This window comes from Setaria viridis, chromosome 2 (genome assembly GCF_005286985.2).
Source record: "Setaria viridis chromosome 2, Setaria_viridis_v4.0, whole genome shotgun sequence".
Lineage (NCBI taxonomy): Eukaryota > Viridiplantae > Streptophyta > Magnoliopsida > Poales > Poaceae > Setaria > Setaria viridis.
In genome coordinates this window covers 46,720,549-46,856,373 of record NC_048264.2, presented here as the reverse complement: position 1 = coordinate 46,856,373, position 135,825 = coordinate 46,720,549, and the positions used below count along the sequence as shown (strand labels likewise).

At 48.0% G+C, this 135,825-nt stretch overlaps 18 protein-coding genes across 20 annotated transcripts; 4 read left to right on the top strand and 14 right to left on the bottom strand.

Moving 5' to 3' along the window:
* The first annotated feature begins 5,300 nt into the window (after positions 1 to 5,300).
* LOC117844884 (CBL-interacting protein kinase 2) lies at positions 5,301 to 8,161 on the top strand. The gene is made up of 2 exons (XM_034725708.2): positions 5,301 to 5,522; positions 6,267 to 8,161. The coding sequence occupies exon 2, from the start codon at positions 6,610 to 6,612 to the stop codon at positions 7,960 to 7,962; it is 1,353 nt and encodes a 450-aa protein (XP_034581599.1). The 5' UTR covers positions 5,301 to 5,522; positions 6,267 to 6,609; the 3' UTR covers positions 7,963 to 8,161.
* A 15,184-nt stretch (positions 8,162 to 23,345) lies between these two features.
* LOC117846328 (CBL-interacting protein kinase 29) lies at positions 23,346 to 25,058 on the bottom strand. The gene has a single exon (XM_034727472.2). It carries the CDS (start codon positions 24,906 to 24,908, stop codon positions 23,610 to 23,612), a length of 1,299 nt encoding a protein of 432 aa, XP_034583363.1. The 5' UTR covers positions 24,909 to 25,058; the 3' UTR covers positions 23,346 to 23,609.
* Positions 25,059 to 35,315: 10,257 nt separating this feature from the next.
* LOC117842319 (WEB family protein At2g38370) lies at positions 35,316 to 37,636 on the bottom strand. Of its 2 annotated transcripts, none has more exons than XM_034722720.2 (2): positions 37,317 to 37,636; positions 35,316 to 37,067 (listed from the first exon to the last, which is right to left on the bottom strand). In XM_034722720.2, the coding sequence occupies exons 1-2, from the start codon at positions 37,494 to 37,496 to the stop codon at positions 35,529 to 35,531; spliced, it is 1,719 nt and encodes a 572-aa protein (XP_034578611.1). In that variant the 5' UTR covers positions 37,497 to 37,636; the 3' UTR covers positions 35,316 to 35,528. The 2 variants fall into 2 exon arrangements, with proteins under 2 accessions (XP_034578611.1, XP_034578610.1); XM_034722719.2 differs by having other exon boundaries at positions 35,316 to 37,073; positions 37,317 to 37,633.
* A 1,198-nt stretch (positions 37,637 to 38,834) lies between these two features.
* Positions 38,835 to 40,409, bottom strand: LOC140221753 (uncharacterized). Its single transcript, XM_072291696.1, has one exon. The coding sequence runs from the start codon at positions 40,352 to 40,354 to the stop codon at positions 39,104 to 39,106; it is 1,251 nt and encodes a 416-aa protein (XP_072147797.1). The 5' UTR covers positions 40,355 to 40,409; the 3' UTR covers positions 38,835 to 39,103.
* An 11,472-nt stretch (positions 40,410 to 51,881) lies between these two features.
* On the top strand, positions 51,882 to 53,695 carry LOC117845400 (peroxidase RIP1). Its single transcript, XM_034726428.2, has 3 exons — positions 51,882 to 52,205; positions 52,300 to 52,494; positions 52,879 to 53,695. The coding sequence occupies exons 1-3, from the start codon at positions 51,996 to 51,998 to the stop codon at positions 53,440 to 53,442; spliced, it is 969 nt and encodes a 322-aa protein (XP_034582319.1). The 5' UTR covers positions 51,882 to 51,995; the 3' UTR covers positions 53,443 to 53,695.
* A 1,628-nt stretch (positions 53,696 to 55,323) lies between these two features.
* Positions 55,324 to 56,955, bottom strand: LOC117843537 (peroxidase 2). Its single transcript, XM_034724160.2, has 4 exons — positions 56,686 to 56,955; positions 56,332 to 56,505; positions 56,073 to 56,241; positions 55,324 to 55,989 (listed from the first exon to the last, which is right to left on the bottom strand). Exons 1-4 carry the CDS (start codon positions 56,887 to 56,889, stop codon positions 55,601 to 55,603), a joined length of 936 nt encoding a protein of 311 aa, XP_034580051.1. The 5' UTR covers positions 56,890 to 56,955; the 3' UTR covers positions 55,324 to 55,600.
* A 2,232-nt stretch (positions 56,956 to 59,187) lies between these two features.
* Positions 59,188 to 60,633, bottom strand: LOC140222014 (peroxidase 2-like). Its single transcript, XM_072291994.1, has 3 exons — positions 60,360 to 60,633; positions 60,024 to 60,197; positions 59,188 to 59,914 (listed from the first exon to the last, which is right to left on the bottom strand). Exons 1-3 carry the CDS (start codon positions 60,564 to 60,566, stop codon positions 59,372 to 59,374), a joined length of 924 nt encoding a protein of 307 aa, XP_072148095.1. The 5' UTR covers positions 60,567 to 60,633; the 3' UTR covers positions 59,188 to 59,371.
* A 3,491-nt stretch (positions 60,634 to 64,124) lies between these two features.
* On the bottom strand, positions 64,125 to 65,752 carry LOC117843535 (peroxidase 2). The gene is made up of 3 exons (XM_034724158.2): positions 65,250 to 65,752; positions 64,963 to 65,154; positions 64,125 to 64,859 (listed from the first exon to the last, which is right to left on the bottom strand). The coding sequence occupies exons 1-3, from the start codon at positions 65,451 to 65,453 to the stop codon at positions 64,299 to 64,301; spliced, it is 957 nt and encodes a 318-aa protein (XP_034580049.1). The 5' UTR covers positions 65,454 to 65,752; the 3' UTR covers positions 64,125 to 64,298.
* A 2,020-nt stretch (positions 65,753 to 67,772) lies between these two features.
* Positions 67,773 to 69,423, bottom strand: LOC117843538 (peroxidase 22.3). Its single transcript, XM_034724161.2, has 4 exons — positions 69,135 to 69,423; positions 68,874 to 69,056; positions 68,613 to 68,778; positions 67,773 to 68,456 (listed from the first exon to the last, which is right to left on the bottom strand). Exons 1-4 carry the CDS (start codon positions 69,336 to 69,338, stop codon positions 68,071 to 68,073), a joined length of 939 nt encoding a protein of 312 aa, XP_034580052.1. The 5' UTR covers positions 69,339 to 69,423; the 3' UTR covers positions 67,773 to 68,070.
* Positions 69,424 to 70,929: 1,506 nt separating this feature from the next.
* Positions 70,930 to 72,627, bottom strand: LOC117844505 (peroxidase 66). The gene is made up of 4 exons (XM_034725200.2): positions 72,345 to 72,627; positions 72,008 to 72,190; positions 71,751 to 71,919; positions 70,930 to 71,591 (listed from the first exon to the last, which is right to left on the bottom strand). The coding sequence occupies exons 1-4, from the start codon at positions 72,546 to 72,548 to the stop codon at positions 71,206 to 71,208; spliced, it is 942 nt and encodes a 313-aa protein (XP_034581091.2). The 5' UTR covers positions 72,549 to 72,627; the 3' UTR covers positions 70,930 to 71,205.
* A 2,318-nt stretch (positions 72,628 to 74,945) lies between these two features.
* Positions 74,946 to 76,665, bottom strand: LOC140221752 (peroxidase 2-like). 2 transcript variants are annotated; one of them, XR_011897456.1, is made up of 5 exons: positions 76,351 to 76,665; positions 75,924 to 76,103; positions 75,686 to 75,851; positions 75,141 to 75,582; positions 74,946 to 75,023 (listed from the first exon to the last, which is right to left on the bottom strand). XR_011897456.1 is itself a non-coding variant. In XM_072291695.1 (4 exons), exons 1-4 carry the CDS (start codon positions 76,546 to 76,548, stop codon positions 75,191 to 75,193), a joined length of 936 nt encoding a protein of 311 aa, XP_072147796.1. In that variant the 5' UTR covers positions 76,549 to 76,665; the 3' UTR covers positions 74,946 to 75,190. The 2 variants fall into 2 exon arrangements, 1 of the variants encoding a protein (XP_072147796.1); XM_072291695.1 differs by having other exon boundaries at positions 74,946 to 75,582.
* A 1,847-nt stretch (positions 76,666 to 78,512) lies between these two features.
* On the bottom strand, positions 78,513 to 80,559 carry LOC117843175 (peroxidase 70). The gene is made up of 4 exons (XM_034723736.2): positions 80,268 to 80,559; positions 79,687 to 79,878; positions 79,427 to 79,592; positions 78,513 to 79,325 (listed from the first exon to the last, which is right to left on the bottom strand). Exons 1-4 carry the CDS (start codon positions 80,532 to 80,534, stop codon positions 78,934 to 78,936), a joined length of 1,017 nt encoding a protein of 338 aa, XP_034579627.2. The 5' UTR covers positions 80,535 to 80,559; the 3' UTR covers positions 78,513 to 78,933.
* A 10,097-nt stretch (positions 80,560 to 90,656) lies between these two features.
* LOC117843101 (transcription factor bHLH61) lies at positions 90,657 to 92,185 on the bottom strand. Its single transcript, XM_034723667.2, has 4 exons — positions 92,004 to 92,185; positions 91,423 to 91,551; positions 91,122 to 91,292; positions 90,657 to 91,019 (listed from the first exon to the last, which is right to left on the bottom strand). Exons 1-4 carry the CDS (start codon positions 92,082 to 92,084, stop codon positions 90,924 to 90,926), a joined length of 477 nt encoding a protein of 158 aa, XP_034579558.1. The 5' UTR covers positions 92,085 to 92,185; the 3' UTR covers positions 90,657 to 90,923.
* A 7,403-nt stretch (positions 92,186 to 99,588) lies between these two features.
* On the bottom strand, positions 99,589 to 101,177 carry LOC117846039 (uncharacterized). Its single transcript, XM_034727137.2, has one exon. It carries the CDS (start codon positions 100,431 to 100,433, stop codon positions 99,690 to 99,692), a length of 744 nt encoding a protein of 247 aa, XP_034583028.1. The 5' UTR covers positions 100,434 to 101,177; the 3' UTR covers positions 99,589 to 99,689.
* A 2,760-nt stretch (positions 101,178 to 103,937) lies between these two features.
* Positions 103,938 to 108,988, top strand: LOC117843675 (pectinesterase). Its single transcript, XM_034724341.2, has 2 exons — positions 103,938 to 105,211; positions 108,024 to 108,988. Exons 1-2 carry the CDS (start codon positions 104,110 to 104,112, stop codon positions 108,716 to 108,718), a joined length of 1,797 nt encoding a protein of 598 aa, XP_034580232.1. The 5' UTR covers positions 103,938 to 104,109; the 3' UTR covers positions 108,719 to 108,988.
* LOC117843674 (probable acyl-CoA dehydrogenase IBR3) lies at positions 108,951 to 116,227 on the bottom strand. The gene is made up of 16 exons (XM_034724340.2): positions 115,875 to 116,227; positions 115,103 to 115,243; positions 114,706 to 114,837; positions 114,148 to 114,336; positions 113,977 to 114,054; positions 112,930 to 113,049; positions 112,737 to 112,835; positions 112,544 to 112,661; positions 112,169 to 112,437; positions 111,837 to 112,031; positions 110,981 to 111,123; positions 110,544 to 110,628; positions 110,254 to 110,463; positions 110,021 to 110,173; positions 109,558 to 109,662; positions 108,951 to 109,479 (listed from the first exon to the last, which is right to left on the bottom strand). The coding sequence occupies exons 1-16, from the start codon at positions 116,148 to 116,150 to the stop codon at positions 109,288 to 109,290; spliced, it is 2,505 nt and encodes an 834-aa protein (XP_034580231.1). The 5' UTR covers positions 116,151 to 116,227; the 3' UTR covers positions 108,951 to 109,287.
* Positions 116,228 to 120,232: 4,005 nt separating this feature from the next.
* Positions 120,233 to 121,434, top strand: LOC117845533 (ethylene-responsive transcription factor RAP2-3). The gene is made up of 2 exons (XM_034726592.2): positions 120,233 to 120,614; positions 120,723 to 121,434. Exons 1-2 carry the CDS (start codon positions 120,428 to 120,430, stop codon positions 121,184 to 121,186), a joined length of 651 nt encoding a protein of 216 aa, XP_034582483.1. The 5' UTR covers positions 120,233 to 120,427; the 3' UTR covers positions 121,187 to 121,434.
* A 456-nt stretch (positions 121,435 to 121,890) lies between these two features.
* LOC117845534 (large ribosomal subunit protein eL18y) lies at positions 121,891 to 124,615 on the bottom strand. Its single transcript, XM_034726594.2, has 5 exons — positions 124,461 to 124,615; positions 124,294 to 124,383; positions 124,071 to 124,199; positions 123,793 to 123,975; positions 121,891 to 122,241 (listed from the first exon to the last, which is right to left on the bottom strand). The coding sequence occupies exons 1-5, from the start codon at positions 124,461 to 124,463 to the stop codon at positions 122,083 to 122,085; spliced, it is 564 nt and encodes a 187-aa protein (XP_034582485.1). The 5' UTR covers positions 124,464 to 124,615; the 3' UTR covers positions 121,891 to 122,082.
* Positions 124,616 to 135,825: the final 11,210 nt, after the last annotated feature.

Genomic DNA, 135,825 nt, shown 5'->3' with positions numbered 1-135,825 from the left:
TTCCTTGTTATGTCAAAGCATTAGACAATTGTTCCTTGTCTTCTCATTCAACATGCAAATGAACATCTGGTGCTGGAACGTGCTAGCTGAACCCTGCTCCAGTTAGCAGCAGCTTCATGTCCAGCACCTAAGAAATTCATGGGACATAGGATTAAACAACAGCAATTATGGAGTTAGGAGTGCCATCACAGAGAGTAGTATAGTGCTAGTGCTCCATCATGAGTACTGTTCTCCATGTACAGGAGGGAGTATAACAGATTGTTATCATGATTCTTGTTCTGGTAGGAGACACCAATTCCTTTTGCCTCACGTATTTTAGTCAATTATTAGGGCAGCAACTTCTGCAGCTCTCATCGGTTTGAGAGATTTATATATGTTTTACCTTTGTTTAATTTAAGCCTAGTTGCTTACTTCAGGTGAAAGCACCAGGAAGAGACTTCTTTTGGCTGCTGTTTTTTTTTTCTTCCGAACAATGTTGGCTGGTGGTTTTGGAGATAAACAACAAGGTTAGGTGCGTTTCTTCTCTAATTTGAAGTCAAGTTTCCAAGTCAACTTTTTTCTTCCATAAATGATGAATTTTTATAATATGGTACATCTGCTACATTTTCTTGTTTTGGTCAAATTGGATGGCTACAGTGACATAATTGCAGAACTGTGCTTTTATAGAGCGGCGACCCAAAAAAAATCAAACTGCCGTGCTTATCTGTACCTCATTTGTTCTGACAAGTCAAGAGCAATTCCGTTGTAAATAGATTCTGAACCGTGTCATCATCTGAAGTTGTGAACAAATCCTTGTTTGCACTGTGGTGAAAGCTCGTTGCTTGTTTGTTTTTGGTCCGGATGATGTAATACGCGTGCCTGAAATATAAAGTAGAGCAGATATTTCAGTGCAATTGGCCATTGCCGACTGATTAAGACATGCAGCATTTGAGAAATAAAGTCCAACGTTTCCGAGCATGATTAGGGCCCCTTAGATTCCAATTGTCCGTAGTAGGTGTCATTGTTAGACGAGAATTAGTCTAAGCTGCTGAAATTGACTTGCTCGGGCCACTTCATGGCATCATAGTGGTGGTAGGGAATGGCCACTAACGTGCAGAAGCTTCTGAGAAAGACTGCCCATAGTTTTGAAGCACTGCATCCAGGCATTTGAGGTCAGTCAATTCTGCTTAGTTTTTTTCCCTTTTATTATATTGACTCAAAATAAAAAGAGAGAGCACGCTTTCATGACAAACAGGGCTTTGATATGGTCTCTCATGTACCTGTTCAGTTTTTACAGGGCCAGTTTACCTAGTTTTTTTTCCCCTAGAAGAGCCAGTTAAGCTGGTTACAAGATGCTCAGCTCATCATGTCATGAGGTGTGATGGTGAGCCGTGGAAGGTCAGTCTGATGGACACACCAATGCAAACCAGGTGTCGAGCTGCCATAGGAGCCGGGCCCAGTGTATCAGAAAGGGAAGAGCTGGTGGTGCCACCTGGAAGATGCGTGACGGTAGGAGAGTTGTTCTAGTCCAAGGAGGATCGACGTTTGCTGTGGCTAGCATTGTCGTCCTCGTGTTCATGGCGGAAGAATCAGGGGATCTGTACAAGGCGTATCAGCTCATGAACCTGTGACAGCAACCATTCGATCGCGCGGCCCACAATTTGTGCGGTGGCTCAGTTTGAGCGAGATACGCAGAAAAGTTACTCTCGCCGTTGATTCAGTCGCAGCAGCTTCCCGTAGACAGAATAGCAGTGATGCATTTTGGTTCAATGGATGTACACTAGGCAATTGTTAATCCCAACCACAACAAAGCTGCACATGGTGCCTGGAAATGTTCAGTCATACCCATGGTACCGCCTAAGTCCGCACATTGGGGAGCTCGTCCTGCACAACCAGAGCGCATTCACATTTTGGACAGCAGATCGACGAAGGAGACACAACCTGGATGCCCTTGACGAATGCTGGCTCTGTGACCAGGAGAATGAGACAGGCAATCACATTTTGGTTAACTGCTCGTACTCAAGGCAGATATGGTGGGCGGCCCTTTCATAGATGCACTGCAATTGCCTGTTCTTGGCGGAGCCAGCTACTCTCCAGGATTGGTGGGCGCACATCCGGAGGCTTCAGCCGAGAGGAAGCAGAAAAGGGCTCGATTCCTTGTTCGTGCTGGTCCTCTAGCAACTCTGGAAAGAGCGCAGTGCGCGGCTGTTCGAGCGGCAGATGTCCTCGGTACAAGAGCGCATACAAGGCATCAAGCAGGAAGCCCAGCTATGGGTTGAAGCTGGTGCATGTCGTTTAGGTTGTTTACGTTGCGAGTAGTCGGTTAGGATGGGCCTTCAGGCCAGCTGCTCATGGAGTGTGTGATGATGTCTGTTCAAAATATGCAATGATGTGCAGCTCTCCCAGGGTATTCAGGAAAAAAGGGCAAATACATGGATCTCAAGAAAAGAAGAAACATTCATTCAGAGAGGCGCAGCCAGGAGCCCATGTTTGTGAATACAGATCTGACGTCCTGCGTTGCATTTCGGAGCACACAAAGTTCCAACGGTCTTGCTTTGTCTGTCGGTCCCAGCATTCACGAGCAGCCAAAAACGGCGCTGCCACCACGCACTGTCCCAGACGGCGACTGCTTCCGGGACCGCGACCTTGGGAGACAATTCGACTAAGGCGTGCCGTGCCGTCATAGCAGCAGAGGAGCGGCTTCGAGAGCGCCACCGGAGCAGGTCAGAACAGAGGCACCCGAATCTTTTCCGGAGATGGCAGTGAACGTCCGCAGGTTTTACAGGGACAGCCTCCGGCAAGGGACAAAGCTCGAGTTGGATGGACTTGCCATGGTCCGACAAATTGCCAGGGCCCCAGCCCCCAGTGCCCACGCCCCTCCCGCATGGCTGAAAGCTCCCTTGTCTCGGTGTTTTCTCCTTCCAGGATCCTGATTTCAGAGTAAGAGGCTACAGAAATTCTTTTTGGTGGATTCTTTCTTATTTTTCGCTTGTAGAAAGATGAATAGTATTTTTTTAAAAAAAGAAAACGATGAATATCTTGTCTCTTGGAGAATTACGGCAGTTTCATCTGTGTGCAATTCCTACCCAATTCTCGATGATCCGGATTACATCGCGAAGCTTCTGATGATGAGTACTGAAGTGAGACGTGTCGTCCTGTTGGGTTCGTGACGTGATCATGGCATGAACGTCCCCATCTCGTAATAACCTACCAATCGATCGACCGGCAGCCTAATATCGAGTCGTAAAAACAAGGGGAAGGAGCCACCGATCTGACGCCGCCTAACAGTTAGGTGCAAGCGCGCTGTGGTGCTCAGGTCGCGCCACCGGAACAGAGCGACAAGCAGCCACCAGGTCGACGACAGGTGGAGGATGTAGGTGGTGATGAGCAACACCCTACCAGCTGATCGCTGCCTGCACGCCATTGGTTCGTGAAACTGACGGGCAGGAGCAAAGGGTGGCCAACCCCCTGACAATGATAGCTAGTATTGTGGTCACGTGCAGGAAACCATACTGGAGTATGTTGTTGACCTTTTCTTGTGATTTTTTCTTTGGTGCCAACAAGCCTTTATATTATGGAAAGATGCTGTTGAAGAGCTAGCTGGTGACTGGTGCAACCATGGAAGCGATACAGTAACTCCTACCACGCATGCTTCTAGACGCCGGGTAACAATTGTTTACTCCCTCACATCGGTTTGTCGCCGAATTTTTCACTTTTCGGAAGGTGTAGCAAACTCCACGTTTAGTTTCTACCACCACGCCAGTCAGTCGCCTGTTTGGGTTTGGTTACCTCCTCTAATTGGCTGCGTGTCTTTCCAGGCACCTCACTGGCCGTGAGAGCGAGCACATGGCTGGCGGACGGCCACCGGGACACCCGGTGTACGCGTGCGGCCTGCCGACCCGCCGAGATCACACGCTCATCCCAATTCTGATGTCGCACGCGGGTGAGGAGAAATCGATGGGCGAGCTCACTGATTGCGCGCCGTGGTAAAACGGCGACAAGTTGGGCAATTATTGGTGGGCCAGCCTCCCCTAATTAGGTAGCGGGTAGGGTCACTTGCGGCTGGAAAAGTACCTTTAGTACCGATTTCTAACCCCCTTAATACCGATTGTGCAACCGATATTGTTATTTTAGATAAAAAATCCGGTCGATCGCCTGAGCCCGTATCCTGCCAGCCGCGCCCGACTATCCCGCCACCGCGCCGCGTCAGTGCGGGCTACCCCTCTCCCGTGACCCGCATCCCGCCAGTCACACCTCGCTGCCCTGCCAGCCATTGACATCCAGCCCCGCCGGATCCCGCCAGCCGCACCTCGCTGCCCCGTCACCGCCACCACCACGCTGCCCCACCGGATCCGACCGCCGCCAAAGCCCGGAGCGCCAGAGCCTGGGCACGGTGGGAGGGAAGGGAGGGGGAGGGAAGTTGCAGGAGAGGGAGAGGGAGAGGGAGAAGGAGGGAGAGGGGGAAGGAGGGAGAGGGGCGTGGTGGCGCCGCCGCCGTCAGCCCTGGAGCAAAAAAAATAAGAAGAAAATACCTGTGCCCCGCCCGCCGCTGTGGCCAACCCGTTGCCGCACCCCTGCACCCCGCCGCCTCCGGTTGGCCGCCGCTTCCCGCTGGTGCTCCTCACTGCCCTGCACCTCGCTCCACTGCCATTCCTCATTGCCAGTGAGGGGCGAGCAGAGGGGGAAGGGGAGGGGCAGTAGAGCTGGCTAGCGACTGAGCAGAGATTGGGGGAAAGAGGAGGGGGTGTCGGCGGGAGAGGACGGGGGCAGCGGCAGGGGTGGCTGCGGGAAAGGGAGCGACTGGGGAGAAGAGAGAAGGGGAAGAGATAAGTGTGAGAGAAGAGAAGAGATAAGGTTGAGAGAGAAGAGATAAGGGGGCGGGCGGGCAGTTAGAGCTCCAACCGATACTAAAGGTTACACATTGGTACCGGATCTCAACCGATACTAAAAGTTGCACATTGGTACCGGGTGGAGCCTCCATCCGGTACCAAAGGTCATCATGCATATTAGTACTATGTGGAGCTCCACCCGGTACGAATGGGTAACATTTACTCCAACCACTACCGGTTGGAGCTCCCACCGGTACTAAGGAGTCACGGAAGACTCATGAGAAACTAACTTTTAGACCTATTATTAATGCTTGGTCAAGGAACCAACCGGTAATTTTTCCAGCCGTGACGGTGATTTTAACCGAGCGAGGGGAACGGCAGGCAATATCTCCTCCGTGGAAGGGGATCCCCTCCTGCCCCTAAGGCTACCGGGTCCACCGCCCCCGAAAGCCTCGCCTCCTGCCGCATAAAAAACAGCACCGATCGAGCGAGCAAGCCGCCTCACCACCACACCAGATTTGTTTCGTCCGGGTGAACGCATCCACCTCCCTCCCCTCCCTCCCCTCGCCGTCCACCACTCACCGTCGTCCCCGATCTCCTTCGCTAGCTGCTGCTCCAGTCCCGCGACCGACCTCCTCCTTCGTGCAGCGCTGCACCAGCTAACTAGTCGCACGCGGCGGCTGCCTTCCCTTCGTCCTCGGCCGTCCGGATCTGGTACGATGACTCTCCTCCACCCCCTTCAATTTCTACTCCCGTTGATTGATGATCCGTTGTCAACATGTATGTGCATGATTCGTCTCAGCTCTATGCATGGTTATTGATTGGTGGTCACCGTTCCCATTTTGCCTATTACAAAAACAACAGATCCGTGCTGCACGCGATTTGCTCTGTTTAATTTGTTAGCGAGTTGGTTGGATCGATAGACAGGCGACGTCTCTGGATTTATTTGTCCTCCGCGCGATGCAATAGTTTTATGAGATTTTCCACTATGCAGAGTTCAAACAAAAGATCTCTCTTCTAGTACGTCGTAGATGCCTGTCATAATCTCATACGCGTACCATTTCATTTCCCGGATTCTTAGTCCCAACATCTCCAGTCTACAATTCTTTCTATCATTGTACTGCTGTGGTCTTCTGGGAGTGGGAATTTAAATATACCGCAACAAGACCTACTAGATCCTCACTGCTACTATTACTGAATTTTTGAGTTCTACCACCACAAGACTAGATCCTTGCGCATGGCTACTGCTAGTGAATTTTGAGCTGCCGGTGCCGCTATGTATATAATAAATAATCTGGTTAGAGCTAGCAACTTGTGATTGTCTGTGCATGATATCTGTCCATCTGCTTCCAACTTGTATCTGTGTTGTGTGCTAGTTTTTTACTAAAGACCAAGTACCTAGTTCTCTTAGTTTCTGAATTATGACTGACCTTATTTTTTTTCTTTTCTTTTCCGCAGAACGAACTGGTCTCTCAATAACAAGGAAACACCTTAGGGAATGCAGAAAGATGTGCTTGCATGTTAAAGAGTCACCTTGTGAGGGACTTGGCAGGGTAGCCGCCCGTACCTCTTCTTTGCCGCCTCTTGATGACATTGGGGCCCAAGAACACACGCAGCTCTTGCTCCTTGTGCTTCTGCACAATGGGGTTCGACGTGGCAGCTCAACCATCTTCTTAGAGCACCACCTCGGAGGAGACGGTTGAAGTCTTCAAAAACAATTTGCAGGCTTCTCGTGAGTCCGTTGGTTTCAAGTCTTGGATCAGTCCGGCCTTTTGTGTACTAGCAGTATACATTCGGTGTGATGGCGGAACAGAAAGGAAATGTTTTGATGCAGAAGTATGAGATGGGAAAAATGCTTGGACAAGGAACCTTTGCCAAGGTGTACCGTGCCCGTAACACAAAGACCTCTGAAAGTGTCGCGATCAAGGTGATCGACAAAGAGAAGGTTATGAAGGTTGGCCTCATCGATCAGATCAAGAGGGAAATCTCTGTCATGAAGCTTGTGAGACATCCCAACATTGTGCAGCTATATGAGGTTATGGCTACCAAAACCAAGATATACTTTGTGTTGGAGCATGTGAGAGGCGGAGAGCTGTTCAATAAAGTTCAGCGAGGACGTCTCAAGGAGGATGCTGCTCGCAAGTACTTCCAACAGCTGATCTGCGCTGTGGACTTTTGCCATAGCAGGGGTGTCTATCATCGAGATTTGAAGCCGGAGAACCTTCTGCTTGATGAGAATAGCAATCTCAAGGTGTCGGATTTCGGTCTAAGTGCACTTGCTGAATGCAAAAGACAAGACGGCCTGTTGCACACAACCTGTGGCACACCTGCTTATGTCGCACCAGAAGTTATCAATAGAAAAGGTTACGACGGTGCAAAGGCTGACATCTGGTCTTGTGGGGTCATCCTCTTTGTGCTACTTGCTGGGTATCTCCCGTTCCATGATAAAAACTTGATGGATATGTATAAGAAGATTGGGAAAGCAGAGTTCAAATGTCCAAGTTGGTTCTCTACCGATGTCCGAAGGCTTTTGCAAAGGATTCTTGATCCTAACCCCAGTACGAGAATCTCAATGGAAAAAATCATGGAGAATCCATGGTTTAGGAAGGGACTAAATGCAAAGCTACTCAGGTATAACTTACAAACAAAGGATGCCCCTCCTTTGGACATGAATGCAGATTTTGATTCTGTGAGTAACATCGCAAATACGGAGAGCAAGCAACAAGAAGCAAAGAAGCCCATCAACATGAATGCATTTGATATAATATCTCTATCAACTGGTTTGGACCTGTCAGGTATGTTTGAAGAATCTGACAAAAAGAGAGAGTCTAAATTCACGTCCACCAACACAAGCTCGACGATCATATCAAAGATTGAGGATGTTGCAAAGAGTTTGCGGTTGAAGCTCACAAAGAAGGATGGTGGTTTGTTGAAGATGGAAGGTTCCAAGCCTGGAAGGAAAGGGGTGATGGGCATTGATGCTGAAATATTTGAGGTTAGCCCGAACTTTCACCTTGTGGAGATAAAAAAGGCAAACGGTGATACTCTAGAGTACCAGAAGGTTTTGAACCAAGAGATGAGGCCAGCACTAAAGGACATAGTATGGGCTTGGCAAGGTGAGCAGCCGAAGCAGCAACAGCAGCCGTGCTGTTAAATATTGTGACAAGTGCAAAACGTTGATCGAGGCAGTTTCCAACATTCATGTAGTTTTTGTTTTTACCCTTTCGTCATTTATTTTTGTTCCCCTTGTATTACCAATATAAGCTTCTGTATTTCAAAGCTAAACAATTGTCGTTCTCATTTCGTCTATTGGGATTCAAAAACTGAAATGATGGTTTCACTTTTGACGCAAATTGCTATCGAAGACAGATGTGATAATGTACTACAATGGCTTGTGCTTGCAGAGACAAGATATATTTCTGGAAAATTGCTTGAATCTCTTTCAGCCTAGAACCAAGTGCCTATTTGAAAGTGAGTTTTGTAGCACCTTATTCGAGCAGGGAAAAATAATTCCAAATAATAGGTCGTCGAGGTACTCTCAATAGTTAAGCCTCTTGGACATTCATGAGTATGCACTAATAATTACTCCGGTTCAAGTTTGGAGGATTCTTTTCTGTACATAAATTGAACCTGGTCACAATTTCTTTTACGGGTTGGTCATCGACATGATTGAATCATTGTATCTTTAGATCTTTAATTTCGGAAGATACTGTTAGAAATGTTATCTTTGATGCATGGCTTTTTTTTTAAAAAAAAAGCTAAGGTGATATGCTTTTTATTTAGAAAAAGGTTTCTTTGCTGGTAAGAGTGTACAGCAGAGTTGTGCTGCTATGGCCCGGAGATAATTGAGGGCTTTGTCCTGTCTGCACGATGTGATTTGCCACTATTGTTTGTCTGTGTTCAGGCCATACGTCCCAAGTTGCAGATAGAATACAAGTTTAGAGGGGTAGACCTATTTGTTGCATACGGCTACATTTTTATCGGGCAGATAATAAAGTGCATGCTACAGGCTGGTAGAGTTTATTTTGCGGCGCCACACCTGTAGCTGATTTCTCTAATACAATTATGCGCGGCTTTGCAATGGTTCGGGGGAGGCTAGATTCATGCATTGCTGCAGTTGTTTTTTTGTGAGAGCTTTTGACTTCACCTACCTGAAATCTGCTAGTATTGTTGAAATAACTGGTAGATGTGATGAATCTGGACTGCTGAACGAGGAAGTTTTCCATTTCCATTTGTCATGCTCTAGCACTTCTTACAAAGTTCAGGCAATCGTTTGCTTCTTACTACAAATAAAGATGATCAGACAACTGTTTGTTGAAAATAAGGAAAAGAGGCAAAATCTATGATGTGCTTAGCTACGCCTCAGCCTAATCCCAGGAACAGGTAAATTTACGTTCGGTGACCATGGGAAAAAAAAATGTCTGCTGGTCCACTGATTAAGACACGGACCCCGCATGTTTATAACCACTTTTAATTCCATTGCTTATTTTACATGATGATTGCTCAACAAACCCATGATATGCTTGTTGGATTGCTTTCCTGTGGGCAGGAACAGGACACTTCTCCAGACATCTCTACACCGGACCAGAATAATGTCTGATGCAACTTGGCCATGCATTGTCCTCAAGCACCTTCGCCAGCAAATGAAGGCTCATGTGGAGATCACCAAGTATCGTCATATATGGCGTATATACGGATTCCCACCTACTCGTGCATTTCATTCGTTGATGGAAAGAAGTAGAGGAAAATAAGGAGCGTATAAACTTTGTTTCTCTGCCTTTTTTTCTTCTCTTATTCTCATGCCAGTCCCGGCGTCTTGGAGTCTGGTGGTACCAGAAGGGGAGGAGTTTAGGCCTGGCTTCACTGTCCTCAAGCCTAGAATGGCCACTAACATTTGCCTGTTTCAACTTTCAGTTGTCGACCTGACGGCTCAACTCTACAAATTTCCAAAACGGTGGTCGCCTTCGGACAGTTTGGAGGCAACTGCGGTCGTCCTGTATACCAGTAGAAATGCACGACCGCACATCCTACCAAAGTATGCATAGCTCACCGTCACCGGTTGCACAAAGCTACCGGGCATTCAGTGAATCAGCGGGCCGGCTGGGGGAGTGGGGAGGCTCTGTTGCATTCACTGAATCGTTTTGCTTCCTGAAACTTCTGCTCTTTCGCCCTCGGCCGCTTGTTTTCTTGCAATGATTGCGGGCCCTGTTGCTTTCAGCCCAACAGACGACGACGGGACCTTGGTGGTGGCCGTGCATAAATAATGCATCCGAGCGAGAGTGATGGGGGTGAAGAGAACAGCGCGGTGGGTGTGGGTCGGCGGATCCGTGGCGCAAGGAGGTTTTGGGTCATTGATTGGGCTGTTTCTCGGCAAGTTACGGTGCTGTCTGAGTCTGGAGCTGAAGAATTACTGCTGTATACAGGGAGGGGACACAGACCGATCACTGGAGGAATCGTTAGTTTGAAGGAAAATCGGAAGATGCTCAAGGGGATATCACTTTGCTATTTGCAACGAGACAGGCCCCAGGCACAGCGAGCCCAAGGCCGAAAGGTTCAGGGGCCGAACAAGCATTGAGGCCCACCGTTGTAAGCGGTGCACACATCATGAACGAAATGGAAAATTTCCCTCTGTTCAGATATTATCGGAAGACGGAGAAGGCTCTGATTTTATAATGAAACATTGCCTGATGGGCCGTGGTAAATTCTGGGTCCTCCTCAGTTTCAGGATAGCAAAGCACACGGCCCTGAACGCTGTCATGGATGGACCTCTACCCTATCAGGCCCACCCGCCGCCTCGTTTCTGCTGGACTACACAGCCCACAAGTTAGTGTTTCGGGGGGCGGGCTGGCAAGCCCACAAGCTGGGCTGTCTCTGTCTACGTCCCTCTTCGTACCACTACTGGGCTGGGCTGACCACACACAGACACAAGCTTAGAGGGAAAAAAAAACAAACAAACACCGAGACCACCATTATCATTGCTCTGTCATGGAATGTCCCTGGACTTTTTACATGTCGGTTTTACGAGATTCTTTTTTCGATGAAAGGTTTTACGAGATTCTTGCGAAAGTGAGAAGCCCTACCATTTTACAGCTGCACATCACAAAATATGCCACACTGTCATGTGCAAGCTCAATCACGTTTCACGTACGCGTTTGATAAGGCATCTTCCGTGGACGTTCTTCCTCTCTCGCTCAATTATTCATCACTATGTTAACGTGCCAGCATGTACGTTACCATTTGAGTATTGTTTTGGCCAGCAGCACTATCGATCAGGGAAGAATGTTGGCCACCGTACGGTTCACCTGCGGGGACTACTGCGATCGACCGGCACAGGCACAGCCGCCGGTTACGGCCAGATTAATTAATTAATTTCACCGTACGCCTTGCGTTTCCAAGTTGGTTGCATTCTGATCCTTCTTGAAGGTTCAATGGCTGCATTTACGGCCAGATTAATCTTTTATTGGATGCATGCTTCCATTGCTTTTCATGCCGCATTGTGGGAAGTCTATCAAGTTTCAGTGGCTGGTGAGATTTGTCTTGGCTAGGGATTATTTTAATAATCACCATTTTTTGGACAGTACTGAAGCACTAATACTAGTAGTATAAAAGTTTCTAAAAAAAACTAGTATAACTTATGTGTCAACTTCATTGTCAGCGCTGTCAACGATAACAGTTGTTTATTTCTTTCTCATAAACTTCAGCTCGCTTTGCACTTGTTCTACCGGCTGCTCCGTAAAGTAAGGCGTGCCATACTTTAATTTGCTAAGGAAAGTGAGAGTGGAACGACAATATATAAAGCCGCCTTGTCACGTCTCAGCAAACCACTTTGTACTAGTATTTGATTTGATTTGTTTATATACAGCCATTAAATTATCCCATCACCATCACTGCTTGACATAATCAACACTCCAATCAAACGCACTGATTATCTCCAAGAAGTGACAATTCAACAGTCCTGCTTGTCACTCACAAGCTCGAGAACAATAAGGGCCCTAGTTCTAGATACATTTTCCAGCATTATCTCCTGGAATAAACATTGCCCAATAATGGCCCAGGTTAGCTGACCCATGCCCCATGGACGTGGATCACATGGCCGCCGCAATTCGCAAACTCACTCGAGTTCAATTCGGCACCGTCCATCCAAGACAAGGAATCACCCCGTGCATCGGCAGTCAGCAGCATCACACGCATCTTTTTGGTTATCAGTTGTTCATCAGCTCATACTGTATCACGCATGTGGTGGCCAGTAATCAGCAGCATGTCAGATCGATGATGAGAGGTGAGGTGGCAGATTGATAAGGACTAATGGCTATAGGACGACAGCACACAGTAATGCAGCTGCTGGCATCGGAGTTGGCCGGAGGAAGGGAGGGACGGACAGGTGAGGTTGGTTGCGCTGCAGCATCTAAAGCAGTGTTCAGTATGCTACTGAATACTGATGGCTAGCCGGCCTCGCTTCGTGCCCAGTTTAGTGATCGCTACAAAAACAGTTCTCCGTTCGATGTTACTACTTTGAAAGAGACGCTGCCTTCTTTTCTTCTTTCTCTGGGTGTAATTTGGCCATGACGAAACATAAAACACCTGGTTTGTGAACCCAACGCTAGCTGGGCTGTGTCTCGCAAGTGGTTCATCAGTTTCCTATCTTTTCTGCCGACAAGTGTGAGTGAAGTTTCTCGTTTTCTCTCCCAACGAACCTGTACCCAGTGGTGTGTCTTCAGAAGTTAGAAATGCCAGCGTCCTCTAGATGCTGCCAACAGGTCTGCCATGTCCGCTTCCACGGCCAGGCGGACATATCAGAAGCACGGTGTTCAGATTCCCTGCCGGCCGGCGTCGTGCAGCTCAATCACGGAAACATTTGATAAGGGATCCCGTGTCGACCATTCCATTCCCAGCTCGATCGCCAGCTTAACAGACATGTGATAGCTGTGCGTGCAAGCCTGGTTGGCAGGTAATACTCTGACCACATCATCGTTTCAACCGGTTGGCGACAGCATATACAGTAGTACTCCGTAGGTGATAACTTAAGTAAACGATATACACGTCCGCAGAACTATCCGCCAATGGCGAGCCGTACATTTCACGTTTCGACACAGAAAGTACGGCGGCCGTCACGTCCATGTTAAATGCACCGTTTGCGTTTAAAAGTTGCAATCTTACTCTAGATTTCTCCTTTGATGCTTGCTTGCTTTTCTCTGTGCTGATGATCAGCTTAACTCCACACACATTTCGGTTGGCCAATAGGTTTCATGCCGTGACGGTGACGTATTCAGGCATTCAGGAGGAGGTGATGCATTCCAACTCGTATTCTCCTCTTCTTTGTTTCATGCAATAAACATGCATGTTTGTTATGAACACGTAATTGGTTCTTAGTAATGGGCAGCTAGCTTTTCAGATCGTCGCTACGTGCAAGTCCCTTTCAGATCCCATGTGTGAATCTGTATCCCAAATTGAACTTTTCCCAACTATGCATTTCTGCTTATCAGCTAGCTCATGGTGGCAGCCGTCCTTTTGGGCTTTGGATGGTGCCATGTTATGTTACACCCGGTCAGATCAATGGAGATTAGTTTTAATTTGCATTGGAGGTGTTAAGTGAAGCCTAATTGCTTCAATAATGAACAGTGTTTGTTTTGTCAACATTAAACAATTTTCAATTTTTGTATGAAAAACTTTCAGCTGACTTTGGACTCGCTCTAACTACTCCTCCTTAAAGTAAAACGAGGTATATATACTTTATTCTGAAAAGGGAAGGTGATGCGCCGGCTTTGCACGTCTCCGTAGACCATTGGTTGTCGCCCATCACCATCAGTTGAAGTAATCAAACTCACTCATTAGCCGCAAGAAATGACAAAGTCAAGCGTTTGTTTATCACGAACTATCTTTCTTCAAAAAGAAGGCCCTAGTATGTTTTAATTTTGCTCCCATTTGAACCCCTTTAGTTTTCTTATAACAATTTCAAACCCTTATCTTCTGGATTAAACATCGTACAATCACGGCTAATGATAACATTTTTATTTTTATTTATTTTTTATTTTAGAGACAATTATTTAAAGTGTAGGTGATGAGTTACATCCCCTGCCACGCGTAGCACATGGCCTCAAGTACTTCACCCAGAAACTCAAACTTGTCCAGTGTCCAGCTCACTGCATTCTGAAACATCCATCCAAAAACAAAACAAGACACATTGTAGTTATAAACAAAACAAAACAAAACAAAACAAGGAATCTCCGCTGCGTCAGCAGAATCGTTCACTTCACTTCATCACCACATCTTTGTATCAGCTGTTCGTCTGCTCTCGTATGATATGCATGTGGCCTACCTTGCATAGGGACACCACATATCACACCAAATAATTGAACAAAAAGCACGATCAGCACCAGCATCTTTCCGATGGGTTCTCATTACTTTGCCTTCCCCGTCCATGGCGAATTGATAGGGACTTATGGTTATAGGACAGCACAACAATGGAGCTAGAGGCATCGGAATTGGGACGGGAGGGACCCGTGATGTTGGTTGCAGCGCAGCATCTAATACTCTGAAGCAGTGTTCAGTACTGATGATGGCTAGCCGGCCCATTGCTTCGTGTTCAGCTCTCTGTTGGTCGCTGCCAGTTTCTCGTCGATGTTACTAGGAAAGAGACGCCGACGGGGCTTTCTTGACTTGTGTTTCGAATACGTTGCATAATTGCGCTTTACTGCATTGTTCTGACTGGTTCCGAGTGCTTTTGTTGTCTATCTGCTCAATGTCACACTCTCTGTCAGCTTCAGCTCAGTGGGCGTGTATGGTTGCACATGGAGGGACTCTTATCTGTTTGGATAAGTTAAGAATGGGCGTTCGGTCCTGGTGCAGGCAGTTGGATAAAACCTGGCCACGAAACATGTGGTGAGGGTTCAGTCCATGGACTACTGAAGTAAGTGTACTAGCCTCTCTGAACTGCTGAGCTCGATGCAATGGCTGAGGTTAACATGCACTACTCCAATCGACTTCGACCCATCCAGTGCTATCCAACTGTCCCTACCAGAAAGGGAAAGCTGCAGAGCTAACTCGGTATCGCCGGCTCCATCGAGACATCAACTCGTCCTTTTCCCTATCTTGTTCTTGGATCAAGTCAGTGTGGAACACCTCGTCCTATGATCTCTGTACGCCGTCGACGGTGAAACCAGCGAAAGAAACCACCCGCCATGCTGCCTGTCCTCATGAAGGCGGTTTGTTATCCTGATCGCCAGTGGAGCCATCAGACCTGCTGTCCCGTCTGAACTTATCTGAGCTCGCCGATCGCGGTCTCTCCCGGCGTACACGGCACCAAGCCGCTCGCCGGCGCCTATCTTGCTGTCCCGACGGCAAGGACGGACCGGATCGGAGCACAGTAAAGCGCGAAGCATCGCGTCGCATCATATCGCATCCCCCAAGCTTGAACGCGACGCAACCCAGCGACGACGGCCGGCATCGCTGCCTCCGCCGTTGGTTTCTCCGACCTCCTACTCCTGTGATCTCTATCCAACGAGACAACGAGAATAACCCCGAACCGACTCCGGAACCAGGTGCAGTGTTCCAGTGTTCGAATTCGACTCCCTCTTCACGTTGCCGGCACGAAATTTGCTCTTAGATCCTGTTTGGATCTAGGGTTAAAACTTTAGGTAGCTAAAAATTAATTCTTGATGATCCAAACAGAAGAGCTAAACGTAAGCTAAAAATTAGACAACTCCAACTAAATTTTAGTTCATTAGCCCTTCAAATCCAGCTAATTGTAGCTAATTTTAGATACGAATGACAAAAAACCAAAATACTCTCAAAAAACCTTATCCACTCTTCTCCCGCACCCTAGAGGTAGAATGAACTTTTATAAACAAATGGACTAAAAATTAACTCTAGCTCCAAACAGAATAGAGCTATTTTTTTAAAGAAAAAAACTTGACATGCCGGCTCTTTTTTCTACCCACCCCTTTTTAAAGTAAGATGTGATTTACTTATTTGAAAAGAAAGGAGAGGTGGGTGGGACAATGCGCTAGCTTTGCACGTCTAAGCAAACCATTTGTTTGTCCATCGCCATCAAATGAAGTAATCAAATATAAACAATTCGAGCACTAATTAGTATATCTTGAGAGAAATAAGGGCCACTCATTAGTTCCGAGAAATAACAATTCAAGAGTTTGTTTTGTCAATTATAGCTTCAAAGAAATAAGGGCCTACAGAGTACTATATTACGTTTTCCCTACCAATTTGGGCCCTAATCTCCTGGATTTCGCATTGCCCAATCATGGCTCTGGTAGCTAGCTGACGAGAAGAGTAATCACCTGGCCGCACGCACTTTACTCACAAGCTCGAGTTCTGTCCAGCTCACCGCACACTCGGAAGCATGCAACCAATAGAGAAACACAGAGAAGGGGGGGATCCCTGCTGCGTCAGCAGCGCCACATCCTCCCTTTTAACAATTGTTCAGCTGCTCTCATGCGTATATGCATGTGACCTACCCATGGACATGACATCATATATCGTCACACCAAATAATCCAAGGAAGAAACACTTTTGCTGAGCAGTGATGAGCATCAGCAGAGAGTTTCGATCGGCCACATTGTTTTTGGTTTGCCCGAGCGATGAACAAGAATACATGATGAGAGGTGAGGTGTCACTTTGATAAGGACTAATGGCTATAGGACAGTACAATAATGGAGCTGGAGGCACAGGAGAAAGCTTATTAAGACCCGTGAAATTAGTTGTATCTGCAGCTAATGCAGTGCAGTGTAGCTGCTGATGTACTGACGGCCAACCGGAACATTGCTACGTGTCCAGTCCTCTAGCGATCGCTAGCAGCTTTCTTTCTGTTCGTGAAAGACGCCGTCCTGTTTAAAGCTTGGAATGCCTAGTTGTGTAATTGCACTCCAGCCGTTGTGCTATGAAGGGTTCTCTTATGAGAGTTTGCGTGTCGTCTTCCTGCTCGGTGTCACTCTTTGTCAGCTCCGCCTTAAATTTAAGCGTACGTGTTTGGTTGACGGGGACGCCAGTTTTGGGGATTAACTAGAAGTGGACGTTCTGCTGTGGGCAGCTCGATGAAATTCGGCCACGAATTGAAACTCCTGGCTGACGACGTTTGGTCCATGGGCTACTAATTGGTTTCCTAGTACCATTATTGACGCCTAAGCTAGCTGTTGATGGTTTCCAAAATGTCCCTAAGCTAGCTGTTGATGGTTTCCAAAATGTCGCTGTTGATGGTTTCCAAAATGTCGAGGTCGGATGATTGCTTTTTTAGAAAATGGAATTGTTTTCGGCCTCTGTGATCGACACGGCCGTTCAGTTTTAAACATGGTCTAACAAAAACAAAAATAACAGTTCAGGAAATAATCCTAAGCAAATTCTATTATTACTTTTTCATCCGTTCTTAGCAAAGATATCCAAAACGATGACCTCTAATGCTTTACTTGCCATACAGACAGTCTCCCTTGTGTCTTCACACTGCAGTAGGGACCAATATCGCAGCCAATAAGCTTCCCTGAATACTGCTGCATAAAAGAAGTGAACCGTTTTTTCTAAAAAATCATATCATTGCGAGTACCCCCAAATAGCCCACATAAGTGCAGCAACCCCCATAAAAATCAATCTTCTTTTCTTCTTATCTATGCTGGTTAACCAGTTCCAAGCATGTGGAAAATTGATCTAGGTGGAGTTAACCCGGTAGCAATATGAACAATTCTCCAAATAGCTTTAGCATGCTGACAATCAAAAAATAGATGTTTAATTGTCTCATTACAATCATAGAAACAATATTTTTGACTACCAGTTCAGTTTCTCTTAGTTAAATTATCCTTTGTTAATATTACACCTTGCTGAGTGAATCAAAGGAAGGTTTTTATTTTTAGAGGTATCTTCAGCTTCCAAATAAATTTATTTGTAAAAGAGATATCCTGGTTCATCAAATATTGATACATAGACCGGACTGAAAAATAACTGTGATTATGTAAATCCCAGTTAAAAATATCCCTCTCATTAGATAGCTGGTAATTAGCTACTTTTGCCACCATGTCATTCCAAGCACTCAGCTTATCCCCAACTAGAGCCCTTAGAAAAGAGATATTTAGTGGCGTTTGGTTAATAACATTTGCCACCGTGGTGTGGGATAATGGGTAATATTATATAGGTTAGGGTATTGCTCTTTAGGTGGTTTGGGGCCTATCCAAGTATCTTCCCAAAATCTAGTTTATGAACCATCTGAGTCTCCATGTTTAATTCTAACCTGTGATAAACACTTCAAATTTAGATATTTATTTTTGAGCAAGGTCAGTCAAGTTCCTTCTTCATTGAATAGTTTAAATAACCATTTACTCAGAAGGTATCTATTTTTAATCAATAGATTTGTTATGCCCAAACCCCCTTATCCTTAGGACGACACAGGATGCCCCATTTAGCTAGGTGATATTTCTGTTGCCTTAAAAAAACCTAGATCTATAAAAATCCAGTCTTTCAAGGACATCTTTGGAATTTCAAAAAATAACATCATAAACATGAGAAAGCTACTTAGGACTGAATTCAATAAAATCAACCTACCTCCATAAGATAAATGTTTGGCCTTCCAAATACTTAATTTACGTTTGATTCTATCCTCAATTGCAGCCTAGTCCGCATTACGGAGCTTACAGTACTGTGGGCATCGGGATTCCTAAGGTCGATGATTGCTAGCTGAGGTTACCATGTATAATATATCCTTTTCCCTCCTATCCTTTTTCTCCATCGAGTTATTAGAGTCGAACACCTCTGTGCTGAGAGATCTCTATCTTGATCTTCTGGACAGTGAAATCAGTGAAAGAAACAATGGGAAAACTACCAGCCAAACACGGCCACGGCCTTGCATGGGGTGCGGCAAGCGGGGCTCATCCATCCATGCGGTCGCGCCTAAAGACTAGCCGACGGAGAACAGCTCACTTGGTGTTGGAGTTGATGAGCGCCCAGAAAACGCACAAGTATAGCCTCATCGGTTATTGCTGACCTGTCCAGGCCTCACTCCCATGCTACCATCATTCATCATCAGAACAGTTGTTCAGATCTCAACAGCAAGCCTATCTCCCTATAACGGCATGATGCTCTTATCATCACCTGCAAACTGCCCATACCATTCTTGCTTGTGTAGAAACAGCGGCCTATGCGATGGCATCTTGGCATCAACGGTCTGGTAGCACACTGGTGCCAGTGATGAGGGACCAGCTGAGTAGCAAGCGAGCCACGAGTTAGCAACCAAGAAGAAGGGTCGTCAGTGTGGGGAATGGATGGGGACGCGGGATGCTGCCTCGTGTAGGTCGTGCAGGGATCGGAGGAGACGATGCCACGGAGAAGAGCAACGAGGCCCGACCCGACGCGGCGCTCGTGGTACGCGTGACATGCAATTCTGGGATGCCCTGTCGTCTGTTCACATGCAAGTTCATCCATCCATGATCCATGCCGTACGTGCAAGTTCTGCAGCTCCCGGCTGAGGAGAAGGCTCATCGCGCTGCCAATCCACACTACAAATCGTCCTCTCCAATGCCTTCAAATTGAAGCGTCCTTGGAGCCTGAGTGCCTGACAAAGACCTGGTTGGCAGGTAATACTCTGACGGTCTGGCCACATTATCGTATTCTCCTCTGTTTCATGTAGTAAACATGTCTTTTATGAACACGTAATTGGTTCTTAGTAATGGGCAGCTTTTCAGATCGCGACGTGCAAGTCCCTTTCCGATCCCATCGCAAATTGAACTTTTCCGAACCTCCTGATGAATATGCATTTCTGCTTATCAAGCTCATGGTTAATTAGGCTGCCACATTTTCGGCAGCCGCCCTTTTGGCCTTTGGCTGGTGCCATGTTACACCCGGTTAGTTCTATGGAGATTAATTAGTTTTAAATTTTTTTTGAACGGAGCGGTAAGAACTTTGCCGTAATTTTTATTAGAAGGAGTAGGGGAAGAAAAAACACAAAAAGAAAGAAACAGACGATTCCACCTAAAAGTGTTACAACTACAGCCAACTAAAAATGTTAAAGTTTTAACAACATGATGTTGTGCTTTGTCGCTGGAGGCGCGTGTTAAGTGAAGCAATACCAAGTGTTTCCAGCTTCGAAAAATGGATTCATATATAAGCCCAATAGGAAGTGAGCATAGCTTAACTGGTTAGGGTGGAACTAACCACCCAGGTTCGTGTCACCTCTAGCTGGAATTTTGGTGTCTATTTTTTCTTCTTAATGAAAAATCATCTAGCTCCTTTTAAGTTGATCTAATTTTTTTATATAGGCCCAATTGATTGAACCACGAACAGTTTGTTAACAACGTACTACGAAAAAATTTCAGCTGGCTTTGGACTTGCTCTAACTACCACTACTTAAAGTAAGGCGTGGTATACTTTATTTTGAAAAGGGAAGGTTATTAGTATATAGGACAAAACGTTATACGCCGGCTCTGCACGTCTCGGTAGGCCATTGGTTCGCCCATCACCATCAGTTGAAGTAATCAAACTCACTTATTAACCTCAGGAAATGGAAAAAAACAAGAGGTTGTTTATCACTATAACTAGCTTGCTTCAGAAAGAAGGCCCTAGTGTGTTTTTGCTCGCATTTTGAACCCATTTAGTTTTCTTATACCAAATTCAAACACTTATCTTCTGTATTAAACATTGTCCAATCACGGGTAATATATGCTAGCCTTTTTTTATTCTATTTTTATTTTAGAGGAAACTGTCTATTGTATAGGTGACGAGTTACATCCCCTGCCACATGGTTCACATGGCCTCAGGTACTTTCACTCACAAACTCGAATTTATCCAGTGTCCAGCACTCCAGCTCACTGCATTCTGAAGCATGTATCCATCCAAAAGAACAACAGACCAGGGAATGCCCGCTGCGTCAGCAGCATCAATCTTTGTATCAGTTGTTCACCTGGTCTCGTATGATATGCATGGGGACTACCTTGCATTGGGACACTACATATCACACCAAATAATTGAACAAGAACACGATCAACACCACCAGTTTTCTCGATCGGTACCTTTGCCTTTGCCCCGTCGACGATTAGAGGTGAGGTGGCGGATTGATAAGGACCCAGGGTTATAGGACAGCACAACAATGGAGCTGGAGGCATCGGAACTGAGAGGGAGGGACCCGTGAAGTTGGTTGCAGATTGCAATGCAGCAGCGTGTAAAGCAGTGTTGGTTTCAGTTCTAGTGACCGCTGCTACCAGTTTTCCACTCCACTACGAAAGAGACGCCGGTGGCGAGCTTTTAACTTGTGCTAAGAATACGTTGCATAATTGCGCTTTCTGCTCAATGTCACACTCTCTGTCAGCTTGAGCTGAGCTTTTAGGTGTACGTGTTTGGCTGGGCTGCAATGGGCGTTCGGTGCTGGTCCAGGCAGTTGGATAAAACCCTTCCTGGCCACGAGACATGTGAAGTAGTACTAGATAGCATCGATCTCCAAAATGTTGAGGTCGATGGCTGATGAGGTTAACATGTAGTACAGTACTCCAATGTTGCCATCCAACTGTCTGCCCCTAGTGAGGCTGGCAAGAAAGAGCCATTGACACATCCTTTTCGCTATCTTGTTCTTGGATCAAATCAGAGTGGAACACCTCGTGGATCGGATCGTCCTATGATCGATGTCTGTAGACTGCCGGTGGAGCTGTCCCGTTTGAACTTTGTCTCAGCTCGCCGATCGCGGTCACCGCCTATCGTGCTGTGTCTCCCGGCGGCAAGGGCGCCGGGGCCGCCGCGCGGAAGCATCGTCTAGCTCGAACGCGTTGCGTTGGTTGCTCCGACACCTTGTTAAGTTGGGGGGCGGGTACGAGGCCAGATCGTGTGGGTGGGCAGCCAATGCAATGCAAGATGTGAGGTCGGTGAGTAGCGACAGCAGCTGATGATAGCCTACTGGAGCGATATACGGCAGCAGCGCTATCAGTGAATGCCTCGCGTTTGCCCGATTTGGACCCTAATCTCCTGGACTGATCTGAGCATTGCCCAATCATGGCTCATGGTAGCTAGCTGACGAGGACTAGTAATGTCCTATGCCACATGGATCACATGGACATGGCCGCACGCACTTTACTCATCACAAGCTCCAGTTCTGCACTACTGTCCAGCTCACCGGAAGCATGCACGCACCCAATAGAAACGCAGGGAAGGGAGCTGTACAATAATGGAGCTGGAGGCGCAAGGACCCGTGAAGTTGGTTGCCTCTGTTGGATAAAGCAGTGTAGCGTAGTTACTGACGGCCAACCGTACCATTGCTTCGTGTCCAGTTCTCTAGCGATCGGTAGCAGCTTTTGTAAAGAGACGCCGTCCTTCAGTCGGAAGCTTGGAATGGTTGTGTAATTGCGTTCGTGCCATCATGATAATTGCATTGTGAGGGGCTCTGAAAGTTGTGCCATCTTCCTGTTCCAAGTCGCTCTCTGTCAGCTCCACCTTAAATTTTAAGCGTACGTGTTTGGCTGACCGGGACACTAGTTTTGGGGATTAGTCAAGTGGACGTGTTCTGGTGTGGGCAGGTGGATGAAATGTGGCCACAAGTTCAAAATCCTGGCCGACGTTTGGTTCATGAGCTACTAATTGATTTCCGATCCTTTTCCGGCTGTCCTGTCCCTCCATCAAGGATTCAAGGACTGCGAAATAAGTGAAAGGAACAAGTGGAAAACCATGCGCTTTAGTCAAAACCGCGGCCTGCATCCGTTGCTATCTCCGTCTGCTGCGCGATCGCGGTCCCGCCCTCCGTACACGGCACCGCCGCATCAGCCAGCCGCCGAGCCTGTGATCCCGACGGCCACGCTCAGATCAGCCGCACAGCACAGGCTCCGCTGCTTCATCCATGCATCCGGGGCTCAGTAGTGTCTAGCCGGTGTATCTGAATCTGACGGAAGAACAAGAACAACCCCCGCATGGAGAATTGGACATGAGCGCTCAGGTCAGAAGACGCGTAGCCATGAGCCATGGGTGCTGCTGACCTGGCCAGGCCTCACTCCCATGCTACTATCATTCATCGTCAGATCAGCCGTTCAGATCTCACAGCTAGCGTATATTCCCGGCTACAATGGCATGGCATGCTGCCTCCGGTGCTCTTATCACCCACTGGCTGCAACTGCCCATACCATTGTCCATTCTTGTGTAGTACAAGCAGCGGGCGGCATATGCGAGGGCATATTGGCATCTCCCAACTGATGCGGGGGACCGGCTGACGAGTGCCCTGGTCCTATGCAGCCCATACTGCTTGCGGCCCCTTGTCCGCCTTGTTTTCCCGTCCAGGGCGATGGATGCATGCCACGGAGAAACGAGGCCCCACGCGGCGCTCCTTGTACGGCTGACCTGCGTGCGGTTGACTCCCAGAGCTTCCGCGATGTATCCAGCCCCGATCCAGCATCAGATTCATCAGCGATTAATCGGCAACTTGTGGTTTTTCTAGTCTCTCGGAATCATCGTCTGGCCACCCTGCCCGTTGACATCCATTTCTTTATTTTGAGGTAAAGTTCTTGGATCCACCATGTCCCGTCTCAGACTCTAAGTAAGCCATGCCGTCAATTAGAAGCATCCGCTGAGCCTGACTGGTTGCTCGTCTCAACATCGCAAGGATTCATTGTTGCTGCCTTGGTAGTATTTTACACATGATTTCGCGGACCGGGCACCAGATCTTGCTTAGTGCTCTAATCACCGAGCGTGACAGGCACCATACGTACAATACCAACACACACCAAAGAACCAAAAGAATTTTTCACAACAAAGTTTGTAGACGTCACGAACGAATCCCGTTCCCGGCCGGCACCAGGAGCAGGAACCCGGCTTCACCCTCGGCGGCGCTGCTCCTGCTCAGGCTCAGCTCAGCACCGGGGGCTTCACGGCCGGCTGCAGCCGCTCGGTCCAGAACAGCGCGGCCTCCGCGCCGTCGCCCTTCACCACCTCCACCACGCACACCGCGTCAGCGAGCTTGAAGACGCTCACTTTCGCCACGATGCCGCCGCTCTCCTCCTCGAGGTAGACCGGCCCGGTGCCCCGCTTCCCTTCCCTCCTCACGCGGTACCCTTCCTTCCGCCCGGCCGCCTCTACGCGGCTCAGCACGTCGGCGGCGGGCTCGCTCACGAACACCCGCTCCTTGCCCGGCCCGGCGCCGAACAGCGCGGACAGGTCGGACCCAGGGGAGAAGCTCAGGATGTCGAACGCCGTCATCTCCCTCGCCATGTCCTCCTTGAACTCGGGCTTGAACCAGGCCTCCTCGTGGCCGCCTACCATGAGGCGCGCCAGCTCCTCGTTGCTGGCGCCGTCGCAGAACCAGGGGTGGGCCACGATGCCGTCCGCGTCAATGCGAGCGTCCGGGTTGGGGTGCAGCACGCGGCGGAGAAGGTCGCGCAGCGCCGGCGAGAACCAGCTCGGGCACCGGAACTTGCCCGCGTAGATCTTGCGGTACATGTTCACGAGGCTGGCGTCGTTGAAGGGGAGGTACCCGGCGGCGAGCACGAACAGCACCACGCCGCAGGACCAGATGTCCACCTTCGCCGGGTCGTACCCTTTCCTCGACAGGATCTCGGGAGCCACGTACGCTGGGGTGCCGCAGAGCGTGTGGCGGAGGTTGCCGCCGTCGGCCACGGCGCCGAGCCCGAAGTCGGCGACCTTGAGCGCGCCGGCCTCGTCGAGGAGCAGGTTCTCCGGCTTGATGTCGCGGTGGAACACGCCGCGCGCGTGGCAGTAGCGCACGGCGGAGATGAGCTGCCGGAAGTAGTGCCTCGCGAGGTCCTCCGTCATGCGGCCGGAAGCGTCGACGAGCGAGAAGAGCTCGCCGCCGGCGGCGAGGTCGAGGACGAAGTGGACCTTCTTGCGCGTGGCTAGGATCTCGTGGAGGCGCACCACGTGGCGGTGGCGCAGGCGGCGGAGGATGGCCGCCTCCCGCTCAATGGCCGCGGGCCGGCGTCCCTCCTCGGCCCCGCCGGAGGCGCGGGGGTTGGGGAAGGACTTGATGGCGACGGACTCGCCGGTGAGGAGGTCCCTCGCGAGGTACACCTTGGCGGACGCGCCGCGGCCGAGGAGGCCGCCGAGCTCGTACCTGCCGAGGAGCACCGTCCCGGAGGGAGGTTCCTCTCCCGGCGCGGCGGATGCGACGGCGCCGGTGGCGGGCGACATCGTGGCGGTGGCGTCTGCTCGGCTGGCGCCGTCGTAATGAGCGGGCGCGACGGGGGAATTTTTTTTCCCTGTCCCTAGCAGGCCGGCGACGGGGAGGAGAGCGATCGTGGCGGAGGAGCTGCGGGTGGCTTTGCGGCTCGGCTGTTTGAGTTTGGGGATTGATGGCCGTATTTATGTAAACGCGCCGCTGCGGGGGAAAATGCTGGAAGCGTGTCTGCTCAGTGGGCCCGGAGGTTTCAGGTGGCAGTCCCGTTGCGGTTGCACGGCAGGAGCAGCGAAAGTTCGTGCCATCAAACGCCGGTGACTCAATTGCAATAATAATTTTTTAAAAAATGAAATAATAATAAAAAAATGCCGGTGACCCATAATTATTTATCTTTTGTACATTCATTTTCCGGAATCTGCACGCTTTTTTTCCTTTTCGTGATGTTGGCCGTACAATTGATTAGCAAATACTAGTACGAAAGGTCTGTTAGTTTTTAATAAATGCCGGATGTGATGTTCATTGTCACGTATTGGGTGCAAACCAAACTTTGGTGCATCGCAAATTGTTCGAAATGGACCCAATATGGCTATTGTTTACTAGCGACGTGATACATGCTCTTCTCGTTAAACTCCTCTGTCTCATGCATGTAGTGCAGCGGAAATGAGAAAACTATCCAGATTTTGGAACCGAGAACAATAGCAGTTTCCACAGATTAACTAAAGCAATTAGACGTTTCACTTGCAATCGTAAAATAAGAAGTAATAAAGTGTCCCGTGTATTATTGACGGTACAAGTATCAAAAGCTGGACAAGAACTTTTGAAATGTTATCAATATATCGTTACGGGTATACAGTATGGAGGTCCATATATCCGGAAAGAGTTGCTTAAAGCAACATATAATATGGGACATCTCTACTTCTCTAGGAGCAAGAAATAGTGGAGGTAGCTGTTCTCCAACTTCCATGTCAGAACTACTACTAAGTACTATATACTGAAATAAAACCATCTAAGCTATCTTATTAATGACGAGTACACTTTCCAGCCCTAAATATGGTGCCATATCTTGTGTCCGTCCAAATAAACGGTGACAGATATCCAAAAATCATTTATAGGGCAACAAAAAGAAGCCTTTTCAGAAAAAGGGATTCGAGTGGCACTTGCTGCAAATCTGATCCGAGATATACATGCAGGTGCTAGCGGCTCCCTGTCACAGTCTCTCATCCAGGCCAGGCCAGCCCAGAGTGCCTGCCCCAACGCCCCCCGGTGCCGAACGCGGAGAGCATCGCTTCACGCATCGGCATATTACCCATGTCCGTGTGACCGTGTGTGTGTAGCTTGTGCCTCCAAGCCAGAAAAAAGATTTCCTCTCGATTCCCTTCCCTTTGGATACACACCCCACAAAGTCCAAAGCTTTTACCAGCAAGTGTCGCCGTCGTGATGGAACGGATGCGAAGCTTTCCTGCAGTAGCGCGTGGGACTTCATGCCGGTTCGCCAACGAGGGTCTTGCGAACCTGCCAGTAGATGGTGATGCGTTTTGAGAGTGTAGGTATAGTTCGGACGGGAATTTCCCGGGTTGTGCTGTGGAAACGAAGAAATGCCGGCGACCGCGAAAGCTTTGGCCGTGCAAAGACGACCGGAAAAATATGCAAAAGCCTGCAGGAGTGCAGTGTCTTGCCGGTCGCCCTGTTCCTAATATTTGTCCTGTTTTAATTATCCGTGGTTATTTACCCCAACTCTGACATGTTCCTTTTTTCTTTTTGAAATGATGAAATTATAAAGGAGAAAGTTTTTGGTCCTTGAGAGCACGTGTTATGCGTGCTGCAACTGTCCATTTGTCCTGCTGCGAGTCCAACAGCAACAGGGATGAGCTAGACTGAAGTTTTTAGTGGTTACAGCAACAGGGAAAATTGAACTGCAAGTCCGGAGGCGAGGCCAATCAAAATCGTAAGTCGTCCTTCCATCCCGGCGGATATTTTTCAAAAGAAGGCGTGCTCCGGGTCTGCCGGCTTGGACTGTTGCAGCCCGCCGCCCCATCCGCTCTGCCGCACGCCTCGCCACGCCATGTGCGCTCCGAGCATGGTCGTCGCTGTTGAGTCGAGTTACGGCGAGGTTTACGTATTTTAGAATGCGTAATCCCAACACTTGGCACCTGCCCGTTGCAGGAGCTAGCAGTGAATCGCTCTCCCATCTTCCTATAGTATAGTTTAGCATCACGAAGTACTGGTAGGAATTGTGTAACGTTCATGTATTTTTTTTGAACGGATGGCAAAAGCTTTGCCGAATTTTTATTAGAAGAAGGAAAAGGACAAAAACAAACAAAACGTGGATCAAAATAACTAAAAACACGACTCACACTGCACCCACTAAAACTACTCCAACGGAGAAAAAGAAGAACCAGCCCATATGTACACCGGGAAAAAACACTACTGAAAAACATAGAGATAAAGAAGAACACAACTCACTAGCCTGGTTCGTCCGTGGGGGCTTCAGTGGGTTTATGAGCCAACTGAAACTGCCGAATGCCTTCTTTGATAAGGAACGCGACGTCATCCGCTGGTTTAGCTTCATGGTTGAGAATCCCTAGCCCTTCCATATCCTTTGGCATGCACACTGTCGGATTTAACCAAGCAATGTCCCCTGTTGACTTTTTCCGATTCCTCTTCTTTCCAAAGGAAACTACGACGTAGTTGATCGATCTGCTTGATTAGCCATTTTTGTGCTGGGAAAACTGTGAGGTGATATATTGGTTGTGATGTTAACACACTCTTCACTAATGTTTCTCTTCCGGCCGACGATAACATTTTGCCTTTCCATCTTGGCAACCTTCCACCGATCTTATCAATAAGTGGTTGGACGACCACCCTTATGAGCTTGCGCGTGTGTAGAGGCATGTTGACGCTCGTTATTGACACACTTTTAATGCCATTTAACTAGTGTTTTTAATCATATTCTTATACTAACCCACCACTTGGCACCTAAAATAACCCTATATTTACATATGTGTTGTGTTTTGGAACATATTGCAAAATCACAGGAAATACGACATAAATCAAGGGTTTTTCTACAAGTTGGAATTGGACCCGGACTTTGGATGCTGGAAGGCCCAAATACGAACATTGAATTGCAGGTCCGCAAGAAGAGTTGAAACTTGCACGGGCCATATCTTCCTCATCCGAACTCTGATTGGGGCGAATTTACAGAAAAAATTGCATAGCTCGATGAGATCTACAGCTTTCGTATGAAGCCCTCGAGCATTGGAGGCCAAAACAGGGCAGGCCCATTTCTGGCCCCGATCATCGCGCCCTCTCACCAGGAGGAAGCCCACGACGTTCCTAGGGTTATTTTTCAGAAACTTGGCTTCGAAGGATTGGTATAAAGTGATAGCCAGCAATCCACTTGTTCCACAGATTGATAAACCTTGGGGGAATACTCTAAGGAAAAAACTACAACTGATCCGTGCACTTGCGGTTCATGAATTGGCAGTCACAAATATTTCCCAGGGACGAAGGAGACTTTCCCCGAGAATGGCTGTGTCGTCTGCATAGAGGGAGCATCGTAGTTTAGCTGCTCTGGGGAGGATTGACTTTATGATGTTTTTACTGGCTGCTAGGTCCACCAGCTTGTGAAGCGTATGAATGGCAAGGATAAACAACATGGGTGATAGCGGATCTCCTTGACGAAGACCTATTGCATGCTTGAATTTTTTCCTGGGTATCCGTTGAGTAGCACCTTGGAGGATGAGGTGGCTAACAATGTTATGATCTAATCTCTCCATTTTTTGCCGAAACCTAGAGCCTGTACCGTTTCAATGAGGAATACCCAGCTAAGCGAGTCAAATGCCTTGGAGATGTCAAGCTTTACAAAGAGTCCCGGTCTCTTTGATTTATGCAATGCCTTGATCAAGCTTTGTACGTAGACGAAGTTGTCATGAATGCATCTTTTCTTGATGAAGGCGTTCTGACATCCGGAAACTAGCTCGTTTTATCTTGGAGCCAACCTATCCGCTAGCACCTTTGTTATAATCTTGGCTAGGCTGTTAATGAGACAATGGGTCGAAAATCTGCAACCATGGTCACCCCATCTTTGGCAGCAAAACGATATTGGCCTCGTTAATCAAATCCATGCGCCTAGTCCTAAGGGAGTGGAAGGCCTGAAGGACTTGAATAAGATCCTCCTCGATAATTGCCCTGCACTTCTTATAGAATAGACCAATAAAACTGTCAAGGCGTGGTAATTTTTCTGCTGGTAAATGCATGACGACCTTTTTAATCTCCTCCACCTCAAATGGTGCTTCCAGATCGGTCAGGTCACGTGGTTGCTATCCAAGATTAGTCCAGTTTAAACTGAGGGATCTTTCCAGGTAACGTTCATGTTATCAATTCGTTGAGTAGCTACTGAGTGAGTAAGATTCTTGCATTAACCCCTCACGTTGTTTGTCTAGGCTAAGTAAACACGGTGTCAGAGAGAGGACTGTCTGCCCGGCTAGTGTGTTGCTTCCGGCAGTGGTGGCGGTAAGATTCTTGGTGCACATGGTACACGTTCCTTCTTGGCCTGCAACATGCATCCAGCCAAAATTAACTGCCCCTAGGTTATGAAAACTCGCGTAACAAAAGAAAGATTCTTACAACTAGGCGCTGCATTTGGTTAAATGCTGGCAAATACTGCTCGATCTTTTCCGGTGTTGTACCATTTAACAACGATGCATCGTTTTCACCGATCCTTCGTGGATGTTTCCGGTGATATTGTTTCGTCTCCTAGACCCTAGCTAGCCCTCTTCTGTCTTGGTAAAATTACTCCCTGTTTTCCACCAATCAATAGCATCCACAATTTGATCGCTGGAAGCAGGGTGCCGTCACCTCGGAGGACGACGGCGAAGCAAAAGTCTAGAATCACACGTCCATTTCACGAACAAAGCCGGAAACAGTCGCGGTCACAGTCACAGACGACACAATTGTATATTCGCATATGTCAAAGCATATAGTGCGTGTCCCGCGTGCGTGCGTCAGTACCCTAGTATATGGTTGCTGAATGCTGCTGATACCCGTACTCCCCTCGGTGCACCGCGTCGCGCACGCGTGCCAGCCTTTGGCACGCTGCAGCGGCCACGTCTCGTCGCCGCGGAAAAGGCTAGTTATTACCTGCTGTTGAGTGTGCAGCTGCTTATATTAGATTACGCGAAACAGAAATTTGCCAGAGATAGCTGACAGAGACGTGCAAGTGATGAAACACGGCACGTACTGCGACGTGCACGTGGCCCAGTGTGACGACGACGATCTACTCGATCGATCGTGGTGTACGTGTGTACCGGTGTGTTGGACATACGTATTTGCATTGTGCATAAATGTACTTACTCATCAAGGTCACCTTCAGATGATAGAGACACGTGTATAGTAGGCTGCAACTCGACGGTCGGGTGACGAGTCTGGTCGTACCGTACGCACGAGCTCGCAAGCAGCTGGTCCGCTCCACTCGTCTGTGTTGCAAGATCTTTTGGCGTTCCATCAGATCCTATATTTCCGGCGGGCGGTGGCTGTCAGTTCACCTTTCCATCTGAAAACAACCTCCATTATATTTGCCGGGCCGGGCATTAGCAGTAGGTGTCCTAGTGCAAGTAAAGCTAACTGCATGCTGACAGACTGCGCTTAAACAGTCCATTGATCAAGATAGCTTGCTTGATTATGGCCACTCGATCGACTCCTCCTTTTTAATTTGAGAATCACAAATAGCCACTTGACTGCAAATAGATCCCCTGATGTAGCCCTGGCATGAGATTAGGAGATCTTTTACAACGTGGCGTGTTCCATCCCGTTTCGTATTATAAGTTTTGTTCCATTTGGGATGCTGAATATGCTTTTCCAGAACGTAGCAAAACCTTTCATTGTCTGATTAGACATCTTTGCCCTTGCACTGCCCTGCGTGAGAATTTACGTTTTGCAGCACTTGCAATCACACTGCAACTCGATTGGTCTCGTAACGTTACATTGCATTGCATGACAGAGCTAGGCTAGGTACGTAACGTACGCCGCCGTACAACCACTAGTCAGGCACGAGAGATGGGCGGTGGACGTGGGATCCCTCATATTCATTCATATAGGCTGGATGGAATGGAAGGGGAAATTAAAACTCTTGGCAGGCAGGACCACATGCATATATATATTGACAGACCTTGGAGAGATGGTCTCGCTCGTGTCGTGACCACCGCCGCGTGGTAAAGCCCGTGGAACACGCGGGCGGCCCACGGAGCCGCCCATACCTGCTCGGATCGTCCGTCGGATATATGGCAGCCTTGATCCAAATTATTAGTCATGTTGATTGTTTGGTACCATTGCTGCTGCTGCTACTTACTAGAGTGAGAGTGCAAGTAGCACGCTACGTTGCGGCCGTCCAGAAGTTTCCTTCCAGCTATATGTGGCCATTTGAAGCACCTAAGCGTCATCTAGATCCTTTCACACCTTTGGTAAGGTTGTGTTTGGATGATAAATAACAACCGTTTACTTGTGACTAACCCGCATGTTTTGAAGCGGATCTATATTGGTTATAATATCAGAGGTTTATTGGAATGTGCCCCTCAATTTGAATTGGAAAGCGGACATGGAGCTAATGCGACAAGGTTAGGGATCCTTCTAGTACACACTGTCACAAGGAGATGAAGGATACTTAGTGTAGTATAGGTTTTGCTAGTTTGTAGCTCATGGACCGTACTATTAAAAGGGGTTTCAATGATAGTATTTTGATCTCGCAGGGCTAGCCATGATAACGATGCACACTCAGTATACTTTGACACTTGGTAGCTCAAATAACTCATGGAAGAACTAAAGAAGCAAAGAAATCAATGAAAAACTCAAAGGAGATTGCCTAAAAGAGTTGGAAACAAAAATGGACCATGGGACATTCCGACGCCCCATTTCCTAGATGCATCGGAGCAATTATTTGAAGCTGGAAAAACAAGTGAAGCATTAGTTGTTTTGATGCCTAGCCATCAGAGCAATTAGTTGCAGGCATCGGATGTTCGGATGCCCTGCATGAAGATCCATCGGAGCAAGCATATTTTCTTTGCAAATTTTCAGAGAGGTTTTAGCCAAAACGCCTTCAGCACCGCATGTTCCGACGCCTGTCTAGTGACCATTGGATCAATCCGTCGGATGAAGCACATTTTCAATTAAAACTTCCAGATAGGTTTTGGCCAAATCGTCTTCAGCACTGGATGATTCGATGCCCAGTTCCAGACCGTCGGACGAAGCATCGGATCAAATTTTCACTGTTACTTTTCTAAAAGTCAAATTCTTGATCTGTGAGAGGCTGGATGTTCCGACGTCCCGGGAAGGATGGACCATTCGAACATCTGATGGTGGACTATTCTAGGTAAAGTTTTCTAACGGCTAGCTTGTGTTACCTAGCCTATATATACCCCTCCCCCGATCATTTGAGCTGCTCTTGATAACCTGAAGACTTCAAGTAGCCCATGAGCAGTTAAGAGTGTGCTAGAGCCAAAGTATGATTAGTGAATTGCCAAATCTCAAGATTAAGGACTTCTCTTAGTGTTGGAGGGTAGCAAGTGTGCATCTAGTTTATGGCTTAGCTGAGTGCTGGACAAGTGAAGCATTAAAACTTACTCTTGGTGGTTGACGTCACCTAGACGGTCTTGTATCCGGAGGTTCTTGGTGAGCTCTTGGAGATTGTGGGAGAAGAAGATCTTATACACGATTTGACTATCATTGTTCCGGAGATAGAGAAGGAGCATTTTTAGTGAAGCACTCGAGTCTTAGTGGCTTGGGGGAACAAAACCTTTAGTGGGTGCTCCACCATGGATTAGGGGGGAGCGTCAACTCCTCGATACCACGGGAAAAAAAATTCAGTTGTCTCGTGTCCTCAATCTTTACATTTCAGCGTTTTTTTTTGAGCATTTACTTCCTGCAATTTACTTGTCTTTTGCTCTTAATCAAGTTGTGCTTGCTTTGTTCATATCTTGCCTAAGGAAATGATGATCATGTTAGTGTGCTCTCCTAGGTTGTTTTACTGTTAGTGTGCTTAGTTTCTAGACTTGAACCTTGTAAATTGGGGCAACACTACAAATCTAGAATAAAGTTTGCTTTTTTTATTTTAAAAATTTGAAAAAATTCCAATTCACCCACTTGTTGAGCTAGCGATCCTTACACCATTACGTGCGAGCAGCACGACGAATTGTTAGAGCAAACGTACCATAGCTACACCACCAAGTGGCTCCCGGTAATTGATCCGTGCCCGTGTGCCGTGCGTGTCGTGTCTGCCAGACGTGGCGCGGTTGTTGTTGGGTGGAACGCGACGCGCTGCTTTTGTTCATTACTTTTCCAGCGACGTGACAGCGCGTGGCTCCCGGCCGCTCGTTGCGTTCCCCAGGTCTTCATCTGGTACAGTACGCTACAGTACAGTACCGCGCCTTTGTTAGTTTGTTTGCTTCCTTGGATTAATTCTGCGGTGAAATGCGTGGAGTGGACGCGAGCTCTTCTCCGCCAGATACTTGACACCTCCGCCAGCGTGGAGTGTATTATATCTCCGGTTCGGCGCTTTTGAAATCCAATCCAAGCGTATCTTGATCAAAGAGCGACGTGGCCTTGCTTCCCGTTTCCGATTGTGATGGACGATGATGAAGGATGCGTTCGTTCATCTCGGTCTCTTAGCAAGCGTCAGGTTTATCCATCGTCTCCATTGCCGGGCGGAATGGACTTGATGGCTCGGGGGCTTGCTTGGGCGGCCGGACGCAGCACCAGCAGCAGCGTCGCGACGACGACGACGCGCGAGCGTGAAATGCCCGGCGGTGCGTACTCCGAAGCCTCCGCCCCGGAAAAGCAGTGGAAATAGGCCGGGCTGGAGCTGGACCGCCCGCGTTCAACTTCAAACATCATCATGGCGCCCGGCCCAGCTTTATTGTCCGTCCCTCATCAGCAGCCGAGGCAGCACCAAGTCGTCCGTCCTTCCTACTGCTTTCCTTCGGCACCGTCGAAGACTTTGAGAGGAGGAACCTGCAGCTCCCAGGTCCGCGCATCCGCCGTCCATTCAGACCAGCACGCACCAACAAGCTAGCATTCCAACGAGTAGTACTCCATCGTGTGTCCTGGCACGGATACAGTCCAAATTAGGATTCTTCTCTAGGAGGAACTCCCAAAACGGAGAGATACCGTCCTGGCACAATTACGTAGAATGAGGCCCAACATGAGAAAGGCCCAGCTTCGGAACAAAGGAAGACAGAGAGAGAGAGAGAATAGGAGAAGGCCAAAAAAACAGGGCAGATAATAAAAAAAAAACCATGCGTCGACAGCAGGGTTCCAACCTGCGCGGGCGTAGCCCAACAGAATTCAAGTCTGCCTCCTTAACCACTCAGATTATCGACTTCTTGTCTGTAGCAAGCTTTTCTTTTATTTAACTTAACAATTAGCAGCAGCTTGTATATCCAATCAACTGATCCGTTATGCAACTTCTTTTTAGAAAAAAGAACAGACTTCTTGTTGCTTTTCTTGAAAGAGCATAAGGGTGTACAGCAACCAGCACAGCCGGAAACCAAAATCAAACGAACGGAAACTAACCTGGACAGATAACTAAACAGGCTGATAGTAAAATGACTCAAGTCAAAACCTCAAGTTCTAGCCTTGGTTATCCTTCTGCACCAGCAGCACCCTCCATTTATGCACAGAGTTTTTATACAGAAATAAACCATGTAGTCAGCTTGCCGATGAGTGATGACTTCTTCTCAATCGCCAATTTATGACGCACTTTCCCAGTGCCCCAACCAACTGCCCCCAATCTCGTTATTCAACTTCATACCAGAAACACAGAAAGACTCCATTTATTGATTGCATTGGACCATTCCTTGCCCACATGGATCATAGCATGGTCATATAAGGTCCTGTTTGGATACACCCTCCTAAGAGTCACTTGTAGGACACTTTTAGGATTGTGCATCCAAACATGGGTCCTAAAAATGCACTCCTAAACTTTAGGAGGGCCATTTTCATTAGGAGGGCCAAGGGGTCCTAATGGATCCTATTTCTTCTAAAAGTGGTCCCCAAATCCCCCTTTACCCCTATTGCTCTCGCATGCATTAATGACGTGAACAGTGCAGGGGTAGTTTAGAGGAGTAATTGAGGGGTAAAAATGACATTTTCCCTCCTCTAAGGTCCTAAAGATTAGTAGTCCATCCAAACAGCCCACTACTAAACTTTAGGAGTTTGTATCAAACAGGACCTAAACCATATTGACATCTTTTCTTTTTTTTAAAAAAAACGAGCATACTGGTATCTTATCCCAACCAAGAGAACCATATCCACCCATGTCAAAACTAAACAATGGGGGCTTGCAAAAATGAAATCAGAACACCGTCTCAAAAGGCCGATAAATCAGAGAAGAATATTTTAGCGAGTACATACATGTAGCGTTCAGGTGTACATGATATCAACAACTAATCATATTGATACATTTCGTTCACACAAAATCAGTACATGAGAACAACTAGTCAGCAAAATCAGTTATTAGCTGCTAGCCTTCTGTGGAATTACGGATTACATGGAACCACCTCGAAATCAATGATCTAGGCATCTATGAACAGAGACTACAAAAAATACTAGATTACAGGAACATGAACTAGGGTCAAAGTTAACATCTAGCTAGGTACACAACAATTTTTTTTTCCTGCCAAGTTGACATTAGTAGTTCTAATGTGATTCTTATTCTTCTTGCTCTTGGCTTGTCTTGCCAAGAAAACTGAGAGTCCAGTAAATGCAAATTTCTTCCTTTTTCCTGCAAATTTCTTGGCATGCTTCGACTTATCCCCCTGCCCGCTGGCATGAGCAGTTGCATCACTGCTATACACAACTGCACGCCTTCGGTTCAGAATCTGGCCAAGTGACACATTAGAAGCTTCACTTGTATTCTCCCAAACACTTTTATCATACCCATCAGGCCCCATTAGCTTCCTACTCAGTATCTGACCGATCGACAATGTTGGCTTCAAGGGACCCTTTGAAAGGTCCACAATATCCAAATTTTGGGAATCTCTGCCACGGGGTGCTGCGTGTTTGAACTTGGGATGGTCATGGAGTGAACGCCTCTTGTACCCAGTCGCAGATCGGCATCTACGAAGAGCCTCTTCTACTGCGATCTTGCCCCGGTTGGCAGCATCCACCCTCTCCTGGGCCTCCTGTAGTGCCTTCTTACATTCGTCAACCTGTAATTGAGCTTCTTCCAGCTTTCTAATAGAGCAAGATTCTGACTGGTTGGCTTCAACAACCTGCACCATTGCACCTTCAATTTTCTTTCTTGAGCATTCATCAGCCTCTTGTGCTTTGGAAACAAGCTCAGAGTACTCTTCCAATGAAAGGTTCACACCATCTGCACCCTGGAGACCCTCAGCTGATGAAGCTTCATTGCTTAGTAGGATCTTGATCTCAGCGAGTGCAAGAGCTTCTGCTGCTCTTGCCGCCTCTTCTATCTTCTTGGCTGCAAGACACCTCACCTCAGCAGTGCCAATGCTAGCTCTCATCTTCTCAATTTCAGCAGCCAACATAACAGCTTCAGATTTCGACGCATTCGCTGCGTTCCTGAGCTGCTCTAGCTCAGACGTCATGTTGTTGATCTCGATGAAGATGTCCGAGGGATCTTGACGCCTCCTCTGCAGATCCCTCAGTGTCTGCAGCTTCTGTGAGGTCGTCCGGTCTAGTTCATCCTCCAGTGATGAAATCAATGTAGTGTTGGCGCACACCTTCTCTCGGCTTCTCTCCACCAAGACTTTCTCTTTAGCAATTTCATTCTGTAGCGACTCGATGCAGGCCCTTATAGCTTCTAAATCACTCGAGGTCTTGTTTAAGTTAGCTTTGGCCTGCTCAAGCCCCTTTAGCACTGAAGAACCAGGAGCCTGCTGCAGCTGTGCATCTTGGCCAGGCATACGCACTTCAGGTTCGGCATTTTCAGACTGCTTTTCCGGAGGTCCTTCTTCAGTGGTTGCCTCAGCTTGGTCCCTCTCCTCAGAGATGGAAAATGTACAAGCTTCTTCGCTCTGTACCTGGAGCTTTAAATATGCAATAACCTTCTTGGTGGACTCCAACTCTTTCAGCACATCAAGCGTTTCCCTTTCTTTGATGCTGAGCACCTTCTCCAGCTGCCGGGTCTGCTCTTCCAAATTGGCCAATTCTTCAGTTCCCACCTGTTTCTGAACCAGAATGAAGGAAGAAGAACATATCAATCGATAACCTAAGACAATACACTATACTCCCCTCAAATCTAGGAACCACAGGCAACTATTCGAGTGCCGAACTAACCATGAGCACGGTACCGTAAGCTAAGACAATACACTATACCAAAGCAGAGCTCGCTCCACTGCAAGATTCTACAGATAGCTAGTCAAGACACCAATTTGGGTTGCGCAAGGAAGAATTGAGGAGAGATTGTTCACCTTTGGGGGCACGAACATGCGCTTGATGAGGTGGGAGCTCCAGGCGGCGCTGCCGCCGAAGTGGTCGACGGCCTCGCGCACAGACTTGAAGGGCGCCGAGGTGTCGACCTCCGCCCGGACCTCCAGGACGCCGCCGGCGGCGGGCGGAGCTAGGTCTTGCGCCTCGGGCTCGCCGTTCATTGGGACTCGTGCGGAGAGTAAAGCTGACGATGTTTCTCGTCTTTCTTGGGTTCTGTGGGGTTTTGGTGGGTGACGACGGAGAGAGCCAAAGGAATCGAAGCCAGTGGAAGCAACGCATGGCGGAAGTCAGGATTGGATTTATCGCCATGGGAGACTGTTGACCTGGTGGTACAGTAAATTCTAGCCGTTGGCCTGTTGCTGCCTCCTGCCTCCACTTTTCAGGCTTTTCTTCGGCTTTTGGCCTTTTGCTACAGAAAGCAAGCTGACGAGTGAAAACAAACGTTTAGATTTTATAAGTTTGCACTTTTGGCCCGAAAGGATCGCAGTAAATTGCTAAAACGTGTCAAATGATTTCTTCACGTGCCTACTACGAAGTTCTGAGTATCTCTTTGATTTCCTTGCATTCTATTCATGCAAAATCTTACTTTTGAATTTTGTACAATCTTGCATGAACACTCGGTTAATCCAAATACCACCGAAGTTTCGGAATATACTACTATTTTTGCCGTTTCTTGTACTCTTTCGGAATACCTTTGTGCACGCAGAAAGATCAGGCTACCATGAGCAAGTTCAAAGCTTTGACGGCCAACCCATGAGCCAATTACTGTCCAAATCATGTTTGTCTCTCCGTGCAAGGGGGGCAGTACGCTGAGGCAAAAGCCAACGCGCAACAGGCAGCAGAACAATGCCCGGTGCATCGTGGCTGCTGGTGGCTGGTGCTCTATGTGCTGTTAAAGTATAGTCAGCTAGTGCACTAGTGATTAGTGAAGCGTGAAGTGAGTCGTAAATTTCATATTAAAACGAGTGATCCCGGCTGAAGTTCCCATTTCCATCTCTATCCATATTCGTTCGTTTTTCATACCCGTATATATCCTTAGTTTTGCACCGGGTTGTCAAATATGGATATAGAAAGATATATAAATGGGTAAGGAGTTTTCATATCCATTTCCGTCCGTTTTCATCACTATTCTGTTCTGCCATGTTTATCTCTAGTATCGGAATAATACTTCCAAAATTTTTGTTTCATTGAGGATATAGTTTGTATAGTTATTGCAATATTTCCACTCTCTACCCCTAATTCAATGTTTTAATTAAAAGAAGAGAAGTGATTATATCATGTTATTTTATTGGGACATGGATGGATATGTCATGCTACATATTTCCCTTGAAATTGTTATATTTTGCTTAGTCAGCATGGTATGTTATAGACAATATAAAACTACTATATATTTTAATTGCGTCTGTAGTAGCTCTAAAAATTGTGAGACGACCATATAGGCCTACTTCCACAAAGTAGTAGAAACTCCTCGATAATAATAAAACATTTAACACGCATGCTTCAAGAATATGTATATAGTATTTTGTATTTTGAGCACATGCACATACAAATACATATGACTCATTACACGAGCAACACAACAACTCTTTGTTTACCGCAGGTTCAACACACAAGTCAGTCTCTCGGCATGCAGACGCACATTCATGCACGCTACTTATTCAAATACTAGTATGATATAGTAGGTGGCCTGATCAATAGGAAATAAGTATGAGGAAATGGCTTCGCAACATGTGCACATTTGCGCTGCAAGTGCGTTGCATGCATATGCTCAAGCAGTTCGGGCAGGCACGCATTCGATGGGGCCTCTGACACTGGGAACGGTTATGATGCCGATCGTGGTGCTAGTTGAGAAATAGCAAAGGCATGTTGTTTTGATGGTGGGCGGGAAGAGAGCAATGCTCGGCTTAGATACCAAAAGCAGAATAGTGCGGCGTAAAGCATAGGGTAGAACGGCAGAGTTAAACGCTTCTAGGTTACTGAAGCCGGCAGGACACACAGCTTGGGGTGGTGGTGGTGGTCTGGGCGTTGAAGGTGGCAGCACCGGTGCAGGGGTTGGTGCAGGAGCTGGAGCTGGTGTCGGAGTAGGGGTCAATGTGGACGTTGGAGCAGGAGTCGGAGCAGGTATTGGTGAGGGCGTCGGTGTCGGGGTTGGTGCTTGTGTAGGAGCAACTATCGATGCTGGTGTAGGTGCAGGGGTTGGTACCGGCGTCGGAGCAGGAGCAGGAGTCGGAGTGGGTGCCGGAGCAGGGGTTGGTGCCGGCGTGGGTGCAGGGGTCGGGACGGGTGTCGGAGCAGGAGTCGGAACGGGTGTGGGAGCAGGAGTCAGTGCCGGTGCCGGAGCAGGGGTTGGTGCTGGCGTTGGAGAAGGGGTCGGGATGGGTGTCGGAGCAGGAGTTGGAACGGGCGTGGGAGCAGGAGTCGGTGCCGGTGCTGAAGCAGGAGTCGGTGCCGGTGTCGAAGCAGGGGTTGGTGCTGGCGTCGGAGAAAGGGTCGGGACGGGCGTGGGAGCAGGAGTCGGTGCCGGTGTCGGAGCAGGGGTTGGTGCTGGCGTCGGAGAAGGGGTCGGGACGGGCGTGGGAGCAGGAGTCCGTGCCGGTGTCGGAGCAGGGGTTGGTGCTGGCGTCGGAGAAGGGGTCGGGACAGGCGTGGGAGAAGGAGTCGGTGCCGGCGTCGGAGCTGGTGTCGGTGCACGAGTCGGAGTCGGAGCTGGTGCTAGCATGGGTGGATTAGTTGGAGCTGGTGGTGATCGTGTGGGTGCTGACATTGGAGCTGGAGTTGGTGCAGGGGTTGGAGCGGGAGTCGGTGCTACCGTAGGTGGATTACTCGGAGCTGGTGGTGCCCGTGAAGGTGGTGCCCGTGAAGGTGGTGCCCGTGACGGTGTAGGCGGCGGACCACGTGGCGGCGCTGGCGTGGGCGCTCGTGGTGGTGACGACCCCTGCGCCCGGACAGAAACCGCGAGCATGAGTGCCATGGCGAGGAACATGAGCGCATGGGAAGCCATGGACTTGAACGCCATCATATCGCTACTAGCTGCGGATGCTCTCAACCGTGTGTGCGCTCTGCTTCAAGCGTATCGACCATACCAAGTATTTGTAGTGACCACGCGTACGTCCTGATTTCCTAATTAAGTTCTTGCAATGGCGGCCCTAGCGGATCGGACGGGCGTCGATCAAGTTAGTTTAGTGGGTTACGAGTACGTGCCGGACGGCATACCGATCACGCGTAAATTTCCACCAATCGAACGTGCTCTCGTGGAAACTGAATTTCATAATTTGAGTTGAGGTCGTGTTATTGTATCGTGCGCGAGCATGTATTTCTACTCCTACGGTTGTACTAGCAGCGCAACAGTAGCCGCGTGTGGACCTGGAGACTTCAAACTTTGCAAATTGGAGCACGTAATGTAAGAAGAATGTGCGCCTAACTTACGTACGTGCTGATACCTGCTGCGTGCGTGTTCACGTACATATATGGTAGCAATAAGAATATCGTACACCACCCGATTACGGGTGTGTTTGGTTGCATGCACCATGTGATCTTGGATGGTGAGGTTCAACCAATTTGCTTATACGATATGGTTCACTTGTATTAATAGAATAATAATGTATTAAGTGGGATGGCTTCTATAGTATCATGCTTTTGGAGCATTTAAAAATACGGATTTTTTAAATTTTCTTTAAACTAAACTTATTCTCTTTTCCGACACATTCAAAACTCTTTTTACAAATAAAACATTGCATAAATACGAGCATATGTGTTGCATTTGATTGCTCTAGCCTTCTCCTATAATCAACCTTAGGAATATTCTCTTCTTCTAAATCCTAGGAATACTATTTATTCAAATATTAATTCTATCCCAGCCTTATGCCAAATTCCCTAGTATTCAAACCCTTGGTTTCCATCCAAAACCTTAAAACCCTAGGGAAATTTTTACCATTATATTCTTCCCATAATTCTGAGACGATTTGAATATTAATCCCATCCATCTTCTCAACCCTAGAAATAATATTCAAACCTAACATTAACTTCGTCCAAATCCCTATTCAATTTTAGTCATTCTCAAACAACATCTAATTTCAAACCTCCTACGAAAAAGCCTCAATTTTATACCAACACCTCAAACCAAATTCAAATTTGGAATCTATTTCAAATTTGGATTTAATTTACCTTAAAACAAATAAGAAATCAAACCAAACTGATAACAGGCCAACACCTCCATTCTCCGGCCCCCTTCACTTCCGGCCCAGCCTACTCCTCACCCGCACGCGCACATCCAGGCACCGCGGCCCAGTTGGTCGGCTCATCGCAGCCCGGCTACCCTCCGCGGCTCGCTCGGCCCACACACACGCGGCCCGCGTGGCCCTCTCGCCCTGCAGCTAGCGCCGGCCCCGGCCGACGGGGAAGGAATCCCCTCCGCGCCGCCGCACGCCACCGCTCGCCGCCGCGCTGGTTTTTACTGCGCCCATGCGCCCCCCTGCGCGCCTTAGCCTCCAAGCAAGCCATCCCCCCTCCTTCCTATCCCTGCCACCCGATAGAGGCCGCACCTCATTCGCCTCCACCATTGACGTCGGCCGCCATTAATCCCCGCCCTTATCCCCGCCACCGCCGGGCACCTCCTCCTTGGCCGCCAAGCAAGCCCGGAGACGTGGATCCCTCCGCCTATAAAAGGCGCTCCTCCCGGCCTAAACATCGCACCCCACCGCCCCCACGGCCAAACTTCAGCCTTCCCCTAGCAGCCCCATCCCGAGGCTCTACCTCACCTCCTCAACCACCCAAACTTGCTCGCCTTGATCCCCTATCCTCCTGGCCTTATCCCCGTGGCAGGTGGAGATCGGGATCGCCTTCCCGGCGAGCTCCGGCGCCCCGCACGGTAGCTCCCATGGCGGCTGCGGCGGCACCGCCTGGCCTTGGTGTCGAAGCGGTATGCGGCCATCCGCTGCCGTCGCCCCTCCGTCCGCCCCTCCGTCCCACCAACCACGCCCTCCCTTCCTGAACCCAGTGCACCAAGACCGCCAACCAAAGCCACCCCGATCCACGAAGGACCATGAGCGCGGTGTACGGAACAGCGCACCGGGCGCCCCACCCCCTTGCATCAGCCAGCTTGAAAATGCTATGTGCAGTCGGTAAGTGCACGCAACCTTTCACCTCAAGCCCTCACTTAATTCTTAAAAATTCACCAAAATTCACCAAAAATACTAGGGACAATTCCAAACCTATCCATGCCCTCCTTTTCCATTTTTCACTTCATATAGATCCTTTTCCAAATTATCATCCTCCTACATAGTGGAAAAGTCCTATTTAGTGTACACCAACAATTGTTTTTTCATTTATTTCACTTCCAAAAACTCTAGTAAAATTTCTAAAAATATTTTAGAGCCATCCAAGCCTATTCTCATGCCCACCCAAGTCATCTTGTCCAGGCTCCGCCCACGAGGCTGAAGTGAGTCTGCCGAGCAAGCTCTGACCTTCATCCGCCTGATCTTGTACTGGTCCCATTCGTCACCATGTGTGCTATCTCCTAGCACCAGGACAGATCGAAGTGGTGTCCTTCACATAAGCTTTCTGGTTTCTATTCCACTTGATCTGGCCCGACTGCATCTGTAGCCATGTGTACTATCCCTAGGACATATCAACTGTCGCACAAGCTTCAACCCCCTACAGCTTCATCCTAGATGGGATGGTACAATTCACCCAACCAAATAAAAAGGATCATTATTATTTTGAACTATTCCATATATGAATTAAATGATACAAGCAACCAAACACACTTACATGTACGTACTTCACCAATACGCGATGACGATGAACATGCACGCACGCACGTTGTTAACAATCCCGATCCAATAATGTGGAAAACCCGGTCCAATACTGTGGAAACCGCCAGCTGCTTATTGTTTTTGCAAGCGTGTCAGAGAGGCCGTTTGTTAGCTGCAGAATGATCCAAACACGGGTGCTGATATATGCATGCAAAAACTGTCGCCGATGGCTTTCTTTCTTTTGTTTTATTTTTTTAGTCTGTGTCAAATATGTCGATGATTCATTATTTTTTTTGCCAAATATTGGATACCTAGTATGTTTAAAATATCAAATTAATGTAGTCAATATTTCAAACTGCTAGAGTTAATATTTATTAAAATATAGTTCAACACAGTATATCTAAATTGTTGACTATATAAATATAGTGAAGTGGTACATTCGAATGTTGATTTTGAAAATATTTAAAAACTAAAATATATTGGATATTTTTTTACTTTATAAATTCTAAATAATTGAAGTTCAAACAAAATCCAAAACACACAAGAAACTAACGCGCGATGTTGCCGCACGATTACGGGGATTTTTTTTGGTTTAGGGAACCAGTTGTGAAGAAGAATCAAGAGTCTTCTAGGAACAGTCCTATGCTAACTAAATTATGGGCAAAGTCAAGTGTAGAGATTTATGCAGACTTTGATCTTCTTGAGCACAAAATCATTCTAGAATGTTTTTCTCTAATATAAAGCCAAAAGATATATGTGAGATTCTTTACTTCTTACTTTTGGTGATCGACATCACCTAGACAGACAGTTTGGTGGCGGTTTTTTTAGCTCTAAGGAGAAGTCTTGTAAGAGAGCCAATGTTGTGCTCGGTATTGGAATAGGCCGGTTCAGAGTGGGAAGGGATTACAACTAATAGAAGCACTTGATCCTTGCAGAGATCAAGGGGAGTGTAAGGGATCGATGTTCCAAAGAGAACTAGTGGAAAGTGCTGATTCTTCAATACCTCAGGGAAAAAATCAGTGTTCTAATTCTCTCTTTTTACTTTACTCAATATCAATTTCTAAAATTAGCATGTTAGTATATAGGGTTAGAACTAGGTTGCAAATATTTGAACCTTTGAGGTTGTATGCACATATAATAATTAGTCTTGTTCCTATATTTAAATTTTTGTAAAAGTTTGTAGAAGCTTAATTTATCTTAAGGTATCTCGACCCGTTTGCAACGGACTGTAATTGGATCTAATATTCTTCTCACGCAACATGCCAAAGAACAGCAGCACGCTCGGTGCGTGTTGTGGGTTGTGTGCGTGTTGCGAAAATGCCAGTTTCTTCGTTGTTTGGGCCCTGGGCCGACACGTCGGCCCAGCAATTCATCCACCCACCAGGTTCGCTAAATAGAGGAGGTTATGGGTCCATGATGAATGACCAACCGGGCTGTGGCCGCCGCGGCCAGCGAGCGAGCGGGAAGTAGCCACGAAACGGGAGCGGCCTATGATTGAAGTTATGGGACATGGAGGAGGAGTTGCTAATTCCGCCGGAGAGCATTTTTGTGTTTCTTGTCTTTTGAAGGCGCGGATTTTCTGAGCAATTCAGAAAGGTACTGTTGTATGTAGATACAGTAGTCATTTGCATGTTACTTTTTTTCCTTGAAACAATCATTTGCATGTTACTTGATGCAAAAAATCACAAATATCGGAAGTCAGTACTTGATGCATAAAGTTTCAGTAGGTTTAGTTAGTTACTTGCTGCGAAAATTCAGAAAGCTCACAAGTCACTACTTGATGTCGAATATTAGAGCATACAATACGTTTCCAGTAAGCAATATATATTTTGTTTTTGTATTTGAGCACACATACAACAATAAACCTTGTCACACAATACGGAAGCAGCTGGTCAACTCCAGTTAACGCCCGCAGCACGCATGCAGATGACACTTGCATGCACATATAATATAGATCGAGTAGCATGCACGAGTAGATAGCTGCGCAGCTGGTGCACATTATTTAATTTATGCTGCGCAAAGGATCGGAGCATATCCATGCACGCTCATGTTCATCCCCTCGCGCATGTTATGTCGCCGATGAGGATCCCGAAAAGGGTGCGGCCATAGCACAAACACCTTGCTTTGACGAAGGGTGGGACAGGGAGCTTTCCAATGATGATCTGCAGGCTATTAGGGACAGGCACAAGAAGAATGCCTTGTTCAGCGTACTTAAAAATGGCTATTTTAAAATCAAATATGTTTTTGAAGTCGGTAGGGCAGGATGGCGGCGGTGGAGGTGTCTTTTTGGGCGGCGGTGGAGGTGTCTTTGTGGGCGGCGGTGTCTTTTTGGGCGGCGGTGGAGGTGTCTTTGTGGGTGGCGGTGTCTTTTTGGGCGGCGGTGGCGGTGTCTTTTTGGGCGGCGGTGGAGGTGTCTTTGTGGGCGGCTGTGGAACAGGTGTGGGAGCAGGCGTTGGTGTAGGTGTGGGAGCAGGAGCCGGTGTCGGTGCAGGGGTCGGAGCCGGCGTGGGAGTAGGGGTCGGTGCAGGTGTTGGTGTTGGGGTTGGTGTCGGCGTAGGAGCAGGTGTCGGAGCGGGGGTTGGTGAAGGAGTAGGTGCAGGCGTTGGTGCAGGTGTCGGAGTAGGGGTCGGTGCAGGAGTCGGTGTTGGTGCAGGGGTCGGAGCCGGCGTGGGAGCCGGAGTGGGAGTAGGGGTCGGTACAGGTGTTGGTGCTGGGGTCGGTGTCGGCGTAGGAGCAGGCGTCGGAGCGGGGGTTGGTGCAGGAGTAGGTGCAGGTGTTGGTGTAGGTGTCGGAGTAGGGGTCGGTGCAGGAGTCGGGGTTGGGGTCGGAGTTGGCGCTGGGGTTGGAGCCGGTGTGGGAGTAGGGGTCGGTACAGGTGTTGGTGCTGGGGTCGGTGTCGGCGTAGGAGTAGGCGTCGGAGTGGGGGTTGGTGCAGGTGTTGGTGCTGGGGTCGGTGTCGGCGTAGGAGTAGGCGTCGGAGTGGGGGTTGGTGCAGGAGTAGGTGCAGGCGTTGGTGCAGGTGTCGGGGTTGGTGTTCGAGCTGGTGTCGGTGCAGGTGTCGGGGATGGTGTTCGAGCTGGTGTCGGTGCAGGTGTCGGGGATGGTGTTCGAGCTGGTGTCGGTGCTGGTGTTCGAGCTGGTGTCGGTGCAGGTGTCGGGGATGGTGTTCGAGCTGGTGTCGGTGCAGGTGTCGGGGATGGTGTTCGAGCTGGTGTCGGGGATGGTGTTCGAGCTGGTGTTCGAGCTGGTGTCGGTGCTGGTGTTCGAGCTGGTGTCGGGGATGGTGTTCGAGCTGGTCTCGATGCAGGCGCCGGAGCTGGTGCGGGTGCGGACTGTCCCTGGGCCCACACTGAAGCCGCGAGCACAAGTGTCACGGCGAGGAAGAGAAGCGCATGGGAAGCCATGGACTTGGATGCTATGGCTACCATCGGATGTTCTCAACCTTACAGGCGCCCCTTCAACCGTTATCGACCATACCAAGTATTTATAGGCCACCGGTAGTATTGCAATGGCCCTAGCGCATGGGCGTCATCTCAGTAGGGTTGCGAGTTGTATTACGAGTACCTGCTGGACGGCACATCGTTGAAGCGTAAACTTCCACCATTTGGTCGTGCCCTGGTGGACATTGTTATTCGAGGTCGCATTCTCGTCCGATCCTATGATGGATACACTACACGCGTGCGCGAGAGCATGTCTACGCTTGTGCACGCCATGAACAGTTGCGGCATGAGGACGGTAAGAAGAATACGCGCCTAACTTTGGCGTTGATAACTACTGTGCGCTCATCCGAGGTCTGGTACCACAATATATAGGATGGAGATTGGAGAATACAGTTACGTACCACACGAGTACACGACGTGCATGCATGCACGTTGCTAATCCCGATTCAATGGACTGAAAACGACCAGCACCTTATTAATTTACTTGCAAGCGTGTCGAGACTTTGTTAGCTGCAGATATACTGAAAAATCTGCTCGTGTATGAAAATGATGAGAAAATTCCCTACTCTATCTGTGGGATGTCTCATTTACCAAAGCATATGCAGATCCAAAATCAGCTTATTTTCATATGTAAACTTCTAATTGGGTTCCTACGGATATATGTTAAGCTCAGTAGGTTAGATTCTTAATAGTTTCTCATGCCATTGTTAATCGCATACTCCATCCCATCCCTCCATTCTCTAAATGCGTCCATGGCCTCATGGCCTCAGGACAAGGCTAGCTGTTCCAATTAATTGTCAAGCCTCTGGGGCACTACAGAGCAGATTCAGTGAGTGAGGGCATCTGTGTTTTTTTCCCTTTCAAAACCGGGTTGAACAGGTTCCACCACAACGATCCTTATGAATTGCTGAGCAGTTCGTGGCATTTGTCTCCTTGAAACATCTAGTGCTTTTTTAATAGTTACATGCATTTTTAATTAGACTTATTCAACAGACCATGCAATTCTACTTTGAAAGATCTGAAGTGGATGCAGCTTATTTGATTTAATTTCTAGAAACTTTTAGAACCATGAAAGAAATTAAGTTAGTTATCATTTAGTGTTAAATAAGAACTTTTCTCATGAATAATCTACCGCGGAGCGCCTAACTCAGTTCTGTCACTGCCAGTACACGCACAAATACACCTGGGGGGCGGGGGGGCGGGGGCGCGGCGGCCTTCCTTGGTTTGTCTAAGTCATTATAGATGGTCAAAGGGGCCTGCCCTACCCCAGCAGCAGCATGGATTGGCAGAGCATTACTGGACATGTCACTATAAGTCACTATGATCTACCCCTGTGTTGGGAAACAGGTTCCAGTGAAGATCGAACACAGCGGAGTTAGCTCGGCACTTGTGATTCAATTCTGAGAAATGAACTTGAGTTTACGTCGGGTAGAACTTCTTTTTTATAGTGTTCCGGGAGGCATTTTACATTCCACAATTACCTCCATTTACCTACTACATTTCCGGCATATGCTTTACGTAGAGGTCTTTCTAGGTGGTAGCTTGTATGACTTGGTCTCCTTCCAGGGTCACGCTTCTCACGCTTTCAATTAGCTCCGTGATTTGCGCTCTCACATGGTTCCGCAAATCACGCCTTCATGTTTCCAACACCGCCATGCTTCTTGACCTCGCGTCCGAAGCCATCCTAGCTTCGGGAGTCCCAATCGCCTTAGCTTCGCGTCCGGGAGGCGCACAACCTCGTGCCTTGCTTCCTGGTCTGAACCAGCGACCCTGCACAAGACAACGTACATCTCAACACTTGAAGTTAGCTTCGAGTGCTCGAGGTTAGACTCAGCTTAGGTAAGAGATCGGTAAATATCTCTTGGCTTCGAGCCAAAATTTAGGATTGCGAGGTTAAGATTACTTCTCCGCATCATATTCTCTATTTAAGGTTAAAGGGCCTCACCTGAGGTAGAATATCCTAAAGGACCGCGCTATTGTCGCTAAGCAGAACGACCTCGAGGATGATCTTTTTTGGCGATCCCCGACAACCTGCTGTGCTGTGCCGGCACACCGTGCCTAACCACTAGCCGAGGCACGGCCCTAAGCTGTATTAGCCATGCCATGCCGGCACGATGGAACTACGAGCCCACCATTCTAGCTAGTGCCGGTCCTGGCACTGAAGCCAACAAACGGATTGTTCCAGACTAGGGTTTGGGGTTATTGGAGAAGGAGAGGACGAGGAGAGGAAGTGAGAGGAACAAAGAGGATTAGGAGGGAAGGGGTTCGTGCTGGTGCCGATGCTGACCTCCGACGGTGTAGAGTCGTCGAACGGAGAGGGGGAAGACGAGAGGAGGCATGTGGGCATTGGAGCAAATGAGCTATTGGGGTTGCGACGCTGCGGCTGACATATATGCCGGCCCTGCAACGGCTAGCAGGCCTGGCCTCCCAGAGTAACGGGCCGCTTCGTGCCTGGCGCAAAATCGTATCATGCCCATGCCGGCACTACAGGCCGGCACGACGGCCCAGCACTACCTAACATTTAGGCTGGCACGAGCACTAAAGGTATAGGCCGGGCTGTGTTTTGTAGGTCCATGCTTGGGTCGCCCTGTGAGCCTCCTGGTCCATCTCATCATATATACGAATGATGCATTGCATCGATCCGAAAGAGAAATTCAAATTACCACATATATATTAGTTAAATAATGTAAAAAATGGAAATATGAAAAGAAGAAATAAGTCAGATGGAAGAAGAAAACATTTACAATATGTGCGTTAGAAAAAAAAGAGTAAATGAAAAGGAAAACAGAATACCTAAGAGCATTTTTTTATTTGTTTGTGAAAAAACACAAGGGAATAGACATTGTTTCGCGAAAGAAGGAAAGATCTATTAGCGAATGAAAAGAAACAGTGCATAATGCCCCAAACATAACTCATGTGGATCAAGCAATTATACTAGCTAGGTAAAGCTTAAAATAGCAGGGAAAGAATGAAACAAAAAGAAAGAAAATTTCGTGAACTGGGCATGATGACCCTGTTCAGTTTACTTAACAAAAAAAAGAGTGGAATGAGCCTAGGCAATCCTTAGCCTCTCAGTACTCCGAACAAGTAGTCAAAATCATAGATAGCCTACAGGTAATCTGTATATGGGCTCCGCACATGCTGCAGTTTCGGTTCTTTATATGGGCTAAGCTGGAAAGAAATATGTATGGGCCGGTTGGGCTTTTCTGTGGCCTAGGATCACACAGGTAGCTAATCTGTTGGACGTGCAACAAAATTAAAATTTCTAACACGACCCACATGCAATAATTTTTGAAAGGTAAAGACTCTATGACGGCCGGCTGCAATGGGCGTACGGTACAGATCACCAGCTATTAAAGACTACTGATTGGCCGGTCGTAAATTAGTAACATAGAACGGCCGACGTTGCTGGTCTACACCACAAGAACAGACATGTACTTGACTATTTATCATTCACGCATGCAACAATTTTTCAAAATTTTAAAAAGTCGTAGTTCTTAAACCGGGCATCAGACTCAAATTCCGATTGCACGACCGTGTTTCTTTTAATAAAATCTTCAAAAGAAGATCTTACTTGTATATGTTTCGACAATATTGTCCAAGAGACATAAATTAGTTACGTAGAACGGAAAAATACCAAACCAAACTAGTTAAAATGCTCAATCGGTTTGCCAAAGTGATCTATCGCTATGCATGCATGAGACATCCACCAACCACAATTGCGTTGTTCTCTTTTCTGATCACACAATCCAATCTATCTTCGCAATATGAGATGGTGGTACATCTACTTAATTCAACTACGGTGAGTGAAGCAATTTCTTGAAAAGCCACAAGCAAATTTCTTGAAAGCCGTAAGCAAATTAGAATATAACGAAAAGCATTTTCCCACACAAGAAAAACATCAATAAAACATATTGATGTGGGATCTAATTTTGAAACTCTTGTTGAAACAAGACTAAAATGGCGCAAACGGATTTTTATTTAGATGTCTGGTTATAAAACTACGGCTTTTTGAAACTTCAAAATCGCATGCATGCATGATGCTTCCTTTATTTTCCTCTGCTCCACATATATACGCTGTTGTCTCCACTCCACATGCGTGCGCTGTTAATTTGCTTTCCACAAAAGGAGAGGCCGTATGGCAGGCTAAATTAGAGCCGGCCAAGGAAGAGGGGGGTTGGTTATTTTGTCTACATGCCAAAAAATTACAGCCGGCTGTAATATAGCCGTGTCCGTTATGAAAATCAAGAGAAATTGTGCACGAAATCAAGAGTCTGATAGATTACTTGTTGTATCTTTTAATGCAGGGCACTGCCAGTAGTTCATGCGATAGGTTGTAAATGTCCTCATGTCTCATGATGTTGACTTGGAATGGGACGGCACGACTGTGGGGGTTCAAGTTTTAGCTGCCGGTGATCTTGCCGCGCCATCATTTTAGTGGAAGCCCATTCCTCTAAATAAGATAAATTTTGAAAATAAAAATAAAATTTCACACTATCGTCCAAATTAGATTTTGATTGCACTATTGTGTCTTTTAGGATTACAGCTTTAAAACAAGAAACAAAAGAGATAAAAAATATTGGCGGTAAAAAATAAATGAACATCCCATTAAAATTTTTATGTAGCTATCATTTCATCCATGTATGACCTTGCCGAAGTGAAGTTTTTCTTAAAGGAATACAGTGTTACGTTATTAACCAATGAACATTGACTGCCGGCAAATCGTATGAAACCAAATCGGAATCAAAGGTCAGAGCGTAGACGCATAGTCCATCCAGTCCAGGCCGAAAGGTACCAACCTATAGCACCATATGTGCTTAATAAGTGATCGCTAGGTTGTTAGTTATCCTAGCTAATGATCACCTAATAAACTAGCCTCATCGGTTGGAGAGAAACATAAATTGTGGTGTTCGGATGGTTTCTTTTCGTGTTAACAGACTAGTTGTGATGGTCGAAAGGAACGACAGGGATCTGGTAGGTGGCACATGCAGTGGGTAGCTAGTTTCGTTCTGCAAGAAATGTTAACCTGACTTTTTCTAATCCGAGGAACTTTTGTTGAGGGCCTGGTGTGCCACAAGCCCACAGCATGTTTTCATCTGAAACGTTTTGTCTTGAAACAGCACGAGAGGATCGGAAAGGTTACTGTTTACCTTGATGGCGATCGATGGATGAGACGGAGAAGAAACTGGTCTCTTGGTCGTCACGCCCGGCCTGAACAAAGCCTGCATAGATCTGCATGCATTAGGTCTATCAACCACTATACAAGCGCCGGTTGGTCGCCTGGCTAATAACGCTGAGTTGCAGACAGCTCGATCGCACACTAAAGCACGCTAGCTGCTATATAAGCACACCTCCTCCATCTCGCTGAATCATCACACGCAGAATTCGCATCGCATTTTCCATCGAGGAATATAATCCGCCAGTGCTAGATCGTCTCTTACAGCAAGCTAGCTTGTTCGCAAGTATAATGGCGACCGTTCTTGTTTACCTCACCGTGATGGCGGCGGTTGTGGCCTCGGCGGCGTTCGGGGCGGCGGAGCTCACCGCGGATTACTACAGCGAGACGTGCCCGCACGCGCTGAGCACCATCAAGCTCCTCGTCGGCGCGGCCATCCTCAGGGAGCCCAGGATGGGGGCGTCGCTCGTCCGCCTCCACTTCCACGACTGCTTCGTCAATGTGAGTAGCTGTCTTCTACTACCTAGCGGCTGATCAGGCCACGCCACCATGTGCATGCCGAGCTACTAACTTGTTCTGAAAAATGTTGTTGCAGGGCTGCGACGGCTCCATCCTGCTGGACGACACCGATGACATGATCGGCGAGAAGACGGCCAAGCCCAACAACAACTCGATCAGAGGGTACGACGTCATCGACACCATCAAGTCGGCGGTGAACACGGTCTGCTTGGGGAACGTCGTCTCCTGCGCTGACATCGTGGCTGTAGCTGCTCGAGACTCCATTGTCGCGGTAAGTTCGATCAGCTGGATGCTTATCCATTACTACTCATTGCACAAAGTGTCAAATGTTGATTGAGACTACACTGGCTAGAAATAAAGTTACAAAAGAGCACTAAGAGTATGACGAGCAATAGTATGCATAAAGCACCTTTGGATATGTGGTAATCTCTTCAAGCTAACCCCATTAAGCCTGCCGTGACAAGAACACCATTTCTGGAAGAAAACAAACTGCCTTTCTATAAATGTGCATTTTTTCAGCCACTTGCAGCATCCTTTTGAACCAGAGAAATTCAGGCATACTAATGATCGAATTTTCATCCTCCGCACTGACAGTGACATCACCTAGTATAATTTATAATTTGGTCTGCACGTACGTATAAATGGTTGTGTGCAGCTGGGAGGAACATCCTACGACGTGCTCCTGGGGCGGCGCGACGCGACGACGGCGAGCATCGACGACGCGAACAACGACATCCCGAACCCGTTCATGGACCTGCCGGCACTAGTCTCCAACTTCGAGTCCCACGGCCTCTCCCTGCACGACCTCGTCGTGCTCTCCGGCGGCCACACGCTGGGCTACTCCCGCTGCCTCTTCTTCCGGAGCCGCCTCTACAACGAGACCGACACGCTGGACCCGGCCTACGCGGCGTCGCTGGACGAGCGGTGCCCGCCCTCCGGCGACGACGAGGCGCTGACGTCGCTGGACGACACCCCCACCACCGTCGACACCGATTACTACCAGGGCCTCATGCAGGGCCGCGCGCTGCTCCACTCGGACCAGCAGCTGTACCAGGGCGGCGGCGGCGACGCCGACGCCCTCGTCAAGTACTACGGCGAGAAGCCCAGCAAGTTCTGGGAGGACTTCGCCGCGGCCATGGTGAAGATGGGCAACCTCAGCCCGCTCACCGGCGACGAAGGCGAGATCAGGGAGAACTGCCGGGTCGTCAACCAGGAGTGAGCGCTGCTGATTGATGGCGGCGTGGTGGAACGAGACTACGGCAGCTTCCGTGTCAACTCAAGCGTCGTGAGATGTTGCTGCATGCCTGATGCAGGCGGCTGCAGCTGCACCGGCTAGCAGCAAGTTTCTATTCTGTAGTGTGTGTTTGTACTGTACTGGCGTGCCGACTTAATTTGTGATAATTTTTTTTCATGTATTTAAAATGTTTTGGCCAAAATGTTTGAAGATGCAGTTATACGTGTTTGCTCCTGAATTCTTCTCTCGTTTTCTTTAGAGGGGTATGGCCCACGGTCCATGGACCAACCGCAGAATCCCAAATGGGCCTACAGCAGTCAAGCAAGATCACGGAAAGCAATTTGGGCCACTAGTTGTTTCAATGTTGCTCAGCGAACTTCCGTTCGGCCCAGGGCTTTCGTGGCCTATGAGTCCATCCGGCTCGGCTCCGTAGTAGAAATCAACTGCGAAACGTTGTTTCTAAAAAAACAAAAACAAAAACAAACAAACAAACAACAACAACAGCAAACCACGACGAAAGGAACGGGAAAGCTAAATGCCATTTAGTGATTAGATCGTCCCAGCACCAGATTTTTCAAGCGTCCAATTCAAACCTAGTGGGCTTCTCTGAAGCAGCGATGGCAGGTTCGATTCTTTCACCAATAGGTCGGCAAGACCGCAAGAGGTTTGAAGTAAATTTCATTGAAACGAAAAAAAGGAAAAGGGTAAAAAAATGCAATATAGCAGCCCATAAGTAGAGGGTGCAACTAAAAATAAGAGCCTAACCAATAACAAACCTTCACTAAAAAATACCACGAACACAACAACACTGGCAACATTACAACAAATACCGAAACACCACCATCAGGTGAGGTTTTAGGGATTGAGATTCCGGGAAGCTTCTTCAATCCATAGCCTATGGAAATGGATGGTGAGGTGGAGTTGGGACAACGATGACGTTGCTGGCTACAGGAGGTGGGAAATAAGTGAATGGACGGTGCTGGGCTAGGGGTTATGGTAGCAAGGATCCAATAGGGAAGCTAGAAAGATGGAATAAGGGTGTTAGGGGTGAGATGCTTGGAGATGAAGAGAAAGAAGCAAGTAGAAGAAGAGAGTGTCACAAAAATAAAAGAAGTGTAGGAAATAGACGACCAGAATGAGTTGTTGGCTCTCCACCTAATTATCAAAATAATCAAATAAATCGAATGCTCGTGATATCCAAATCACTCAAGTGACGATTAGATAGATCTTGATGTTCTTCTTTTCAGTGGTTTTTGTTTTATTTCCCCCACTTGGCGAGGGTGTCATTTTCCTTCCGGTTTTGTTTGCCTTTAAGTTTGTATGAGCAGTGGCTGCCCCTGTACTTTGCTCCTTGCACGGAGTGTCTCCTCTTTCAGGGCACGCCCGGTTCATTTGCCTGCTTGCCTCGCCTCTCTCAAGGCTAGCCTTGCCAGAGCAGGAGAGGGATTTTGGGTCGCCTGGCTTGGTGAAGAAAAAGCTTGAAAACACGAGCCCCAAGACATACAGTAAGAAAATCAAGCACATAGAACCTTGCCCAGCTAGGCAAGGCAAATGCTAGCAAAGATCCAAGCAACCTTAGTTGTTTCCCTTTAGATGGTTTTTGGTTGCGGGCAGCCGGTTGTTGCTTTCCTTTTTTTTTCTTTTCTACTTTCTCTGTTCAAAATTACTATTCGTTTTGACTTTTCTAGATACATAGCCTTTGATATGCATCTAGATATATACTATGTCTAGATGCATAGCAAAAATTATATATCTAGAAAAGTCAAAACAAATAGTAATTTGAGCGGAGGGAATATTGTCTAATAAAGCTTGCGGCTCTTGCCATCCTTTCAACATGAAAAAAACGGTTAGACAGATAAGGAAAACTACGGTAAAGAAGGCACAACATGTTTAGCAAAAACATAGTTTAACATTCTCTTTGCTTAGCAATAATCCTCCATGCTTTAGCAAAGAGAATGTTACATGCATACAACAATGTCCATATGCTCTCTGTTCCGTACAAGACTTGATGGAACAAGAAAAGCGAGCTGGCATGCTATTTCAGCTGATGCTTGCTATTTTGTGATGGCTGTAATGAGACCTTATTCGTTCATGTCATCGTTTATTCGTACACACGTATATGTGTATCCTAGCTTGTACGTTATTACGGGTTCGCCGCGGAGCATGTGGTCCTGATCTGGCCTTGCGTCCCCGTCAGAGGGCTGATGTTGCCCATCTTGATCATGGCAGTCACGAAGGCGCTGCTGAACGCCGACGGGTTGGACGCGAAGTTGCGGACCGTGTTGTCGGTGCTGCCGCCGTTGAAGAGCTCCTGGTCGGAGTGCAGGAGCCCCTTCTGCGACTGCAGGTTCTTGAAGTAGGCGTTGTCGAACGCGTTGGGCGTCGTCGTGTCCAGCGGCGCCATGACGTTGGAGCCGCCTGTCGCGGGGCAGTTGGCCTTGAGCGACGCCGCGAACGCCTGGTTGATGTTGGTGTCGTTGTAGATGTGGTCTTGGTAGCTCGGGCAGTGCGCCTGGCCGATCGTGTGCGCACCTGCAACAATCCACTCATTGGAAACATGTTAAAATCATCACAGAGGACTTGCGATAAGAACAGGAGAGCACGGGTGTGCGTACCTGAGAGAGCAACCAAGTCGGTTGGGTTGAGGCCCAAGTTCCCGTACCCTTGAATCAGTTGAGTGAGGCTAGATGTAGGCGGGATGAGGTTCTGCAACACCATGCTCGTGCTTGCAGCTTTCAGCGAGTCCCTTCTCCCCAGCGGAACTGTCCAAGACGGTCCTCCCAGCTGCCAAACGCTCAAAACCAAATCAGCTATCAGTTAAGGTACAACTCGTAACAAGCTGTCGATGGAGGAGAACCATGCTCATAGGCTTACCGCTACGACGGAGTCGCGGGCGGCGACGGCGAGGATGTCGGCGCAGGAGACGGTCTGCTTGCAGATGGCCTCCACCTGCGCCTTGATGTTGGCGATGACGTTGAAGCCTCTCAGAGTTAGATTCGGAGGATCGTTCTGCTCGTTCCCCGCCAGCAGAACGGATGCGTCACAGCCCTGCACGGAGTCAAAGAGAGCATGACAATTAGTCAGACTTACAGTAGTTTCATGCTGTACACAAAACGTCACTGTGGACATTTTGCTATTTTAACGTAAGATTTAAGTAATTCATAAGATGATTGACAGCTCGGAACTGTCTTAGAAAATAATATAACTAGGTGTGCAGTGGACACTTGCTTGGACAAAGCAGTCGTGGAAGTGCAGCCTGAGCAGGGAGGCGCCCATGCGCGCCTCCTGCGACACCGCGGCATTCACGGCGCTCTTGATGGTGGCCAGAGCCCTGGGGCACGACCTTTCGTAGAACGTCGACGACAACTGCGCCGACGCCGACGAGGCCAGAGCCACCAGCACCAACAGGCTAAGGCAAGAGGCAGAGGCCATTGTTATTAGCTACAAGACCAGATTATTTTGGGTTACCCGTGGTCTGCAAGAGAATGCTGCATTGCAGGCACATTTATAGAGCCACAGCCACTGATGCCTACATGCCACTAGGGATCACACAACATCCAAATCGGATGCCCAAATGTCCAGGTTCAGTCTCTGAATGCTAGCAGCCATTGTCGTCGAGTGATGGAGATCGAGCTAGCCACTCGATCAGGGATTGACCAACAAGTTGATGACGGTGACCTACAAGAGGTATGCTCAGGCTGAGAACTAAAAAAAACGCGACCGGAGGAGGGGAGCTGCCCCCCTACCGTTTTTCATTAAGACGTTTAGTTTCCAATTACTGATGATTAGGTTTAGTTTCCAAATTATCCATAAACTTGTAATAGTTATGTCTCCTTTCAAATTGCTAGCCAAGCACGGGCTAATAGGCTAACATATCAGAATGGTTGGTGCCAAGTGCTGGTCATGGAAGGCAGCCGACATGCGTCATGAGCAGTATGTCGCAAATAATGCACACTATATTATGAAACAATCAGGGAGCAGGCATGCATGTTGCGTCTTGCGTGTGCCGATAGAAGCACGTAACCATCTTATTTAAGCTTGATAAACAAGCGCAAACAGAAGCATATTTGGATTAGAGATGTCTTTTGGAACTAGGTTAGAGATGCGGAGGACAGTTTGGCATATCCGATTGGGCCAGGGGCGGACCTAGCCAGGAGTTGAGAGGGGGCATGCATGAAGAAAAGTTGAAATTATGAAGCCCTTATTACATGGTGAAAATTTATCAATCACCTTTGGTTCTAAATTTTGATTGGCCATTTGTTCCACCAGAAAAATCATGTTTCCAAGGGATTCCTACGTAATTGAATTTAACAAGAGATAGTTCAATTCAAGTAGCAATTTTGAAAGGTATGGTTTCTTTTGGAAATATATATATTTATAGTTTAAGATGAAATCTTTAATTTAGCTATTGTGCTGAAATCTAAAACTCAAATTCTGGTGGGACAGTTTTGTACTGTGAGAAATGTAACTAATTGAGCGTACGTTTGTGTGGTAGTATCTTAGCGTGATGACTAGTATAACCTGCAGGCTCGTATATATATGCCATTCTCATCTAGCTAGCTAGACATTGACCTGGGTCCACATTAGTACCACCGGACGAAACAGCTTGGACGAAAGCATTGGGCGGATTAGGCACAAAGGTCAGCATTTGTCCAAGAAAAATCCACCTCAGTCTGACCCCATGAAGCCACGAGAGCGTTATCGGTTAGCATCCACATGATTAAACGACGCTGACACGTTGATTGTTTTCCATTTTCACATACCTTCACCCTAAAAGGACATCTAACACGGGATTTCCAAACACCGATTGCTAATTTTATTTGTCTATTCAGTCAAACTTTAGACCACGAGATCTGCTTCAAGATTGGTGATGGATTTAAGGTATGCATTAGTTGTTTCAAAAACATTGTGTGCCTCTTTTATTACCCACTCACTGGACTGATTCCTTCCATGGGCCCATTCCTCTCTCTTCGGCCTGCTTCACTTCGTGGGCCTTGTCATGTCGTCTTTACTTCATTTCGTGTATTTTTTAGGTCTCTTTGTTTTTCTTCTCATTGGTGTTATTTTTTTTTCATTTTTCTACCTTTTTTTAATGTGCGTGAATCAGTATACTTTTCCAATAAATTTTTAGATAATTTTAATTCTCAATTAAACTTCTTAATATTTAATATTCACTCCTTCACTTTTTAAATCCTAACTATTTTTTTCTTTCAAAAAAGCATATTGTTTTTATTTTGAGTGATTTTAGGAGATGATAATCAAGAAGAAGTAATAGTTTTACTTGTAGAATACATCGATACATGTTTATATTGTCAATATACTAGAATAAAAGTGCTTCAAAACATTATAAAATATTAAAACAAACCGGTCATGGCCATGGCCAATGCGCGATCTGCTGCTCAGTCGTCGCTTCCGCCGCCGCAGGCCGAAGCCTAGCGCCCGTCATCTTGCCAGTTGCCACCGTGGCGTACTGGCGTCCTTGGAGCTCATGCCATCCGCCGGCGAGGCGGCGAACCAGCTTCTGTGCGGCCTCGAGCAAAGCATGCAAGATGCGAGCCAAGAGCCCAAGGTGCGGTTCTCTCCTCTCTGCTCCGCATCGTCTGGAGCTAGCGTCAACAGGTAAACTCTGAACCGTTGCCACGCGATCTTCTCATCAAGACCAAAACACGAGACACGAGGCTACCGTCGCTCCAAATCATAAAGATAACGAAGACAGTTTAGCCAAAAGTATTAGTGGTGACTTAGCCAAGATACTCGCGGCAGTGCGACACGTCGATATATATACACACACCTACAGAACAAGGAAGCGAGCTGGCATGCTTTTTTTCAGCATGTACACCTACAGTATTTGGCACTAGTTCGGGTCGTGAGTTTGTAATGAGACCTTATTCCTTGCTGTGGTCCTCGTATCGTACTAGTTCACCTTGGAGCAGGTGAGCCTGATCTGGCCCTGGCTCCCCGTCTTGGGGCTGATGTTCCCCATCTTCACCATCGCCGCCGCGAAGGCGCTGCTGAACGCCGACGGGTTGGACGCGAAGCTCCGGACAGTGTTGTCGGTGCTGAACGACGAGTGCAGGAGCCCCTTCCGCGACAGCAGGTTCCTGTAGTAGGCGTTGTCGAACCTTGCGGGCGTCGTCGTGTCCAGCGGCGCCGTAACGTCCCCGCCGGTGTTGTTTGCCATGGGGCAGTTGGCCCTGAGCGACCTGGCGAACGTCGGGTCTATGTTGGCGTCGTTGTAGGTGTGAGCCCTGTAGTTCGGGCAGTGCGCCAGACCGATCGTGTGTGCACCTGAGAGAGCAGCCATGTCGGTTGGGTTGAGTCCCAGGTTGCCGTACTCTCTAATCAGTTGCGCGAGGCTAGATGAAGGCGGAGGGAGGCTGTTCAACACCGTGTTCATGTCTGCAGCGGTGGTCGAGTCCCTTCTCCCCAGCAGAACAGTCCATGACGGCCCTCCGAGCTGTCAAACGTACAGTCAAAACTACCGAATGAATGCTGGTGGGATTCACTAACTTGTAGCAGGGCCTCGTGTTGCGTTGCCTGTCGTCACGCCACGCGCAGTGTCTTACCGCTACGACAGAGTCACGGGCGGCGACGGCGAGGATGTCAGCGCACGAGACGGTCTGCTTGCAGATGGCCTCCACCTGCGCCTTGATCTTGTCGATGACCTCGTAGCCTCTGAGAGATAGATTCGGAGCAACGGTCCGCTCGCTCCCCGCCAGTAGAACGGATGCGTCGCAGCCCTGGCCGGAGTCAAAGGGACAAAGAGGGCATGTCATTTAGTCGGCAAGTCCTTGATCAATATATTATGACGCTGAAGTCTATTAGTGTAGTTTGGTTTTAAAATGGCTATCAACTCCAAAAACCGTGAACTCTTGAAACAGAAGAAAATAATGGACGCATACTTGGACAAAACAGTCGTGGAAGTGCAGCCTGAGCAGCGACGCCCCCATGCGAGCCTCCTGCGCCACCGCGGCGTTCACGGCGCTCCTGATGGTGGCCAGAGCCCTCGGGCACGACGTGTCGTAGAACGTCGACGACAGCTGCGCCGACGCCGACGAGGCCGGTGCCACGACCAGCAACAAGCTAAGGCATGATGAAGCAGAAGCCATTAGATGGCCTGGATAGATCACTGCTACACTCCTACTGACTACTGCTCAACTAGCTCAACTTTATAGCTTTGTGTGCAATGCAAGAGAATGCTAGCTGCATCGCATGCATATTTATAGCTGGGAATCGATCTGCTCCCCATGGGGCAGCTGCATCACTCCGGAACAAACCACAAAATGTTGACGAGAAACGGGTCCAGAGTTTTTGTAGGCATGCCGGCAAGTGACAGGCATTGCCGTCGCGCGCGGAGAGACGACGACGCATCGACTAACAACATGTCGCATTTTCATCGTCGCATTTTCATCGGCTAGTCTCTGCGTGCATCCAAGCGTGACAGGCCCCAACTTAAATTGCACCAGCCCAACAGGAACTTATGTTCTCTTGTGTAGGCGCACTACGGCCTACTCGATGTATCTCAGTACGGTCCTTATCGACGGAAGTCTGTGTATCGGTGGCAATATCTGCAGTTTACCATGGACACTCCATCGATTATCCATCTCTGTTAGTTTGTTACAGCTGCCCATGTTTACGAACTGGTCATTGGTGTGCTTGGTCAAGAAAGGTAGGCCTACACCTATCGTAGAACAGTCAACAGTTAGTAGTCTCCACATGTGGAAAATATACCACGGTAATAAAATGCATTAGCTAGTTTTTCATCAAAATTTTAGATACTTTTTAGATGCCACAATGAAAGTGCAGGTCCATCGGAGGGAAAAAAACTGCGTGACCTCCTCTGTGTGGCCGGGGGGGGGGGGGGGGGGGGGGGGGGGGGCGACTCCGCCTCTGCCCCCAAAGCCCCCTCCCCCTCCGGCCGCCGCCGCGGCAGCCCGCGACGCCGTCGAAGCCTAGCCCTGTTCGCAACACATCCCCTCCCTCTCCTCTCCCTCCAATTTCCCTTCCTCTCTGTTTTGGGATTGGAGTTCGAATGGCGTCCATGGCTATGGCGGCCGGCCGAGGCAGCGGATCCAGGATCTCTTGGCCCCGGTCCCTACTCGACCGGATCTGGTGTGTCGGCGACGGGACGGAGACGTGGCTGCCGTGCCGGCAGCGACGGCGGTCGAGGGTCTCCTGTGCCCCCCGTTCAGGTGCATGAGCAGCCATGCCCGAGCATGGCACCGTACTCGATGTGTCCATGGCGCTTGGCCTCGGCGTGGGGCAGGTCGTGCCCATGTGGAGACGCGGCTGTGCAACCAGTGTCGCGTCGGATGGCGGTGTGCAGCCATGTTGCGTCGGACGACGCCGGTCGACACTGCATGGTGGGCTTACGCGGGCTTGCGCTTTGCCTGGGCATGCGCATGGTGGCGTTGGTCGGTGAGGCTGCTGTCCACATGTGCGTGTGCCTGGTGGTGCGAGTTGCCGATGAAAGCTTAGTCGTCGCATGGTGAAAGCCTGATTTCCTACCTGTGATGACGACAACAACGACGCTTGCGGGCGCCGTTTCCTTCATGGAGGCGTTGTTTTGCGACTCCTACACCATCCTCCATGGTTAGCCGGTGCAGTCTACGATTGTGGCAGTGGCTACCGTGCAGCGAAAAATTTCGCGCCTGGAGCGCGGGAGTGTCTCACCTTCGCACGGTCCGCTGAGGTCCTCGACTGCTCAGTGCCTCCTATCTTCTGCATCTCTCCATGTCGGTATACTTCTTGGACTTGGCTGATACAGGTTGTTGCCTATCGTCGTGGTTCGGCGATTGTCCCCCATTTGGCGTCTCTGCTCCGTCGGTGTTCTTCTTGTTAGTGGTACCATCAAATTTTATTCCAGGTGGTGTTTCTACCTCTTCCGTCATTCCCCTTCGAGGCTTCCTCTCCTCATACGGCATTGGACGATGGTACATGGAGCCTGGATATCCTTTGAAAGGTGTTACCATTAGCTTCAAGGAAGATCGTCATGTCCAGTGGACTCTAGTCTGCGCCTCTCACCACCTTTAGTCCCCCTTCGTTGAGTGGTCCTCAGATGGAGGGCGACAACGAAGCGGCGTAGCTACAAGAGGTGGTGTGGATGTGCAACAACCATAGCATCTTTGGCGAGTACGTTATTTGGTGGTGGCTCTAATCGGCGATCGGTAGTCGTTGCTTGTGTTATGGCTTGTCTCTGAATTGTATACGTGTTGTATTTCTCTTGGTCTCTGTGGTGTCTTACTCTTGCTTTGTTGCTAAAGATCTTTGTACTGGCTTTGACCTGCCAAGATCCTTTAATGAAATTCAGCTCCCCCCGGTGACCCAAAAAAGGTGCAGTTCATCTCTAGTGTAAAACTCACATACTAGCAGACGAATCCACTAGCCTTTTGAAGCGGGAAGAAGGAGGTCAGTCATGAGACATTTTGACAGCATGTCCAAGACGTTCTACCTCTGTATCTTTGTCTTGCCTGACTCCTCTGCCGTCAGTTTGTATTCCATTTGACATGATTATACGATAGATGTTGACAACTCATTTTGCTCAACGCTCAGCATGCTTATGCGGAGAAAGCATAAGGCATCTTTCTCCAGCGCCACCCCTTGTGGATCACTATTCAACTTTGCACTGAGTCCCTACTTTGAGGGTGTTTGGATACGAGGTGCTAAACTTTAGCAGGTCATATTAGGTGTTCGGATGCTAATTAGGAGGACTAAACATGAGCTTATTACAAAACTAATTGCACAGATGGAGTCTAATTCGCGAGATAAATCTATTAAGGCTAATTAATCCATCATTAGCAAATGGTTACGGTAGCACTACATCGTCAAATCATGGACTAATTAGGTTTAATAAATTCGTCTCGTGAATTAGACTTCATCTATGCAATTAGTTTTGTAATTAGTCTATATTTAATATTCCTAATTAGTATCTAAACATCCGATGTGATGGATGCCAAGCTAAATAGGCTCTTGGTACCGTGGTGGGTATCATAAAAAAACCTTTGCTAAGATTTCCTTTGGCAGAGCTTTTCCGACAGCTTTAGATGAAGCTGTACGACGTCATGCTAAAAGACAGCTTCGGACCTGAAGCACCCAAAAAGTCGGAAAACTGGCTCCTCACAGCTCACTTCCGAACCCCGCACCAATCGGTACAAAAGTACTCCTCAAGTTCGTAGTATTTACAGCCAAATTGCCACCGCCTCCAAATCGGTACGCATCCTCATCCCCTTCCCGAACCGCTCGTCTCCTCTGCCTCGGTCCTTCTCTCCCTCTCCTCACGATTTGGTGGCAGCGGCGGAAAAATGGACGACGAGGTGGCGCCGGCCGGAAAAGAAGGTCCGGTGGCTGCCGGCTGCAAAATTTTTGTTTTAGCTGACCCACCCACCCTAACGAGCCTGTGGCCCAGTCAAGTAAGCCCATGTTTGTGTACACGACAGACCCTCGCCATCCCGCCACAAGCCCACAACCTCTCGCGCGCGGCCGGCCTCCGCTACTCCGCAAGTCCAAGGCGGATCGGAGGGGAGATCGCCGCCCGGTCGGCTGATGATCTTGGTGTTGCTCCTCGTCACAGTGGTATGAGCACGGTGAGTGAGCGGAAACGAGGCGGGCACGCGTGCTCAACCTCAACCACAGGTGGATGACGGAGCCGTCGCCATAGACAATGAGCGTAATGGAAATCGCTGCCGTGTTCATGCCAACGCATTCTGACACCTGAACTTCACCATGCCTTTGCACGAGGAGGATTCGTTACATATACTTAGATGCAGGTATGCATGCATCCTACTTGCATGGTTGGTACTCGAGCTTAATTAGCTTATTCGACACGTACACATCTTGATGGATCAGGAGTTCACCTTGGAGCAGGTGAGCCTGATCTGGCCCTGGCTCCCCGTCTTGGGGCTGATGTTCCCCATCTTCACCATCGCCGCCGCGAAGGCGCTGCTGAACGCCGACGCGCTGGACGCGAAGCTCCGGACCATGCCGTCGGCGCTGCCGCCGTTGAAGAGCTCCTGGTCGGAGTGCAGGAGCCCCTTCCGCGACAGCAGGTTGCTGAAGTAGTCGTTGTTGAAGCTGGTGGGCGACGCCGTGTCCAGCGGCGCCAGGGAGCTGTCGCCGCTGCCGCTCGCCCGGGGGCAGTTGGCCTGCAGCGACGACGCGAAGGTGGAGTTGATGTTGGTGTCGTTGTAGATGTGGTCGCGGAAGAAGCGGCACTGCGCCTGCCCGATCGTGTGCCCGCCTGACAGAGCAACCATGTCGGTGAGGTTGAGGCCCTTGTTTGCGAACGCCTGGGTGAGATTCGCGAGGTCGAAGGAAGGGCCTGGCAGGTCGCTCTCTGCATTGGCCTTGCTTGCAGTGGTGGAGTCCCTCCTCCCTAGAAGGACAGTCCACGACGGCCCTCCAAGCTGCGCATGAATCCAGAGTTCCAAACCAAATAAATAAGCCTACTACCATCCGGTAAATGTACAAGTAGCCGCATCCAGAGTTCCAAACCAAATAATTGCTTACCGCTACGACGGAGTCACGGGCGGCGACGGCGAGGATGTCGGCGCAGGAGACGGTCCGATTGCACACGGCCTCCACCTGCGCCTTGATGTTGTCGATGACGGTGAAGCCTCTCAGAGAATTCCTGTTTGGGATCGCCCCCTGCTCGCCGGTGAAGGTCGACGTGTCATTCAGCAGAACCGACGCGTCGCAGCCCTGCATGTAGTCAAATCTGGTCAGCATGTCCACTGAATTTTGTTAGCCATGTTCCTGCCGTAGCAAATACAGTAGTAAGCGCGGCAGGGACTTGCATCGACGAAGCAGTCGTGGAAGTGCATCCTGAGCAGCGACGCCGCCATGCGCGGCTCGTTGTTCACGGCCGACGTGACGGCGCTCTTGATGGTGGACAGCGCGTTGGGGCACGACGTGTCGTAGAACGTCGACGACAGCTGCGCCGCCGCCGACGAGGCCAGCGCCAGCAGCACCAACAGGCTAAGGCAAGAGGCAGAGGCCATGACTATTGTATCTACAGAGATCAGAGGTACTAGTGTGCCTAACTAATTGCAGCTAATATCTGTTTCGCCGTGGCCTGCAAGAGATTGCATCCCATGCACATTTATAGCTAGAGATTTGAGCACAGATATACAAAGGCTGGCTAGTGTATATCACCAGTAATCACACCGCACTACTAAGGCTAGAGCATCCAAAATTGGTGCCTAACTATTATAGAGAACTGCAGGCATGCACACCATTATCATTGTAAAGGCAGGCAGGCACGCACTCCATCTGGCATCTCTGCGACATATTGGTGTACATTGATTTGATCAGTGTAGTTTATTTGTAATGCAACCTTGCATTATTGGTTCGGCTCCATCTTTGATTCTTTGGGCTGTACCAAATTAGCATGCGTTCCTCTAGGAGAATATTATTCAAATCAACCAGTGCTGGAGAGACCCTTTTCTTTTTTTCAGGCCGGAGACTTGGAGTGGAACACTGGAGACTTGGAGTGGATTGGTTCAAGTGTTGTTGTGGTCAGCAAAGACATGCGGGGAAGAGTGTTCATATGCTAATACCAATATACTACTCCGTAATAGACTGTGCGTATCCCGCACATTGCTGCGCAGATATAGTTAGTTAGTTGTGGGAAACGATGACATCTTTGCTCAATCCTCTTTTTTTTTCTCTTTCTACACTCAATAATTAGCTGATAAATTTTGTTTTTCATAACTACTCCCCTCCGTTGCAAATTGCAGGTCATTTTAGTTTTTTTAGTGCATAATTTTTACTATGCACCTGGATATAGTGTATGTCTAGATGCATAATAATATCTATGAACATAAAAAAGCTAAAACGACCTGCAATTTGGAACGGAGGGAGTAGCTCGATAAAATGACAATACAAGCAAGGATGCTGATGTAATAATTGGAATGCGCGAACCATCAATTTTTCTGGAAAAAACTGATTTGTTTTAGTGCACTAGATTCTTCATATGAGGTGAACTGGTAAAAGGTTGAGCTTCACAAAAAAAGGTCATCCGATGAGAGGTTTAAACTTTAAACTGATTGAGCTCCCAAAAAATCTTCAGTCCAATCTTTTTACCAACGTTTTATCCATGTATCTCGTGAGCCGAACCTATTCCAATATATATATTGTTATTTGATTATACAAGTTAAGTTGAGTACTGGTGTTGGACTATCATTCATCATTTGGGAGAACCATAATACTATATTATGTCCAGAACAGTTGTGTATAGCCATATAGGATGTGAGGCCTATCATTGCTACAGGAATAATTTATCTCCCGTCATTGTAAGCTTGCACAATCCCTTATTAATTTGCCCCTGGCAATAACACTAGTGGGTTAACGTGTTAGTTGCATCCTTTTGTAGGACGTCATTTTCGTTTGCTTGCTAAACATCAACCTCCAAAGTCTATCATGCTTCGTCTTTTATGTGGAAATTTCATACTAACGGACGAAGCATCATAAAGAATCCATTGATGCATGGCACCGAGTTGGCAAAGAGGTCAGCATTCGTCCAAGACGATTCCATCTTGCTCTGACCGTTGTGCAGTCATTTCCCACTTGTGAAAGCCCTGACAAGATTAGCCGATGTTAACCAATTATATTTCTTTTGAACCTCCCTATCAGCTCCAGCTGGCAGCTGGCCTAAGCCTAAATGAATAGCATTTTTCATTTTTTAATAATATAGCTTCAGATTTTAGTAGGCTATGAATTATTATTGACAACATGGACCATTTGTGTGCAAACACTACGAGATTTTCATGATTCTCCAAGTGTTTTTGTGAATGGTGTATGGTTATTACCGATATTCTTCATAATTTTCTCAAACAGCCAAAGTGTTTTTTAGAAATGTTTATTTTTTCAAGGGAAGGACCGCCGGAGCAAACGTCTAAATTAAACTAGAAAACCCTCAGCCACTTAATGAAAAATGTGAAAAGGAAAACTAATGCTTAACCAGTTGGGAAAAAAAGCACTTTAGCTTGACAGATCTTTGATATCATGTAGTGAAATGTGTAGCTTAACACGGTTTGTACATGTTGGTTCCAGTTTAGGAAGATTCAGAATGCAGAAAGTTTCTGAAAAAAGGATTTCTAGAAAAAAGTATCAACTCTTTGTAGAGAATAGAAAAATTACTGTCTTCAAACCTCTCAAGAGAGAGGCATCAGTGTTTAAACCACACTATGACATACACAAAATGAAAGGTCAGCTATAGGATGCGAATGCGAAGAACTACACAGCTCTAGACTCTAGAAGCTGGCATGCCTCGAGTAGCCCCTTCCTTCAATCATCACTCATAAGTGTGCTGCAAGAGCTCAGCAAAATATCACTTAATTAATCTCTCAATGCCTTTGCATGAGAACTCGTTTACATACGTAGATGCAAGTACGGTAAGTGTGCACTCTCCGTTCCATACACTTTGTAGAACAAGAAAGAGAGCTGTTGCACACCACTCGATCGACACACATTGACACATACTAGTACAGATCCTTGTTGGTAGTGGCGTAGTGCTTGCGCGACCTTATTCGCTTACGCGGTTACGCACGCGCTTGTCGTAGCACATTGGCGTACGCGGGCGCTGCCTATACGTATATCGTCTGTTACGCTGTAGGCTTACGAGTTGACCCTCCAGCAGAGGCGCCTGATCTGGCCCTGTGTCCCGGTCAGCGGCTGAATGTTCGCCATCTTCACCATGGCCGTCGTGAAGGCGCTGCTGAACGCCGCCGCGTTGGACGCGAAGTTCATGACCGTGCTGTCGGTGCTGCCGTTGTTGAATAGCTCCTGGTCCGAGTGCAGGAGCCCCCTTTGGGACAGCAGGTTGTTGTAGTAGGCGTTGTCGAAGGTGTTGGGCGTCGTGACGTCCAGCGGCGCCAGGTTGGTGTCGCCGCCTGTCGCGGGGCAGCTGGTCCTGAGCGACGCGGCGAAGGCGGGGTTGATGTTGCTCTCGGTGATATGGTCCCGGAAGTTCGTGCACTGCGCCTGTCCGATAGTGTGAGCGCCTGCAAATTAAAGGTTCGCCTGCATCGTCAGTTTTGAAACAAATGGAAACCTTGGAGTCCTGGGCTCGTGGCTGCCACTGCCATATCAAAGATTCAAATGTATCTACTGATCGATGAGAAGAATTAACACGAACTGTTCTAGCTAGGGGCATGCACCTGAGAGAGCAACCATGTCTGTTGCGGAGAGGGTCTTATTCCCAAACGCATCTATAAGATTTCGGAGGCTAGATTGAGGAGCTGGGAGGTCGGTATTTGCCTGGTTCGGGAATGAACTGGTAGAGTCCCTTCTTCCCAGTAGAACAGTCCACGAAGGCCCGCCGAGCTGCATACAAGTTAGTTACAAGCCAACAGCAACAGAGTAGAAGCATCAGGGTAACAATCAACACACAGAAAGACATCGCGTGCTAATGATCTCACCGCTACGACGGAGTCGCGGGCGGCGACGGTGAGGATGTCGGCGCAGGAGACGGTCTGCGGGCACAAAGCCTCCACCTGCGCCTTGATGTTGTCGATGACGCCGAAGCCTCTCAGCGATCCCACGTTCGGACCCGCGCTCTGCTCGCCGTTCGTGTCATTCAGCAGAACGGAAGCGTCGCAGCCCTGCTCAAATTTGGATGATCGACTGTCAAATTAAAGAACAGACAAGGAAAGATCAAGGGTTATGCGTGTGAGACTTGCTTGGACAAAGCAATCGTGGAAGTGCAGCCTGAGCAGGGACGCCCCCATGCGAGCCTCCTGCGCCACCGCGGCGTTCACGGCGGTCCTGATGGTGGACAGCGCGTTGGGGCACGACGTGTCGTAGAACGTCGGCGACAGCTGCGCCGACGCCCCAGAGGCCAGCGCCACGAGCACTAACAAGCAAAGGAATGAAGCAGAGGCCATGGCGGCTATGCTTGCTCGGTAGCTTGCCAGCTGCTACTATATTGCTCGTTGGCTGCTGTGGTCTCTGCAAAGGGAATGGTGCACTCCATGCATATTTATAGGCCCACTGATGCCTGCATATCATTAGGGATCAGAGGTCACTCAGAAACATCCAAATCGGATGCCACACTAGTCCAGGTTTAGCCGCTGAATGCCAGCAACCATTTTCGTCATGCAGTGCAGGTACAGCTAGCCACTCGATCCGGCATACATGTGATACATTAGAATACAAGGCAGGTTAGGCTGAATTCATGAATGAAATTTTGTATGCAAGCATCCAATGCAAACCAGCAACCCTCTGGCCAATTCGAAACAATTGCTATGGCCAGCAGCCCAGCACACACTCTCTGCAGTGGTGCAGCCAATCATGTAGATGGCCCAGTGAATAGTATGCGAACTCGTAGGTGGGTTTAGGGAATGCTTTCCTTATAAAGGTGCTAATGCACATGGACCTCACGCGCCAGTTTTGTACCAGATAGCCATATATGGTTCTCGGTCATGAACCTACTAAGTTACCCTTGATAATTAGTTGTTCAGATTATTATGGAAGTGTGTGTTTGGAAATATGCTGGCTGCTAGTTTACGGACTGGGCGTCAGATCTTAGAACACATGGGCTAGCAGGGATATAGCATTCTCCCTTTTAATAACAACCAACTTCAGGAATCAAAATAATATGTTTTCTCCGAGTGCTTTGAAATGCGAACTACATTAAACATTGAACTTCGAGTGTTTCCTTTCTTTATCACATCTGATTTTTCCTTCTTCGTCCTCTCACTAATGCAAAGGCCGTATGAGCTTCTTCTCCACGTCCGGCGAGGTCTTGTGTGAGGTTAGGGTTCAGGGTTGGTGGGTTAGGGTTCGGAGTTGGGGTTAGGGGTTGGACTTCTCTCCATTGCCTGGATTAGAAGGAAGGCGGGCCCGACAAAGTTGACGCTGGTGTCGTTGTTAACAAAGATGTCAGCATTCGTCGAAGACAATTATTCCACCTTGCTCTGACCGTTGTGCAGTCATTTCCCACTTGTGAAAGCCCTGACAAGATTAGCTGATGTTTAACGAATTATATATTTTTGAACTTTCTTGTCAGCTCCAGCTGGCAGCTGGCCCGAGCCAAACTGATAGCATTTTTTCCTTATTGAATAACTTCATATTTTAATATAGGATATGGATTGACAACATGGACCATTTGCCCAAACACTATAAGATTTTTCATGATTCCCAGAGTGTATGTGTGAATGGCCGGAGGTTATTGATCTTTTTTATAATTTTCTCAAATAGCCAACACTTTTTTAACTTAATTGAAGTAATTGTCAGGAGTTATTTATGAAGTGGTTGATTACTTTTTTTTGAAATGTTGGGCTAGGGTTTATTGGTTTGCTAATTTTTTTCCTCTCAAGAAATGTCCAAATTGAACTAGAAAACTCTTTGCCACTTTATAAAAATTGTGAAGACCAACAATAATCCTTAACCGTTTGAAAAAACACTTTTATAAAAAACATTTTGTTTTAAAAGCATTTTTTTTTCAAAATGTAGAAACTTTTGAAAAAAAAAGGATTTCTAGAAAAATATCGCTTAATTAATCTCCCAATGCCTTTGCATGAGAACTCATTACATATGTAGGTACACGACAAGCATGCGCTCTCTCCGTTCCATACACCTTGTGGAACAAGAAAGCGAGCTGCATGGTGCACACCACTTGACCCACATTGACACATGTATATGTATCCTTGTTGGTTGTGCGTGCACGACCTTATTCGTTTATGCGGCTAGCACATTGGCATACGCCTGGCGCTGCCAATGACCCACATCGTCTGTGACTCTGTAGTAGTCTTACGAGTTGACCCTCCAGCAGAGGCGCCTGATCTGCCCATTGGTCCCGGTCAGCGGCTGAAGGTTGCCCATCTTCACCATGGCCGTGGCGAAGGCGCTGCTGAACGCCGCCGCGTTGGACGCGAAGTTCCTGACGATGTTGTCGGTGCTGCCGTTGTTGAAGAGCTCCTGGTCCGAGTGCAGGAGACCCCTTTGCGACATCAGGTTGCTGAAGTAGGCGTTGTCGAAACTGTTGGGCGTCGTGACGTCCAGCGGCGCCAGGTTGTCGTCGCCGCCTGTCGCGGGGCAGTTGGCCCTGAGCGACGCCGCGAAGGTGGGGTTGATGTTGGGCTCGGTGATGTGGTCCCGGAAGGTCGTGCACCGCGCCTGTCCGATAGTGTGAGCGCCTGCAAAGGTACGGTGACCTAGATGTCAGTTCCGAAACAAATCACAAAGCTAGGAGTGTCCTGTTGGGCTCCTGGCTGGCACTGACATCAAAGATTCAAATTTAATTATCTACAGATTAACGATGAGATGAACACGAAGAACTGTTCTAGGGCATGCACCTGAGAGGGCAACCAAGTCTGTTGCGTCGAGGTCGTTCTTGTTCCTAAACGCTGCTATAAGGTTTTGGAGGCTATCTGTAGGAGGTGGGAGGTCGCTAAGTGCCTGGTTCGGGAATGACATGGTAGAGTCCCTTCTTCCGAGTGGAACGGTCCACGATGGTCCCCCGAGCTGTGGAAGACCAACAAGGCAACAGCAACAGAGTACGAGCATCAGAGCATGCATGGATCGTTCAGTAATCGCGTGCTAATGATCTCACCGCTACGACGGAGTCGCGGGCGGCAACGGTGAGGATGTCGGCGCAGGAGACGGTCTGCGGGCACAAGGCCTCGATCTGCGCCTTGATGTTGTCGATGACCTCGAAGCCCCTCAGCGATCTAAAGTTCGGCGCCTGGGTCTGCTCCCCGCTCGTTTCATTCAGCAGAACGGACGCGTCGCAGCCCTGGAGTAAGGTTTAGAAATTAGAATACCCAATTAGTTCCTTGCTTGCATTTACTGCTGCTAGCTTACAAAAAAGACTTCAATTTGGATGATCGAATGTTAAATTAAAGAACAGAACAAGAAAAGATTAAGGGTAATGCATATGTGGGACTTGCTTGGACGAAGCAGTCGTGGAAGTGCAGCCTGAGCAGGGACGCCCCCATGCGAGCCTCCTGCGCCACCGCGGCGTTCACGGCGGTCCTGATGGTGGACAGCGCGTTGGGGCACGACGTGTCGTAGAACGTCGGCGACAGCTGCGCCGACGCCCCAGAGGCCAGCGCCACGAGCACCAACAACCCAAGGAAAGAAGCAGAGGCCATGGCTATGCTTGCTTCCTCGATCGATCGGTAGCTTCCCAGCTGCTTTATTTTGCTCGTTGGCTATGGTCTGCAGAGGGAATGACGCACTCCATGCATATTTATAGGCCCCGCTGATGCCTGCATGTCACTAGGGATCAGAAAAGCATCCAAATCGGATTCTGAACTGGTCCAGGTTTAGTCTCTGGATGCCAGCAACCATTTTCGTCATGCAGTGCAGCTAGCCACTCGATCCGGCATGTAGTATTGACCAACATGTATCTGATACAGGATGGTTGGTAGTCGGTACCAAGTGCTGGTCAAGGAAGACGGGCGGCACGTGTCATGAGCAGTGTCTTGCAAATAATGCATTGCGTTATGCATTAATCCCGGAACATGCACGTTGTGTGTCGATAGAAGAACGTACCCATCTTATTTATGTTTTGATAAACTAGTTTAAACAGAAGCATTTAGATTAGATATTGTGAGGACAGTTTGAGTATACCATAGCCATAAGCAGGGATGCAAGTGGACTTCTAATATTCTTTTCTAGGTTAGCTAAGGCCAGTCTTAATGGAGTTTCATGAAAAGTTTCATGAGCATTAAATTTTATGCCACATCAGCAATTTTGCTGACTTGATAAGGTCATTTATGAGGAGAGTTTCATCAGATGTGAGAGGAGTTTCATCCCCATGACACTCCGCTGGCACAATTACCTAGTTCTCAATGACTGTGCTATGAAACTGTGCACTGAGATTGGCCTAATTCAATACACTGATTTATTCTCCTAAATTAACTACTTGATATGCCATTTTATCTAACTTTTAGCAAGTTTTGGGTCAACCCAATCCAATGAACAAAAATAAGTGGAACGTGCATTCTAGCTATTAGTTGCGCCAGAAAAAGATTTGACATGATAGCTACGAATTCTACTTAAATTTTAAAAAAATGTTAGTGGTTCCAATGGATCTATACTTAAATTTAACATGACGTTCTAGTTCAATTTGGGGAATATTTTTTAAAAAAATGTTAGTTTTTGCAAACTAATTTGGAAATATATGTAACACAGATAGTTGTTCAACACAAAACGGGTAGATATTGAATTTGGAAACCTATATATTTATATCATATAAGAAAAGAACATAAATACTATTCACATGCGCGAAAAAAATCTTGAGCTACAGTTACTACTGTGCCAGTATCAGTTGTTTAGTGATGACTAGTATAACCTGCAGTTATGCTAGGACGGACGTCACTCTCATCTAGCTAGCAAGACATTGACCTGGGTCCACATGAGTGCCACCGGACGAAACAGCTTGGACGAATGGATTGGAGTGATTAGGCAAAATGGTCAGCATTTGTCCAAGAAAAATCCACCTTTGTCTGACCTCGTGCAGCCATTCTGGCACTAGGAGAGCGTTATCAGTTGGCAACTTGGCATTGACGTGACTAGACGATGTTGACACGTTGATTTTTCATTTTAACGGTACCATGTTCACCCTAACATAACCCAAAAGTGCAGCTTTGTCAAGCTAGAGGTAGCACCGTTGAGCGTTAAACCAAGTTCTGATTAGGAGAGAACTCCATTCTTGGTAGTAATATTTTGGTTGGTAAACTCTTAAATAGCATACTTGAGACACAGACACACAGTGCTCCATCCTATAAAAAAATAATTGACGTTTTCTAATTATTCACTATATATATTTGACACAACTTTGACCATTATTTTCTATTAGAATATATTTGCAAAATCAAATAAGTATCTGTGAGCGAGATTACGAAAGTGCTTTAAAGACAAATCCATGCAACGATTTTTTATGTTTGCAAATGAAATATTTTAGAAGTTCTTGGCTGTCATGATCTTAAAGTTGGATTGGTTCTTCTCTAAAACATAAGTATTTGTCTTTTTAACGGAAAACACAAGTATTTGATATAGTACTCCCTCCGTCCTAAATTGTAAGTCATTCCAAGAATCTTGGAGAGTTAAAACATCTCAAGTTTGACCAAATTATAGAGAAAAATATAAAGATTTATGACATCAAATAGATATACTATGAAAATATAATTGATAAAGAATCTAATGATACTTAGTTGACATCATAAATATTATTATATTATTATATAAATTTGGTCAAACTTGAGATACTTTGAATCTCCAAGATTCTTGGAATGACTTACAATTTGGAACGGAGGGAGTAGCATATATTTCATCTACTGTTTGATTAACAGCTAGATACATAAACACCTTATGATTCACAATTATGCCATATCACATAACACTTTTTTCCAGCTGTCGTTGATCTGTGGTCTGCCACATCTTATGAGTACAATTCAGGTGGGATGCTCTCCCCCGTGACATTAGAAAAAACACTTTTTCCAGCCTTCAAACGTCATGTTTAGTAACGGTGTTGACCTACCAAATGATGAACCGGGCCATATTTATAAAGAGAGAAGTGCATCATTAAGCAAGGGGATCTTCCATTCCTTTGCATGGAGCCCCTGAAATTACAGAAACATCTTTTGCTTGAGCTGAAGCATGCCACTTTTGCAGCATCTCACTCAGTTCCTCATTCATGTAGGATTACACACTTGTAAAATATACTAAGCTGGCCTTACCTTATTAGCATGTACTACAATGCTTGTGTATATATGGTGATTATTAATTCTTAGTTCACTTTGGAGCAGGTGAGCCTGATCTGTCCCTGTGAGCCGGTGAGCGGGCTGAGGTTGGCCATCTTCACCATGGCCGCGGCGAAGGCGCTGCTGAAGGCGGCCTTGTTGGAGGCGAAGTTCCTGACGGTGTTGTCCGTGCTGCCACCGTTGAAGAGCTCCTGGTCGGAGTGCAGGAGCCCCTTCTGGCTCAATAGGTTGCTGTAGTAGGCGTTGTCGAACGTGTAGGGCGTCGATGTGTCGAGCGGCGCCAGGTTGCCGTCGCCGTTGCCGGTCGGCCGGGGGCAGTTGGCCTTGAGCGAGCTCGCGAAGCCCGCGTTGATGTTGGTGTCGTTGTAGATGTGGTCCCTGAAGTTGAGGCACTGCGCCTGCCCGATCGTGTGCGCCCCTGCATGCAAGCGCGGCGCAAAGCAAGGAGCTTTAGTTTTTGTTGCCACGTGAAGAAAGCAAAGGAAGGGTATAATCGTGTACAAGCTAAGAGCCGCACGCACCAGAGAGTGCAACCATTTCAGTTGCGCTGAAACCCTTGTTGGAGAAGGAGCCGATGAGGTCGCTGAGGTTGAAGAAGGGAGGCGGCAGGTCGCTGTTTGCCAGGGCCGCGCTCCCGCTTGTGGAGTCCCTCCGCCCCAAGGGAACCGTCCATGAGGGCCCTCCCAACTGTTCGAAATTAAAGGAATGAATCGATTGCATGAGCTGAAGGGCCAAATGGCCAAATGTTCGTCATCTTACCGCTACAACGGAGTCGCGGGCGGCGACGGCGAGGATGTCGGCGCAGGAGACGGTCTGCTTGCAGATGGCCTCCACCTGCGCCTTGATGTTGGCGATGACGTTGAAGCCCCTCAGCGACCCCGCGTTGGGTATCGCCCCCTGCTCGCCTCCGCTGTCCAGCAGCACGGACGCGTCGCACCCCTGATGTCACACGCATACAGATGATTCTGTTAGAATGGAGTCGAGAGTGGACACCAGTAATTTGGCAGTTCCTATTGTGACTTTAGTTAAATTAGAATGCCCAAACTACTAGACTTCAACTGAGTTATTGACTGTGGCCGGAAAATTGGAACTAAACTGTCACATCAGGGATGCCATTAGGTGATGTGCGTATAAAGTGCATGCAAGACGTGAGGCCATATGATATGAAGGTGAGTGGGGAACTTGCCTGGACAAAGCAGTCATGGAAGTGCAGCCTGAGCAAGGAGGCACCCATCCGGTTCTCCTTTTTCACGGCGGCCGTCACGGCGCTCTTGATGGTGGACAGCGCGTTGGGGCACGACGTGTCGTAGAACGTCGGCGACAGCTGCGCCGACGCCACCGCGGCCATGCAGAGCAGCAGCAAGACTGAAACCGAAGACGCCATGGCGAGCAGAGCACGTACTACAAGCAGAAGCAGCAGTGCAATTGCAGCTTCTACACAGAGCAGAGGAGCAAGGCACTCAGCTGCTGAGATGCTTGTGGAATGCTGTGCTATGAGCTGCATTGCATGCAGATATATATAGCCACGAGCAGGGTTACTCATAGGCACACGCCGTGCCTTATTTTCTCTCTGGCTCGTCAACTTGTCATGCTGCACTAATCTGCCGACTAGGGTTTTTTTATTTTGGCATGAATGCATGGAGCTAGCCAAATCAACAATGACAAGTTGGTGGGAAGGAGCATGTACTAGTAAAATGTACATTCATCACTTCAATTTGTCAGCTGAACATATGCTCGCCTCTGTCAGCTGCTCTATGTATTTGCATAGACTGAATGGGAGCCTCAGTAGACAGTATGACCGAGAGCTTCAGAGAATGGGGAATTGTTTAACGGAGTATGGCCATATATGGTTGATTATTCTTGCAGTTTCCGTGGTTCCTGGATAGATATGAGCCTCAGAACTAACATACTCTAATATTCTGCATGGGAAAACAGAACACAAGTTGACCGCGGCAATGCCCATAAGCTGCTAGGCTTCAAGATTTTATTTGGTTTTTCTTCTTCGAAACATGTTGAGATTTTTGCTTATGGCCTGGCATCTTATCATGCAAACATTACTCCTCCAACCGCCTGATGTATCACTCGCAATGTTCTAAAATACCATATCATTCAGAAGGATAAGGATTAAGGAGCTCCCGGGCCAAGGCAAGACCTTTCCGGTCAACAAGCAAGCACTACTAGCTACATGGCCTACATGCACAGCGAGCTCAAGGAAAAATCTGGCTAGACATTGCACTGAAGTACTGAACACACGTGGGGCTCAAGTGCTTCACAGATAGGATTACCACTATATGTCGACCCAGCAGCCATTCTGAATTTGTCCTGCATTGAAATTCAGCGTACGAAATTTGTCTCGTGTATAGTTAAAAATGGCACGATCGCGACATGCAAGTGGATCGGTACGCACATGGCAAATTGCAGGATGTGATGTAGTGCAATTCTCCGTTTGTTTATGCTTCTTTTTCTGACTAAGGTTCCTAACTGTCAGCTCAGAGTCAGTACTTTCTGATCAAGTGTGATAGTTAGACTGCAGCTGAAAATTCTTATGAAAAACATCTTTTGATTGATTATGACCATTAGTAGCTGTTTAACCGCTAATTAGTTACCCATATAGCCCTAATATAAACTGATGAAGAGCAAACAAATAACTGTTTTATTATGGTCAGATGAACAGCGCAATGTAGCCATCAGTCAGTTGAGCAGAGATGTGTGCCAGGCACAAGACATGCATGCTATCCTTGTCATTGTCTTAATCTGCATGACGAAAAGGTCAACATTTGTGGCCACCCTCATTATTTTTTTCATTGTCTCAATCAAGCTTCAATACGGCGCAACGACGTGTGATCCTTCGTCCCTGTTTCCGTATAAGGGCAGGGCGAACTAGTCTCAATCAGCATGACGAAAAGGTCAACATTTGTGGCCGCGTGGCCGTCTTTCCTTGAAGAAACCATCTGTGGCCGTCGACCAAAAAGCTGCTTTAGGAACAGCACGCATGCAGTAGTGGTTTGTTCATCAGACTGAAAAAATAACGGCTACGTAACAGACATCCGTCCGGAGTGGGATCCTCCGACAATAGTTAAATATAGATATTGCAACCATTATTTCTACATATTTCATAGTGAATGTTGCATGAAATATAGTGTTGGTGCGGGAATTTTCTACCCTAGAGTCGAACGATGTAGTTACTTTTACACATTATTTTTCATGTTGCAAACAGTGACCGCTGATGTTTCACTAGGTAATTTTTAATGTTTTGTCGGAGCGTCCGATAAAAAATTTCCCATCAGACGTCCGGACACAAGCAGCGCCGAAAATAAAATATCTGAAGCTTCTTTTGGCCATCATAACTTCTCACATGAACATCATTTCATTTCATTGATGGTATGATACTGCCACGATGACAATTTGCAACTGTAACACTGTAACATGGTTGGGCAAGGGAACTACGCGGGGGTCGGGGGGTCCCACAAGCATTTGCATGAGGGCAAGTACTCACAAGTTTCAGATGGAGTACATGACATGGGTTGGCTACACGCCACTTATTTCTCGGTCATTTCACACGCTTGATGTTGATGATGACCCAAGAAATTAAAGGGCTGTTCCTGTGCATGAACCACGCCCAGTAGTACAAACACAAGCACTACAAGTGACAGTAGTGGCCGAAAAAGGCCTTATTACATAGCTCCCAGACACGTGTGATCACTGTTGGATCGGATCGCTTGCATTGGGAGCTGAGACGACGAACAGGCTCCTGTGTGTCCTAGGGTAGTTAGTTCACCCTGGAGCAGGCGAGCCTGATCTGGCCCTGCGAGCCGGTGAGCGGGCTGATGTTCCCCATCCTGACCATGGAGGCGGCGAAGTCCCTGTTGAACCGTGTCGGGGTGGAGGCGTACGTGCGCACCAGCCCGTCCGTGGCGCCGCCGTTGAAGAGCTGCTGGTCCGAGTGCAGGAGCCCGCTCTGCGCCCGCAGGTTGGTGTAGTAGGCGTTGTCGAACGCGGTGGCCGTCGCCGTGTCCAGCGGCGCCAGGTTGCCGTCCCCGTTGCCGGCCGCCGCGGGGCAGCCGGCCCGCCGCAGCGTCGCGAACGCCGCGTTGATGTTGGTCTCGTTGTAGATCCGAGCCCGGAAGTTGGTGCACTGCGCCAGCCCGATGGTGTGCGCGCCTGAATAATGCACGTCGTGTAGATGAGTTTCACAGTCCGTGTCCTTAGCGTCTTAGCTTGATTGGGATGTAAAGAAAGTTCTTCAGAGATGAATACTAAACCTGAGAGAGCAACTAGGTCGGTTCTGCTAAGGCCCTTCCTGGCGAACGCAGCGGTGAGATTGGCGAGATCCAAAGACGGAGCTGGCAGGTCGCTGTTGGCCAGAGATAAGCTCGCCGTCGTTGAGTCCCTCCTCCCGAGAAGAACCCTCCATGAAGGCCCTCCTAACTGCAAGTACACGCACAATTAAAGTTGATAGCGTAAGTGAACCGGCCGACGACGATCAAAGTTGACAACTGTACGTGGACGTCGAGTGCCTTACCGCGACGACGGAGTCGCGGGCGGCGACGGCGAGGATGTCGGCGCAGGAGACGGTGCGCGGGCACACGGCCTCGACTTGCGCCTTGATGTTGTCGACCACGGTGAAGCCTCTGATCGATCCCACGTTGGGGAACGCCGTCTGCTCCCCGGTGAAGGTGGCCGTGTCGTTCAGCAACACCGACGCGTCGCAACCCTGTAGATGGATGTGTCCAGCACGTACAGAAAAGAAGATATTTAATTTCGGTTAGTAGTAGTATATACATGAAACTATTGGGAGAAGATACAGAATTAGTCTTTTAGGTAAAGTTCATATACGTAGTTGACCGAAGAGTCAAATTAAGTCTTGGACTTAAAGTTAGTTCCAACAGTCAAAATTTAAAGTTCATGGTGTTCCGGCAACTAAACTAGTACACCTAGAAGTCATGTTAACCTGACAGCTCCTAGTGAGAACAGGATTAGAAGTAGCTAAACGTGCAGCGTTGTAGCCAGGGCGTGGTCACGTCAAAGATTCTAACTAACTACTCTTGGATTGATGATTAATTAAAAGTAGATGCGACAAAGTGAGGCTTGAGAGGGACTTGCTTGGACAAAGCAGTCATGGAAGTGGAGCCTGAGCAGGGAGGCCCCCATGCGAGGCTCCTGTGCCACCGCGGCCGTCACGGCGGCCTTGATGGTGGCCAGAGCTCGGGGACACGACCTAGAGTAGAATGTCGGCGACAGTCGTTGCGCCGTGGCCGACGCCGCTAGGCACAGGATGAGCACTACCACTGACAGGGAGGAAGCCATGACTAGTAGCACTACTACAATCCTTTTCAAGTGTTTGCGATCGATGGCCTGAATATCATGCATTGCATATTGCGTATATAGAGTAGCCTGCACGTTTGATCATTTTTGCGCCCGTGACAGTCTGTTGGTAACATGTCTTGCTGTTTGCTAGCGGTGTGAGCTGCATGCATGTTTGTTGGCGATCAGTAATGAGTGGTTAGTTTGTCATGCATCATATGAAGATGGTTCGAGTCTCCAAATTATAATGGTAAACGAACGAGTGCTTGCAGGCTAGGGAGGACATATACTGTATGTTTTAGAGACATCACAATCTTCAATGTACGGTTCATATCTTTTTAACATTTGCTGGTCCTGTCAAGCATGCCAGATAAGATTTAATATAGAATAATCAAGCATGCCTGTCAAATTCTGGCTCTCTCTTTCTTGTTGGCGCAAACCAGAATTTGGCTCTCCTGCTGCACCTTTTCTGTTCGATTAGGTAAGGAGATACAAGAGCACAAAAACATGTAATATTCAGAATAAGGAAGCCTGAAGGCATCTCATCAATTTCTCCACTCAACACGTGGTTGTTAGCCTGCAATGCAACCATGCCAGCCATGCAAAATTTGTCTGGGGTTGAAATCCTGTGAGAAAGGTCTATAACTGATCCGAGTGATTGCGATGTGCAAGTGGCTGAGTTGTGCTTATCTCCGTTTCTTGACTAAAGCTTGCATAGGTTACTATCTGTCAGTTACCGGCAGTCAAGACATTGATAAAGCGACAAGTTTAATTTTGACAGTTAGAACCATCAGTACTGGAGACGTTCAGAAAATCGTTATAGTCCCATCGAAACATTCCAAAATAGAGTTCGCTTTATTTAATTTCTAGACCTTTGAAGTGTATGGCGACGACAGGAAATCTTGTATTTTGTTACCACACGGGAAAAAAACTGCATGGCGACGGAAAATATCACCGTAGAGTTGCTGCTGCAGCACACAGCATCTCGCTGTCAGACGCCAACGGCAGTCAGAAACAGTACAAGCATCTCAAGAAATTTGCACAAGATGATGGGTAGTAGTATCCCGCTAATCATGCCCTTTATTTGAACAGGAATTAGGATGCCCTTTTCCCATCAGTGCAGCTGGCAGGCTTGCATTTTCAATCGTCTGTTTGCGCTGCAAACTACTAATTGATCCGTTCAAAAGGTGATGTCTATCTCGCACCAAACATCAAGTACTTGTATCATTTTCAGTCTCCTTTTTCAGCTCAGTTGCGACAAAGCTATTCGGCCGGTTCATGGAATTTTCCACGTAAGGAGACACAAGCAATGGTGACGACTCGGGGCGGCATGACGCAAAAGGTCAAAAACTGTCAAGGAAACGACGACGATCCTGGCATGATCGATGATCCCATCCATCCTCTCGGCAGCTGACTAGTACGCCGTGACGCTGCGCGTAGGTACAAGGAGTTAGGTTGTGTGCTTGGCACAAGCAATGGATGCTGGTGCGCAACATGATAGATTAGAGAGAATATCAGAATCTCTAGGTTGATAGATCATCTGCAGTGTACGTTGAACTGTAAGTAATTTTCTCATATTTTGTTATCTCGAGTTCTTGATAGATATAAAACATTCATATCGGAATTTTTGAGTTCGAATCAAATAAAAGAACTGCAGACGAATGCATTTTACGTTTGAGTTTTGAAAGAATTTGCCATGAGAGTGACGAAGTATGATGAATTGGCTATATCTTTCTCTGGATTTTTTTATTGAAATGCTTGGTGCTTTTTTTCTAGAATACGCATATCTTTGTATTAAGAAGAAGAGAACGTTTGAAATATTACTATTCGGGCCACCCGGGCACACTCACACGGTTTGAACAACAGTGGCAACGCATCTACCCAACCAGTACAACCATAGCGGCAAAGCATCCGCTCAAAGCAACCAACGACGACGGCAAAGCATCCGCCCGAAGCAACCAATGACGGCGGCAAAGCATCCGCCACAGAAGAGGGGGCGGCAAAGCATCTGCCAAACGATGACGACCTAAGCAACCCAGGCGAGGTGGAAGAATTGAAGCGAAGGCAAGCGCCTAGCCGAAGACGACTGGGGGCGGCGTTCAGCAACGATCCCTGCAGTGACAGCAGCAAGAACCCGCTGAGCTTCCAAGATGACGCCTCAAGGGAGGGGGCGACGCCACTGGCGCTATCGTCGTCCGACCAACACGGTCAAGGCTTTCACCCGGAAACTCACTGTAGGGGAGGGAAAAGGGGGAATGAATGACACCTTCAAGAAGGGAAGCGGCACCCGGGGGCGTCGCCGTCATTGACCCGCAAGTAGGAACAAGGCTTTCACCTACACCCCGTTCCCTCCCTAGAAATCACTGCCGCAACCAGGAGCACGGGGACCGCCGGGCGCTAAGGAGCCGAAGAATGCCGCCACATAGCCAGTTGTCCGGTCCTCCCACCGGCGGAAGCTGGAGCAGCCACCAGAGAGGGGTTTAGGGGGGGGTGGGGGGCGGCCACCCGGCCTGCAGCTCCCCGCCATCGCCACCCTCGTTGCTCGCCTCTGCCAAGCAGCAGCACGTCCAGCTCCTCAGCTCCCACCGGCCACGGCCTCCTCCTTGCCGGTGCTAGGAAGGTCTCCATGGCCGCAACTGCTGCCGCCACCTGCTCAGGGGGGCACCCGGCCTGCAGCTCCCCGCCATCGCCGCCCTCGTTGCTCACCTCTGCCGAGCAGCAGCACGTCCGGCTCCTCAGCTCCTGCCGGCCGTGGCCTTCTCCTCACCGATGCTAGGAAGGCCTCCATGGCCGCAACTGCCACCACCACCTGCTCAGGGGGGCGGGGGGAAGGGCCACCCAGCCTGCAGCTGCCCGCCATCGCCACCCTCGTTGGTTGCCTCTGCCGAGCAGCAGCACGTCCGGCTCCTCGGCTCCTGTTGGCCGCAGCCTCCTCCTCGCTGGTGCTAGGAAGGCCTCCATGGCCACAACCGCCGCCGCCACCTGCTCAGGGGGGGGGGGCACCCGGCCTGCTGCTCCCCGCCATCGCCGCCCTCGTTGCTCGCCTCTACCGAGCAGCAGCACGTCCGGCTCCTTGGCTCCTGTCGGCCATGGCCTCCTCCTCGCCGGCACCAGGAAGGCCTCCATGGACGCAACTGCCGCCGCTACCTGCTTGGGGGGGCACCCGGCCTGTAGCTCCCCGCCATCGCCCCCCTCATTGCTCGCCTCTGCCGAGCAGCAGCATGTCCGGCTCCTCGGCTCCTGCCGGCTGCGGCCTCCTCCTCGCTGGTGCCAGGAAGGCCTCCATGGCTGCAACCACCGCCGCCACATGCTTCCCTTCCACCGCCGCCTGCTCTCGCCGTCTTGCCGCCGCATGCCGAGCCACTCGCCCGCAGCCCCCTTCTCCGCACAGATCAGGCACCAGGATGACCGGATCCGGCCACTAGGGTGCCGGATCCGCCGCCCCTCGCTGCCGTCATCACCTCACCGGCGGAGCTGCTCCGCACAGTCCCCACACAGTACTGGCGCGCGCAGCCCCTCCGGTGGTGGCAGGGGAGGAGAGGAGAGGGAGGGGGCGGCGGAGGCTGAGGTCGCGGGCGCCGCCCATGTCGCCTGAGCAGGGACGACGCGGGGGCCCGAGATTTTTGAGTTTGTTCCGAGCTTCCAAAATGGTTGGTGCGAAGATATGCTCGCCAGTCAGAAGCATGGTAAACTTGAATATACTCGATCTCAAGAACCAACATGGTAGTCTATCAGATCTTTGTTGGTGCGTTCTCCATGCATGCAGTTGTGTAGTTTCAAATCGTAAGCTCTAATGAACTTGTACTATCGTCGCTCATCGAATTTTTTTTTATTTTTAACCTTTTTTCAAATATTTTTTTAAAAAAACCCTCCCCAATTTTATTTGCGCGGGGTAACCCTTTTGGCTGCACCAGTGCCCGTGGCACGGCTGGAAGTATCTGCGATGCCACATGCACTGGTGTGGGGATGCCGCACTAGCGCGGTGCTGAGCTGGCCTAGCACTTGTCGCGCCAGCCCACCTGGCGTGGCAGCGCCTGGCATACAGCCGTGCACCGGCTCCCTCCTCTTCTCTCCCTCCTTTCTTCTTCCTCCAGAAACCCCAAGCCTGACCGACTCCCTCGCCGTCGGCCGCCGCCACCACCAAATCCGGCGATTTCGGTTAGAGAAAGTAGTTGGAATCGTTCACTGCTTCATTTGAAAGGTATCCCCCAACTTTTTACCTTGTTTTACCATTCCATTTGGTAGATCGGAGGATATTTAGGTGATCTAGGGTTAAGTTGTTGATTTGAAATTTTGATGAAATGCAATGTTGTTGTGTGTTAGATGATGCTTAGTTCATATGCACTAGACTCTCTGGCCGCGATATTGACATATAGAACTTGTTGCATGCTTCGATTTAGGTAGATATTCATACATTTGTGTAGTGTACATGGCTTTGGTAGGTTTAGTTGTGCAATATGTCCAATATGTTTATTTCGTAATATACTTACTATAGTTGATATGGTAAAGTATTTGTATTTTGTAGATGGATCGTTTAGTTCCTATGTTTGATGGTGAATTGTGAAAGAGAATGGAGAGTTTGAGAATATGAATGAGGCAATGGAATTGTTTGATGCTCCTCCAACTTTTAAAGATTTAGTTGACCATGCAATGAGAAAGTATAGATGTAGAGTGGATGAGATGACATTGAGAGACCATTTTAATTGTGGGAAAGCTAGACCTCATTATGTTCTCATGAACTTGGCATCCGAGTCAAATTGGAAGCAATATAAGGAGGTAGTTGAGCATGCAAATGTTGTATGTTTGGAGGTGGTAGTTGAAATTTTTCGTATGCCTGGTGCAAATGTTACCTTGAGAGATGAAGTGCAGTTAGTAAATCATAATGGTACCCAAGAGTTAGAAATTTCGCAGCACGGTTAAGGTGAAAGATAATATAATTTTGGCTTGGCCATTGCGAATGATGATTTTCCCAATGATACTTTTGAGCGGGAAGAAGCAAATATACATATCTTTAGGTTCCGAAGATGGTGACTTTGAGGAGGATGGGGTAGTAGATGTCGAGGAAGAGGGGGAGTCACAATCTCATAGTGATGGGCTTGAATATGAGGACGAGGAGTCACAATCTGAGGAGGATGGGCCGCAGGTCAATACTACAACCGTGCATGATGTAGAAGACATTGGTTGTATGGACGAATGTTTTTCTTACACCCTTAATAAGTTGCAGTTGTTGAAAGAACATGATGTCAAACTGCCATCCATTCTCAATGATAAGGACATCAGCATGGTCCACAAAGCCATATGTGAATCTACTATGATAAGTTCCGAAGGGATACCCTTTAGTGAGAGTCCATTGATTAAGAAGGGAATAAAGTTCACAGTCTTGAGGAGCTGAAATTTTTCTTGGCTTACTACGCAGTGAGATTACATAGACCTTTCAGCGTAGTTCACTCTAACAAGAACATAAGGTACGATGTCATGTGTAAGTAAGGATGCTTGTAGCATGTATGGTCTCAGCTAATTAGAAGCACCGGATAATGGAGGATTTCAAAGATTGTGCAACTGTATACTTGTCGTTCTTCACAGCCGAAGCGAGTGCACGTCCAGTGCACAGCAAAGTACCTTGGGCCATTCTTTTTTTTCTTACATATGTTTTTTACATTCATAATTTTTAGCTGTTCTCCATGAGATATGCTATGGCCGAGAACATGCTTCATGCTTAACTCATGCTTTTTGGACATACCTAAAAACTGACACATGTTTGCACAAAGGTACTCGTTCAGTGGTGGGTTGCATTGTGGTCAATGCTTGCTTGTTTAGAACCCGTCTGCATGATTGCATAAATCTTATCACTACCTATTATTATTTGTAGTTGAATGATAATATACCATTTGATATGATACCATTTGTTCCCATTTATTTGCAAAGAACCTTTTTCCATTTATTTCTATTTCCTTTTGTGATAAGAAATAATCTTATTTCCAATTATTTTTTTTGCAGGAAGTGAAGCCATTACGGTTGCGATGCACTCCCCACTTAGGTGGGATGAGCGCTACACGCCGTACCTGCAGAGAGCTGGATTTCTGGACCTTGCTGTTCAGGCTGTTGCGGGCCTCCCTCCGATGGATGGACCCTTGTTGACCGCCATGGTCGACCGTTGGCGTCCGAAGACTCACACCTTCCACCTCCCGTACGGCGAGATGACCGTCACCATGCAGGACGTGGCCATGATCCTTGGTCTTCCACTGGAAGGGCTTCCAGTGACGGAATCATTCAGAGTGAGAACTGGCGTGACATGGTAGAGCTGCACATTGGGTGCCTTGATTATTTCACCTCGGCTGGCACGCCACAGCTACAGTCCGGTACCAAAAGGGCAGGAGGTACGGAAGCATCCGCATCGAACTCGCCCACTTAATGCATGTACCACCTATGCCGCTTGTATTCACACCCGGACGCCGTCATCTCACCTACATCAAGTGACAAAAAATTAATACACAAATAAACTTTAGACACATAATCCATCAACTTTACCATACCAACTATAGACTTCAATTGGACATATTGCACAAATAAACCTACCAATACCATGTACAATACACAAATGGATCAATAACTAGCTAAATCTAAGCATGCAACAAGTTCTTCACGTAAAAATCGTGGGTAGAGAGTCTACTGCGTATGAACTAAGCATCCAATACTACATAACAACAATCAACTTCATCAAAAATTCGAGACAACATCAATAACCCTAGGTCACCTAAACATCCACCGATCTAGCAAATGGTACGTAAAATAAGGAAAAAAGTGAGGAAATACCTTCCAAGCATGCGGGGATCGATTCCCCCCAATTTCTCCACCAAAAATTGCCGGATGGGGGGGGGGATTTCGGGGGTCTGGGGGGGTGGCGAGTTCTTGGTGGAGCTCGGGGGTTTCTGGAGGAAGAAAGAAAGGAGGGAGAGAGGAGGAGGGAGCCGACGCGCGGCTGTATGGCAAGCACAGCAAGCGCTAGACCAGCTCAGCGCCGCACTGGCGCGGTGTCCCGTGCCGCGCCAACGTGGCACCTCTGCCGCACCAGGGCACTGGCGCGGCCAAAAGAGTTACCCCGCGCAAATAAAGTTGGGGAGGGGTTTTTAAAAAAAATAAAAAAGTTTAAAAATAAAAAAAAGCGCTCGCTCATCCGTCCTTCGCTGTATAATAACTTCACTGAATGGGTGTAATTCGTATGCAGCTCTGCAGTGGGCGTGCTTGTACTGACGCGGAATGTTAGCGCCACTACTCTGACCGCATGCATCGCACTAAAATCCGGATGCAGTCATCTCCGGGCGTCTGGCATCCACCATCTCAACGCTGAATTTTCCATGCGTGCGAGTGCGAGAGCTACAGTGACAGGCGTCGTCGGCGTTGGCAGTTTCAACGGAGCCTAGACGGCGATCGGCGTTTTGGCTGCCGGCCGTGGAACTGAACTGGAAGGACAGAGATTGCATTGCATACACTACGGTGAGTGGGTGCGCGTGGGTTGGGCACACGTCGGTCTCAGCCTCTCAGGGGTCTGCAAGCTCGTCTACATGCTGCTGATGGGTCGTTGGGCTCGGTATCTCTGCCAGACTGCGACTCCTGTGCTCGGCTTGGTGTGCGTTCGGTCGGCACGGCCACAGCTTTGTTTCAAGTCTCCGTGGAATAATCTCCCTCCACGTACGGCTCCACCTGGACATCTCTAACGCCGTGCTGTGCATGGCGGCGAGCCATTTATCAGCTGCAACCTCGAGTTCGTAGCTGTCTTGCTCTTCTACTCTTTACGGACTCATTGACTTTTACTTTTTTAGAAAATAAAATTATTTCCAGCTTCTGCAAACACACGCAACTAATTTCTTACAATAAATTCAACTTCAAAGTTGATCACCAAAATAGAAATAATAGTTTACAAATTTTAGGGGAAAAAATCATAAGCAGAGTCTATTATTACTTCTTAACCTGTTCTTGACGAAGATATCTAAATTGATGACTTCCGAAGCTTTGCTTGCCGACCGGACTGATTCTCTGATATCTTCACGCTGCAACAGGGATCAAAACCTACCAATAAGCTCCCATGAATACAACATGCATAAAAGAGGTGAACTTTTTTTCTTAAAAAATCATATCATTACGAGTACACCAAATCACAAGAGGTTAAATTTTATCTATCTAGATTAAAGTCCTTCACTCAGTATTACTATTCATATTTTTCCTAATTTACTTTAAAAATTAATGGTGTTGTTCTTTTTAATAGTATGCTACGTGGCTCATGGTAGGGATATAGAGTGCGGGCATATAAGTGTGCCTGCACATACACGACTTTCTTTTTCTTCTAGCTGCGTATGTTGGTTTGTTTCAAAGTCTGAAACTGTATTATTGTTAATAAAACTGATTATTTGCTACAAAATCCTATTTGCTAAGTAAAACGTTAGGCCTTGGTATGCAGTTCTATGGGCCTCTAGAATAGAACTAAATTTTTAAGGCCTTTCTGCCCTTGAAGGGCCTAATCAACAAGCATGGGCTCAGTTTCAAACGAGCCCATAGTCTAGAAGAGGCCCGTAAATGAACCGCTTCAAACTGGGCCTTGAATTGGTCCTGTTTCCTGCTAAAAGAAAAGCTATAGGGCCCAGTTACTTAATCAACTCCTCTTCTGTTTATAGGCTTCTCAGTTCTCACGCACGCCCTGCTCAAAAAAAAAAAAAATCTCACGCACGCCGGTGCGGCGGCGCACCGCGACGGCGACGCTGACCCGACCCACGGCTGTTCTCCTCGCCACGCCTCTCCTCTCCTCTCCCTCCTACGCCGCCGTCCAAAAGACTCTGATCCGCACAAGAGCTAGCACATGGGAGCGCATCCCGATGGAATTGTCTTCGTCGACTCAGATCTCTCCAACGAGCTCAGAGCCAATGGCGATTCATGTTTCAGCGACATGTCCGATCATTGATCACGCTGTGAGTGACTAGTAGCGCAGAATCCCGTGGATGGACCAGTACCAGATTGTCGCTTCATGGGCAACACCTCACGCCTGCCAAAACCTGCAAAAGTCGCAGGACCTACTTACTCAACCGGATCGATCCATCGATTGATCGTCTCTGCTGCTGCTGTATCTCTGAACCAAGAGGAGAGGACACTGCGACGCTGGGCTCCTCCGTTCAGATACCAGCAGGCTGATCGACCGTATCCGTCTCGTGATCCATATAGGTCAAATGATCAACAACTGCGACTACACTCAGGAAAACTGCAGGCGGCAGGCAACTTGGCCGCCGATGAGTGCAGTGCCAATGCTAAATGCTAATACGAGTACTACATTGCATTTCAGATTTCATTATACATGAAGAAATAAACAGGGTTCTTGGCTAGCAGCCAAGAACACCCAGCGGATATGATGAGCTTGCGCTGGCCCTGGCCTCCACATGGACGTGGATGGACGCAAAATATTCTCTGCCTGAATCGACGGGTCGCAGCTAGCGGCGTTGTTTGGTGTGTGTTCCCGGCCAAGAGATGTCCCTGTCTCATTCGCAGGAACTGGTCACGAGCGCATAGTAGGCAGTGTTCGTGCCGAGCATGCTCCCCGGAAGGAACAGTGCCCGGCTGGTGCTTCGCCGCTTGTCCCAAGAGATGGCGCCAGAGGAACGTGAGTCACCAGTTGTCCCTGCTTCGATCGCTTCCCCTGTCTTCTCATTGGCCGCATTCCCTGGATGTTGGAACTATCCCTCCTTTGTTTGTTCATTCGCAACCCACTCTGATTCTGAACCTGCAGTGCAGCGTAGCAGCTGGCCGGCCGGCCGGGCTCCTTGCATTGGATTCCTGCTGCTGCAGTCCTGGCTGTCATCATAACCATATCATGCCACGGATCGACATACCAAATGCTAAGGCAGGTTGCTGCTGCAAAATCGGGAATAAGTACGAGATCAACAGTTAAGTAGAGGTCGGCAAGCTACTGGATCATGTCTATGTTCATCTGGATTTTGCTGCTGGCTAACAGTATATTAACAGGGCACCGTCAGGGAGTTGTATCTGCTTATTGCATATCTGTATAGTGCCACTTGACTTGCTTGTCAGAGGTAAAGCAAGAGAAAGTATCGATCGTCGCGTCGCATTCATGATTGCACACGGTTTCTGCACTTCTCGGAATATAATTGTCGTCTTGATCTGAGTATAATCGCATTAGCTTCACCATTAGTCAGAGAGAGGAAAACACCATCATATTCAGCCATGATCAACAGAAGGAAGGAACAGCATGCACATGTTACAACTTGTTGCCCCTGGCTAACCAATAGTACACAGGAAATTACGGAAACTAAATGCTGCAGGTTCTCTGAAGACTGTTTCTTCAGATAATATCGGATAGGACAGAACATCAGCTAAATGCTGCAGCGGCCGCATAAGCTAGCGATCGTGCATTCTCACATGGCCTATTGGTGAATCTTGCTGCAACTCCTTGCGCTAGACCTCTTGCTGGCGATCGCTTTCTGAGCAGTTACTGATGGCCTGGAGCACGGCTTGTTTCACGACATGCTCATCCACATGCCCCACCTGGTTCTGCATCAGATTCCAGCCGAGTGGAAGCAAAAACAACTGAACATGAGCACCGGCATTGCTGGATCATGAAAGGATCGGAAATGATTGCGATCTTATGATTACCTCTCCCCCAACAGCCTCGAGGCGGAATGTGTCTGCGCAAGATGCCGTGGCTTCGAGTACGCTGAGGCCCAGCTCATCAAACGCTTCCAGGACAGAAACAAGCAGCCCGGGGCAGCTCTTGTCAGAGAACACGTTGACGAGGAACCCGTGCCCTAGGGTTTCCACAGTGACCTGCATTGATCGAATAATCGAAGCTGAATGATGATAAATGTCAATCAAGTACCAATAATATAAGCACGAACACTTTGATCGATCGGTCTATATGCAAAATTAGGAGCATTGTTTGAAGTGTTTATAATACCGTCGGGGAAGAGTTCTGCTTGAGCGCGCCTGCTTCTTCAAAGGCGATCTCCTGTTCCAGCCTGACGACCTTCTGCTTCAGCTCCTTGATGTACTCCGACGCGTCCAAGATTATGGACGTATCGCTCAGCTGTGACCAGGGAAACAAAATGTCATTCAGGTACTATATGGTGATTTTATCTAGATTCTGTTCGATTGCATATGCAAGTGTAGGTCCAGTTACATTCCTGACACCTGTTCAATTCTAGGGAACCTAAATATTGTTTCCAGCAGCTGGTTCAGGACATCCAAGAATAATTTTGTACAATATGCTTCAGCTTACGTGTCGAGCTCTGCTTCCTCTTTCGATTCAGTTACTACAGTATCTGCTTGTACTCCAGCAGAACTTTTGAGACCAAAGGAAGCTTGAAGCTGATGACTGCTACGCAACCTCAAACATATATACTAGGAAAAGAATATATAGGCAGATGGCTAGGGGAGAGTACGTAGTAGTACTGGTTGCAGGATGCTTAGAAGGGATCGGAGCAAAATTACACAGGAAAAAGGCGAGGAGAAACACCATGTGGATTTATAGTGTGTTACCGCGCGGGAGTGAGTGATGGAGCGCAGGATCTGCAGCTTCTCATGTAGACCGGTTGCTTTCTTGCGCTCCCTCGACATCATCCGCCTCTCCCCGTCGCCGGCACTCCGCGATCCTCTCGAGAATTGATGTCTTTGACGCTTCAACTGAGGGGATCGGAGAGCGCGGGCTGCGACCTGCTTCAAAGGAGGATCACAAGGCTAACTTGCCTTTTATAGTGACCCTCGAAGGTCCCCAGTTTGCCACTCACGTGACCTTATTGTTTTTCAGGGAAAATATATACTACCAAAAACAAAGGAATGAAGGAAGATATTATGCAAATTTGCAGTATTTTTCGGGTTGCATGCATTTTCATGACATAGAGAAGCTGAAATACGGACTAGCAATGTTAATTAAGAGACATAACTGTTACATGTTTGCACTTTGCAGATAAATTAGGACCCATATATAGTGAATCAAAATTTCTTATCTTCGCTCCCTCTCTCATTTGTCCAAGTTCTAATAAAATGCTCATATAGTTATTACTTTGTGATGTTATATATGGTCAATCTTAGTTACCAATTACTTGGGTTAGTTTTTTCTATATCAACAATGGCAAGTAGGTAATTTAGAAGCATATACATGAATTGATAATACTACTTTGAAATACTTTTCTACAATGCCAGATGTGTAGGTATTTACAAAAAGTTTAAGGAGGTTACATTCAAGTTATTTTTAATAATGACATAGATGGATAATTTAGACACAAATTGATGGGATTACTTTTGCTCATATTTTCATATTGATTTAGGTGCAGAGGGTAATTCAAATGCAAATCTCTGAGGTTATTTTACATTATTTTTCATAATTTCATAAGTTAGTAAATTGGATGTAAAATTAGAGTTGGGGTTACTTTGTGTTGTTTTTTATAAGAGAAAAGGTGGATAATTTAGACGAAGGTTTAGACCGAATGGCAAAATCTTTGAAGGTGGCCGTGTAGCGATCCATCCTTGGATCTTGGAATTCAAATAACAAGTGAGTCTCCGGTTGCTTCGTGTCAAGGTGGATTTTAGACCTTTACTTTTTTGAGTGGCTACTAGATCCCTCTGTAACTATTCCAAAACCTTGTAAATGCCCTTTAATTAAAAAAGTGTCCAATGACTATTATTGTCAATGATGATTAGAGTCGAATTGATAGTCAAATGTCTTTTTTGTTTTTTTACGAGAATTTGTATCTGGTGAGGATTAACGTGTATTATGAGTCTCTAATTAGTACTCCATGTGTTACAAAGTCGATCGTATTTCATTTCGTTAGGGCAAGACGACTATTGTTCTATTTCTCCCTCCGTTTATCTTCCTTTATTTCGTCTATATATGTGACCTCTATACCACCTTTTCCATTACTAAATTATTAAACTTGCTTCGGATGGTCCATGCATGTACGTGTTGAGAATTAGTACATGCTTAGGCCACGTAACTCGCTGACGTGGATCCTTGAGACGTGCCACCGTGGCAAGGTGATCGAGAGCTGCCATGCACGATTATTTTTTTGGCAAGAAGGGGCCGGAGGACAGGTTGGAATATGCGGTGAGCAATTGTACGCTTGCGCATGCAGGAGCCATATTCTGTATCGCGTGCATGCATGGCCATGCTGCTGCCACACCCCACGGGTTGCTTAGCCCTTTCTCAGGGCACGGCCACACGGCCTGCGCGTCGTCGTCTCTTTCTCGATCACAATCACCTCGGCACATATACGCCACGCACCTACGTACTGGAATTCGTAGTATACGGGCCTGGACACGTACGTACGTATACGCACAAGTTGTTGGCATGTATGTGCGTGGATGGATCGATTGGATTTACAGATACGTGACGTGAGAGCGTGATCGCGTGGGGGGCATGCATGGCATGGCATATCCTGCGCAACGCGGTGTCGGTGTGGTAGCGACGGAAGTGAAGAAGGAGAAGAAGAATCTGCTCGTGAAGTGGGAGCCGGCCATGCTCGTAGACGATGGAGCACGCAGGTCACAAGGAGGCCGGATCGAGTAGGCGAGGTGACGCCATCCAATATAATCCATGATCATGAACGTCGACTAGCGCGTGCATGCGGAATTCCATGCGTGACTCCGGAAAATATCGGCCGGGCTCGAGCTGCTTTCTCTGGCGTGGGGCCGGAACAGAGAGAACGTAGCTACGATGTATACGTATATACATACGTGATACATAATTCTTGTCTCGTAGCTTTAGGTAGGATCGGAGACGATCTGTACTGTATTTGATCAGCAGGGCAGATCAGCTAGCTGCAGCAAACGATCAGAGGGGAGACGGATCCATCCAAAGGGAGAGAGCTAGCGACACAGCACTAACTGTGTGGCCTCGTTTGCCTACGCGGAGTTTTGCATCTCGTGACCTCGGACTCTTCTACGCTAGCGGCCGCTATATATATGCCATTATGCCAAGCCCACCAAGTCATGCTCCCATTACTTTTCTTTTTGCTTCGACTGTGTATATCGCAGTAATAAATCCGTTTAATTTCTTCGATTAATCACTGTGTATGTGCTGGCCCGAGTACTGTATAATCCAACCTTGTCGATCGTAATTAATCCAGATCAGTACGTCTTCTTTTTTAAAAAAAATTGAAATAATCTCCAACCTCTACAACCGCACACAGCTAAAAGTTTAGCCAAAAGTTTAGTCTGTCTTCTAGCTCCAACTTGTGTATCTCTATGATCTGCATCCATAGTGCCCTCCATCATATATGAGTTTCTACCTTCGATTCAAATTGCAAGTACGTACACGCCATCTCCGCAAAACATTTCTGAACGAATGCTCGTTGTTGTCGCCTACGCACGGTCAAGTCATAGGATTCTCGGTTGTTTGCTATCTGCAGCTGATTCGACCGGCTCCTTATTCTCTGGAACCTAGTACATTCACATGCTATTGGCGCAATACGGCTCACAGGCGGATCCGATCCATCAATCCCCTAAATACCAAGACGTACTGCATCTGCATACGACCGATAACAGGGAGCGGTGGATATGTATAGACACCACTCTTCACCCATGCAGCTAGGGGAACGGCAGCTCCACGTACACACGTGGCCGCATAGTCTATCTCGATCGTACATTTCTTTAATATGATATACATCATCTACTCATGATTTCCTCACGTACCTATGATTCATGTTGATCTCAAAATAAATGGTCTAGAAAGATAATATGGGTTATACGTAAAAAATCCATATTCCTCCAACTAGCGTGACTGTACATGTTTGTGTGTGACTCAAGTATGCAGTGGTACTCAGGCCCGTACATTGAGAGGCGCAAACGGGCGCCAGGCCACCAATTTTGAAAGGCTACCTAAGTAATAATTAGCATACTAAACCATATTACAATCCAGTCTTTTTCATCGTTAAGCCCATACTACTAGAAATATGAGCATTCATCCTTCACGTTAGTACCGGACGAGGTACTAACGTGTGAAATTAGTACCGGGTACAAATTTTCGGTACTCGAGGCCTTTTAATACCGAGCAACAACACCGACCGGTACCATTTAGTACCGGTTGGTGTTGTTGCTCGATATTAAAAGTCCTGGACCATTTAGTACCGGACAATAATATCAGTACCCATGGAGTACCATTTCGTACCGGTCAATAACACCAACCAGTACTAAATGGTGACATTTAGCACCGGACGGTGTTATTGACCGGTACTAAAGGCCTCTCCATGGGTTACTTCAAAAGAAAAGTATACCTAACTCAATCACATGTGTTGTGTAGGTGAGATGCTAAGGAAGGTTCGCGCAAGGCTTGAGGTCGTGGGTTTGACTCACACGGACCGCGCACGCGCATATTACACGTGAAATTCGCTTGACTTGTGACTTCCGGCTATTCATCAATTTTTTTCTTTATTTTTTGGGCGCAAAATTATTTAGTACCAGTCAGTAACACCGACCGGTACTAAATGACGCATTTAGTACCGAACACAGACACCCGGTACTAAAGAGGGTTACTGATCGGTACTAAAGGTCGATTCTCCAATAGTGCCAATAGATCACAGCCCAAACGATCAAATTAGGCATTTACGGGTAGTCATGATACCTCACCTCCCATCAACAACTACAGTACGAGGCTGACGCAGACGCAGATGCAATCGGAATTTAGCAAAATTGCAACTTAACACGAGCCCGCGAGGTATTAATGATTATGGTAATTATATGTTGAAGTATAACTATATTTTTCTTATTTGCATCTGGCAAATAAAGGACCATCGGTTTGCGTTTACACAAGGACCTAAGTTCGTAAACTTAGGTACGGGTGTGATGGTACTGCTGGTCACTGCAACTGCAAGGGTGCGTAATATCTTGTCGTTGTATAGCTAGCATCGCATGCATGCGTGAACAAGATAAGCTGGGTATAGGCTCAGGCGTGCCAGGTTCATGGCGTACGGAGGAGAGTACCGTTGATGACATACAGGCGCTCGCACATACCACTGGGAGGGTTGGGCTTGTTTGGCTAGTCATTGGGCTACGATTCCGGCCCATCCTATGCAATCGAAAGGCCGAAATATAGAAAAGGTAAAGTGTCAATGACACAAGTATTAGGTGTTCACGAATACATCTACAACTCACTGCTCATCAAAACTGTCGCTTTGTTCATTTTCTAACACAACCCCGTATACACCTACTACCTTATGCTCCCTCTGTTCCAGAATATAGCTACGTTTAAATTTTTTCAAATCAAATATTTTCAACTTTAAAATAAATTATCTTTAAAGATATTATCGGTCAAAGTAAAAAGGATTTAACTTTTGAAAAACTAAATCTAGCTATATTTTAGTTAAAGTTTCTGACATCGGCGATCCTCGGGGCATCAAGTTACTGTAGCGTTGTTTTATTCGCTGCCATGTGGAGCCCACGGCCGAGAACTGTCTGTAATTTTCCATGGAGAAAACCGGAAACATCGGCCAACTTCTCTGTCGGTACCTTTCTATCTCGACTCGCCACACCCGCTGCCATGTGGAACCCTGAGGGCGTAGCTTAAAGTTGATGCGAGTTCCATGCATAATATAGCTTCGAAAGTTGTGCCGTAAGAGAAAGCTATATCGAAAAACGATCGAGACTAACTTTCGCTCCGCGCTAATCTCGTACCTTTCGCACTATCTGAGAAATAAAAAATTAATTCACTAGCTCTAAGCTAGATCATCGGATACCCCCTCACGCAGCCGTGACGCTTGGAAATTGTGCCGACGATGGCCTAAGCTCAGCCAGCCGCCCACGCCGCGCGCTACTAGGCCGGCAGCATTGCCGTACGATCCGCTGGCGTTGGGCCAAGCCGCTCCTCCCGGCCGCGCCGCCTCTTCGCCGGCCACACCGCGCCAAGCGCCCAAGCCGCTCCGCCCGGCCGCGTCTTGCCCCCTCGCCGGCCGCACCGCACAATCGCCCCATGCCGCTGCGCCCGGCAGCATCACGTGGCACGCTCGCCCCACGCCGCTGCGCCCTGCAGCATCGCGTCGAGCCGCTTCGCTCGGACGCGACGCGCCCCTCGGCGCCGGGTCGCTGGCAGCACGCGCCGCTCCGCCGGCCGACCAAGGGCGAGGGAGACAAGCTTTATGCCAGGACGAATGGAAGCTCCTCATGCTACTATGGACCAGCAGGCCTGCCGCGCAATAGATCGAGGCCTAGCGCGCTTCGTCGTCTATGGCGGGGTGAAACAGGACGCAAGGAATAAAAAAAAAAATCGCCCGAGCGCGTCATGGCAGGATTCTGCGGCAAGCGCAGCTACCTCCGTTATTCCTCCACCCGCAAGGATAGAAGCAACCTACACCAATCTGTGAGGAGGAAAGCAACCTCCAGTCGCGGCGCGTGCGAAGGAGCTAGCGGCCTCCGGCGGCCCGCATCCTGTGTGCTCCATCGGAGGTAACAACGAAGCACGAAGGGATGCAGCAGTAGCAGGAGGAAACGAGGCCGAGGGAGGATTGGAAAACCAGCCTACCATGTGCTCCAGCGACCCGATTAAATCATGCTCCTCAGCGTGTGCGGAGCGGCCTCCACCGGACGCATCGCTCCAGCTCAGTGGGAGCCAACGGCGATGGTATGCAGCAGCACAGAAGGAAACGAGCAAGATGAGTTAGAAACACAACCTACTGTGCGCTCGAGCGACCCGATTTACTCACATGCAATATCAATTTGGTAGAGCAATGGCCGGATCTGAGGAATGGAGATTTTGAGAGATTTAGAATGAGAGGCGAGGAATTGAGAATCTCCCCGGAAGAGGAGCCCTGTGCGGCTGTACCCCTGTGACCCTGTCCATGGCCACGGCAGTCAGGCATTGAACGCTGTGACGTCGATGTTTTTCCTCTTCAAGATCGACGCAGACACTTAAGGTGACTTGGACCTCCACCATCCACCATCGTGTTTGGTTCTCTAGTAACTCCTAAAATTCATGTTACATCGAATATTCGGATGTTAATCAGAAGGATAAAATTCATGTTACATCGAATATTCGGATATGAATTATGAGGATTAAATATGAGCTAATTATAAAACTAATTACACATATGGAGAGGCTAATTCACGAGACGAATCTATTACGCCTAATTTATCCATCATTAGCACACGTTTACTGTATTATCATATTGTCAAATCATGGACTAATTAGGTTTAATAGATTCGTCTCGCAAATTAGTCTTCATCTGTGCAATTTTTTATAATTAATCTATATTTAATACTCCTAATTAGTATCTAAACATTCGATGTGATAGGAATTTTAGGAGGTGCTAAAGAAACAAACACCTCCGAAATTTGGAACGGGCGCATAGGGCGCATATCCAGCAAGTATTTATTAATCTCTGCTCCTTTGGTTTCAAATTGCAAAATTGCATGCTTATGTTTAAATACATGGTAAATACTATAAATTTAGAAAAGTCAAAATAACTAAAACTGTAAAAAAAATTCTTTCAACGTACCACCCCTAATCAAATCAAACTAATATGCGTTCACACACACCTTCTAAGATCTAAATCTCCCTTCCTCGACTATTTGTTGTTCGTCAATTGATGATCTTGACGATAGATGACATTTCAGGCTCGTTGGTCGATCTAGGTACGTCGTTGACGTTCACACTTTCAACTGGATTCCTCCCGAACAGGAGTTTATAACAGAGTTTGCTATCCGGCCTCCTAGAGAAGAAATTAACCCTTTTCTGATTGGCATCAGAGTTTCTAACAGATTTTGCTATCCTGCTAGACTTGTTTCAACAGAATCCTCCTAAACAAGAGTTTCAACAGATTTTATTTGTAAACTAACCGTACCACCGTGAGAAATCTAATCCGCGCGATCTATTAGGTCCGCACGGACCTTCCTGCTTTCGCATGTGGTCGAATTTCGCATGAACACCGACAAAAGCTAATGTGCTCTGCTCCCCCCTCCTCCCTGGTCTTCTCTCTTGTCTTCCTTTAAGAGTCCTAGCGACTCCTTATATTATTTTCGAAAATTCTCCGTTAATGAATGAAGAAATGTTTCAGGTGGGCCGCTGGCCCCCCTAAAAAAAAAGCTAATGTGCTTCCGTATGCCACCGAATTTTGCTTGAGCACTGAAAATACCTTCGCGGAGCTAAACACGAAAGCCATCTTTATTCCGTCATATTTACAGAGTCCAGATGCACAGTCAAGATTTTACACGGCGTCCTACATTTCCAAAATCAAAATTTTAGCTGCCCCAGGACGCGCGGCTGCTCCCATCGCCGTCCCCTTGCTCTTGCTGGCGGCGCGCCAGCATCTCGGCGAGCGCGCGGGAGTGCGGCCACTCGGGGTTCCCCCGCGACGCGGCCTCCCGGAACATGGCCTCGGCGCGCGCCAGCGAGTCGTCCACCGTGTCCTCCACCGTCCGGGCCGGCACGTCCGCGTCCCGGTCCGACGCGCCGCCGTCCGTGGCGCGCGTGATGGGCTTCCTGGTGTCCGCGAACTCCACCTCCGCCAGCGGCGACGGCTTGTGCGTCCGGTAGTACTCCCTGTCCTCCTCCCTCACCTTCCGCGCCGCGGACTCCTCGCCGCCGGGCGTCGCCTCCTCGCGCGCGTCCCGCGCCGCGGCGCCGGGCCCGGACGACACCCGCCGCTTCTGCGTGAACGACGAGGCTCCCGTCGGGTCCGCGAGCTCCTGGGACCCCAGCTTCCCCCCCGAGGGTGCGAACGGCGGGACGCGCTCCTTGCCGCCGGGCGCCGATGGCGCGTGCTTGCCGTGGCCGCCTTTGGTGGCCGCCTCTGCGCCGGAGGACCTCGGGGCACGTTCGGTGTAGTCGTCGCTCGGCGCGTCGCCGGAGTACACGGCCGCATCACCCGCGCCACCGGATTCCGTCGAGGCGGCGGATAGGAGGCGGCGGTGCACGGCCAGGAGGCTGCGGTGGGTGGCGGACGGCCTCGATGCCACGAGGCGGAGAGCTCGTGCCGTTGCCATCCTCTCTCTGATGGTTTGTCAACTCGATCTCTATCGGTGCCACTCCCTTCCTTAGTCCTTCGCTGCGGCCTGCGGCGGTGACGAGTGACGACGGCGCTCGAGCTTATAAATCGGCGGCGCAGATACATGTGAGCGCCGAGAGTGGGGAGGCTAGGTGGGATAGCGGTGGCCGCGTGGCGGGTGCTGGAGGGTCGAGAACGATGTGGAAGACACGAGTCGGCTGCGGAGAAAGACGCATCGTCTCTCGCTGGAACCTGCCGGAAGAACACGAGGCGGTCGGTGGCGGCAAAGAATGGGGACAGCGGGCCTTGTTTGTGGCCTGGGTGTAACATTTTTACTGGGTTTTGTTCGTCCATGGCCCAGCCCAGATGAGAGCACGCACGGTGGCGGTCTGAGTGATTTCTTTCGGTTCGGGTTCCTCCTCCTATTTTCCCGGGGATGATGCTATCCGTCGCGCATGATGCTTGTTCGTCGCCTGGCTGTAACACTTTTACTGGGCCTTGTTCCGTGGCATAGAGGGAGACACGACCATAATGGCCCAGCTGGTGGCCCGCCCGCCGCGCCGTTCCTCCTTTTTCTTCCGCTTCCTCTGACCTCCAGCGGCGAGCAACTGCCCACTGTCATAACTAGCTGACCAATCGTCTCTACCACTCACCGACTGTCCTTTGCTGCCGTGACCGGCGACGCCTCGGCGTCTCGTCCCCGACCCGTCTCCACTACTGGTCTAGCAGCCATCGCTTCTTAACCTCGATTCCTAACCCTTTTTTTTTTTCAAAAAAGAGATCTCAGAGTTACAGTCATTTTTTTTATGGAACAAGAATTACAGTCATTCTATCTATATCGGTTACTTGATTACGGCCCGAATCTATCTAAATTGTATGTCTGCGTTTACCTTCGAGTTCCTAATCTCGACGACCTCCAACAAAAACACTACCTTGATTGCCAGGTTTAAACATCAACGAAGATCAATTTTCACGCCGTTACAAATTGTTTGTTCTCTCGTAATATCGTGCTCCATAAAAAAGTAAAAGAAGAAAGAAATTTTTTTCGGAAGTACAGCAGAATGCATTCCAGTCGTATTCGTTACGTGCGACATGCATGTACTTAGTTTTTTGGGGAAGACGACGTCAACGCTCGCGGGTCGCAGCCACCACAATTGCACGAGGCTACACGGACGGAACCCGCACCGCACCGCGACGCCGGAGCGTGATCGACCGCAACTCGCAGCCTGGGCCGGCACATGGTCGCGCACATCGACGGCGCGCCGCCACCACTGCCCGTCACATCCACCGATGCTTCACGCGGAGTGCTGTTGCTTTCCGTGCAGCCGCGTGACTGAGGTCCGCGTCGCATTTTCTAGGCCGTTGCGAACAGCATTTTCTGGCCGTTGCGAACAACACATCGGACAGCGTCGGAGTCATCATTTCCCATCAGACAGTGGCTGAGACAGTCGCGAAAAGCTGCAGGCCTCCTTGTGCCTCAAGTATGGACAGGCATGCAGGCACGCAGCTAAACACTAGTGCAGTGCGCGCTACTGCAGATACATTTGCATGTGAGCGCTGGTCTGCCGTTAGCGTTGTTGGAGCCAGGGCGAAAGGTCACTAATGTTGTTCCACGGCCGCCTGCCTTTCTTCTCCCATGGCGTCGTGTCCGTGGTTGGTGTTCTCTCTCAGCGTCCATGGCAAATTGATGACGATATGATCTTGGAGGCCGGGTAGGACGGTAGGTGACTGATTCCATCCATGAGTACGCAGCAAAGCGTAAGCCGCATTGTCCGCAGTGCATGCCACACCATATTCAGAAAGTCTGCTACTGCTCATCTTTGCCCTGTGGGCACCGATCGACGGTATCTTATCTTGCAGATTTCCCAGCATCTCCGCGTGGTTTTCGCAATGGGGATAATGCCATTCTCGATCTGAAAAGATAGGGAACTGATCGACAGGGACAGAATGGAAATGGGGGCAGAAGAATCTTGCGCTACTGTGCACAAGCATGTTCGTCTCGTCTCGTTTCTTCTTCTGGAGGATGCGTGGCTCAAGTTGTAGTTCCTGTCGTCCTGTGTGCGCCGGACTTGCAGCGCGCGGATTCAGTGCGCTGAATGTGACTGAGCAGCCTGGACAATTCTGCCTGCTCATCGTACATATATACGACATGCCCATGAACAAGACCAAATACTATACAAAATTACTACTCACGGGTCGAGTCGATCCCTTGCGGAGCTTGTCAGGACATGCCGGCGTGGAGGAGGACTCCGTTTCACGTGGCCGTTTTGACATTTGTGCTTGGAGGAACATTTGCATTGTACCCTCAAGTCAAAGACTAGAGAACCGAAACATACTATAATTTCCTAAATAAATGCGTTAATATACTATAAGCACGGATCATTGGGTAGGAAGGCCAGACGTATTTGGGCATCTCTGCACGTACATGGCTCGTGACACACGGGCCGGTCTTGCACCTTCAGGCTCTGTACGTAGTATACTCGTGTTGCTGTCTCACTTGAATTGGTTGGACACTCCTGCTGCTTCTGCAGGACAGGCTGCTCCCTGCTCATTGGCATCTTTGCTAATGCTCAGCACAGTTCTTCCGTGTTCTTTGGTAGCTGCAACTGCAACTTCGATTGAAGCTGTAGTTAATTCACACTGCGCTTGCCAAATCGTGCTCCATCAACCAAACCTGTAGCATACAGAGACCCGTTTCCGGCGGAAGAAATAGAGAATAGTTGCTCTCTTCGACAGGCGCCCACAAATGCAGGGAAAACATTGGAATGCTAATGGACCACAAAACCACGAGTCCAGCAGATAACGACACGACACGACCATGGTCTCGAGTGGACCATCACGGAGAGCTAATACATTAGTATCATGCATGCATGTTCCTCCGACCCTGGCCTATGCAAACAATAATAAGCTCTTCATTTGTCAATGCCATTAGTAGTTTTAACCAAATCTCCGACCAGCAGGAGCAGAACAAGAGTTCTTCCCTTCCTGTCTTCCGAATGAACATGGCCAACCACAGGCACTGCTAGATCGATGCGCGGGGAGCAATTGGACAAAAGCAAACCCCATAACAACAATCAAGGCCAATCATTTGCTTAAACCTTTTATCAGAATTTGTACTTTGAAATGCTGGTCACGACCTATCTTTCCAAACTTCTTTTCTGTTTTCTCTGAGAAAGCTAACCAATTCGTATTATTGACACAATCATCAGCTTGATTGGATCTGCTTTTACACTCTATAGAAGTCTAACACAATTTGAGCACTGGACCAGTTCGTCGATCTCGATCAAGCATGCTACTCCGATCCCAATTGCAACAGTAAGCAGCTATCTATTGTCAGCATCATTCAGAAAGACATAAACTGATCAAATCGATTTGTTCTTGACCGGGGAAGGAAATTGAGTACCAGTAGCTGGTACTGCTGCTACAAATGGAAACAAAGATCAAGAACAATGCAGAAAGTGAAATGTCGGTGTCGTGCCAACTTGGGTCAATGTGTCGGAGTAGAAAAGATGCCCCGAATTCCATGTCCAATTGGACGTTTTAGATGAGGCAGCATGCAGTATCTAACGTTGCTATAAAAGCTCGCCTTCTCCAATGGCAATCGGACGCTCCTCACTGTCCTTGTCACGCCTGCCACACTCACCGCACAGTGATCCCACCACCGTACCACAAAAATGGCGCCTCCCACTGTGAGGCCAAAGCTCAGACCAGCCGCCGCCAAGCTCCCCCTCACCGCCACCGTCCTCTCCCTCGCCCTCCTCCTCCTGCCGCTCGGCTTCGTCGCCACCCACAGGGCATTCTCCGGTGGCGTCGCCGTGTCGACGTCCGCCACCGGCGACGAGCGCCACCGCGAAGAACGGGTGCTTCTTGCTGGTAATAAGGACGACGGCAATGCCGACGCCGCCGCGGCGGCGGAGCACGCGGCCGCCGTGGACCGGCACTGCGCCGGCACGCTGCACCGCGAGGTGTGCGCGTCGACGCTGGCGTCCATCCCGAACCTCGCGCGGAAGCCGCTGCGTGACGTGATCTCCGACGTGGTGGCGCGCGCGGCGGCGGCGGTGCGCGCGTCGTCGTCCAACTGCTCGTCCTACCTCCGCCGTCCCCGTGGCCTGCGCGTGCGCGACCGCCTGGCGCTGTCCGACTGCCTGGAGCTGTTCGGGCGCACGCTGGGGCAGCTGGGGACGGCGGCGGACGAGCTGTCGGCGGGGAACCGCACCGCGGAGGAGTCCATCGCCGGCGTCCAGACCGTGCTGTCGGCCGCCCTGACCAACCAGTACACCTGCCTGGAGGGCTTCGCGGGCCCGTCGGCGTCGGAGGACGGGCGCGTCCGGCCCTACATCCAGGGCCGCATCTACCACGTGGCCCACCTGGTGTCCAACTCCCTCGCCATGCTGCGCCGCCTCCCGCAGCGCCGCCGCCGGCGCGGGCGCGAGGCGCTGGAGGGGTACGGGCGGGTGCGGCGCGGGTTCCCGTCGTGGGTGTCGGCGGGGGACCGGAGGCGGCTGCTGGAGCCGTCGGCTGGCGCGGCGGACCTGGTGGTGGCCAAGGACGGGAGCGGGAACTTCACGACGGTGGGGGAGGCGGTGGCGGCGGCGCCCAACAACAGCGATTCGCGGTTCGTGATCTACATCAAGGCGGGAGGGTACTTCGAGAACGTGGAGGTGGGGCCGGAGAAGACGAACCTGATGTTCGTCGGCGACGGGATGTGGAAGACGGTGATCAAGGCCAGCCGCAACGTCGTCGACAACTCCACCACCTACCGCTCCGCCACGCTAGGTCAGTGCTTACTGCTTACTGATCGCCTCGCCTCGCGCGCATTTCTTCTTCTTCCTCTAACTGACCTGACGATCGACGCGCACGCACGCATTTGCCATTTAGCAATCGAAGAAGATGATGCGAGTGAACGCGAGCAGAGGAGCAGAACAGGAGAGGTAGATCATCGTGATCCTTTCTAGTGGGCCTCAACGCGTAGGAGACGACAGGACTGACACTCCATAGTTGCGTCTGTATAGTTTCTGGCAGCGATAGTTGAGCGGGATGTCAGCTGATAAATTTGGACGAGCTGGAGTAGCCGAGGAGGAGCACGGAACAGAGCTGCAGCAGCAGGAGCAAGCATGGCGCGCGACTGGTGAAAGAGTCGCACTTGCCGCTTCAATTCAACATTATCGCATCGTCCGATCAGGTAGAAGAAGTAGGGCGATCTGACTGACGTTGCAGGGTCAAGTTACTGTAGCCCATAAATCGAAGCAGCACAGTATAAATCGATGATTGCATGTGCACGAGGCGAGCCATTCCCTGCTCTGTCCACCACGAGCAGCTGTCGTCGTCCTTGCATCTTCCGGCGAGTGGTCGGGGAAGATCGGCTAGGCTAGGCTCGGCGCGTCGTCCTCCACGGCAAACCTCTCTCACCTCGCGTGGATGGGGGCGCCGACGATGTATGCAAACCAAACGTACTCCAGCGCGTGAGAGCGCCCCCCTACGTGGACGAGTAGAGTGCATTTGATTCACCAGTAGTGTCCTTGTCAAGTACGGGGCCTGCTGCCCCGGACCTGACCTTCTCGTTCCAGGACGGACAGTGCTTGGTGGAGAGGCCCCTGTCCTCGTGGATGTGGATATACACTTTACTCCCTCCATTTCTAAAGTACCAACACGCTTTAGTTTGTCTTTTTAAGACAAAAATTATATTTACTCCCTCCATTTCATGGTAATTTGATAAAAGTTTATTTTTATGTTTCTGGATGTTTGTGTATTTTTTTATGAACTTAGCTAAATTAGAGAAACTTAATTTAGAACAAAACTAAAACGCATTATATCTTTGTGGAATGGAGGTAGTACACTCAAAGACAGAATTGCTATCTTGCTTAGCTAAGTGTAACCATCAACAGCTGGACAGCAATCCAAATCAAGTACGCCATTATTTCCCATAGGACAAAAGCAGCTAGCTTAACTGAGTAAACGTGTTAGCTAATCCAAGTGAGAGAGAGCGCGCGATAATTTATGGTCGAGGGCTAGAGGCAGGCACCACCACCTGATACCTACGGCTGCTCAGCGTGCAGCTTCAATGTGAGGAAACGGCTGATAGACCGACCACAACCAGTGCAGGGGAGTACGTGTGCCTGCACTTGCAAACTGAAGCTAGGCACGGCACTGCACTGCACTGCACTGCAATTCACAGTACGCACAGCACCCCACACGACACAAGGGTCAGGACTGTGTTCTCAATGCAATGCAAGCTCTGGTACAGGACACACGCTCCTTGCTGTTTGGCATTTGGAGTTATGCAGCACGGGAATGGTTAGGTGAGGAGCCAACGCCCATTAACGCTCGCGCGCGTGTGCGCCTACCGCTGCGAGCGAAATGGGCAAATTCCGTGCCTTGCAACTGCAGGTTGAGGCCTTCGAGGGAGAGGCGATAGCCGAAGCAAATTCCGTGATCTGGAGCGACTCCAGCGTTCAGCCACGCAGCTACAACCTACAAAGGCCAGCCAAAATCTTCTGCGTGCTGCTATGTGCCTGTGGTCTCCCGCGTCGTGTCTTTTCTTTGTCGACCCTCTTCTCTCTTTTTCTGTTGGGAGCTCCATGGCGATCGGTCCGTCTCCCATCTGGTCCCTGTGGGGATACCGTACCTAGAAAACCTCTAGCGAGTAGCGAGGGCATGCGTGTAGGCACCGACACATTCATCTCACTGAAGGCCGAACCATACTCAGACAGGTGTTTTTTTTCATTTTGGCCCATTTGGAAAATAATTTTTGAATATAGACCCCCGGCGAAACAATTTCCAATTTTGGACCTTTTTCTCGGCGTTCTGCTCGGGCACGCCGAGGTCCGCTGCTCGGCGTCCATCGGAAGAACGCCGAGGTCCGCCACGTCGATCCTGCAGCAGCCGTGCCGTGGTGTCCAGGGCTCCCCTTTGCATTCTGTGCTTCTCTCTTTAATTCCGTGGCCGAACAATGCAAGAGATGCCACCGTAGCAAAGGAACAAACGGCAAGCCGACACTGCCCGTATCAACGGAGTAACCGACCGGCTTCTCAGTGACTTTTGTGCGTGGCTGCTGCTGGACACAGGACACACACACAAGCGCAGCATGCACGCGCCCCGCTTTAGGGCCCGTGTCGTCAATTGCCTGGGCCGGGATCGGTCGTCGATCGCTGATGAAGTGATGATTCCTTAGCTTATGTTAGCCACGTCACTCCGGCAACAAATGTTTGGTTTGGCTGCTGACCCAGACGATGCAAACGCAGTGTGTGGTTGGCACGCCACTTTCGCGCCTGCTGGTACGTGTCGGTGCAGGTAATGATGCTGTAGTGCTGTACAGTACGTATGTGCCCTCTCACATGCACTTGCGGACACTGCACCCACTCGCCAGCGATACGTTGGTACACGGCTGCGCCACGCAACAGCCGTAGGTAGCGAGGACACAGGACATGTACCGCTGCACACCATAACATTGCATCTATCATCATCTGCCGATCAAGACTCGAGTACGCGCTGTGGTTGTTACTCTATAGTAGTTGCCTAAATGTCCAATGCTGCAGAAAAAGAAAAATAAACGCCAACTGATGTCAGTCTGATGCCACACTGCGTGCAGCGGTGGTGGGCACGGGTTTCCTGGCGCGCGACCTGACGGTGGAGAACGCGGCGGGGCCGAGCAAGCACCAGGCGGTGGCCCTCCGCGTCAACGCCGACCTCTCCGCCTTCTACCGCTGCAGCTTCGCGGGGTACCAGGACACGCTCTACGCCCACTCCCTCCGCCAGTTCTACCGCGACTGCGACGTCTACGGCACCGTCGACTTCATCTTCGGCGACGCCGCCGCCGTGCTCCAGGGCTGCAGCCTCTACGCGCGCCGACCGGACCCCCGCCAGAAGAACGTCTTCACCGCGCAGGGGAGGGAGGACCCCAACCAGAACACCGGCATCGTCGTGCAGGGCGGCAAGGTCGCCGCCGCCGCAGACCTCATCCCCGTCCTCGCAAACTTCACCTCCTACCTCGGACGGCCGTGGAAGCTCTACTCGCGGACGGTGTTCATACAGACCAAGATGGAGGAGCTCATCCACCCCAGGGGTTGGCTCGAGTGGAACGGCAGCTTCGCGCTGGACACGCTCTACTACGCCGAGTACATGAACCGTGGACCCGGCGCCAACACGTCGGCCAGGGTTGACTGGCCCGGCTACCACGTCCTCACCAACGCCACCGACGCCACCAACTTCACCGTGCTCAACTTCATTCAGGGAGACCTCTGGCTCAACTCCACAGCCTTCCCATACACATTGGGCTTGAGCTAGAGCTAGTATGATGCATGCATATAATCATCAGCTCGTTCGATCGATCGATCGATACGCATGGGGGGGATTTTTTAGCCCATATTTCTTTTTTCTTTTTTCTTTGTTCTTTCTCTTCTTTTGGAATAATTAGTGATGGTTCACCAGGCTCAGCTCAGGTTTCGTAGTTCCTAGTAGTAGTAATCCTGAAAGCTGAACCTGCTGCCGCTACGTGTTTCCATATGATTCTTGTTCATTAAAATCAGTAATAGCCGAAGGCTAACCATTCCTTCAGATTTGTCTGATTGTCTCTCCTGTACAAAAAAACACATTCTGTTACAGCTGATGTTCACATCTGCTGCTGATCTCTGTACGACACCACAAAGATTGAACAGTCATCCAGTTTCGTGGATAGTCGACACAATGCCACTAAAGTGGGTAACAGTCGGAGTACAAGTGTACAACATACATGGACGAATATTAACGCCATTATTTACTTCATAGTCTATCTACCGGTGATGCTGTCATTCCCTAGCCCTGTGCGCAGGTTGCTGTTCATTCGTTTATTCTCGAAACTTCACTTCACCCTGAAGTTACAACCTTGCTCTTTGCAGCTCCAGCTTCGCAATTGTCCCCAGATGGACTTCATCAGGGCCATCTGCAATCCGCAGTGTCCTGGCGGTTGCCCATAGGTGGGATAAGACGGTATCAGATGACAGACCAGCCGCACCGTGAACTTGCATTGCCATGTCAAGCACCTTCAGGGCCATATTTGGAGCTGCCACCTACATGGGGGCCAGATTTACTGAATCTTTTTGCTACAACGGTTGAAAAGAAAAAGGTGGTGGAGAACTGTGGTTTACCTTGGCCATTGCAAGGATACCCCGGGCTTCCTTGTTCCCATGTCGGTCTAGTTGATCCGCTGCTTCTAGGACCAAAAGTCTAGCCTGCTCCAGATCAATCCGACACTGGATTCCATGTGCACATGCGTGTTAGTGTTATAAAATGAAGAAAACAGGAGAGGAAGTGAGCCTCTACATGTTAAACTTGGAACCTTCTTAAACCTATCGCATGTTCCCTAACATCAGCAAAAAACATTATTACAAAAATAAATGCATTTGTTTGATTCTAGAATGATAATTTGGGATGTTAATTTCCCAGGCACCATTCGTACAAATCTGTAACATACATACATTTCAATTTTCAATCAAAGAGTGATATCAAGCTCATGCAGCTTTTGGAAATGATGTGTTCGTTAGGTACACTACTCCATTCAGTTCAAAACTTTAGAAGCGAACCATGCAAACAATAAAAAAGAGGCCGTACCTTCGCAAGATCTGATAAAAAGGAACCATGCTGGGCAATCCTCTTTCCAAATGCAGTCCTATTTAAGGCCCTCTCGACCATCAGATCCATCCCACGTTCTGCTGCCCCTATTAGCCTCATGCAATGATGTAGTCTTCCAGGACCGAGCCTTCCCTGCAAAGCATCTTAATATGAGATAAAAAGTACAAGCTATAGTAGTACTATATGGGTGATAAAAGCAAAGCACTGCTTACTTGAGCAATCTCAAAACCCCGTCCTTCCCCAAGCAGGATATTTGTTACTGGGACACGCACATTCTCAAAAGTAATCTCCGCGTGTCCATGAGGTGCGTCATCAAAACCGAACACTAACAACGGTCTCTTTACGTGCACCCCAGGAGTGTCGATGTCCACTAAAATCATTGACTGTTGTTTATGCTTAGGTGCAGAAAAATCTGTTTTCCCCTGTATGAAATAAACACTTTCAACAACACTACATAAATATTCATTGCATGGCACAACTATAATCAACAGATGCAACTTACCATTAAAATCAGAATTTTGCATCTAGGGTCCATAGCCCCACTGGTCCACCATTTCCTTCCATTTATCACGTAGAAATCTCCCTGCCTGTTGGGAAGGTTAAAAAAAATCATAAGTACGCATAATGCACAAATTTCAAATAAAAGCAGGTGATGTTGCCTATTTAAACTTTCAGAAGAGGACAGCAGATAATGCAAATATAAACAAGATCTATAGATTCTATTTTACTTTCTGGAAAAAAGCAGGTGTAACAAATGTTTTAACAGGAGGAATATAAATAAATTTTCATATAGTATCTTAATTAACTAGAAAACAACTCGTATTGGGGGGCAAAAAGAGAAGCAACCACAGGCAATGAAATATAGCTGTGCAGTGTGCCATGAAATTAACACCAAAAGACAGTCGACATGCCAGTCAACATTTTCACCACTTTTATTACCTCGATATTGAGCATTCTATATTAGTTGCATCTGAAGATGCAACTTGTGGTTCTGTCATCGCAAATCCAGAACGAATTTTCCCTTCCAATAGAGGAACCAACCATTGCTTCTGTTGCTCCTTGGTGCCGTACCTCAACAGGACCTGTAATGACATCCATATAAAAACTGTCAGATAATAAATTATTATTATAACAAATCACTCAAACTGAGACATATGTTTCAAGATCCTTCTAAAGATTAGTACTCCCTCCATTTCCTATGTCTATAGCCCAACATGCACACTAACCAAGGAAGTATTAGATCCAAGAAAAAGTCAATGTGAAACGACCATGTGTCCCCTATTAAATGACATAATACAACTACCTTCTCTCTTCCAAAGCATTTAATTAGGGGGTAGACAATAACTACACTCTTGATTTCCTCAGGGGACAAACATTGTGAAATGAATTCTGCCTAGGCCATGGACAAATATAGTGAAACGGAACGAGTAGCATGTTAAAGATCACACGATTCGTTTGGAAGGAACAGTGTAAAAACATTTCATATATACAGCCTAAGAAGTAGTGTGAGATAAAATTGCACTCTAACTTATTCCAAGAGATAATCCAAAAAATAAACTGCAAGGTCTGGTTGAGAAAAGAAAAACTGCAGCTTCAAGAGAGTGTTATGATCAACTGAAGTTCATGAAGACTTCTGAAATTGCATGAGGGGCAGGCGTTTTAAGAGAAAGAATTGTTCCTCCAAATATGCTTACTAGTGATGCTAGCACCAACAACTGCCTCTGAAATTCTTAACTCAACAATTGCAACATGAACTAATGTTCCATATAAAAGAAAGGAGATCATTTTGTCTTACCTCCATGTTACCTGTATCAGGTGCACCACAGTTAAATATTTGAGGAGCCCAAACTGAACGTCCCATAATCTCACACAGATACCCATACTCAAGATTAGTGAGACCCACACCCAGCAGAAGGTCATTTGAACTTCCAGGGGAAACGAGAGAGTGGTCCTCAAATAGTAGCTTTCTAGCTCTAGCTGCACTGTCTAGCTGCAGATTAATGACTTAATTAGCATAGATAAAGCAATAACAAAATAAATGAACCCTCCAATCGTAATGAAAGAAACATAATGTGCTGATTTTCGGGATTATGTAAATATGAAGGGTTTCAAAGGAACAATATATACCGGAATAAACAAGTTCCATAGGCCCTCCTTCTTTGCCAATGCTTTAAGATTTTCTTCTTCTGGATGAATTGTCCATCTTGAGGTTGATTGTGCATGTTTGTAGAACTCACCCTCCATTGGGTATATGTGATCTTCAATAAACTTCATCAATTTCTTTCGAAGCTGCATAACCTTTTCGCTAGGAACAAATTTGCCTTGATCCTTTGTAGAAGTTGAACCTTCCTGCTCTCTGCCAAATTCTTGCCATGGAGCTTCTGAGACTTGAAAACCTGGTGTTGAAGGCAAAGGATACTCAAGATATAAATAGACTGTCCACAAACCAGACTCCACTATATGGCATGAGGTTGCTGAGATGAAATTATTAAACATAAGTACCTCTAGAAGGCTGTTCTTGCAACACATTTTTTCTATTTATGAAGTCCCAGGCACAGTCAACCATAGTGTTAGCAATCCTGCCAGCAAATTTAGCACGCTCACCACCCGAAGCATTACCCTGTATGCCAATTCAAGTAAACGAGAATAGATAAGAAATCCTGGATTCCAGATTTTAGAAGCTAAAGACACGTACCATAGTCCATCTGTGATACACTCCAGCATAGATAGATGCCCCACGAAACAGAGAAAAAGCAACGTAGAATTTCCAATTTGCAGCAGGCCAGGTTCTTGCCTGAGAAACATTTTGGAATAAGAGAGAGAAAAACAGCTAGTATAATGTGGCTTATCCATTCAACGAGTCCGTACTATGGGTATTAGATGCTTACAGAGAAAGAGCAGTATACGGAAAGGTACTCTTCCAGTTGAGGAACCCCATCTGGAATGCCAGTATGTTGGAACCCTCCATAAGAAGTCCTTTCACCGGGTGTTGCATCAATAATATATGGCTGAAAGAGGAAGTCATTATAGTCAACACTCAACACAGACAAGTCACCTACCATTATAATAAAACAAAACTGAGGAAAATGTGACCAAAATGATATATTTACATATCAACCAAGACATGTCAGTATTAGGTTAAAAGGTTATGCAGATACAGTGACAATAAGCGACCATATATAGAATGAAACATGGTGACTGGTGAGATTAAAAGCATGGCAATTTATTGCATTAGAAGGGAACTGCAATAGCAGAGAGATCAGATCCACTACCTCCGTTTGTCCATGCCTTAGAGGTAAAAAAACATCTTAACTAATGATTACCTCCATATCAGGTTAGCAAAAGTTTCTATTGATGGTCACCAACTACTTATGCAGTAAAAGGGAAAATAGGTTTCATAAATCATAGGCAACTGATACACAGAAACATTTTTTAAGATGTAAATCATAGGTTCAATATACTGTTAGCTCATCCTGTATCAACTGTAGCCCACATGAATGAATCTGAGAGTTAAATAAAACTTTAGTCTAATATATTACATAATAACTCAGCACAGCTATTTAATTATGCATACAAATGCATCTGCTGTTTGTTGCCAAGTATACTAACCAGCCAGTAGAGAAAGGTAAAATTGCTCAATAAAAATGTAGGATCAAATTTTCATACCAAAATGGCTGAAAAGCTGATAAACAGTCAGCAAAGTTATCGTGTGATAACTTTGCTGGAGTTCTTCTTTAAAACTAGCTTGAGTCTTGTGCCAAGTGATAATTAGCAAAGTCTATTACTCAACGAGTACATACAACAGCATCACATTCAAAGAGCTACCATTGTAGAAATATAGCAGAACGAAAAAATGGTGCGAAAGGAATGTGCTACACTACTATAGGTGATAGATACCTAACCTAACAACATTGAAATAAGAAAGTACTTCATACCAAGCAACTATAAGCAACATCACACATCTGATTCCCCAAGGTAGATAGTTCCCAATCAATAACACCAATTACTCGATCCTGTACAGAAACATATACATAGTTATCTTACACAACAAGTCAAATCATATAGCCTAGGCAGATAAACGCAATTTGCAATGCCAAAATGCAAACCTCTGTTGGGTGAAAAACTAGATTGTCAGCACGGTAATCACCATGAACAAGACCTGTTCCAGATCCTGCTGACGAATCTTCTTGTGGTACATGTTCTTTCAACCAACAAGCTAGGTTGAGCATCCTCTGATAACGTGCAGGCTTCCCTTCACCAGTGGATGCAAGATATTGCTTCTCCCATCTTTCTACCTGAAACATGAAACACAAACTATATAAACATGAAACAGACTATCTTGACATGCAATGGTGTATCACAGCTAAACATCATACAAATCAATACAACTATAAATCCTTTTTTTAATCCGAGTGATCAAATTGCAAGTTGTCAGGCAGTATCCAGTCACATAGAAAAGAATAGATGCAAAGCGATGCCTGTATCGCTTATAGACTAAGAACAAGCAAATGATTGCTACTTAAGAGTGTGTCCATTTAGACACAAAAAGAGAGAGGGCATATTTGTTTGTAGAATCTTTATTTCAGTAAAGGCTACTAAACTGACTTACAGAAAGAGATAGAGAAGGAGGCCAGGAGGGAGATATATGAGTACTTAGAACCTACTTGTCTTTTGCAATAGTTATCTCTTCTCCCATACTTTTGCAATCCAATGGCATTAACGTCAACTTTGTGTATAGCAGCCAAAGTTTTGGCAGTAGATAAATATATAGCCCGCCTTTTAGATGGAGTTACCCCCTGTAAAAAAGGGACAAAAATCACAAAATTAAAATGACCACAAATGGGTACGCAAATTGCATATAGGCAGTGTACCCTCTATTTCCACTAAAGGCTACAATAAACTAAATACATAACTGCTTCATAGTATAAATTTTGTGAGATATATATTAAACATTAGTGAGGACCAGTTTAAAGAAGCATATTGAAGTTCTGGTCAGCAAAGAAGTAGATAGCCAAATGTGGTGAACAGAAAAGTCCTAAGAATACAAAACAAGCAGCATACCGGCAACGCGTTATCAGGATATATTATTCCTTCCAGATACTCCATTATGTAGAAAGGAGTTCCAATTACACTTGCATCTGTGCAAAGGCAATAAACCTTTGGGACAGGGACATCTGTGTGAGCACCAAGAGCTTTGAGAACCTGCTTCACGTTGGAAAATGAAACATGGAATAAGCCCATATGCTTATCAGAAGGAAGGCAATGGTACATAAGCGTTTCACGCCAATCAAACGATGTGAGCAATTCATTACCGATATAAAGGTACACAATAAAGCCAAATTGCCACAGCGAGACAATTCAAATAGTTTTCAATAAGCCCAAAAGAATAAACTATCTAGTCACCAGGAACCATACATCCCTGCATAATTTTTCACTAATCAACTGAATTTACAGGGTTCCATAGTTCCATGGGTGGGAGATGGCTCAGAACGATCAGTTGTCAGTTACCCGATTGATCAACATATCATATCTAAAGCAGTGTAATGTGAAACGAATTCAAACCTCATGTGCAAAAATATGAACAAAAGGAGAAGCAGAATTAGCACTGATTCATCCTGCCCTTTTTCCTCACCGTTCCAGAACTTCACCGTCTGAGTGTACGGAAAACAATACGTTCACTATTCCGATCTGAGCAGTGTTTGACCTACGCTAAGCTAGTAAGCTTTTGGTCGTACATATAACATATCAGATTCTTGCCCTGCGCACGGGATCGGGAATCGGGCAGACGGAGCAGAAAAGCGGGGTGAGACTGAAATGGAATCCGAGACCGGACCTGGTACTCGCGCTCGACGGCGTGGGCGGACTGGAGGATGGCCCCGGGCGGCTTCTTCCGCAGCACGTAGCGGGTGGTCCGGCCCCCCCCGGGCGCGGTGGCCTGGATGCAGTAGGTGGGGTTGGACTGGCCGTGGCCGAACTGGGTGAGCGCCAGCGCCGGCGCGGGGCCCGGGAACCCCGGGACGTTGGCGGCCGCGTAGCGCAGCAGCGCGGCCTCGTCGAGCGCGTGCGCCGGGTCCACCGGCCGCAGCAGCTCGGAGGTCAGCTTCGCCATCGTAGACGGCGGCAGCGGCAGGTGGAGGGGGGGCGGAACCGAGGGAGGGGAGACGAGAAGGGGAGGAGACAGCGAGGCGAGGTGAGGCGAGACCACGTCAGCAGACCTTTGTTTGAAAAAAAAAAAGCCGGCTGAAAAGCCGGCTACGGCTTATTTTGGCTATTGGAACAGGTCCAAATTGGTAGAGCTCAAAGGTGTACGGAATTCACGAAGGCGTTGGCGAGATCGAGACGAAAACGAGAGAGGGTGATGGCCTGATGCTGATGGGAGGGGGTCCCCGGCGGCGTTTGCGTGTGTGGGCTTTCTTCTTCGGTTTTATCCATTCCTCCAAGTTGGGTAAAGTGTGATGCGCATGCGATGCAGGATTTTGCCGTTTCCTGCTTTGTTATGATGGAACTGGAGACGGGTGGGCTCGTCAACGGAAAGAGCCCGGTAGAAGCCCAACTGGTAGATGAGGCCCAGTTTGTAAGCCCGCTAGGTGATCTTCCTCGAAGTCCCGAAAGGGCTGTGCTAGTCAGCGCGCGCTCGCCGTAAGCGCTGCAGGCGCTCGATCCCGGAAAGAAATCGATTTTCCTTGTTAGGAAAGTTTTTCTTCCCACAACTTTTTATTTTTGAAAAATAGTAAACGTACGCATAGCTTTCTCAGGTAATTTCCGATAAGATAACTTCTTAATACAACTTTAACGATACACACAAATTCAATACATAACTTATGAACAATTTTCACGATACACACAAACGATACACACAAATTTAATGCTTATGAACAATTTTCACGATACACATAATTTTTATGCATAACTTTTTCCACTCAAGTTCCAATAGGATATTTTTGGACAAAACTTTAATGGTAAGTACAACTTTCATGCATAAGTTTTCTTGAAATAACTTATCAGAGACAACTTTTGAGTACAAATTTCACAAGAATGTTATCATGAAGATTTCTCACGTAAAGTTTGCGCATAGTTCACCATACAACTTCTTGAGATAACTCTTTAGCACAAATTTTCTAAAATATTTTGTCAAAAGAAATTCCTAGGAGACAGCATCATATAAGTTTGTGCATTTTTCTGGATTTATTCCAGGATTTAACCGGCGCTATTCTTTCAGCGGTAGGCGACGTGCCCGTTGACAACGAGGTGACAGTGGTGACTTCGTCAATCTTGAGGATTGGACGGCTCAGTCTTTTGAAGGTGCTCATCGGGGTAGAATTGCATACATGTGTTCGTGGGATAAGTGTGAGTGTGTGTATGTGAGCGTTAGCGTTTGTACACAGTGATTAAAAAAAGAAAGGCAAAGTGATACGGGAGTTGGGTGGCAAATGAAATTATGAAAACGCATCATTGTCTTACACTAGCTCGTTTTATACTAACTCCAATTAACATAGCAACATCAAATGTACCCTCTTTTCTCGAGGATTTGTCGGCTCAGTCTTTTGGAGGTAGTAGAGCTGCGTGCGTAAGTTCGTAGAGGCAAGTGTGCATGCGTATATGTGAGCGTCTGCGTTTGTATCTGTGATCGAAAAAATGTACTTTTTTTTTTACATCCCAAAACATCACCTGCAATAATCCTAACACCCAATTAACCACCTGAGTACCTAGCTGATCAGTCAGTGCATGCACGATAGATAGCTTGCAAGTTGCATGACACCGATGTCCGGGCCTGAGCAAAAACAAGCCCGATGGGCCAACAGATTGAAGGCCGGGACATCCGGTGGGCGCAACGCAGGCCGGGACATCCGGTGGGCGCAACGCAGGCCGGGACATCCTTTTCTTCCGTGAGCTGACCAGCTTGCTCTAGGTGCTGCTACTTACAAATTGAATTTTTTTTCCTTCCACCAAAAAACCCCTATGTTGCATTTGCTCATTTCCCATCGACTCTCGTGATCGTGTCGCATTTTACACCCAATTTCGAGGAAAAATAAAATAAAACAAATGAAATGGTGTTCACCTGTCAGTCACACAGCGCCCAGATTAAGGTATACTGGACCAGAGATATGGACGAGCATGAAAAAGAGATAGAGAAGACATGGACTAGGAGAACAACCTACAGGAGTACAGGATCATGGTTTGCTAGCTCTATTGCTCTAACATACTATATGCATAAGGGGACGTTTGGATACGAGGTGCTAAACTTTAGCAAGATCACATCGGATGTTCGGATGGTAATTAGAAGGACTAAACATAAGCTAATTACAAAACTAATTGCACGGATGGAGTCTAATTCGCGAGACGAATCTATTAAGACTAATTAATCTATCATTAGCAAATGGTTACTGTAGCACCACATTGTCAAATCATGGACTAATTAGGCTTAATAGATTTGTCTCGCGAATTAGACTCCATCTGTGCAATTAGTTTTGTAATTAGACTATATTTAATACTCCTAATTAGTATCCAAACATCCGATGTGACAGGTGCTAAAGTTTAGCATGGTGTTCCCAAACACCCCCTAAGTTCAACGTAACATTGGCTGACCAGTGACCATGATCGTCAGCTGGTTGGTGGTTAGCTCAAGCACAGCAAGTACTCCTTTCATTATACGGAGGATCTGAGTACCATCCAAGTGCAAATTTTTCTCATGGCTCACCTATCAAAATAGACTCTGGACGGCGGATCGTTTAACCACGCGAGGATGGTCTAATCAAAGAGTCTGTATGCTGTGTCACTCACATGATGAAATCCTTTTGCACTTGCTAACGAAATGCCACTATACTACTCGAGTCTGGGATAAAGTTTTCGAGTGGACGGCTACACATGTCCCGTCAAGAGGAGATTGGACTACTTTTTCATCGGTCAGCCAGTGGTGATCACAAACAGGCTCAACGAGCGGCGCCCCGCTAAAGGGCTTCAGATCTCTTAACATTCTAGTGTCCTGGAAAATTTGGAAGGAACGCAATGCTCGAGCGTTTCAACGCTAGTTCAAAAGCATCAGTCAACTTATCGCGAAAATCAAGGAGGAGGCACGATATTGGATTCTAGCGGGAGTCAAGCACTTGGGCGCTATCTACCACATCACCGAATGATCGCGTTTCATAACGCCTTCTTGTAATTTCTGTATATATTTATTTGGCTTAGACCTATGTAACTATCTTCTCTATTAATTAATACAAACCCGGCAATCCAAGGCAATTTCAAAAAAAAAATACTCCTTTCGTTGTTCTTTCATATATAGTCTTCCGGCGGCCGATGAAAGTCTACGGACACTCGAAAATAAAGGAAAGGAGCCTTTTTATCTCTATCGTTCCAGCAAGTGCGAGTCCTTTTCAGGTAAAAAGAAACCTAGTACCTAGCAAAAGTTGGTTCCCGTCCTATGTTACACAGCAGTCACGTGCAATGAGTAAGTGATTTTAACACCCTCGTGATAGTGGCAGCAGCTAGCGTGATTAATGTAATGGTGCGTCATTAGCACGTGCTACAGTATCAGCATGGCGCACGATCTAACAAGTGGCAGGTAGAGCTAGCACTTTACGGCAGCCGTGGCTTGGCCCCTGCTTGGAACGATCGGAAAACAGAGGCCGCCGGCCGATCCCAAACCGTGGTCCGCACATCGTCCAGCTACATGCAAATAAACAATAGAGTATATGATAATATATTGAAGGATCACTCTTGCTGCTGGGTGGGTGGGGGCCCTGGGCTGGAAACGGCAATCTCGGGTGCAAATGCATTTCAGCTTTGAAATGGTGTACTACTCAAGGCTGGCAAGCACAGCAGAGCAGCGCGAACAACTGTGACCGTGAGAAAGGACAGCAGAGTGGGACAGAGCAACGACCGACGGGGCAACGGCCGTGAGCAACAGTAACAGTGCGCTAGGTGCGGCGTGCCATTCAGCCGGGCACAGGCACACACCGCCAAGGCAAAGCAAACGAAAGCAGCGGCGCATCGGACGGACCCACGCGGGGATCGGAGGACGCCGCCGCCGCCGCCGGGTGGTGTGCTATACCGAAAGCGACGGTTCCGGATTTGTGAATCCATGGATTCTCCTCTCGTCTGCCCGTCCGAGGAAGGAAGCTGCCACGCACGCCGCGTCACGTTCCATACCTCATCACCGCGCCCGCACCCGCCTCTATATAAACAAACACGCGCGGCACACGGCTCCGCACCTCATCCCCCCGCACACCACCTCGCACGCCACTGCCTTCACCTTGGCATCCGTATTCCATCCCATCCACACGCTCTTACGCTCATAGCAGCAGCAGGAGCAGCGCCGCGTAGCAGGCTAGCAGTTGCAGCGCAGCAAATCAAAAGGCTTCCACGCACCAAGCACAAAGAAACAATATGTGCGGCGGCGCGATCATCTCCGAGTTCATCCCGCAGCGCGACGCCCGCGGCCGCGCGTCCGGCAGCAAGAGGGGTCTCTGCGCCGAGGACTTGTGGCCGCAGGCGGCCGCCGGCTTCGACGACGTCCCTGCTGCCGTGGACGGCTACGAGTTCACCGGCGCCGCCTCGTTCCCACACGACCAAGGTACTAACTTTTAACTGATTTCTACGTGCAACTTCGAACTGCATACAGGCCATGCAGCAGTAGCCAGCAACGACTAACACCACCCGGCGGGTCGGTGCGTGCGTGCAGAGCCGGCGAGGAAGCGGGAGCGCAAGACCATGTACCGCGGCATCCGGCGGCGCCCCTGGGGCAAGTGGGCGGCGGAGATCCGCGACCCGGCCAAGGGCGCGCGCGTCTGGCTCGGCACCTTCGCCACCGCCGAGGCCGCCGCGCGCGCCTACGACCGCGCCGCGCGCCGCATCCGGGGGTCCAAGGCCAAGGTCAACTTCCCCAACGAGGACCCGCCGCCCGACGACGACGACCACCTTCGTCAGGGGATGCTGCCCGTCTCCTCCTGCATCACGGACTACGACGCCGCCGTCATGGTGGGCTTCTTCCAACAGCACCACCAGCAGCAGCACCCCTACGTGCCCGACGCCGTGCCGGTGATGGCCGCGCCGCCGCCGGAGGACGTGGCCTACGTGCAGCCCCAGGACGCCGGGATGGGCATGTGGACGTTCGACGGCATCAACACGGCCACCGTGCCAATGTGACCACGCGCATGTTGATGCGTCCTGCTCTGTTACTACACATGTGGCATTCGCTTGTTTCCAAATACAGTAGTAGTAGTAGTAGTAGTAGTATTTCCCTAGGTTTATATTATTCTGTAGTTGGAGTAATTTATCTGCCGACGTAACAAGCTAGGGGTGGAACTCACTCGTGAGCTGCTGCTTCCTCTAGCAGCACCCCCTCTGTGTAAAGATGAATTCTCCAAGAATAAATTGCTATATTTTGTATCGTAGTTCTGTTTTTCCGTAGATAATCGTACCTTTTATTATTCCCTCGAACAAATCGATCGAAGTTTTTCTATTTGATATCGTCTAAGGCCTAATTCCTACTTTAGCGGGATTATTCGTGACTGCGTATATTTGCAATACAGGCGTGGCGTGGGGATCAGTTGGATCTTTAGTTGGGTAATATTTCTTTTTTATTGACCTCCTCCCTTCTCTGGTCAAATTGGAGTTGCAATTCTACTTTGTTTTTTTAAGTTATTTTACAGACAAACCGGTCCTTTTGATTTGCAATTTTTGCAGGTAGAAAGCATGCTTCCAAGTCGGCATTTGTACTGCGCAACTAAAATGGTGTCTAATGTCACTACATATGACATCGTTGAGACCACCATTGAATCAATGAAAAGGGCCACTTTCTAAAGCGCGGAATGGCAGACTTCCACATAGTTATCACCCACAATGATACGTACGATAAGTATATTTGCAATTGGCTGACAAACAAGTCTCACGGTGCAAAAAAACAAGAGCAAAATTTGATTGGTCTGCAATCCAGTAATAGCACAAGATTCTGACATCTAAAGCGGAGCAACTCTGGCACCAAAACAGTCATGTTTAGATGACAAGAGCAATATGACATGTATTCGCAAGGTTGCTGCCACTTAGACCTTGAAGCCCCTGCTGTTCCTCCTCCCTCTCGCCTTCTCAAATTTCCTTCCCTTTGAGCGAACATAAGGCTTGGTGTGGCTGTGTGGGACTCCAGGCGCAGGGCCAAAGTGCTTAACAGCTTCCCTAGCATTCTTAGGACCCCTCAGGATAACCTATTGAGAGGTCACAAATTATGAGGACAGCTAGGTAGCATTGAACTCTATTACTTAGTATAAAAAAACAATTTCAGCAAGAGAAAGGTTGACTGTAATTCAAAGGTACAAAAGTTAAAGCATACTGGGGGGAGTACAACAACTTAGAACAAAATCAAGCAACATATCTACACACCTCAACTTCTCTCCACGAGTTTTGTTAGAAACTTGATTATCTTTAGAAGCATAATATAGGACAGATAACAACAAATCCTATATTCATAACAATACATAGAAATACTATTGATTCTGTCAGTCAAATCACATGGGAGTGATAGCATGGGTTGACATGCACTGCGTTGATCAGTTATGGCATCAGTACACAGCATACTACTATTTCAATGTGAAAGGAAGATGTCTAAGTTCTAACATTAGGCACTATTCGGAAAACACAATGTAGTTGGTTGCACATTTGCTTTCATAGCTCAAATGATATGTGGAATGGTCAGTAACAGTTGAAATAAATTAATATTTTCGATTTGATCACTGGGACAATTAACAGCCAAAAGAAAACACATCTTGGTCCAAGCATTGGCCGCCAGGGCAACTGGCTGGTATGCCAAACATATAGATATATGCACCTTAAAGAGTTGTCTTGTGTGAAAACTTGGAAACTTTTCTTCAGCAAAGAGAAGAATTTCCCTGCCAAGTTTCCATCACAGGTCTAATGTAGTGGGCAGCACTTTGAAAGCAACGGCAAGTAAGGCAGTAACATTTGAATTAGAAATCTCCAAATTAAACAAGCATGCATGTTCCTATTCAACCGCTAGGACAATTTCATTCCAATCAACAAACTAATTTCGGTTGGACCATTTGACACCAGGGCAACCACAAGCAAATGCAATGGGCTGGTAAGCCAACCATGTAGTTGTATGCACCTGTTTTATCTCCTTGGCTTGTGGAAACACCCAAGAAGAGGGTAACAGATGCAATCTGTTATCAGTCAGCATAACTACTCAATAACTACATGAACTAATGATGGGATGGAACACAACCACTCAGATAATTTCAGTTCAGTCAAAACTAATTTCGGTTGGACCATTTGACACCAGGGCAACCATAAGCAAATGCAATGGGCTGGTAAGCCAACCGTGTAGTTTTATGGACCTGTTTTATCTCCTTAGCTTGTGGAAACACCCCTAGAAGAGGGTAACGATGCAATCTTTTATCAATTATCATAACTAGTCAAAAACTACATGAACCAATGACAGGATAACCTTGAATCCAATGCAATCTAACATAAACTCAGAGCAAAGTACTTGCTTGGTTGAAACCCGTTGGTCAGCTTCAGTACCATTCATAGTGGGGGGACCTAATACAGCTACTAGTCTAATAAAATAGAATTGTTTATGCAATCTAGTTGTCAGCCTGATTTATAAAAGAAATGAAACGGATTATCAAGTATTGATCCATAAATGGCATTGCAGAATATAAAACATCTGGTTAGCAAGCTGGAGGTGAGTCTTTTTTTTTTTTGAAGCTGCAGGTTAATTGCCGAAATAAAAAGATTACCGTGTTTTGTCCGAGCGGTGCGCGGAGTGCCAGCTGGTCAAAGGTGAGGCACTCGCCACCAGCATTGATGATCCTGGCCCTCGCCGTCTCGGTGAACCTGAGGGCGCACACCTTCATCGCTGGCACCTCGGTGATCCTCTTGTCGTCGGTCACGGTGCCCACGATCACAGCGATCTGGTCACCCTATTACAATCCCACGAGGCACACTCAAACCAAAAGTAAGGGGGGAAAAACAACACTCACATCGAGGTGCAAGGCACGACAAGGAAGATATCTACCTTCCCCTCCATGAATTTGACGAGGCGACGCATCGAGAGCGGCGAGCGGTTGGCCTTGCTCATGAACAGCCTCTTAAGGATCACGGCGTTGAAGGGGCTCTTGGTCCTACGCACGAGGAAGCGGTAGAGCTGCGTGCAAGGAGCGATTGGCGCCAAATATGAACCCTCGAGCATTAATTAAATGGCGAGGGTGTGAGAGCACTGGGCTGGGAGGGTGACTAACCTTGACGAGGAGCTTGAGGTAGACATCGTCGGACTTGGGCGCCGTGCGCTTGGTCTTCTTGTTGCGGCCGCCGGCGACGAGGTCGATACCCTGCGGGGTCAGGATGGGGTCGTCGGTGTCAGTGAGACTGGGAATTCTGAATTAGATGACAAGGAAGGCGACATTACCATGGTTGTGTGACCGCGGCGGCGGCGGCGGCGGCGATGGTTGCGGCGGCGGCGGCACCGGCGTTAGGGTTCGAGTGCGGGGTGGGAGCGTGGAGCTTAAATACGGGTGAGCGAGCTGGGCCACTTCTGTTGCAGAGGACTAGGCCCAAATTCCTCCTCCTGCTGGGGCTGGGCCAAAATCAACACGAGTACATATCTAGCTTATTGCACAGGTAGTAGATGGGAAAAAGCTATCCCGCGCGACCCCGCCAGGCCCGCTGCCGCGCTGACTTTCGGCCTGTTTTAGGTGCGCACGTGGCACGTGGGCTGCGTTGATTCCGGGCTTTTAAAACTAACAAAGCAAATTGAATTTTAGATCTGAAACTTGTGTCGATTATTTGAGCACCAATATGACATCAAATAAAAAAAGTTTTAACTACAAAGTTATAGATTTCGTCGAGATCTACAATTTTATATAAAGTTTATCTTCATCCGAGTTGATGTGAATTATGCCAGCTGGGCTGGCGGTAAGGCCCTTTTGCCAGCCCAACCGCCGCCGGGGCCGGCGACAATAGCCTAGTTTTGTAATTTTTTTATTTGACTATATATTTTTGAAAATGCTAAAATAAAAAATAAAAAAAATAAAAAAACCCCACGGGGCCGCATGAAATCTGAATAGCCAGTGGATCATGTGGATTTTCGTATTTTGTACCAAAGTTAATTAATTTTCAAAGCTTATCATATCTCATTTACGTGACCTCTTCACAATGAGCACTTTATTAAAACAAGATCAATAATAGGTATATTTGTAAATACTTTATATGATGTGACATTTCTAAAAACTTGTGTGTAAGTGTACCAAAAATTATATACATCAACTAAGAAAAAGAAGCCAGATCTGAAGTATCTACATAAGTTGGCGCAACGTATTCTAAGAAGTTACTATACATTTGGTTTTCATATTTTATTTTATTTTATATCATAAGTTGATTTTCTATGCATAACTTGATAGTAAAATTGAACATAAATTTGCATATTGTCTTTATATAAGTTGATATATAGTCTCCAAACAAGTTTGATATAAAATTTGATACATAGTCTCTAGATAGGTTGCCAGGACCAAACCATAATAAATTGATAGAATCAATATGCATAAGTTGACAGTATTCTCACACACAAGTTGTAGTTTTACTAACCATGAGATGTGTATGGACAATGAGTTCCTAAACGCATAAATTACCACATTTACAATATAAGTTGCTACACGTCCACAAATCTGTTCTAGACATCTAAAGCAAGTTACTATCGCCGAAATGTAACGTAATCTGCTACACACTTTATACATAAGTTACTACTATCACACAACATAAGTTGACATTTGTGATAAATATCTTAAAATATATCCAATAAGGACCTTATTTGATAGATCTTGTCGTAATGAATACAATGGTGTAAACAGATTTGAAAACGGATACTTGACGAGAGCGTAATGATCGTTCTATGAAATTTTGAAGATTTCTTCAATTGATTTGATTTCCCGTCCTTCTACATGCTATCTGGGCCTACAAGTGCATGATTTGACGACTTGAGTTGAGCATTCATAATACATTAGAAATGCATTAAAACATTGAAATACACTTAAAATAAAATGAAAAAACCCATAAACAGTAGAGGGCCGAGACAATCTCGTCTCGGCCCGCGAACCGAAAACGGCTCAAAATAAGCACCCGCAGGCCCAGACCCCTTTCTCCTTTCCATCAGGCCGGCCCATTAGCCCACCACGGATCCTCCCTTTCTCCTCTTCGATCTGAGCCGCTCGCCAGATCGGACGGCTCAGGTTGGATCCGCCGGAACAAAACCCCACCCGCTGGCTGCCCCTCAAACCCTAATCATTTTCTCCCGTTTTTCTCGCGTGAGGTGCGGCGGCGACCGAGCAAGGATGCCTGCGCCGCCGTGGTTCACCTCGCCGGCGTGCGCTCTGTCGAGCTGCGGTGAAGATGCCGCGGCGGCGCATGGCGGCGGAGGTGTCCTGCCGGCGAGTGAAAGGGACGCGCGGCCGAACGACAACATTAACACAAGAGATTTGCCGGGATAGGGTCTCGATTCGGAGTTTTTCTTGGGATTTCTGAGGGTTTTCTTCATTCGATTTGATCTCCCCTCCTTCTACATTCTAACCGAGCCCACAAGTACATGAATTCGACGACTTTGATTGGGTTTTGCGTCGAATTTGTGATGAACTGTGTTGGATGCGCCTTAAGTGGACTAAGGCTAGGAACCCTTTACAAGAGAGGTCGAAATTGGGTCCAAGGGCTTGGACTAAGTAACATTTAGGGAAAAAAGTTCATGGACCTGTCTATAATATTCAACCCACTCGTGAAATTAATATAAACAACCAACTTCTCTCATAGATAGTTATAATATTCAACCCACTGGTGAAATTAATATAAACAATCAACTTCTGTCATAGATAGTTCAAGGGGTCGGAGGAGGGACTTTATATAAGCAACCAACTTCTCTCGTAGATAGTTCAAGGGGTCGGAGAAGGGACTTTTGGTCGTTTGTTCATTTGGTTCAATTATTTTTTTTTGGCCGTTTGTTCATTTGGTTCGATTATCTCGTTTTCTTCCTTCTCCCTCTCTATCATCTGTTCAGGTTCTAAATTCTAACAGTGGCGTCCACTGTGGTTTTGCACCAAGCAAAACTCACGATCGCTGCAACAGAAAAAATCCTTCAAACGATCAAGAGTGCTAGGAATGATTGTTGGCACCATCATGATCACCTCGTCACCTTCGTCGGTGATTTATCACTTTTGAGCAACTCAAACCTGACAGGAAGCCAAAAATCATTACCCTTCGCTAAAGTCTGCAGCATAGAGCATCCAAAACAAGCAAAGAGTTAAAGACTGCAGCCTCGATCAGTGAACCAGTTAAGCAACCTCGAAGGTCCGGCTATGCACAAAACAAGCAAAGAGAAGCCTGCAGCAACCAGATAAGTAACCTCGAGCTAGATTTTTGTTTAGCAAATTTATTAATGAACTTTCTCTAAATACTATACCGATCGAATGTTGCCCCTTTTCTTAAAAAAAGAGAGAAATTTAACTCTAGTATATTCGATGCTTCCATATAAGTCCTACCAGAATGAAAACGAACGTATTTTCTAACCAACATGCCACGTTAAGCTGATACAACCAGCTTGTTGCAACAGACAACAACGGTCAACGGTCGTCGCTTGTCACCTTTGCATGGACAAAAACACGAACACCCTTGAGCGCAGTACGTGGGATAAAAATCTTTTAACCTCGCAAGTTTCGAGTTGAGAAGCAAAAATTGATTAACCTCGCACGAGGGTTCGAGTGCCATGCAGCCTCCACATTTGGGACGCACACGAGGTTAGAGACCAGCACGGTTAACCTCGCAAGGTAACAAAAATCAAGTTGCGCTCGAAACCTCCGGAAGCCGACCCTCGCAGCAAGCATCGAAGCTGCCAGTTCCCAGGTGCAAAAACACTCGCCGCAACAAGCGCACCGTACCCTCGCGGCAAGCCAAGATCGCGGCAAGCTCAAAGCGAGGCTGCCACCGTCGAGTAGTCAACGGTCGAGGGTCACTAAATGCTACATGGCCTTCGATTAGTGAAGCAGATAAGCAACCATGGTTTTTGTTTCACCAATTTAGACCTTGTTTGTATACAAACTCCTAAAGTTTAGTAGTGTACTAAAGTTTAGGATCCTCAAATTGCTAGTCCTAAAGTTTAGTAGAGGGCTGTTTGGATGGACAGTAAAATCTTTAGGACGTTAGAGGGAAGATGTCATTTTTACCCCCCAATTACTCCTCTAAACTACCCCTGCACTGTTCACGTCATTTAGAACATGATAGCGGCGGCGACCGCTCCGACGATGGTGATGAAGCTGACGGCGGAGGAGGCGGCGCCGTTGCCGGCGGGAGTCTCGGTGGGGGCACCGGCTGGGGTGGAGACTGAGGTGGTCGGGGTCATCGCGGAGGGCGCGGTCGCGGTCGGGGCCTCGTTGGGCGGGGCCGGGGGAGAGGCCATCGGGGACAGCGCCGAGGCGGTGGGTGGCTTCGCGTCCGGGGACGGGGCGCTGGCCGGGGACCGCGCTGGGGGAGGCCGCAGCGGGGCCATCCTGGGCGCCGGGGTGGGCGTCGCGGCTGGGGCCTGCGCGGCTGCGGTGACGGCGAGAAGCGCGACGATGGCAGCGACCACGGCGAATCGGGAGAGAGAGGTTTGCGGGAGGAAGAACCTGCGGGATGAAAGAGAGAGAGGGAGGGTGCGGCAGGAGGGGAGAAAGAACGAGGGCAACAGGGGTAAAGGGGGACTTGGGGACCACTTTTAGAAGAAGTTGGGGCCTTTAGTACCCTTGGGTCTCCTAATGGAAATGGCCATCCTAAATGGCCATCGTTTAGTAGTGCACTTTTAGGACTTGTGCATCTAAACATAGGTCCTAAAAGTGCACTACTAATCTTTAGGAGGGTGTATCCAAACAGACCTTTAATTAACATTCACAAGTATTTAACCCATCGAATGTCATGTTGCTGTTCTTTAGAAAATACACTTTAACTCTAGAACCTTCGATGCTTCCATATAGTCCTCTCTATGCCAGAAAGTTGTAAACATGCAGTTTACCGCAACCAGTCCACATGCATGCATCCGCGGACAGGCAAATCATCGGAGCTACCAAGTCAAACACCAACTCAGCGAGGTTGCTAAAAAAAAAAATCACCAGAGCCACCAAGCAAGCATCGAAGCTGCTAGCAAGGTAGGCAAACTCCAACCTCCGTGACGAGCGCCAACCTCGATGAAAATCTCCGTGGCAAGTTGGAGTGAATGCTCGCGTCATCCCGGAAGCAGGCGAAACTACTGCATCGGTTTCGACTCATCTGCGCAGGCAGCTAGCGCTAGATCAGACAAGCACACTCAGTTCTTCGATACATCTCTTTCATATAAGCTACGAGGCCAAGTATCTTTGCTGACTAACAAGACCTTCATTGCTTGTGCTCATGGTTCCCCCAACTAAGTTAATTTGACACAATGAAATTATATCCCCTAATCCCTCAATGGAGGTTATTCTAGCTACTTACAGGAATGCAACTCGCAGCTACCACCAAGCTTCGATTTTTTTTTTAAAATAACTTCATCAGGCAAAGAGCCACAGCAAGCCGTGTGAGCATCTCCACACACAAGTTTACGATCTAAGCATGTCCAGCATTATTCAGCTAAGCTGCATTTTTGTATCTTACTCACCTGTACACAGTCAAGCATCACTTTAGATCGCTTAGCTGATCGAAGCTGCCGGAGAGCAAGACACTAATCAAAGAAAAGCAGCATGCCACTTCAGAGTCACTTGGACGATATGGCTCCGAGGGCATCCGCACGCCATCTCAGTACAGCATCGAAGCTGCCAAGCACCACATACTTTACATACTTTGTCTAGAGCCTTAAAGGGGCTACACTTAGAAACTCACTTCTTTTCCTTAGAAAATTTTCTCACTAACTTGCAGGACTTTACCAATTTTTCTCTCTACCAATACAAGTTAACTCTAGTAAGCATGTGATTATTTGCACTACTTATACATGTGGCTATCTAACCTATGCTAACATATCACCAACTCATTTTTAATGCAATGTTTTATCCCACAAGAGACTAAGTTCAAATTGAACAGTTGAAGCAACCAAGAGTTGCGATATCGACTAGAGCATGATGCTCAGAAAGTAAGTCCATAAAAGTTTGATCATAAGCAAGTTTTCATCGACTTATCTGTTTATTTTGTTGTTACTATATTACAGTTGGATGAGGCATGTGACCTTCGATTGAGACATCCTTAAAAAATACTGCAAGTTACATCTTATTATTGAAATTTTTTCCATTCTCACCATTGTAAGTATCTCCCCACCCACTTAAGCTAACCCTTGCATTTTTTATTTTCAGGTACATTGGTTTTCAACTCGTAACCAAGTCAAGAATTGTGACATGATATATTGATTTTAATGGTGTGTTGGTTTTCATCAAGTGATATATCTTACGGACCTTTGGCTCTCATCAACTATTGGAATTATCTTTATTGGCATTCATCAGTCATTGGCCTTCCACTATAATGGTTTTCAAAGCATCAAGTCACAACCTTCGGAGGTTCATTAAGGCGATTCAGGGCACTATTCTATTGCGTGCTTAAGTTTTAATCAAAATTACTTTCTTTTGGAGGGTTGATGACATGACCAACTATGATATATACCTTTGCATATGCAAGCATTTAATTCATATGCATCAAAGCATGCATCAAATCTCACAATGCATGGACGCATTACTTTCGTGCATGAATCAGAAAAGCTCGAGAGGCTAAGAGATTCGATTTCGTAAAAGAGAAGTTGGATGACGACCCACAAGTTTACCTTTTTTGCAATATTACTTTTTGCTCAAACATATAAAGCCAAAAGCAACAAAAAGTTGCGGCATCGTCTCTACCTTTTAAGCATTTTTAATTACTAAGCCTCAAAAGGCCACTACATTCCATTTATGCGCAATTGAGACTTGCATTTCTGTGCAAGCAGAGGTTTGCTTATCCCAATAGTGGATGCAAACACTTGAACTTTGCGTTTCTACGCAAGTAATGCAAGGCTCTAAGCCAAAAGTAACAACAAGTTGCGGCATCAATTTTACTTTTCGTTCAAGCATTCAGAGCCAAAGGCAACAAGAAGTTACGGCATCAACTTTACATTTCAATGTACACTTGTTTTCCCTCTAACCTCGTAGGGTTTTAAGTTTCACGGTCGAAGCAACCAAGAGTTGCGATTTCGACCTTACTTTTCGTATAAATTTTCTAATTCCACAAAACTCGGAATAAGTTTTTGTTGATTTCCTTTTAACATACTTACGTATGAAATCCTCACTATGCCTCGTGACTTTGAACAAGACCGCATGCCGAAGGTTTTGAACCTCGAAACTCCACAGCATCACAGACATAAGCAAAGTCGAACTCACAACTTTGTGGGCTAAGGGGCTCCGCCTCCACCTCTGGAACTTCAGATTCCACAAGGCTTGACGCTTGAAGGGCTCAATCTTAGTACCCTCGCAGGTATGAACTTGCATATGGTGTGATGATACCTGAGTTTTGCTGCGAGCCATTAGGGTGGCAAGTTGTTTAGAAAATGTGGTTTTTAGTCTTGAAAGGACTTGTACGGAAGTATCGAAGGTGCATCCGTGCATTTTCCATGCATGTGCAACCTCGTTACTTAACTTGATTTTTTCGATCGAAGCTACTAAGCAAGAATGTAGGCACCTTAGCTGCCAGATGACGACGGTCGTTGCTCGTCACCTTCGAACGGCAGCGCTGCAAGGCTGCCAAATCGAAGCTACGGAACCCTTGGGAGTTAAGCCGTACTCAGAACCTCCGCGCGGCGAGTCGCGGAACCCTCGCAACTCAAGCTGCCATCCTTGACTATTAACCCTCGCAATCTCATATGTTTGCCTATGCGCAAGTCAAACCTGCGCTAAGAACCCTCACAAGTCGAGCCATGCTCCAAACCTCCGTAAATCAAGCTATGGAACCCTCGCAAGTCAAGTTGCGCTTGGCACACCGCTTGCCCAGCTCCAACCGAAGCTTCATGTCATCTATGTGTCACCTACGCGCAGCCAATTACCAGCTCCGGTCATACTTAAGCTCGTGCCATCAATCATTTGGAAGTGAAATACCAAGTCAAATCCAACCATGTCAACCACCGAGGGTCCATTAGCCCAGTTAATTCAAGGCATGAAGCTCATCATAACCTTCGTCTCATGTTCTCTCATTTTTAAAGAATAATGGGAGCTCCGAGCTGGTTTCTCAAGCCATGCAGTTCAAAAAAGTGCCGGCGCTTCTTAACATGCATTACTACAATTCTGTCACCCTCGATTTGTTTGTCTTAGAAATAATTATATCATTTTTAATCATCTTGTTTATTCGCTAGTTGCTACACTAAGATGAGATACAATTCGCTGTTCGTTGTCCAAGGCTCGAAGCTATTATAAGCCCGTGTGCATGGACATGCATGTGTTACCCTGCATGCATCTACTTTTGTCCTATGTAGCATGCATGTCGTTGCATGTGTTACCCCTGCATGCATCTACTTTTGTCCTATGTAGCATCGCTTGCATGCATGTCGTTGCATCCGCTTGCAACACGAACCTGCTAAGCATATGCCTGCAAACACCTTAGCTGCCAGGCGATGTTTGTCGCTTGTCACCTACGCACAATAGCAATGCAAAGCTGCTAGATCGAAGCTGCGGACAACTCCTGCATCTCCGAGGATGGCTCTGCATCACCTCCGCAAGGATCTCAACCCTCACGACAAGCACCGAACTCGGCAGCAAGCTGCTCTATCCTTGCAGCAAGAACCTTCGCACCTAGCGCCGACCTGCGGCAAGCTCCACCCTTGCGGCAAGCCAACCTCCGTGGCTAGCTTAACCCTCGCGGCAACCCTGCTACCGTCACCTCTGCATGCATGCGAGGTTGCTAAGGCACCAAGACAGAGCGAAGCATCGAAGCTGCCGAACACCACAAAATGGCATCGAAGCTGCTAGGCTTACATGTAGCAAAGCTAAAGCACAGCTCGTTACCTGCGAGTGCATGGCTGCATGCTCAAGCAAGTAGGTAGCGCTCTGTCCATCACCTTAACCCTCGCAGCTAGAACCACGCATGCATATATTACCTCGGCACGCTCTGCTGAGACCAACTCTCCCAATGCTAACTGCCCACCAAAGCGGCCAAAATAAGTACATAAGCAATTATATTAAACATCGATGGTTATGATCCTATTCTAGAGACAATACAGTTTCAGCTTGCCACCTTCGATGGTTATGATCCTATTCTAGAGACAATGCAGTTTCAGCTTACCACCTTAGATGGTTATGATCCTATTCTATGCATGCCAGCAATTGCTAAGCACAGATGGGTCAATCTTTTTCCCTTGATTGAAGGTATCTAGAAATACCGGAATGCAACAAATATGCTAAGTTAATTTGCCACCAAGACATGCAAATCTGACCAGCCGCCCCACTGTTAGAGAATGCGTGTGCACTATATTGCTTCACTTCAATCACTAACATTTCTGTTTGCAGGGTGTACCCCTTGGAGCGCTTATTACTTAACCATATGTGAATTTTGTCATTTCTTTTAGTATTCTTTGCTATGTTGCAACTAAGTTAATTCAATATAGTGAAAATTCGTGTGCTAACCCCTCTATGGAGGTCATGTTACCTACAAAATACAGGGCTATGATACTTGGTTTTCTGAAAAGGTCAATAATGAAGGTCATGACCTTATTGGTATCCCGTATATATTAACCTATTTCAAAGGTCTGGATTTTCCGAAAGGATAGGATGATCAAAGGGCTCAATCTCGGCATCATTCGCTACATTGGCTCGAGGGGCTCCACCTCAGCATCACCCTCGACTTTGCCTTCGCTACATCGGCTCTAGGGGCACCACCTCGGAATCACCCTCGACTTTGCCTCTGCTACATCAGCTTGAGAGGTTCACCTTCGGCATCGCCACCTACCTCGCCATCACTACATTGCCTCGAGGGGCTTGCCGTCAACTTCAACACCATCACCAACTTCACGTACGATTCAACTTCGACTACTTCCACTACGTGCGGAGCGGAGCTTCTCTCACGAACACCAGCCAAGAGGGGCTGGGGGGTGTACTGGAGGACCAATCCATCCTAGTTGCATGGTGCTCGTGTGAGAAGGCTTGAAGATGTTACAGATACCTTCAGCCACGACTACTCGACTACATCAGCCATCAAACCAAGGCCTGCTGATCGAGGGTCAGGAATGAAATTTTCTACCGATTCAAAGCTCATCATTCAAGCCACCCAAAGGCATACACCCGGAGAATGAGTTGTCGGCCTCTTTTAACATGAGCAACTATTAGATCTTGTTGTACCAGCCAAGATCAAATAGTTGAGGGTCTACTGTTGGGGTGCGCCTTAAGTGGACTAAGGGTAGGAACCCTTTGTGTATAACATCGGGTGGGAGCTCCACCCGGTAGAGCCCCCATTTGGTACTAAAGGCCTTCCACCCACCGTTCATCTCCTTCTGCTATCTTTAGGCCTTCCATCCGTCGTTCATCTCCTTCTGCTGTCTTTATTTCCCATCCGTCCCCCCACTGCTATCTTATCTTCACATGCACCATCCGTCCCCCCACCCGCGCTGCTATCTCTCTCTCCTCTATCTCCCCTTCCGCTAGCTAGATCTCGATCCACTGCCTCCCCTCTCCTCCCTCCTCTGCTCGCCCCTTACCGGCACAGTGAGGAGCAGCGGCGGGGCGAGGTGAGGTGGCGGCGGCGGGCGGGCGAGAGCGGCGGCGGGCAGAGGGCGGAGGCGGGAGTGGCGGAGGGCGGCGGGTGGGTGGTGGGAGGAGGGTGGCGGGCGGGTGGAGGCGGGAGCGGCGGCGGGCGGGCAGAGGAGGGCGGCGGGGCCAGGCATGCAAAATGCTACTCCCTGCATTCCAAATTGTAGGTCATTTTAATTTTTCTTGGTGCATAATTTTTGTCTAGATACAGTTTATGTCCAGATACATAATAATATGTACAATTTGGAACTATGTTTTTGCGTAAAATTTATGATGCCATGTACATAGTCTTCCGCTGCATGCATACGTTATATGATTGTCGATTATTCGGACCGCGTGGAAGGCGTGGTTAGCAAACTCAAACTCATATGATTGTCTATTATTCTTGGGCCATTTGATTTGTGAAAGAAGTTTAATTAGCTTGTTGACCCAGCATATAAATTTACTTACTGCTGATGATCCTGGAGGTGTTGATCTTGCATCGCGCTGTGCCGTAGAAGACGACGACAGTATTATCGTCCTCCTTGCTCTCCGCTGCGAGCACGAGGAGGAAGCAGAGAGTGACCGGGAGAAGCATCTTGCTGGTTGCCATTGCAGCTTTGGTGGTTGCCATTGCAGCGAAAGGTTTGGTCACTATTTATAGGCGAGAGGTGGTGTTTCGATGCCGGGGCTGCTTTCGATGCACATGAATGACAACGTTCACTAGTAGAAGTAGAAAAAGGAACTTCCATCCTCAACAAAAATCTCGATTATTTTTGAACCCGGGACTAAAGGTGATCCTCAATAAAAGCTCATCCGTGGAGTCACTTTTAGTCCCGGTTGGTGTTACAAACCCGAACTAAAGTCTCCAAGGGACTAAAGGGTCCCCACGAGTCAGATGTGCTGTGTAGGTGAGATGATAAAGAAGCTACACGTGAGGTTTGAGATCATGGGTTCGAATCCCACGCACCGGACACGTGCATATTTCGGGTGAAAAAATTGCATGACTTGTGACTTGCGACGTGTGGGGGGTCTCCTAGGATTTCTAATATTTTTTTGACGCAA

What these genes read in the sequence shown, in the direction of transcription:
- LOC117844884 (XM_034725708.2), top strand. Translation starts at nt 6,610, where the DNA reads ATGGCGGAACAGAAAGGAAATGTTTTGATGCAGAAGTATGAGATGGGA.
- LOC117846328 (XM_034727472.2), bottom strand. Translation starts at nt 24,908, where the DNA reads ATGTCGCCCGCCACCGGCGCCGTCGCATCCGCCGCGCCGGGAGAGGAA.
- LOC117842319 (XM_034722719.2), bottom strand. Translation starts at nt 37,496, where the DNA reads ATGAACGGCGAGCCCGAGGCGCAAGACCTAGCTCCGCCCGCCGCCGGC. An exon ending in GCATGTTCGTGCCCCCAAAG is followed by an intron (nt 37,074 to 37,316) that starts GTGAACAATCTC and finishes ATTCTGGTTCAG; the next exon opens with AAACAGGTGGGAACTGAAGA.
- LOC140221753 (XM_072291696.1), bottom strand. Translation starts at nt 40,354, where the DNA reads ATGATGGCGTTCAAGTCCATGGCTTCCCATGCGCTCATGTTCCTCGCC.
- LOC117845400 (XM_034726428.2), top strand. Translation starts at nt 51,996, where the DNA reads ATGGCGACCGTTCTTGTTTACCTCACCGTGATGGCGGCGGTTGTGGCC. An exon ending in TCCACGACTGCTTCGTCAAT is followed by an intron (nt 52,206 to 52,299) that starts GTGAGTAGCTGT and finishes ATGTTGTTGCAG; the next exon opens with GGCTGCGACGGCTCCATCCT. An exon ending in CTCGAGACTCCATTGTCGCG is followed by an intron (nt 52,495 to 52,878) that starts GTAAGTTCGATC and finishes GGTTGTGTGCAG; the next exon opens with CTGGGAGGAACATCCTACGA.
- LOC117843537 (XM_034724160.2), bottom strand. Translation starts at nt 56,889, where the DNA reads ATGGCCTCTGCCTCTTGCCTTAGCCTGTTGGTGCTGGTGGCTCTGGCC. An exon ending in TCCACGACTGCTTTGTCCAA is followed by an intron (nt 56,506 to 56,685) that starts GCAAGTGTCCAC and finishes GACTCCGTGCAG; the next exon opens with GGCTGTGACGCATCCGTTCT. An exon ending in CGACTTGGTTGCTCTCTCAG is followed by an intron (nt 55,990 to 56,072) that starts GTACGCACACCC and finishes GGATTGTTGCAG; the next exon opens with GTGCGCACACGATCGGCCAG.
- LOC140222014 (XM_072291994.1), bottom strand. Translation starts at nt 60,566, where the DNA reads ATGGCTTCTGCTTCATCATGCCTTAGCTTGTTGCTGGTCGTGGCACCG. An exon ending in TCCACGACTGTTTTGTCCAA is followed by an intron (nt 60,198 to 60,359) that starts GTATGCGTCCAT and finishes GACTCCGGCCAG; the next exon opens with GGCTGCGACGCATCCGTTCT. An exon ending in CCCGTGACTCTGTCGTAGCG is followed by an intron (nt 59,915 to 60,023) that starts GTAAGACACTGC and finishes TACGTTTGACAG; the next exon opens with CTCGGAGGGCCGTCATGGAC.
- LOC117843535 (XM_034724158.2), bottom strand. Translation starts at nt 65,453, where the DNA reads ATGGCCTCTGCCTCTTGCCTTAGCCTGTTGGTGCTGCTGGCGCTGGCC. An exon ending in TCCACGACTGCTTCGTCGAT is followed by an intron (nt 65,155 to 65,249) that starts GCAAGTCCCTGC and finishes GACTACATGCAG; the next exon opens with GGCTGCGACGCGTCGGTTCT. An exon ending in CCCGTGACTCCGTCGTAGCG is followed by an intron (nt 64,860 to 64,962) that starts GTAAGCAATTAT and finishes ATTCATGCGCAG; the next exon opens with CTTGGAGGGCCGTCGTGGAC.
- LOC117843538 (XM_034724161.2), bottom strand. Translation starts at nt 69,338, where the DNA reads ATGGCCTCTGCTTCATTCCTTTGCTTGTTAGTGCTCGTGGCGCTGGCC. An exon ending in TCCACGATTGCTTTGTCCAA is followed by an intron (nt 69,057 to 69,134) that starts GCAAGTCTCACA and finishes AAATTTGAGCAG; the next exon opens with GGCTGCGACGCTTCCGTTCT. An exon ending in CCCGCGACTCCGTCGTAGCG is followed by an intron (nt 68,779 to 68,873) that starts GTGAGATCATTA and finishes ACTTGTATGCAG; the next exon opens with CTCGGCGGGCCTTCGTGGAC.
- LOC117844505 (XM_034725200.2), bottom strand. Translation starts at nt 72,548, where the DNA reads ATGGCCTCTGCTTCTTTCCTTGGGTTGTTGGTGCTCGTGGCGCTGGCC. An exon ending in TCCACGACTGCTTCGTCCAA is followed by an intron (nt 72,191 to 72,344) that starts GCAAGTCCCACA and finishes ACCTTACTCCAG; the next exon opens with GGCTGCGACGCGTCCGTTCT. An exon ending in CCCGCGACTCCGTCGTAGCG is followed by an intron (nt 71,920 to 72,007) that starts GTGAGATCATTA and finishes GGTCTTCCACAG; the next exon opens with CTCGGGGGACCATCGTGGAC.
- LOC140221752 (XM_072291695.1), bottom strand. Translation starts at nt 76,548, where the DNA reads ATGGCGTCTTCGGTTTCAGTCTTGCTGCTGCTCTGCATGGCCGCGGTG. An exon ending in CCCGCGACTCCGTTGTAGCG is followed by an intron (nt 75,852 to 75,923) that starts GTAAGATGACGA and finishes AATTTCGAACAG; the next exon opens with TTGGGAGGGCCCTCATGGAC. An exon ending in TGAAATGGTTGCACTCTCTG is followed by an intron (nt 75,583 to 75,685) that starts GTGCGTGCGGCT and finishes GCTTGCATGCAG; the next exon opens with GGGCGCACACGATCGGGCAG.
- LOC117843175 (XM_034723736.2), bottom strand. Translation starts at nt 80,534, where the DNA reads ATGCATGATATTCAGGCCATCGATCGCAAACACTTGAAAAGGATTGTA. An exon ending in TCCATGACTGCTTTGTCCAA is followed by an intron (nt 79,879 to 80,267) that starts GCAAGTCCCTCT and finishes ATCCATCTACAG; the next exon opens with GGTTGCGACGCGTCGGTGTT. An exon ending in CCCGCGACTCCGTCGTCGCG is followed by an intron (nt 79,593 to 79,686) that starts GTAAGGCACTCG and finishes GTGTACTTGCAG; the next exon opens with TTAGGAGGGCCTTCATGGAG.
- LOC117843101 (XM_034723667.2), bottom strand. Translation starts at nt 92,084, where the DNA reads ATGATGTCGAGGGAGCGCAAGAAAGCAACCGGTCTACATGAGAAGCTG. An exon ending in CCATCACTCACTCCCGCGCG is followed by an intron (nt 91,552 to 92,003) that starts GTAACACACTAT and finishes CCCTGGTCACAG; the next exon opens with CTGAGCGATACGTCCATAAT. An exon ending in AGCAGAACTCTTCCCCGACG is followed by an intron (nt 91,293 to 91,422) that starts GTATTATAAACA and finishes CGATCAATGCAG; the next exon opens with GTCACTGTGGAAACCCTAGG.
- LOC117846039 (XM_034727137.2), bottom strand. Translation starts at nt 100,433, where the DNA reads ATGGCAACGGCACGAGCTCTCCGCCTCGTGGCATCGAGGCCGTCCGCC.
- LOC117843675 (XM_034724341.2), top strand. Translation starts at nt 104,110, where the DNA reads ATGGCGCCTCCCACTGTGAGGCCAAAGCTCAGACCAGCCGCCGCCAAG. An exon ending in CTACCGCTCCGCCACGCTAG is followed by an intron (nt 105,212 to 108,023) that starts GTCAGTGCTTAC and finishes CACTGCGTGCAG; the next exon opens with CGGTGGTGGGCACGGGTTTC.
- LOC117843674 (XM_034724340.2), bottom strand. Translation starts at nt 116,150, where the DNA reads ATGGCGAAGCTGACCTCCGAGCTGCTGCGGCCGGTGGACCCGGCGCAC. An exon ending in ATAACTATTGCAAAAGACAA is followed by an intron (nt 114,337 to 114,705) that starts GTAGGTTCTAAG and finishes TTCATGTTTCAG; the next exon opens with GTAGAAAGATGGGAGAAGCA. An exon ending in GGGGTTTTGAGATTGCTCAA is followed by an intron (nt 110,174 to 110,253) that starts GTAAGCAGTGCT and finishes GATGCTTTGCAG; the next exon opens with GGAAGGCTCGGTCCTGGAAG.
- LOC117845533 (XM_034726592.2), top strand. Translation starts at nt 120,428, where the DNA reads ATGTGCGGCGGCGCGATCATCTCCGAGTTCATCCCGCAGCGCGACGCC. An exon ending in CTCGTTCCCACACGACCAAG is followed by an intron (nt 120,615 to 120,722) that starts GTACTAACTTTT and finishes GCGTGCGTGCAG; the next exon opens with AGCCGGCGAGGAAGCGGGAG.
- LOC117845534 (XM_034726594.2), bottom strand. An exon ending in TCAAATTCATGGAGGGGAAG is followed by an intron (nt 123,976 to 124,070) that starts GTAGATATCTTC and finishes GGATTGTAATAG; the next exon opens with GGTGACCAGATCGCTGTGAT. An exon ending in CACCGCTCGGACAAAACACG is followed by an intron (nt 122,242 to 123,792) that starts GTAATCTTTTTA and finishes ACCTCTCAATAG; the next exon opens with GTTATCCTGAGGGGTCCTAA.